Here is a 144,179-nt window from a genome sequence, read left to right as displayed (position 1 = left end):
GATCGTGATGTCAGGGGAGCATTCCTTTAATGGCATACGGTTTGATGGTGGGTATATGAGATGTGAACATTTTAACTAAAATGAAACTTTGAAATAAAACTTAAGTAAATTTTGTTAAATTTATTGCAATTTTAAAACAAATAAATACCAATTTGTGTTTTTGGTAAACAAAATAAAAAAAAAATTTTTACCTAACCGCTTTTTATTTAACATACAAAGACATACAAAAAGCAACAAACACATTCACATGAAAATAATAAATTCTTATCGTGCATTGTCCTCTGTCGTTTAAGGTTTAACGCTACGTTGAATTTGTAAAATGTAACGCTATTAAATTCATTCTTTTAAAAACCATGTTAAAATGTTCCTTGTTGTTTCATCTCTATAACAACATGTTAACAGTGATGTAAGAAATACTAGGTATTTAAGTGTAGAAATTTTGAAAAAGTAAACTACTACAAGTAAAAGCAAATTCCATTTTAATGAACGGACTAACAGCGATTCTGTGTCTTTTTTTATACCCTCCACCACCATCAGTGGTGATAGAAGGTATATATAATTTTGTCATTCCGTGTGTAACAAGAAATATTCATCTGAGACCCAACAAAGTATATATATTCTGGGTCCTTATCAAATTCTAAGTCGATTAAGCTATGTCCGTCTGTCTGTGTAAAACACGCTCACGATAAAACGAAGCAATAGAGTTTAACTAAATTCACCCAAAATGTTCTTCATTTCCCTAAGTTGTTTGGTATTGAAAATGGGCAAAATCGGTTTACACCGAGAAAAGTTATGAATCAAAATTTAAAACAACCTCGGAAAGAATAAGCATTTTTTACATATTCTGATATAATTTTCTCGAAAAATATGCCAGATAATTCCATGAAAATCACCATACATTCGTTTCTCCACAAGAGCTTGATCTCTGCTGAAAATTGCCAGAATCGGTCCACAATTCCATATACCTACAATACAAAAGTACATATTCCCGGAAAATGGGGTTTTTGTTAATAACTTCCGCCACAATGTCGATATCTTCACAAAATTTTACAAATTAAAAACCTATATCAATAGAATTCATTCAGAGAAAAAACTTTCTGGATCGGTCCATAATTGGACATACAAGGTTCCCTCCCGAAAATCACTTAAACGCGCATAACTCATTAATAAATTCAGATATCCATATAAAATTTGGAAAAAATATTACTCATATGCATAGAAATTTGGTGCAAGTATTACCCATATGCACAGAAATATTACTGTGAAATTTTTTTCCGATCGGTCCATAATTGGTCATAGCTCCCATACAAGGTCCCCTCCCGAAAATCACTTAAACGCGCATAACTCATTACCAAATTAAGATATCCATATAAAGTTTGGAAAAAATATTACTCATATGCATAGAAATATTACTGTGAAAGTTTTTTTTGGATCGGTCCATAATTGGTCATAGCTCCCATACAAGGTCCCCTCCCGAAAATCACTTAAACGCGCATAACTCATTACTAAATTAGGATGTCCATATAAAATTTGGTACAAGTATTGACAATATGTATAGAAATATTACTGTAAAAGGTTTTTCCGTTCGGTCCATAATTGGTCATAGCTCTCATACAAGGTCCCCTCCCGAAAATCACTTAAACGCACATAATTCATTACTAAATTAAGATATCCACATATAATTTGGTACAAGTATTGCCCTCACATACTGAAATATTACTAATAAATTTTTTTCCGATCGGTCTATAATTGGTCATAGCTCCCATACAAGGTCCCCTCCCGAAAATCACTTAAACGGTCATAACTCATTGCTAAATTAAGATATCCATATAAAGTTTGGCAGAAGTATTGCTCATATACAAAGAAATATTACTGAGAAATTGTTTTCTATCGGTCCATAATTGATCATAGCTGCTATACAAGGTCCCTTTCAGAAAGACCCTTAAAAACACATAACTCATTTTACGATCGGTCCATATTTGGTCATAGCTCTCATACTAGGTCCCCTTCAGAAAATCACTTAAATGCACAATATTCATTGCCAAATAATGATATAGATACAGAGTTTTGAAATTTTGTCTTTATATAAATACATAATTGGTCATAGCTCCCATACAATGTCCTTTTACGAAAATCTCTTAAACGCATATTACTCATTACCAAATAAATACTTATTATTATTACTTATTACTAAATTACGATATAGATACAAAATTTGACTGAAATATAGCTTTTATGTACAGAAATTTTGCTTAAAGAATCTTTTACGATCGGGCTATATTTGGTCATATCTCCCATACTAGGTTCTACCCCTAAAAGCGTAACCGTATTTAACTAGATGCACTATCATTTTGTGTAGAACAAAATTATATATATGTATTTTGAAAATCCTTAAATCTTTCACACGCATGTGTGAAAAAATGGCGTTTGTAATGTTCAATAAATCTTGGAATTGTAATAGATTTAAGTTGTTTAAATCTTGGGATTTTTCTATTTAAGACATGAGAAAACTTATTTCTACAAATATTTTATCAATTAGAAAAGTAAAGGGGTAATTAAGATTCGGCTCAGCCGAATATAGCACTCTAACTTGTTACAATTATTGAAATAAATATGTAATTTTAAATCTTTTCTGTAAAATTTTTAAAATATTTGTTTCTAAATATTCTATATATTTTTTGAAGTTTAAGTAATATTTCTGCTTTTTATTTCATCTTATATGTATATCCAATAAGAATACTTTTTAAACTTACATATACCAACGTAAAATTTATGTGTTAAAAAGAAATCACATTTTAAAAATATATAACACTATGTATATATACATCCTTTCATCAGTGATCTACACAACGATACACACATATGTATGTACATTAACATACGTATAAGTTACTGCTTGTTCTGAGTCCCTGATGGCTTTGGATGCCGACCAATAATTTGGATATATGTCTGTGGATATGTCTATTTATAGAAGGAATACAGACACATGTATGCTTAAGTTGCAAAATGTACTAAGAATTCTGAAATACATAAAAATTCTTACACATATTTTTTCAGGGATAAAAAAGGAACTAATTTTTTGTACATTTAGTTTTTTTTATAAAATGTTTTTATGGCAAAATATTTTTCCCTTATACATATGGTGGCTTGTGTATATAAATAAGCATATAGGTAAATACATACATATAAACGTGTAACATATACATACATATGTATATAACTATTTTTCCTACTTACACGTTTCACTCCAATAAACACCTTTTTTGAGAGCATGTAAATGTATTTGTGTTAATATTTGTAACCGTTTTGGTAAATCTGTATGTGCATGGATGAAAATACATATATACAAACATTTAAAATAGCAAACAAAAGGTTATAAAATAGTTTATAGATAAACCTTTAAAAAGTTGCATTTTTCGTTAAACGAAAATAGTTTTTTTGCATACATGTTTTCACCTACAGTGTTAGTCATAAATATTTTTATTTGCAAACAAAATTTTTGGAATAATAAACGTTTTATATATCTGTTAAATAGCTACGTTTAAACTACGGGGATATAGTTTCCTATATCTTTTGTCTAAAAAGTTTTATATGTTATTTTCAGATGATATGCTAGCATCTTGCATTTCCTTATCGTGACAAAATCTAGAAACAAATAAAGATTCGACTAAAAGTACTCGAACGTTATCTGGAAACACGTCCAGTTAGACAACTTTATAAACCTTTTAGGTACTACCTGCGGGTTTCGGAGAAGGAAGATCTTGCATCAGAATTTAATAGTGATAATGACTAAATAGTTCCCAAATATTATGTGTTGTCTGATCTTTTCAATAAAGTGACTCACATGCGATCAGCACAAGCTTCGAATGTTATTGGATCTCAAATTCGTTACCACCAAATACAAAGTTTTTTATAACCACCATCAAAAACGTATAAGTACTACTATATTGTTTTTGTCATTCCGTTTGTAATACATCAACATATTGATCACAGACCCACAAAAGTATATATATTCTGAATCTTTGTTAAGTTCTAAGACGATCTACCCATGTCCGTCCATCTGTCTGTTGAAAGCACGATGGAGTCCAAACGAGAACAGCTAACGAGCTGAAATTTTGCACAAATATTTTATATTGAAGCTTGTTTGGCATTGCAAATGAACCATATCGGTCCATGTTTTCGTATAGCCCCCATACAAGTGGTCCCCCGAAAAATATTGTAAACAGTCATAAATGTTTTAAAAACATAAGTATGTCAAAGAAATTCGACATAAACAAGTTTTATATGAGTGAAAATCTCCCTACCAAATTTTACGAGAATTTCTCCATAATTGCCCCTACCCCCCATATAAGGTCCCTCTCAGAAACCGACTATAACGGTCATAACTTGCTTCAAAATGATAGCAATACAATGAAATTCGACATATACAAGTTTTAGGGAAACATAAATATCTCTGCTAAATTCCCCTCGCAAAATTTCTTTAAAGCTCATAACTTTGTTTAAAATCCAAGTAAATCAACATAAATGAGTTTTAGAGAACTAAAATCTCTTTGCAAAATTATATGAAGATCGGTTCATAATTGATATACCCCCGATATAAGGTCCCCTCATAAAATAACAATAACGCTCATAAATTGCTGCAAAATTATAGTAAAGCAACGAAATTCGACGTCAACAAGTTTACGGAGAACTATAACCACTCTGCCAAATTTTATGGAGATCGGCCCATAATTAACCTTACCCCCCTATATAAGGTTCCTTTTAGAAAATTAATTTAAAGTTCATAATTTGCTTTAAAATTCCAGTATATCAACGAAATTGACATTAACATCTTTTATGGAAACCACAAAATTCAGTAACGAAATTCGACATAAACAAGTTTTATAGGAACATTGTTCTAACTGTTTTTTAAGGATCGGTCCATGATTGACCTTTCATCTATAAACGACCTTTCTCAGAGAATGACATTAACGGCCATTACTGGCTTAAAAATACCAGCATATCGATAAAATTCGCCATGAACTAATTTTATAGGACCTAAAAGCTTTATAAGCCTAAATTTACAGGAAATCAAATTATAAAAAAAAAAAATTAATTTATTAAATATGATAAAATAAGTACTACCATCACCCTGACTATAATACTATTTATATGTGATAAATCAGTTCAGAAAAAATCCAAAAAATGTTTAAATTGTGGTAGCAAAAACATCGATTTATACAGTATAGGTAGGTCCATTTTCCGAAATTCACTTGAAACTTAAGACACATGATTTGATGGTGGGTATATAAGATTCGGCACAGTCGAATATAGCTCCCTTACTTGTTCTTAGTTTATTTTTGTAACCGCCATAAAATTTTTACAATACATATACAGTTTTTTTTTCTTAAACACAAAGATAAACACTTTTATGTGCATAAGGTTGAATATTTAAGTCATCGAACACGTGATTTTGTGTTAAACCCCATACAAATAGTTTGCTACCATTTTTGTAACATTAAGTTTGTAAATATTGGTTTTTCGGATTTTGTAATAGTGCTGGTAAATATTTGCTATTATTGGGTGAAAAAAAAAGCGTTTAACGTTTTCGAGACTATGTATTATTTTAGGATGTTGTGAAATTTAAATGGAACCAGATGGTCAACATGGATTATGATATAATATTGCATTGTAAAAAGTCTTAATAAATATGGTAGCGAGAGAACGACAAGTCTCGTTTGTTGGTTAAAAGCTTTACGGACACGTAGAAATTCGAAATTGTTACAAATAACGGTAGCTAACCAATAACAAGCTATATCTAATAAAGAGTAAGAAGAATTCACATACTTTTACGTTTATATCCTCAATTCTATTACAAGAAATTTCAATTTGTGCTCCAACCTTTGACATTGTTACTTCCGACTGACTGAAATCCAATACAGCCGTTTCAAATATTTCTCTGTTTAAAATCTATGTAAATACGAAATACAATAAAACAATCTCTTCAATATAAAACTGTTTGTTCAGCGACAATTTATACAAGAAATTCAAAACAAAAATTTCGCATACATACTTCAAAATAAATGGAACAAAATTTGTACAAAAACAACAGACATAAGAAATCAATACAATAAAATAAACAAAACTTTTACTAATACCCAAGTTTTTCCAGAAAATAGACAAAAATTAAATGGCAATAACAAATCATTACGCTAACACAAAAGGTCATATAGTAAAAATACCGAAAATCTTACAGTAACAAAACAATAAATTAAATATATACATAGGTATGTATGTGTGTGTAATAAGCCTAGGGAAGAAAACACTTAGATCGCTGATATTATGAAATGACAAGAACTTTGAGAACATTTAGAGAAGTTAGAAAAAAACTCGTAAAAAATCAATATAGATATTGCTTTAATATAAAATAAGGATGGACATTTAGTTTTGTGGAAGTAAATTCCGACAAGTAAAATTTTACTTTGTTTTAGTGTTTGTAAATGCAAAAAAAGTTTAGGAAATTTGTATACACCTCGCTTCAATAAATTTTGATTTGTTGCACAGTGATTAAATTTATAATAATTCAAAGTATGTATGTTTTTAATGTTTATGTCACATTCCGTGTGCAACATCAATAAATATTAATTTGAGACCCAATGAAATTAAATTCTGAGTCGATTTAGCTATGTCCGTTTTCTATCTATCTGGTTAAAAAGAAGCAACACAAATTTCCGGATTGACCTTTTATTGGTTATATCTCTCATATAAAAATCCATTTCTCTGCAAATATGCATACATACTACTACTAATACATACATACATACTACATACATACCATACATACATCATCATACTACTACATACATACATACATACATACATACATCATACATACATACATACATACATACATACATACTACATACATACATACATACATACAACATACATACAGACATACATATACATACATACATACATACATACATACATACAATACATACATATAACATACATACATACAAATACATACATACATACATACATACATACATACATACATACATACATACATACATACATACATACATACATACATACATACATACATACATACATACATACATACATACATACATACATACATACATACATACATACATACATACATACATACCATACATACATACATACATACATACATACATACATACATACATACATACATACTACATACATACATACATACATACATACATACATACATACATACATACATACATACATACATACATACATACATACATACATACATACATACATACAGACATACATACATACATACATACATACATACATACATAATACATACATACATACATACATACATACATACATACATACATACATACATACATACATACATACTCATACATACATACATACATACATACATACATACATACATACATACATACATACATACATACATACATACATACATACATACATACATACATACATACATACATACTACATACATACATACATACACATACATACACACATACATACATACATACATACATGTCTGGTTGAGGTACCTATGTGCTTCCAAACTTGCAGACAAAAACCCCTCTCAACAAGACTTCTAAAACGTGGTGTCGGCAAGCTCTCGACCTAACATCTGCTTCAGGAGATTGCACGCTCCATTTAGTATCCCAGTATTTGATGCTGTTGTATCGTAGCACAAAGCCACGACCTATCTGGCGAGACCCCATTCCTCTAGACATTCGTACACAGCTAGGGCTTGTTGCTCCCCTTAGCTACGGTCAGTTTCAGGAACGCTCAGGAGTTGTTCTTTAGTCACATGTGATACGCAAACAGTCTCGTTTTGGGGTATCTTAAGTCTGTCAATACATTTTCAGGGGTACCTATGTTGCGGATTTATTTAGCAAAATATAAAATACTATAAACAGTATAGCCTTTAATTTGATGTACGAAGTCGCCAAACTGCCAAAAAATCTAGAGGGCCCAGTGGCACTAGTTAACATCTTCCAATTGTGCTCAAATTTTGGAAATTCTAAAATCTTACAGTAAGAAACATTTTAGGGGGTGCCCCCAAAAAGATTCAGAATTGTTTTTACCATATGAGATAAGACACATAGGTACATACATATAAGGACCACTTCCCTTAATTACTTTAACGCACATATAAATGACAATATCGGTATAATATTTGGTTGGTATACGTTTCCGCGAAAGTTTTTGTAGGTTTGCTGATAACTGGTCATAGATTCCATCAAAGGTCCACATCCGAATAACACCATTTTATCCTGTAAATTGAAGTATAGGTGTATTATAATATTACACGTACACTAATTTAAGATTTCGGTTGGGCTTTAATAAAACTGAGTTTCGGTATATAAAGACTTGAATCATACATACAGATGTTTGTTAAAAACCCCTTTGGGTAATTCTGAACCACAGTTCGTTATAATGGAAAGCTTAAAAACAGAATCATAATGTATTAAATATACAAACACAAAACAATAGCTAAATAATACAAAAATATAAATAAACTAATGAAGATAAACAAACAAATAAATAAATTGTCATTTATACTTATATTCAAACGCTTTTCGTACGGTTTGAAAACAATACAATAAATTTTGATTTGAATATAAGTAACGAAGCCTGAAAAACATTTTAAACACAATAATTCCATTTTACCAACGTTTAAAAGAAACATCTTTATAAGTAAAACATGGCGTTTTTTTTTCCTGTGAATACCGTTAATAATGGTTGTTCTTGTTGTGTTTAAATGTATTGGCGTGCAAATGTGCCTACTATGGGGCTGCTCCAACTCTATTTCCCAATGAGCCCATATAATCAAGCATGTGTATGTCTGTAATATGTGTTTGGGTACAAAAGAGTAAAGATGCTTAGCAATGTTATTTATTAGTTCCTGCTGAAAATATATACATACATACACGTTAAACCAAAAATAACCATCATCCTTTCACTTTTTGTTCCGATAAATTTTTACTTCCTCCATCATTTTAGTTACAAATCCATTGTTATACACACTTTAAAACCTTCTATAATAGACCATTTACAAAATGTTGAAAAGAATAGAGAAATTTTTGTTTTTCCTGCTCATTTGTTTCTCTTACGGTTACGCTTAATTTACGTAATTTTCTTGTTGCTATTCATTCGCTGTTTGCTTTGTTTGTTTATTTGTAACTCAGAGATTTAACTAGTGTGTCCTTTGTCCTTGTTGCTATTTTTATTTTATTGTTGCTCTTCTTTCCGAATGTCATGGCAGCCTAGGTAGGCAGTAGAACATCACAAACATACGTTATCATGCGAAATACCGTTACAACGTATATAAATCTTTTAAATTAACAACTTTTGCTTTATTAACACAATTTATTGGCAGATGCTACCACCTTGATTTTTCACCAACAATAACAATTCTGTCTAAACCAACCTCTACTCATGATGCTATGCATTCAAAAGTGGTGTGTCAAATATGAGGCACCAAAATGTAAGGACTTTTTTGGAACATACTTCATTCACATATCGTTGGAGGCACGTGTTCTGAAGTAATTCTAAACGATATATCGAAAGTCTTATATCACTATTGTCTGGACTTTCAAGACATTACTTAATAGATATATGTTATACGTGTGTATATATATGTACTTCCCGCACTATAGGTATGTATGCAGGGAAAAAATAAACAACGTTACTGTTTCCTTTTATTGCCGTCTTATAAACTTACAATTTTATTCATTGTTGGCCCTTTACATTCGCCAAAAACTCAATTTCCAATCTCTGACTCGTTAAAGGTGCCTTTGTTTGATTTTGACAGTATTGCTTGCTGTGCCTCTAAATAGTATCGTCTGGATGAATGATTTCCTTTGACTACCGCAGTGTTAAATAAATTAACTACAGTGAACACATTACTGTTTACATAATATATGACTTTAAAGCAACAGAAATAGTGGATGTTTAGCAATTATGTGTTAATCAAGAGATTAAATATAAAAGTTATTTGACTAAAGGTTTTATAATGAAATTTTAAAGGATGTACACTTTTATGTTATTAACACCCAGCAAAAAGTTATTAAGAACTTGCAACTGTAAACACTTACATATTAACATAATTTTCAAAGACTACTAACATATGTTTTGATTACATATAAGTAGTCTAATAACGTCCTACTAATAATGTGTTCTATAAATACGTTCTATTTCATTAATCAGCTTCTGCTTGAAGATATAGAAGCTTCATACGTTTTTATACCCACCATGAAAAAAGATTGCGTGTATATTGTTTTTGTCATTCCGTTTGTAACACATCGAAATATTTATCTAAGAGTCATAAAAGTATGTATATATATTCTGGATCCTTATTAAATTCTAAGATCTAGCCATGACCGTCCGTCTGTCTGTTGAAAAAACGATAGAGTCCAAATGGAAGCAGCTAGTGGGCTGAAATTTTGCATGGACTTTTTACATTAATGCAGTTGGTATTGAAAATGAGCAATATCGGTTCGCCTAGCCCCCATATAAGGTCCCCTTCATAAAATTACTTTAACGCTCGTAACTGCCTTAAAGAAGCATCTACAGCGATGAAAATCGACATGAGCATATTCTATAAAAACCTAAATCGCTTTGTATAGTGTTATACGGATCGGTCTATAATTGACCCTATCCCCCATATAAGGCCCCCTTCAGAAAAAGACTTTAACTCTCATAATTGTATAAAAGAAGCATCTATAGTGATGAAATTCGACATGAACATATTTCAGAGAAAGCTTAATATCATTGTAAAATTTTATTATTTTTACAAATTACTTGTAAGCGATTGTGGTAAGTAAGTACTTGCCTCCAATGGCGTCACCATATTAAAATAATTACTAGCATTTTAACCCCTTACCTGGTAATGAAATTTTGTAAATCAAAGTATGTATGTAAAAGATTTATTTTAGTTGGTGAAAAACGACCATATTATATCAACCGAGTTCTTTAAAACGCGAAATCCTAAATAAGGATTCACGAATGGAGTTATTTATAAATTTTTTGACCTTTTGGTATTTTGTTTTACATAAATTCTCACAACTAATGGTTAAATATACACATAGAAGATGTAGGGTATCGAAAAATAGATCTATACGGGCTGTATTTTCCTGCTTTTGTTTTCTCTACATTTGCGTTCTTTTTTTCTCAATAATCTCTTAGTCTCTTTTAAATTCATAACAAGCCGACAAAATTTTCATTTTCAATAAAAATGTCCCTTAAAAATAGTATTGTCAAATTATTAGACAGCAAATTTTGTGCGTGGGCCTTTATTTTGAAAACACAAAAAGCAGCCATAATTTAATAATCCATTTAACAAATAACACAATTAAACAAACAATTGAAAATTATAGAAAAAACAGGAAATGACGGCTAATTTGTATAAAAAAAAACAAAACCACAAATGAAACAATTGACCAAATAAAAACAAAGAAACGTCATAATTTTTTTAACCAAACAAAATGGCAAAAATAACTATAATAAACACTTGCAATATAAAGACCACAAACCCAAATTTAAATAAAATATATATATACATATATAATACAGATAGATTTTAAGTAAATTTATATTTATTTGTATATTTATCATTATTTATTTATAAATCCTGAATATTTTAGTAAAAGTGTGAATTATGTGAAAAAAAGTTATATTGAAAGACAACAAAACACAAAATAAATAAATAAATGACCTAATAGCATATTTTAAATAATAATTCATAATCATTCAAACAAAAGTCTATATGTATTAAAAAGAACCTTCAACTTAATTATTTGCACAAAAATAATTATAATATTGAAATTGAAAATTGCGACGTTTTTGTAAATACATATGTTGTTAATTTATATCAATGTATTTTGTATAAAATTTGGTATATGTATAAGAAAAAATATTTACAAACACATACATTAACAATGATTTAAAACAAATAGGGAAACATTGTGTATATTTAGTAACGTGCAAATGAATAGCACTTAATTTACGTAGAATTTCATGATTGAGATTGATTTAAAACCATTTTAACACAATAGCTAAAAGGGTATAGTCGGTCATGTCCAACAATGTGCTACCCTACAATAGTATGATTTGATACGATCTTATTGCTTATCATTTATGTCGAAATTTAAGATGAATTTTTAAGCCCTTAATGAGCGTTAAAGTAATTTTTCTAAAGGGACCTTATACGGGGTTAGGGTTAATTATGGACTGATTATCACGAAATTTTGTTAGAGACTTTTTATCTTATACAAAATTTGTTTATATCGAATTGCATTGCGGTACTCGTATTTTTGAGCCAGTAATGAGCGTTAAAGTCATTTTCTGAAGAGGACCTTATCCCAGTCCCCATGATCAATTATGTACCGATCCCCACAAAATTTGGTAAAGTGATGTTACCTTATACAAAACTAGTTTATGTCGAATTTCATAGATCTACTAGTATTTTTAAGCCAGTATTGAGCTTTAGAGACATTTTCTGAAGGGGACCTTATATGGGGGGTAGGGTCAATTATAGACCGATCCTCAAACATTTTGTAGAACGAGATGTTAGCTAACACAAATCATGTTTATGTCGAATTTCGTTGTTGTACTCGCATTTTAAGCGTTAAAGTAAATTTCTGATGGAACCTTAAACGGGGGGTAGGGTCAATTATGGACCGATCCCCATAAAAATTGGTAGAGAGATTTGGGGTCATACAAAACTTGTTTATGATGAATTTCGTCACCACAAAGTTATTTTTAAGCCGTTATAGTAATTTCTACAGAGGACTTATATGGTCAATCATGGGCTGATCCTCTTACAATTTGGTACAAAGATTTCAGTACCTATAAAATCTGTTGGTGTCGAATTATATTGCTGTAGATTTATTTTTTAACCACAAATGATCATTATAATGATTTTTTGAAGGGATCCTTATATGAGGGGGGCTAGGGCCAATTATTGCCCTATGTCCGCCATAATTCAGAATTTAATTTCAAGAGACAAAAAACAGACTTGCGCGAAATTTTGTCTCTTATTTGCTTATGAGCTTATAATCTTAAACATTCTTGACAAAAAGCGGAGCAACTGAATTTTATATAAGCTTTGATGGTCCTGCCGAAATTTATAGTAGTCGGGTCTCATTTGACCCTAGCCCTACACAAATTCTCCTTCAGAATATGTCTTAAATGTACTCAATTCACCTTAAAAGACTAATGTCACGATGAAATTCAGCATAAATACATTTTATATAAACATAAATCCATCCACTTAATTTTATGAGGATGGTCCGTATTTACCCCGAGAATATTTTTTTATCAAATATTATACCGGTGTAGGGTATCATATGGTGGGCCACGCCCCAATATAATTTCTTACTTCTTTTTCTGTGCTCCCAGTGATTTTAAACATTTCCTAATTATATGTGATTTTGGTACAGAAACGAAGCCTATTTAAAATCGTTGAAATCGGTCCATTATTTCACCTTACCCCCATACAACCGGACCTTCCGATTTGGACCTTTTAGCTCATAACTACGTCAAATAGTATCTTGTCAAAAATCGGCACAAGTAAGTTTGTTAAATAACAATGACGATTTTCGTAATGATCGGGCCTCATTTGGCCCTAGCCCACATAAAAAGCCCCCTTAAGAAAATGACTTGAGACTCCACAATTCACTTATAAACATTAGTATCACGATTAAATTTCGCACAAATAAGTTTTTTTATAAACATAAATCCCGACAATAAATTTTAAAAGAATCGGCCCAATATTTGCCCTAGCCCCCATACAACCGGACCACCAAATTTGGACCTTTTAGCTCTTAACTACGGCAAATATACTACTATCTTTCCACCTAAGACTTAATAAGCATAAATAACACTGTCGATTTTCGTAATGATCAGACCTCATTTGTACCTAGCCCCCATACAAACTCCACTTAAGAAAATGACTTGAATGCTAACTACTCACTAATAAACACTAGTATCTCGATGAAATTCGGTACAAATGTCTTTTATATAAACATAAGTCCCGCCAATTGTGACTCAATTTTAACTCTTAATTGCTTCTAATATACTACTATCTATACAATAATCGGCAAAATGTACTGATGTTTGTAACACTCAACAAAATATTTATTCTTAAGTATTCCAGTCGGTTCACAATCACTTTCTGATTTGATTAAGATATGTATGTTTGGAACCAATGTACATAAAATTCATCATAAATGCTTTACTATTGAAAACGAATCACATTTAATATTCGTAATTGCTGTAGGGTATCATATGGTCGGCCACGCCCGCCTATAGTTTCTTACTTGTTTTGTTGTAATTACATTTCCTTACTATTTCATCAGATTTTAATTTGGACCGAACTTTGGAGTTTTCCAATTGTACATATTTTGTTGTAAAATTTTTCATAACAAAAAAATTTCTCCACATTTAATTATACCCTACACCACTATAGTGGGAAGGGTATTATACGTTTGTGTTGATGTTTGTAACGCACAAAAATATTGGTCCTTAAAGTATACCGATAGACTCAGAATCACTTTCTGAGTCGAATAAGACATGTCCGTCCGTTCGTCTGTCCGGCTGGCTGTCCATGTAATCCTTCTGCGCAGGCTACAGGTCACAATTTTCAAGATATTTTGATAAAATTTTGACCATACGTGTTTCGGCACAAGGATGATTCCTATTGAAAATGGTTGCAATCGGTCAATTATTTCACCTAGCCCCCATACAACCTGACCTTCCGATTTGGGGTTTTTAACTCATAACTACGTCAAATATACTACTATCTCTCCAAAAATTGGCACAACTAAGTTTTATATAGGCATAAATGACCATGCCGATTATTATAATGATCGGCCGTCGTTTGACCCTAGCTCCCATACAAACCCCATATAACTTAAACGTCCAAAAATTTTGCAGCGATACGCGGTCTGCTATCCTAAAATTTATTGAATAGCATTTTACATACTTTTATTTGATGTTAAAATACAACATATTTCTACTATTTGAACTAGATCCGACTAATAAAGCTATTTTGCTGAAACTATAGGAATATGTGTGTTCTGAAAGTTCCAAGTATATTAGTTTCTCCTATCATATTAGTTTCTACTATTATATTGATTAGGTATTGCTAGAGTACCGCTATATATTCAAAGAAACATAATTGTACATTTTGTAAAAAAGTTTACATAAGTTCGTTTACCCAAACCAGTGATTTTTAAGACCAAATATTCTTAGCCACACGATTTCCAAAAAAAGAAAACAAAATAATTAAAATGTAAACAACAGCTGAACTACTTTTGTGATTTGTATATACTACATATAAATCAAATATTTGTCTATTTGTATATACATACATATGTATATACAAATGCATACATGTATACATACAAATTGTATGGTATACGTGTGGAAATTTGGAGGAGAAAGTCTTTGGCAACAGGCGTTAAAAAATAATAAAATCTGTACAAACAGTAGTGGGCGGAATTCCTCTAATATGTATATTTTTGAACATACTCACAAACAAACAATACAAGAAAACAGCACCACCAACAGCATCGTTTTTAGTGTGTTTTTATATAATTTTAAAATGACGATGATGCAAAACCATCCAGTAATTGTACCATAAATAAATATGTGAACATCTTTTTGGGGTAATTTTAAAAAAAGAATTTATTTGAAATTTAAAAGAAAAATAATGTAGTTTCATATAAAAAAATACGTTTTTTTATAAAATTGTTTATTACTTAAGTTATAATAAAACTTTTGTTAAAATCTTTTTTTAGTAATTATGTTTTTTTAATAGAAAAAATGTATTTATAAAATAAAAATTTAGACTTATAAAATAGGAAATTAAAAAGAGAATAATATGTATTTCTAAAATGTCTTAGTCACCGAAAAGTTTCTTGCCCAATTCCATCATACGATGATTACGACATACTCTCAAGGCATCGGCCTTCTTCAAAACAGCTGTAACTGTTGAGTTGACTTCCACAAGTTGGGACAAAAAGTCTTCATAAGCCGATTTAACGTTGGCGGGTAAAGTGCCAATCTTAACCTTTTTCAAGGTCTGAACAATACCCTCAGCCCAGCCGGACTCAATGGCGAATTCAGACAACCAAGGAACCAATGGCAAGACTCCGCAAATTGTCTGCATACCTAAGAACCAAAGTTCTGACAATTCCATCCAATTTTCCTTATAAGCAATGGACACCACTAAAGCTGTGGGATCATTAGACTCATCAATGTTATAGGCATCCCAGAGGAAACGTATGGTAGCTTGAATATAACGGCAAATTGAGAAATCGTTCTGTTTAACTTTCTTAGCTTGTTGTTTAAGTAACAGTAAACCTAAAACGGATAAGTTGCCATGCATTACCAGGTTATCATGAGTGTCTTTAAGTTCAGGCAAATGCTCGTAAACAAATTTAAAGAGATTGGCAAAGAATGGACCATCTTCGGCAAGTTTAGGTTCCAAGACAGTCAAGTTCATTAAAATATTACACAAGGAGCAAATGGCTGTACGAGCATCTTTCATTTCAGCCAGTTGTTCTGGTGTGGGAACGGGATCTGGTTCATTCATGCGTTTCAAGCGTTCAGCTCTAGGGATGGGTGGTCTCTTATAGTGGGCAATGGAGAAGTAAAATTCCAAGCTTTGCAAGAATACTTCGTCTTGTTTAGTAGCAAAAACTACCTTACGGGCATCATCTTCTACCACCAAGTGACACAGAGCTGGCAACATGACTCTTAGTACATCTTCGGGAGCCTCTGTATCTCTGGGACCAGCTCTCCATTCCTTAAGTTCGTTAAATGACTCATTAGCTACCTTAAACATGAAGGGCAATAATTTGTAAATAGCAGGCCTCATAGCGGTAGTTTCCTGAGCCAACCAGGCGGCTAAAATGCGCACTGTTCCTCTAATGAAAGCCTTTTCTTTGGGATTGGTAGTATCCTTCATTTTATCATTAGAGACGCGGGTTAAAACAGCCAAAACTTGATTGAAAGCTCCTTTAAGAGCAGTGTATGTAGTTTGTTTTTCCTTGGGTTCCAAGTCCAAAATATCCTTAGCCATATATTCAACACATCGCTCCAAAATGGTAAAGCAACATTGTATCAATTCACAGTTACGGAAAGTGGCTTCCAATTTCTTTTCGTCCATTTGCATTCTAACCTCAATGGCAGCCATTTGCAAGATCATCAAGTAGAATTGTTTACCATCATCCATAAAAGCCCATTGGATGCCCAATACTTTAAGGGTATTAGCTATCAAATGAAGAGTGGGATCTCTTTGTTTTGGTCCAATTTTACTTTTCAAAATATCACCACAGCCCTTGAATAAACTTTCAGGCCAGATTTCTCCTTCCAATGAGTTGTATATCAACTCTTTCTTGCAGGTCTTCAAAATAGCCGATAAAATTTTACACAGTTCGTATTTACGTTCATTGTTTTCTGTCTCCATATCCAGAGCAATACGTTGAACCAAAGCATGGAAAGGTTTTGGATCATCAGTCCAGGAAGCAACTCCAAACTTATTGACCAACAATACGATCAACTGCAAAGCCTCATCGGTTTGGAAACTTTGAGCTGAATAAATTTGAGACATTTTTGGTATGGCCTTCATTTCCATTAAGGCATTTTGACCAGGTTCATAGGAAGCAATGAATTTCAAGCAGCTATAAGCCTCACTAACAACAATCAAATTATCATCACAATCATCATCATCAGCTTGCTCTACAATCTCCAAGAGGGTGGGTATAACATCCAAAATATCTTTATGGGTGGCCAATTCTTCTTCCTGGCAGAAGCAAGTCAATATCGACAGAGCTACACTCTTATAGACCAAAGGTGGGCAGTCATTGGGCAAATTTTTACCGCTTAACAACTTCTTCAAGAAGGTTAAACCAATCGCCTCAAATAGCAACTTCTTGGCTGCAGTATTACAATCCTTGCCCTTAACCAACTTGGTAACCATAAAAAGGGCAGCAAATTTTTCTGTATCACTTTTGGTGGCCTTTAACATGGACGCACATTTTTTAACAGCTTCTGGTACATCAGCCATTTTTGCTCGATTTTAATTAGTTTATAATAATTTTTTATAATGATTTATTTGAAATCATATAAATTTTAATATTATAGAATATTGTATGTATCTATATATCTATATATAGATTTATATTACTTTCTGTTCACACTTTCACCACTATGTACCAGAAAATGTGTATAATTTTATATATTTTCACTATAGTATCGGCTTTTCTTTACACTTAATAGATCTTTACCAGCCGACATTTACTCCCGTACTGAACATTTTGAAAATTTCTTTCACAACAAAATCCTCAAAAAATTAAGACAAAGAACAAAATTTTCCTCAATACTTGTACAATCTATATATAAAAATATATATAGATATATAAAAAGCCGGTGCATTTTCCAATTGGATACAATAGAACTCATATGTTTATATACACACACTAAATAAACACACTTGCTCTATTTTGTTATACACAATTTTCTTTCTCTTGTGAAAATTGTTTTTCTTTTAATGTCGCAGCAGTGCAGAGAATGAACATTTTTCTGTATAAAACTATGCGTTGGTCTTGTCCACAGTAAACTTACTTTCGATCGTGAAACTATTAAATTAAGAAAATGATTTTCTCTATAAATAAAATATCGTCTTGTTCTCATCATACTCAATTTTCTCTAAAAGTTGTGTATTCTAAATTTTGTTAGGCTTACCAATATGATTTAATATTTAGTACGTTTTTAATTTATGTGAACAATTTTATTAATTTTAAATCAAATGGACATAAAAACTATAGTTCTTAACGTTAATTCAATTTGAATTAAAACTAATCATACTACAGTCTAATAATTAATATATGTACGTTTAAGACCCGTTATCTCAACCCCCTGTTATCGATTGACCACCAGATAATCTGCCGACTAAAATAATTTTTGTATTAAAATTGCAAATCTATCGTTTCGATAAAATATATCCAGACAATGAGAAAATCGGGGTAATTGAATACGGTTGCTATTAACAATTATAGACCGATCGTAAAAATATTTTACGGCATACACACAGACAACATTTCTACCAAGTTTTGTATCGATATCGTTATATCACTTTTATTTCCCACTAAAAACCGATTTTTAAGAAAAAACATAAAAGCACATTTTCTGGCTAAACTAGAGCTCCTAGGGTAAAAATAATTATAATATCTGACCACTTTCATTTGCCAATAAAAATCGATTTTTGGCTAAACTAGAGACGCTAGCACAAAACTGATGATAATTTGTGATCTCTTTTATTTCCCAAAAAATCTGTTTTTGAGTGTACTAGACGCCCTACGGCAAAAATAATGATAATCTGTGATCACTATTATTTCCTATTGAAACTCGATTTTTTAGTGAAAACATAAAAGTGCATTTTCTGGCTAAACTAGAGGCCCTAGGGCAAAAATAATGATTTTATTTCCCTATGAAAATCGATTTTGGAAATAACCATTTACTGTCGCTATGAACTCAAAATTACGCTCAAAATCGAGAAAAAAGTTTAAAAAAATTTTGGGACACAGGTGTCCCGTATACAAGGGTTAATAAGGGCTTAAGTATGGACCGTGCTCTTCTGATTTATCAGTTTGATCAGTTATCATATTAAAGTTAAGTTGAAAGATTTCAATTCCTATAAAACTACCGTAGTTTGGAAGAACTTTCGAGCCATAGATGAGCGTTAAAGTCATTTTCTGCAGTGAATCTTATATAAGGGTCAATTATAGCCCGATCTTTCTTTATAAGCTTTTGTACATAAATTATGTTTCGTAAAGAAGTTGTTTAAACGAATTTCATCGCCTAAGTCGTAATTTTAAGCAACTAATGAGAGTTAAAGTAATTTTACTGAAGTGGTCTTCATCAATGTCGGTATGAAGATTTCAGTTCCCATAAAACTTGTTTATCTTGAATTTCATTTCAGTAATAAGCGTTAAAGGTACCCTTGTACGGGGGTGGGGTCAATTATGGACCGATACTTCTAAAATTTTGAGAGATTTTTGTTCATACAAATTTTGTTTGAGCCAGTAATGAGCGTTAAAGTTATTTTCTAATGGGGACCTTAATAAGGGGCGTAGAGTAGGGATTCATACAAAACTTGTTTATGTGAAATTTCATCGCTATAGTCGTATTTGAGCGTTACAGCCAGTAACGAGGTCAATGGAGTGTGGGGTCAATTATAGATCGATCCCCATAAAATTTGATAAATCAGACATTGTACTGCTGTAATCGCATTTTTGATTCAGTAACTAACGTTAAAGTCATTTACTGAAGGGGACCTTATAGGGGGGTAGGGTCAATTACAGACAGATCCTCATAAAATTTAGTGGAGTGGTTTTGGCTCTTACGAAACTTGTTTATGATGAATTTCATTGCTGTGCTCGCAGTTTTAAGCTAGTAATAAGCGTTAAAGTCATTTTCCGAAGGGGACCCTATATGTGGGGGATAGGGTCAATTAATAATCGATTTTTATAGAATTTGATAGAGAGCTTTTGGCAATAAAACTTGTTTATGTAGAATTTTAACTATGTACTCCCGTTTTTGAGTCAGTAACGAGCATTAAAGTAATTTTCTAAAGAGGACCTTATATGGGGGGTAGGGTCAATTATGAACATATCCTCATAAAACTTAAGTAAGTGATTTTAATTCCTATTAAACTTTTGTATATCGAATTTTATTGCTATATATGCTTCTTAAGGTCAGATATAAGCATTAAAGTAATTTTCTGAAGGGGATCTTATATGGAGGGTTGGGTCAATAATGGACCGATCCTTATAAAATTTTACTAAGAAATTTATATTCCTATAAAATATGTTCCTGTCGAATTTCACCGCTATGTTTCTTTTAGGGCGTTAAAGTCATTTTCTGAAGGGGACTTTATGTGGGGAGTAGGGTCAATTATGAGCCTATCCTTATGAAATTTTTTAAAGAGATTTGTATTCCCATTAGACATGTTTGTGCCGAATTTCACCGCTATTGATGCTTCTCTTAGCCAGTTGTCAGCAATAAAGTAATTTTCTGAAGAGGGTCTTATATGGGGCGAAATCATGGACCGATATTATTTTCAATACCAAACAAACTGCAATAACTAAAAGTATCTGTAAAAAATTGCAGGTCGCTACCGATTTCCATTTGGACTCTATCGTGTTTTCAACAGACAGACGGACTGACATGGCTAGATCGTCTTAAAATCTAATAAGGACCCAGAATATATATAATTTTATGGGTCTTAGATGGGCTAGATGGTACTAGATTACTTGAAACGAAAGAAGTTATTGAAAAGTAAGTTGTTGTGTAAGTACAACTCAGAACCAAGTTTTTGCTGGGTATATATACAATATATGGTCAATCATTCTTTTATGTTTTTATTTCTAAAAGAAAAATATTTCTTCATGCTGGCAATGCCGTATGGTAAAATGTTTATAATTAGCTATATAAAACAAATTTTAATATCGTACGAAGAAAAAATATACATTTTACATTTGTATCTACATGTGCATTTCTTTTCCAAAATAGAACAACAAAACTAAACACAAATAAATGGTATTCACTAAAAATATTTATACATATAAATAAAATCATTGCTCGGGTTGATTCTGAACAAAAATATTTTGAAAATACACAAATCCAAAATATTTCTGTTTTTAAGCTTGCATGTATTTATATGGCGTTGTTTTCATTTATATTAAGTGCTTTCGGAATATTTTTCCTTAATATGCAATTAAGAAAATATTTTATTTTCATAACTTATACATATGTGCACTTAAAATTACATTTGCAACACTGCATGATATTTACGAAATTAAAAATATGATTTTGCTATGCATGTGTTTATTTTGTATATTTTCTTAGATATTTTTAGTGACAATTTAATGTCTAGGTGTGTAATTTTTAATTTTATTACATTTATAATCAAAACTTATACATAATTCAATTTAAAGTTCATTGACTTTATTTGCTTTATAATTTCTATTTTCATAGAGACAAATTGAATTGAGATACAAATAATAAACAAAATCTTTATGCATCACTTATCTAATTTTAGAACATACACACCCCATAGTGTTCGAACGTGAAAGTATTGTGCGTGTGTGTATTCAGTGCATTGTTTTTGTTTTTATTGCAGGTCAATGTTATAAATTTGTGTGCGTATGTGTTTGTGCTTAGAAAATCATATGGTTTTCTTATAGGTTTTACATATTCCATTCCTTAGTGATCAAATTGAATTTTCTCTTGCCAAGCAGCAAATGAAGCAGGGGTTCTTTTGTCGGTCTGTTGAAGGTGCTAAGCATTCAACTTTTTTTATACCCATCATCAAAAAAGATGGGGGGTATATTGTTTTTGAAATTCCGATTGTAACACATCAAAATATTCATCTAAGACCCATAAAAGTATATATATTCTGGATCCTTATTAAAATCTAAGACGATCTAGCCATGTCCGTCTGTCTGTTGAAAACACGATAGAGTCCAAATAGAAGTAGCTAGCGAGCTAAATTTTGCATAGACATTTTATATTGATGCAGTTTGTTTGGTATTGTATATGGGCAATATCGGTCCACGATTTCGCCTAGCCCCCATATAAGCTCCCCCTCAGAAAATTACTTTAACGCTCATAACTTACTAAAAGAAGCAGCTATAGCGATGAAATTCGACATAAGCATATTTTATAGGAACATTAATATCTTTGTAAAATTTTATAAGGATCGGTCCATAATTGACCCTACACCCCATACAAGGTCACCTTCAGAAAATGACCTTAACGCTCATAACTGTCTAAAAGAAACATCTACAGAGATGAAATTCGACATGAACATATTCTATAGAAACCTTAATCGCTTTTACAGGTTTTATAAGGATCGGTCCATAATTGACCCTACCCGCCATATAAGGTCCCCTTCAGAAAATGGCGTTAACGTTCATAACAGTCTAAAAGAAGCATCTATAGCGATGAAATTCGACATGAGCATATTCTATAAAAACCTAAATCGAACAGAAAAAGCTAGAAGGATGGAATTTTCCAGAATACCATACAAGTTGTATGATATTAAAAAAGGGTAATATTGATTTAATATTTCATACAAATGGCCTCAGTCATAACTGGTTCAAAAGGACCAGTACAGTGATAAAATTCGCCATAAACAAGTTTTATAAGTACAGAAATCTATATACAAAATTTTATTAAGATCGTTTCATAATATACCCGCCATATAAATATGGCTCATAATATGGCTTTAACGCACATTAATGGTCCAAAAATGCTACTTTAGCAATGAAATTCACCATACAAATGTTTTGTGGAAACATAAATCTCTCAACCAAGTTTTATAAGGATAGGTCCATAATTGACCCAGCCGCACAGAGAAGGCCCCCTTCAGGTTCAAACTGGACTAGAGTTCTCATTTAAGGTTTTATTTCTAAAAGGATTTCAAATGATGGGAAGTGTAAGTGTTTTTTTTTTTTTTTTTTTCATATTAATTTACGTTTTGTCAATATTTATTTCATTATAAAAGAAATATCCTGAATATTGTTTACAACTGCGGAAATATAATTTCAAAATTCTAATCAAACTTCAATTAGTAAATAAACGGTTGAGTGATTATAGCTTCGGTTTTAATTTTGCTACAAAATATTGTATCAATACGATAATATACGCAAAAAAAATGTCTATCTAGTGGGGAAAAAATTAACAAACTATTATAAATGCTTTCACGCTTTCATACAAAAATCCAATTTATTTGTCAGTCAATAGTGCGTCAATCAGATGAAAGGGAATGTAATTCTCAATTTTTTTTTTTTTGCTTTCTACTCTTAAATTCTATTTTTTATCACCAAAAAGCCATCCAAACGAAATGGCTGTTAACCAACTCCATACATTGACTGTATATGTATAGTACATAATAAACTCGTGCTAAAATACACTGCTTTAAAACGGCAATCCTTGTTTCTATGGTTGGCTGAACTAAGCGAAAATATGGTGAAAGTATTATATGGAAAAGTATTGAATTGAGTTACAAAATAGTCTATTTAATTTTTATGCAAAATCATTTTATTCATTTGAAAATAATAGAGAAACTGTACAATGTGTTCTGTGTTCTTATTTATTCTAAGACGAAATATCTATGTCCGTCTGTCTGTCTATTGAAAGTACAACAAGGATCACACGGGATGAGCAAATTTTGCACAAATATTTCCTATTAAAAAAAGTTTGTTTGGTATTGAAAATGGGTAATATCCGTCAACTATATTTTGCCATTAAAACTATATTCTAATGTACATCGGACATCGAACCCCAATTGTAACCCCATATATAAACCCCTTCAGAAAATTCTATACACGCCTACAACTGTTTTACCGTTATAGCTACGAAATTTGTCATAAATATCTGCCTGTCTGTCTAACTGTTTTCCTGTAGCTCTATTGAAATCAATTTTGTGAAGATCCTAGATATCTTTGGGATCTAAATCTTCAATAATTCTATCAGACATGCTTTCGAGAAGTTTCTTATATAAAATCAGCAAAATCAGTCCCTAAACAACGGAGATATGAGCAAACACCTGAAAAAACTTTTAGAAGATAAGAACACTTCTAAATGATACTAAGAAGTTACTCCAAGAAGTGACCTCCTAATCACATCTAGAAGAGTCTTTGGCATTACCTTACTTTCAAGACACATCTAGAAGTTTCTTTTGTGGGTCTTCCAGAAGTATATTCCACGTTAAGCTTAGACGTTAACCAGTTCGGCATCAGTTCATCCCGACTGGTGATAAAAATTCGTAAACTTCCGCAATATCGCTGGCGAGCTTTTAGCACGTTTGGAAGTTTCATACGGGTAACTTCCGCAATAGAAAATGTTTGTAGGGTTATAACAAACAGTAAAACACTGGAAATAACAACAACAACTTTTATTATATGTGGTTGATGTTTTTTTTTTGTCACTTAGGGGGGAAACAATTTATGTATTGTACAAAAATTATTTTAACCGACAGAATATCGTCCGATTCAATGATGAAATAATAGGCCATAAACTGTTAATTTTGAATTCTGGGTCTTTGATAAATTCAAAGGCAATCTAGCAATTTCCGTCCATCTGTCTCTTAAAAACATTTTCCTAACATTTTTCATATATTTCTATAGGAAAGGTTTGGTAATGGAAATGGACTTGCATACTTACATGTGGTTTCCGAAATTTAGGAAAAACCGTCATAAGAATTATAATTATGTAGCAAATGTGTTGAAATTTGATACAAGTTAGCTTCAGAAATTATTCTGTTAAGTATGACGGACATTTGTCAATTATATAGCCCCATAGAATGTACCATTCAGAAAATCACTTTAACGCTCATAACTTTTCAACTTAATTTTAAAAGGATCGGTTCATAATTTTCATATCAACTATATTCAAAATGTTTTTAAATTATAAAAAAATTTAGTTTCTTTTAAACATATTTAATATTATGTACTACAATTTGATCATGTCTGGTTGTGAAAATTTTAACACATTCATCGCTATCCAATCGAGTTAATCCTCTTAGCTATTTTATTTTCCAACGTATGTTCAAGGAATTTCTTAAAAATCAATGCAACCATGTATAAGTGAATGCAAAAAACCAAAAGGGATTTTCACTGATTTTGATTGGTATATCAAATTGCCACTTGTTATAGCTGTTGTTCAACTTATATAAAAATAAAATTTCAAGTAAACGAAATAAAAATATACTATGTACTTGTACAACCAAATTGTTTTATTCATCTACTTACACGAGAAGTTACTTGTATTACTTTTTTTGTTCTGTTCAAATTTTAGGTGCAATATGTATAATAGTCCAGCCCTTCAAAAAGAGATTTGATTTGAATATATTAGCTAATGCTGCCATAAAGTATGTATGTAAGTAAGGCTAAAAACCATTCATAAATCATTAAAACGCATCCTTAGCTACTATTGTGTTAAATTAAATTTATCAAAAACATATTTTAAGGGCATAGCTATTGTTCATATACACAGGATTATAGTAGAAGATATTTTTAGCGCAATTGAAATTGTAAAACAAGACACCGCTAAATAAAAGAAAAAACTAAGAGTAACAAAAAACATAAGTGATTGTGCATTTATTAAATTTCTTAGATTTCACACTACAATGAAGTTTTCCAAAACAATTCTTTTTGAAAATATGATAAAATTTATGTATGTGAGTAAAAAAACTGTGGTCGGCACTTACGTATGTATACCCACCAGACATTATGTATTTATGTATGTTCATATATCAATGGAAATATTTTCAAAATTTTTTAACAATTTAGCAGATTTTGAATTCTCTGTTGGTTCTTAGGAACTTGATTTTAACATACATAGCGTTCTTTATAAAAATTAAGAACATAAAAGTTTAAGAAATTACAAATGAAATGAGAAACTTCCTCATAAGTTGAAGGTTAGAAAAATTATTTCCGCAAAAGCCATCAAATAAAAATAGTTATTGAAAATTGTAACTTTCAGCCCTATAATTCTTATTATTCCGACGATCTGCAAACACATTTAACTAAATATTAATTTATTTCCTCTCATCATATACGCCAAGGTTGTATGAAAATAAATTGTTCACACTTCCTAACGTTTTTATACCCTACAAAACAATAATGGGAATAGTGCAACGCTCTAATCAAATAAACCAAGCTTGACTTTTATTATGCGTTTGTGCTAGTGTTTGTAGCATCCAAAAATACTGGTCCTACATCCACCTTAAAGCGTACGAGAATCACAGACGACTACGCTCTGTCCGTCCGTCTGTCTGTCTGTCCGTCCTTCTATCCGTCCATTGGTCAGTCTGTGTGTCCATGTAAACCTTGTTCTTACGCTAGAGATCGCAATTTTAAGATAATTTGATAAAATTTGGCATAATTTTCCCAATAACGAAGCCTATTGAAATTGCTTGAAATCTGGCTAATATTTCACCTTTCACATTTTAATGTAAACGTAAATGCCTCTTCCAACCTTTATATATAACCTCTCTTTTAGAAAATCAAGTTAAATGCTTTGTGAGTTATTAACAAGTGAGAGTGTTATATTCGGCCGAATCTCATATACTCACCATTAAAACCGTATGCCGTTAAAGTAATGCTCTCCTATAAACATCAGGGAATATGGCTTAAGTCAATTATGAACCGTCTCTTTGGAATTAACAAAATATTTACTTTTAAAAACGAAATATTTCCTGAAGGGCACCTTATATAGGGACTAGGGTCAGTTATAGATCAATCTTCATTAAATTCGGAATGAGGAATTATGTTTCTAAGCACATGTAAACTTTTTATATCGATTTTCATTGCTGTACTCGTAATTTTTTGAATCCTACTCATCAAATTAACTGAAGAGGACTTTATATAAGGTGTAGGGTCAATTATTGACCGATCCTCATGACATTTTGCAGACCGATTTTGGTTCATATAAAACTCATTTACATCGCTAATCATCGCTATACGCGCATTTTTATTCCAGTAATTAGCATTAAAGAAATTTTCTGAAAGGACCTTATATTGGGGGGTAGGGTCAATTATGGACCGATCCACATAACACTTGGTAGAGAGATTTTGGTTCCCAAGAAACGTACTTGTATCGAATTTCATCGCTATACTCGTATTTTTAAGACAGTAATGAGTGTTAAAGTCATTTTCTGAAGGGGACCTTATATGGCAGGTAGGGTAATTTATGGGCCGATCCTCAAAAAAAATTGGTAAGGAGGTTTCGACTCGCATAAAATTGGTGTGTGTCAAATTTCATCGCAATATTTGTAATTTTATGCCAGTTATGAGCGTTATAGTCATTTTCTGAAGTGGACCTTATATGGGGGTAGACTCAATTATGGACCGATCCTCATAAAATTTGGTAGAGATATTTTGACTCATATGAAACTTATTTATGTGGAATTTCATTGGTAAAATCTTATTTTTAAAACAGTTATGTCCATTAAAGCCGTTTATCGGGGGTCCAATTGTATGGGGGCTATCCGAAAACATGGACCATTTTCAATACCAAACAAACCTTATCAATAGAGAATATTAATGGAAAATTTCAACTGTCTAGCTCGTCAGTGATTTTAACAGACAGGCAAACGCTAGATCGACTTAGAATTTAATAAGGACCCAGAATATATATACTTTTGTGGGTCTATGACCAATATTTCGATGTGTTACAAACTGAATGACACATTTTTTGATGGGGAGTTTAAAAATAATTGACATTTTTTCATACTACTCACTGGTGTAAGATATAACATGGTTGGCAATGCCCGACTATACATTCTTACATATTTGTTCTTGCATTTAAGCTCTTGGGAGTTGATATATATTATATAAGCGGAGTTTAATATTTTCCTTGGAAATTTTTCTTAGTCTATGACTACGAAAATCCATTTATATTTGTTGATGATTGATTATATTAATCTTTTTCAACTGTATGGAAATTGTTTTTTTCGTTTGTTTCTGTTTTTAGTATGCTTTGCTTATTTCTATTTTATATCATTTTTTTGTTTCACCAAATAAATAAGCAAAACTACCCATACGAAATATATGAACTAAAGTGTATCAATCATGATAATAAGTAAAAACATAAATTTTTTGGAAACATATGTGAATGTAATATGTTGTATATATGTTATTTTGATTTAAATAAATTTAGTGTGTACTCACATATGAGTTTATGTATATATTAAAGCATTTATTTTGGCTCAGCTGTATGCATATTTTATGTTAATAGAAATATGCTACTTCTCTTCTATAAATCTTATTTTGAACATTGTTTTAAATATTTAATAAATTGTTTTATCCTTTACTACTTAGAAATATTAACGGGATCGTATTGTAAAAATGGCTTTGTACACAAACAAATTAAATATTTTGCAAAATCAAGTGATAAGTTTTTCTATACTTGTTCATATTTTGAACTAGGTTTCAATAGTGCATATTTGTGGAAAATTTAATACCCATGATTGAAACATGATTCAAAACAGTCTGACTGGTTGGTATTGTTACTGTCACTTTTTATTCATCATTGTTATTGTATATACATATATTACCAGCCACAACTTATGGATACACCTGTGGTCACCAGTAGGTTAGTGGTTAGTTTTCTAGTCTGGTAGACCGGAGGTGGTGGGTCCGATTCCCACCTTAAGCACCGGTTAAGGAGAGCGCAACAGGCCCGATAGATGTATATATATCCTCCTTTCAAACTAACTTTCTATGGATCCACCTTCGAAAGTTCCACTAATACATTAGAGACTATTCCAAATATATCAGTGATCAGTAAGAGCTTTTTTAATCCCACCATCAAAAACGATGGGGAGTATATTGTTTTTGTCATTCCGTTTGTAACACATTGAAATATTAGTCTAAGACCCATAAAAGTATATATATTCTGGGTCCTTATTAAATTCTAAGACGATCTAGCCATGTCCGTCCGTCTGTCCGTCTGTCTGTTGATAACACGATAGAGTCCAAAAGGAAGTAGATAGCGAGCTGAATTTTGCACAGATACTTATAGTTGATGCAGTTTGTTTGGTATTGCAAATGGGCAATATCGGTCCACGATTTCGCATAGCCCCCATATAAGGCCCCCTTCAGAAAATGACTTTATCGCCCATAACTGGCTAAGAGAAGTATCAATAGCGGTGAAATTCGGCACAAACATGTTTTATGGGAACATAAATCTCTTAGTAGAATTTTATAAGGATCGGTCCATAAAGTCCCCTTCAGAAAATTACTTTATGGACCATAACTGGCTAAGAGAAGCATCAATAGCGGTGAAATTCAGCACAAACATATTTTATGGGAACATACATTTCTTCGTCAAATTTTATAAGGATAGGCCCATAATTGACCCTACCCCCATATAAAGTCCCCTTCAGAAAATGACTTTATCGCCTATAACTGGCTAAGAGAAGCATCAACAGCGGTGAAATTCAGCACAGACATGTTTTATGGGAACATAAATTTCTTCGTAAAATTTTATAAGGATGGGCCCATAATTGACCCTACCCCCCATATAAAGTCCCCTTCAGAAAATGACTTTATCGGCCATAATTGGCTAAGAGAAACATCAATAGCGGTGAAATTCAGCACAAACATGTTTTATGGGAACATAAATCTCTTAGTAGAATTGTATAAGGATCGGTCCATAATTGACCCTATCCCCCATATAAAGTCCCCTTCAGAAAATAACTTTATCGGCCATAACTGGCTAAGAGAAACATCAATGGCGGTGAAATTCGGCACAAGCATGTTTTATGGGAACGTTAATCTCTTCGTAGAATTTTATAAGGATATTGACCCATAAGGTCCCCTTCGGAAAAGGACTTAAATGCTCATATCTACCTTAAGAAGCATATACATAACAATAAAATTCGACATAAAAAAGTTTTATAGGAACTAAAATCATTTTCTTAAATTTTATGAGAATGGGTCCATAATTGACCCTAATCCTCTAATAAGGTCTCCTTTATACAATGACTTTAACGCTCATTACTGACTCTAAAATGTGGTTATGGTTATAAATATTTATGGTTATAAATATTGGATCAAACAAAATTAATATTTTTAATTCGGAATAGCACGGTCCATGCCTTTATTAAAGGCCCTCTTCCAAATATTTCCCTGATGTTCATATTAACATTGACATATGATTCAACATAGATCGATAATATCAAAGTTTATTAATAAGGATGATTTGATGGTGGGTATTAAGATTCGGCATGGCCGAATATAATACTCTTACGTTAAAGTTTACATTTAAATATAATAAAGATTCAAATTTGTAAAATTTTTTAATTCTCCGAGTCCTATGATTAACTTTTTCCTCCATTTGAAGTTCACAAATGCTAGCAATAAACATCTTAAAAAAAGAAAAGGAAAATTTATGTTTTGAAGAAAAATAAAACGGAATTCAGAAAATACCAATAAAACCCATAAATTTAAAACCACTCAATACTGTCAGGAAATTACCAGCAAAAAAAAAAAAAAAAAACACGCTAATAACACATGATTGCGGCACTTGTTGCAAAGTTTATCCACAATTTAGTTTTTTTCATTCTATTGCATGCATAACTTTTAAATTATTCAAAAGCATGAAACAGACCCACAGAAAAGTGAAGGTACCTTATTTAAGGATATAAAGTATTACTAAACAAGTAAGAATGTCGGCTAAGACGCATCTTATACACCCATCATTAAAGTATGTGCAGACATGATTTACTCATTTAATTTTATCGACAGGAATATGCAAATTAGGATTAAAAGGGAGTTTTGACTATAGGCCGATCTCTTAAAAGTTTCAAAGGGAGACGATTTGATTTAAACTAAAAGAAAGAAAAGGGATAGGGTTAGTTATGAACCTATCCACAATCTTTTGAAGTTAATTTTTATACCCTACACCACTATAGTGGGGAGGGTATTATGCGTTCGTGCTGAAGTTTGTAACACCCAAAATTATTGGTCCTACACCCACCTTAAAGTATACCAATCGGCTCAGTTTCACTTCCTTTGTCGATTAAGCTATGTCCATCCGTCCGTCCGTCCGTCTATCTGCCTGTTTGTCTGTCTGCCTGAAGTTTGTAACACCCTCAGAATCACTTCCTGTGTCAATTAAGCTATGTCCATTCATCTGTCTGTCTGCCTGTCTGTGTGCCCATGTAAACCTGTAGAGTGCGCACAAGGTTTACATGAAAATGAATCACAATTAATATTCGCATTTGGTGTAGGGTATAATATGGTCGGTTACACCCTAGACGAGCTATGTCCGTCCATCTTTCCGTCTATCTGTCTGTTGAAAATATGATAGAGTCCAAATGGAAGCAGCTAGCGAGCTGAAATTTTGCATAGATCGGTCCATAATTGACCCTATCCCCCATATAAGGTCCCCTTCAGAAAATTGCTTTAACGCACATGACTGTCTAAAAGAAGAATCTATATTCGACATGAACATATTGTATAGAAACCTAACCTCACCTATAAGAAATATTTTTGGAAAATTTCAGTTCTATAACTCTTTACGTTCGTACCCTATCGTCTTTTCAACGGACAGACTGATGGACAGAAAGACTGACGGACAGAAATACAGACGGACATAAATACAGACGGAGAGAAAGACAGGCGGATGGATATGGCTAGTTCGTCTTAGAATTTAATAAGAACTCAGAATATGTTCATATACTTTTGTAAGTCTACTACCAATATTTCAATGTGTTACAAACGGAATAACAAAATCAATATACCCCCAACTTTTTCGATGGTGGATATTACAAAAATGTAAAAAGTGATCCTTTTAAAAATAAAAATTGAAAAATAGTCTTGGAAAAAAGAGAAAATATATAATAAAAGAAAATTTAAAAACGAATAAATCAGTATTACTACTATTTGTTATTGAAATTGTAAACAACACTTGTATAGATTAAATAATTTGTAACTATGTAAAGTGTAGAATAACTAAACACAAAATAACAACAGGTTTACAACTATAAACATGCTATTTTTTTGCAACAACACGGGAAAACTTTACAAAACATGGAAGCAAAAAGAGAAGCACTTGTTGCCAAAATATATTAAATATTGCCCCATAAATAAAAACAAGCGCTAAAAGTGTAATTAAATAGAAAAAACAAGTTTAAAACTAAAATTATTATATTTTTTATAAGAATTGCAATTTAAAACATATAAAAATAATGTTTTAAATTAATTACTACAAATTTAAAAGTGAAATTATATATCGTATACCATTGTGCAACAACATACTTTGTGTGCGCCTAAAAGTATGTTGAATATTATAAAGATAAATAAACAATAAGTTTGAAAATCATTGAGTTTTCTTTCATAGTATGTATTATTAAAAAATTTAATTTCAAATTTAGTGTAAGAAAAATTGAAAAATTTAGCAAACTAATTAAAGTTTATTTAAATAAAATGTTATTACTATATACTTACATACATAGATATTAATGTAATTCATATGAATATCAAATTACATAACATAGTGCATTTTTTAAATACTTAAACAAAATTATTCTATAAAACTTATTTTAATATTGTACTTTTAAATTATACATTTTATTTTGCATAAATCTGTAAATATGTAGAAAAAAAATTTCCTTATTATTATAATCTTTTGTCATCAATATAATCTTCACTTTCAGACATGTCTCATGCACATTTCCTTGATTTACATCAGTTTACATAACAATCTTTTATATACAATGTAAATCAATTGAAATTTTCCAATATTTTATGCTATTTTCATCCACACTTCCCTGCACTGCAATTTTCCAATCATCACAGATAATCTTTTCAATACATCTCTTTTAACTTATAGAAAACTAAGAAAATGTTATGTTTCTTTTTATTATTTTTACATCATATATTCATATTGTTGGCGTATGTTATCATGTGTTTGTATACATACCACACATGCAAATGTAGTGTCGATGTGTTAATTACTGATACTTTCCACATCCATATGTATGTATGTACAGAGTGTGAATTGTACAGTGAGTAATAAAAAATAAAGTGTATTTATATATAGATACGCATATATATGTTTAGTTCCTATTCGGAAAACTATGAAAAATTTTAATAATTCGACGAAGAAAACGACCCATTCATTTTTGCCCTATCGTCCTTTCAAACTGACAAACTGACGGACAGAAAGAAAGACGGACAGAAAGACAGACGGACATAAATATAGACGGACAGAAATACAGACGGACAAAATATAGACATACAGAAAGACAGACAGATGGATATGGCTAGTTCGTCTTAGAATTTAATAAGAACTCAGAATATGTTCATAAGTCTACTACGGAATGACAAAATCTAAAACCAATTCCAACTTTTAAACCATGGAGACTCAGCGCTGTTATTCGGAACACAATTCTTATCATAAATTCGTTGCAGAAAAAGTAGAATGAACACTACATATTTGTTAGTATATTAATTAATTCGTACCCTAGCTCTTAAAAGGGACTCTGAACCTTAAAATCTATGAAATTTCTAATAGGAGCTATTAAAATTTAATGGTTGGATCACGCATGAGGTAAGTAGGCTTAAGATAGTTGTGTGTTCATATGTTCTCCAATATTTAGATACGTTAATAGGAAGTACTTTAAGGATATGCTTTTACTTACATTTTATTTATACTTTTTATCATGCGAAAACTTTTATCCGTCAATGTATTCAGATTTTTGCTTTAATCTGCTAGTAGTTTATTGTTATTGTTATTGCGCTGTGTGTCTAGAAATTTTCGTTATGTTCTCCTATTTTTGTAGTATTCAGTTATTGGTAATCACTTTTTCATTGACGCTTCAATGTCTACAGTTCTATTCTACTGTAAAGCCTGAAAAAAGTACTAAATGAAAAATAATTTCTTAAGCGTACCTTCATAACTTCGCAGTTGAATGGAATTCTAGTGACGTATGTTAGTGAAAAACGATTTTTAATATACATACATATGTACGTACATACTTATATGCCTGTGAATAAGATATGAAGCAAAAGTAATATTGCAAAAATAATATATTTATATGCGATAATATTGTTATATTGTAAGATACGCGCCGAAATCTGTTCTTATTCTGTAGTATATATTTATTTTTGTACACTTAGAAAAATAAATCTGAGATATTGTAGAATATGTTTGTCATGGTTATATCTTACTATCATATATGTGGCCTTCGGTAGGTCGTGGGTACGATTTCTACGTAAGCGCTAACTAACTAACTACTAACTAACTAACTAACCTAACTAACTAACTACTAACTAACTAACTAACTAACTAACTAACTAACTAACTACTAACTACTACTAACTAACTAACTAACTAACTAACTAACTAACTAACTAACTAACTAACTAACTAACTAACTAACTAACTAACTAACTAACTACTAACTAACTAACTAACTAACTAACTAACTAACTACTAACTACTAACTAACTAACTAACTAACTAACTAACTAACTAACTAACTAACTAACTACCTAACTACTAACTAACTAACTAATACTAACTAACTAACTAACACTAACTAACTAACTAACTAACTAACTAACTAACTACTAACTAACTAACTAACTAACTAACTAACTAACACTAACTAACTAACTACTAACTAACTACTAACTAACTAACTAACTAACTACTAACTAACTAACTACTAACTAACTAACTACTAACTAACTACTAACTAACTAACTAACTAACTAACTAACTAACTAACTAACTAACTAACTAACTACTAACTAACTACTACTAACTAACTAACTAACTAACTAACTAACTAACTAACTAACTAACTAACTAACTAACTAACTAACTAACTAACTAACTAACTAACTAACTACTAACTAACTAACTAACTAACTACTAACTAACTAACTAACTAACTAACTAACTAACTAACTAACTAACTAACTAACTAACTACTAACTAACTAACTAACTAACTAACTAACTACTAACTAACTAACTAACTAACTAACTAACTAACTAACTAACTAACTAACTAACTAACTAACTAACTAACTAACTAACTAACTAACTAACTAACTAACTAACTAACTAACTAACTAACTAACTAACTAACTAACTAACTAACTAACTAACTGACTAACTAACTAACTAACTAACTAACTAACTGACTAACAAACTAGTTGGGTATAATGATTATGAAGAAATTGCTGTTGAAGCTTTACCAATTACTTGTAATTGTAATTGAAGTTTTTCCAATTACTATTATGTTGTAATATCTATATTGTAATGTGTAATTGAAGCCTGGATATTACATGTATTTTTAATTGGTTTTTGGTCAAGTACACATTTGAAAAAATACAATTTCAGGTAATTTCGATTGCTTATTATCCAATTATACATTAGAAGTAATTGTAATCGACCATGTAATGAATTATTTTGTGTAATCATAACCCCCCCAAGCCTGTTTTACATATATAGCGAAAAATATTAGAACTACTTGTAAAAATTTAATATAACTTTCGAATTTTTTAAAACTTTAAAATCGCGTTTCTCAATATTTTAATTTTGTGGCATACCGAGTTAAACAAGATGGATTTTTTAAAGATCTAAAGTCTATACCGTGTTTAACATAAAAGTCATTCACGTACAAATCGTTTCATTGAAGAGAAAATAAATTTGTTATCATTGATCTTTAGCGCACCCCAGTGATGGTCTCACCAACGTTCTCTTCAACAAAAAAAAAAAATATTTTGGAAATTAAAATTAGGAAAATTTTTTCTATCTGTGTGCTTTTCAAAAAAAAAAAAATCTCATCAATATAATCGATGATGCATTTATTGCACTGGAGAATGTAGATGATGCAATTTTCTTCACCCACATCTTAACGCCAAACAATAAGACGAACAAGCAACCACTCACAAAATGAAACACACATATCCACACATAAATAAAAATTAATTATCAATTTTCGAGGTTATTTATAAATCTATCACTTATGTCAAGGCATGCATATGAAAAGTTTATTATTAAAGAAAAAAAATAAGAACAAAAAAAAAATATATAAAAATTACTATGGAATATAAAATATTCCAAAACTAAAGAAAAATATTCACACATGCATATAATATCCAATATAACACTTAAATAGCCCTTAAAGAAAAACTTTTAAATTTCCAAGAAAATAGAAAAAAAAAATAATAGAAAATTGTGAGAATTGAATAGAAGTGAAAATAAGGCATGAAGCCAAATGATATTAGAAGAAAAATAAAACAAAAACAACAACAACAACAATGAACATTATTAAGTATTGTATATTGTAAACTGACTCTATGGTTATCGATGGAAGTGAGCGATTATCATGTTTGGCATACAGACAACTAAATACTAAAACTAGCTATAGAATCGACTGGAGGACAGATAAATCGGCAGACAGATAGACACAAACGGATATACACACGTACGGATATAAAACATATGGTTCGTTTAATAGAAATGTAGGCTCTCATAAATACACAAACGTACAAATATTTGTTTAGTTTATTATACATTTAAATACTTGAATGTGTGTTAGTCTGTAAGTGTTTATAAACAATTGTGTGTTTAGTTCAAAGTGATGACAATATTGCACAGTGCACTGAAAATAAAACAAGTGTCATAAAAAGATTGATTTTCCGAAAGTTTACTTCTAATTTGTTTGATTTATGCTGAATTTTATTTTCGATACTATAAACTGTATTCCAGGGGAATACTTATATAAAATTTCAGCCCTCTAGCTCCTTCCGCTCGTACATAATCGTTACTTCAACAGACAGACGAACGGACTTGGCTAGACCAATATTTTGATGTGTTACAATGGGACCAATGTGTGGTTGATATAAAAATTATAAATTTTTAATAATGTTTTAAGAACTTCCCAGTAAAAACTTGGAATCAACATTCAATCGAACCCAATTACATACGATTTCACTGGGAATTAAAGAACTAAATATGTACATACAATTTATATTGGCTAATTTTTCTAATTACTTGTAAGCGATTGTGATAAGTACTTGCAATGAAAAATTTTGTAGAGAATTGTTATCGGGACCAGGATGTGATAGATCTAAAAGTCCATATTGCTTTATTATACCCTACACCACTATAGTGGGGAGGGTATTATGCGTTTGTGCTGATGTTTGTAACACCCAAAAATATTGGTCCTACACCGACCTTAAAGCATATCAATCGTCTCAGAATCACTTCCTGAATCGATTAAGGAAGTCTGTCTGTCTGTCTGTGTCCATGTAAACCTTATGCGCACTCTACAGGTCGCAATTTTTGAGATAATTTTGGTTCAAGGACGAACGTTATTGAAAATGGTCCATACAACCGGATACCCCGAATAGGGCTTTTGACCTAATAATTATATTAAATGATCTACTATCTCTACCAAAATTTTTAAAATTTAGTTTTATATAAGTCTTAATAATTCTAACGATTTTCGCAAAGATTGACCATTATTTGACCCCCATACAAAGTCCCCTTCAGAAAATGAGTTGAATGTCCAAAATTCACTTATAAATACTAGTATCACGATGAAATTTGGCACAAATAATTTTTATATAAACAAAATTCACAACATTAAATTGTATAAGGATCGGCACAACCCCCATACAACCGGACCTTCCGATTTGGGCTTTTTATATCTTAACTACGTCTAATATACTACTATCTATCCGAAAATCGGCATAATGTGCTGATGTTTGTACCAATTATCGGTCAATTATGAACCGATCCTCGTCATATTTTCTAGAACGATTTTAGTTTTAGTAATGAGCGTTAAAGCCATTTTCTGAAGGGGAACTTATATGGGGGGAAGGGTCAATTATGAACCGATCCTTATAAAATTTTTTTTAAGCGATTAAGGATCCTGTAAAATATGTTCATGTCGAATTTCATCGCTATGGATGCTTCTTCTGTACAGTTATGAGCGTTAAATTCATTTTCTGAAGGGGACCTTAAATGGGGGGTAGGGTCAATTATGGACCGATCCTTGTAAGATTTTACAACGATATTAAGGTTCCTATAAAATATGATGCTGCTTTTAAGACAGTTATGAGAGCTAAAGTCATTTTCTGAAGGGTAGGGTCAATTATGGACCGATCCTTATAAAATTTTATAAAGATATAAAGGTTTCTATAAAATATGTTTATGTTGAATTTCATGGCTATAGCTGCTTCTTTTAGTCAGTTATGAGCGTTAAAGCCACTTTCTGAGCGGACCTTATATGAGGGCTAGGCGGAATCGTGGACCGATATTGCCCATTTTCAATACCGAGCAAATTGCATAAATATAAAATGTCTATGCAAAATTTCTGCCAGCTAGCTACTTCCGTTTGGACTCTATCGTCTTTTCAACAGACAGACGGACGGACAGACATGGATAGATCGTCTAAGAATTTAATAAGAATCCAGAATATTTATACTTTGAAGGGTCTAAGATGAATATTTCTGCTAGCAACAAAAACTTGGAACAAAATCGTTTATCTTCGTGAAGAATTGAAAAAAATCACATAGAAATTTTTATAAAAGTGAAGAATTTTTTCCCCTCAAACCACTGTGTCTTAATTCTTTATTGAATGCATTTGCATATTATATTCCCCGCCGTATGCCTACATATGTTGGTGGGATTGTTCGGCTGAAAAATTGTGTGGTGCTTTAAAGCACAGACTGAGTCCATTGTGTGCATATTACTGCATTGGACTCAGCTGTTTAAAGTTATTTCGTTGCATTCATTCAGTGGGACAAGTTGTTTATATTTGCGTGGAAAATTATAACGGATTTTTGTTTAGTTTATTTGTCGTGTTTGTTTTCATTTTTTTGTTGCTGGTTCTTTGGTTCGCTTTAGTTTCTTCCATTCATTTCATTTTCGTACAATTTTCCAGCCAGATTAACATGATTATTTTGAAAGAAGAAACAATGAAAGGGTGTGACACACGCAGAGTGTTTAGTACGGGTATTTCAAGCGCGCCGTTACGGAAGTATTTTAACGCAATTTAGTTTGTCGACACATTTTCGAATTTGTTCGATGCGAAATGCAATATAGTGTTGTTTGTTTTCCAAACGTATAGAGTAATTATTAAGCTGTGTCTGGTATGCAAATGCGCCAAAATAAATTCGATTTAAGAAATATATAGATTTTGTTTATACAATCACTGTACAATGACTATAAAACAAATTAGAAAAAAAAATGCAGCAAAAAATCTCTGTCTATTTTGAAAAATCAGCGAAAATAAAAGTCAATTAAGCCATAAAATTCGTTTGCAGTTAAAAAAAAACATCAAATAATTACAAAAAAATATATTTATTGATTGGAATATATTTGCCATATTTACCATTTGTTAAACAAAATTGTTTAAACTTACAAAAGTAAACAAAAGTGCATAAAAGTCAAAATTGCCATATAAAATAAATTATTTTAATTAATACAAGCTAAATATGCATAAAAAAATATTTATTTCTGAACACAGAAGATAAGACCATGTTTTAGTGTAAACAATAAATTTCCTTTTCTTTTAATAAAGCCAATACAAACTGAAAAAACAATTTCCGGTTAAATTAAACAATATACATAAATATTTTTTTCTCGATCATGATTATCGCGATCATTAATCGTTAAAACAATTTTAATTACGTTCTCATAAATCTTGTGTTATTGCTTGAATTACAAACGATTGATTGGGATAAAGTGTTTTAAAAATGTTTATATTGGACTCAAATGAAAAAACAGCTATTTACCAAAAAGCAGAGAGAAAATCAATTAAATAAATTAAAATATTACTGGATAAAAAATATCTTATTTGCAAATAATAAAAAAAACAAATTTAATAAATTTTCTTTATACAAAAGAATAAAACACAAAACTGTGGAAAATAATGCGTAATCCGGACATTTAAAATACATGTATCTATGGATGTGTTTTTTGTGGTCACTGAACGTTTGTCATCAGAAGTATGTACAGATATGAAAATAAACACAATTAATAAATAATTAAAATTTACGAAACCCAGTTAAATGACAAAAAAGTGTGGGATGCAATTTTCATGTAAAATAATTATAAGATCATTTCGCCAAATCTGTCCATCTGGTCATCTTATTAAGTCTGAAAGGAACTAGAAAACTGAAATTTTACACAAGTATTCTGACTTAATAAGGTTTGTCTGATATTGAAAATGAGTAATATATATCTACGATTTTAACAAGTCCCATATAAGTAACCCTCCGAAAAAACAATAAGAAACTATAGTCGGGAGTGGCCGGCCCTATAATACCCTATACCAATTACGAATATTAACTGTGATTCATTTTCATTCATGAAGAATTTATGTTGAATTTTTCCTTGGTTCCAAACATCAGCACAAACGCATACTACCCTCCCCACTGTAGTGGTGTAGGGTATAATGACTTTACCGCTCATAACTATCTTGGAAATGTTAGTATAGTGACGAAATTTGACATACGCAACTTTAATGGCCTGGTCCGCTTCAAAAAAATATTGACACGGGTCGGTTGATAATTGCCCCAGAAAATGAAGCGTACGTTATAACAAAATGTACCACGATGCAATTCGACACGGACAAGTTTTATAGGAACTTAACTTTCTCTACTAAATTTTGTAAAAATCAGTTCATAACTGATCATATCCTCCAAATAAACAACCTTTCGAAAATGAATTGAACCCTTCTAACTGGTTTAAAGTATTAGTACAACGATGAAACAAATTATGATAAAATACGACAAAATTGTTTTATTTTAATAAATTAGTAAATATATTTTTTGAAGCAGACCTTATTTGGGGGTTAAGTCAATTTCTAAGAGATCTTCTCAGAACTCTAGGGAAATATTTGTTTACCCAAAATACCTCCTTATGTCCAATTGGGAGACTCAACTTGTATTTTTAAGCCAATTATATAAATATTGTACATTAAAGTAATCTTCTAAAGGGAACTTTATATTAGCATATTTTCAATACCAATCAAACTGCATCAATAAAAAATATTTTTGCAAAATTTCAGTCAGAAAGACGACTTACGGACATTAAGGTGGCCCAAAATGGATGTTGCTGGTGTTCCCACTGAAAATGAGAATTTTGTTCATTCTAAGGTACCATTACTCTTTGGGAGACGATTTCAATGGCATAAGACAATTTGTATACGACTCCGTCCGTCCGTATGTCTGTCTGTGTGTCCATGTTAAATCTACAGGTCGCAATTTTTGAGATAATTTGATGAAATTTGGAACGTACTCTTATTTTGGTCCAAGGACAAATGCTGTTGAAAATGGCTAAAGTCGGTCCATTATTTCACCTAGCCCCCCATACAACAGGACCCGCCAAATAGGGCTTTTGCTCTAAATTTGTAAAACTTAATTTTATATAAGTTTTAATAATTTCAGCGATTTTCGTAAAAATCGGGCATTATTTCACCCTAGCCCCTATACAAAGTCCCCTTTAGAAAATGACTTGAATGTCCACAATTCACTTATAAAAATTTGGCACAAATAAGTTTTATATAAACATAAATTCTGACAATAAATTTTATAAGAATCGGCCTAAGTTTTGCCCAAGCCCCCATATAACCGGACCTCCCGATTTGGACCTTTTAGCTCATAAATACGACAAGTATACTACAAGTATATCTTCCCAAAAATTGTCACAACTTAGGTTGATACAATCCTAAATAATACTGTCAATTTTAGTAATGATCGGGCTTCATTTGACCCTAGTCCCCATACAAAGTCCCCTTTAGAAAATGCCTTGAATGTCCACAATTCACTTATAAACACTGGTATAACGATGAAATTTGGCACAAATAAGTTGTATATAAACATAAATTCTGACAATAAATTTTATAAGTATCGGCCCATGTTTTGCCCTGGCCCCCATATACCCGGACCTCCCGATTTGGATCTTTTATCTCTTAACTACGTCAAATATACCACTATCTTCCCAAAAATTGACACAACTTAATTTGATACAATCTTAAATAATACTGTCAATTTTAGTAATGATCGGGTCTCATTTGACCTTAGCCCTATGCAAAGTCCCCTTCTGAAAATGACTTGAATGTCCACAACTCATTTATAACACGATGAAATTTGGCACAAATAAGTTTTAAATAAACATAATTCACGACAATAAATTTTATAAGGATTGGCTCAATTTCTGCCCTAGCCCCCATACAACCGGACCTTCCGATTTGGTCCTTTTGTCTTTTAACTACGTCTAATACACTATTATCTATCAAAAAATCGGCACAATGTGCTGATTTTTGTAACACTCAAAAGTATTTGTCCTTAAGTATATCAGTCGGTTCAGAATCACTTTCTGAGTCGATTAAGCTATGTCCATCTTTGTGACCGTGTAAACCTTGTGTGCACGCTACAGCTCGCAATTTTCAATATAATTTGTTAAAATTTGTCACACACTCTTCTATCGATCCAATGACGAAGGCTATTGAAAAATGTTGAAATAGGATCTTTTATTTCTCCTAGTCTGCATACAATTGTTTTCTTCACGAATTGTAAAATTTTGTATTTTCAATATAAACAGACTTATGAGAAATGAGATGTTATTGTACAAAACAAACCTGTATTGGAACTTTTTGTCCATGCCATTCATTTGGTGAGTATTTAGTTTCGAGTTTGTTTCTATATGTACATACATTAGGGTGGCCACGTTTGTATGGAGAAGAAATAAGGTACTGATGTTCCCAACGGAAATTAAAGCTTGTTTCATTCTAAGATACCGTTTCTTAAAATTTTTGTTTTGGGGGTCAATATTTCGTAAGCATTGTCAAAGGATATAAATGCTATTTTTTAAGGTTTTCCGATTTTTTCATATTTCACAAAATATAAAGTTTTGATATCAAGTAAAAGGTGTCTCTGAGGCGTTTTCAATATTGAAAGTTTTATAATTTTTCGGAGAAATTTTATATTTGTAAAAGTTTTACCTAGATTTATTTAATTTAATTAACTGAAATTAGTTAAATTTCGCCTAAACGTTTATTGATTGCATTTTGGGGCCACCCTAATGTATAAACATACATACGTATACTTTGTATAATATAGGTCAGTCGTGATTAATATATAATTTCTTAGACTGCATATTTACTGTAGTACTGTTGTATTTAAATTTAAAACACTATTTTTGAAAAATACTTTACAGCACATGTATGAATGAGCCTATGCACTACTAACATACATACTTACTTCTATTTGCTTTACAATTTTACAACAAATAAGTAGAAAATTAACATGTGTGCATTTTCACACTCTTAAACAGTTCTCAAATAAAATAAATAAATATATACATAATTTTTTATATACATATATGTCTGTAAGTATAAAACTTCTAATAAATATGTATATTTCTTAACTGATTATACCTAATTAAAACAAATACCAAAATCAGATTTAACCCCTTAATGCCCACGGCGATCTACGTAAGGTAGAAATGTGAAATTTGGATATGACAGTTTACTTGTGTATATAAACCGATTTCAATTAAATTTTTTCTATCTTGCCTTGTTTGGATTTTAGAAGACGTTACGTATACGTAACAGTGGGCATTACCCACGAATTTTTGCCCCTTTAAGTAAAAGTTACATATTTTTAACAAAAAATCGTAAAAGAACTGGTTAATTATTAAGTTTTAAGCTTGGATTAGCTAATTTGGTGTATAATACAAAATTTTTTCATATAAAATAAAAAATTATTTAAAAGTATAAAAATTTAATTTGTGGAATTTTGTAATTTCTGTAATGTCAATTAATGAATTTAAAGAAATTTGTATATTTTCTTGCAGCAACAGATATATTGACTAACGTTACACATTTTGCATACATTTACCAAAGGTCCTTGACGCTTGTATCCTTGCAATTTCCCTAATAATCCAAGAAAATGGTCATAATTTTCAACCCATGTTTAATTTTTGAAGGATAATTGCAATTATATTCCGTTTTTCTTGTAAAAATATATATTTAATATTCGCCAACTGTGCCTTAAACAAGTTCTAATGCTGTCAAATGGCATATCCTTTTCAGTAATTCTTAAAAAATTTAAAATATCCACGAAAGGACGATTTAATAGAAACATTTACATTAAAAATATATTGCTTGTATCTTTATTATCCTCTTTATAAGTCTCCGCAAGGACATGGTATATGTTTGCAAACAACTAGGTAATAAACATTAATTACTTCTTTATAAGTTTACGTCAGAAACTTTTTTTAAAAACTAACTACATAGAAGTTATTAACATTCTAAGAATTCATTCCTCGATTTTGCATTTTTCCTATGACTTTTTGCAGGTTTACGAAATAGGCACAAAATAACCCAAAAATACAATTCTATAGGCAAAAATTACTCAAATTCGATTTATAATCGTTAAGAATATGTTAAGTTAACCTATCCATCACAAAAAAGTAACTTTGCATTTTCCATTTCTGTGCATTTCGAGTCCAAATTCGAATTAATTTGCGTTACGTATATGTAACTGTGGGCATTAATGGGTTAAAACAAATTTGTTTAAATAAAAAACAACAGATAGAATTATAAATAAACAAACAAACACCTCGAAGATTTTGTGATTTCCCATGAAAGAAATAAATTTAACAATGACGTATTAGATTTAAATAAATATGTATATTTTTACCCCATAAGGGTTAAACACCCCCAATAATAGATTAATTATTCACAAACAGAACAAGAAAAGCAAAATTGTTATTTTTTACGCCGGTTCTTGCTGACTTTCTTTAAAAAGAGCTGCTGCTACAGCTACATACATTTCAATTAAATAAAACAAAAGAAATCATTTTTTAAACATGTATATAAATGTTTACTTTTTCCTTAAATGCACCATTGAATGTCTTCATTAAGAAATCAAATTGATGAAAAATTAAAGAAATAAAATATTGGCATATTTGAAGGTTTATAAACGGCTGTAGGAAATATCGATCTAAATAATGACAGGGGTCAATTCCGTTCAAATATAAAATATGTATTTATATTTTGTTACTTTTTAAATCTATACATGTATGTGTGTGTGTGTATAACAGTAGGAGTGCGCGTGTATTTTTTTTTAAATTAATTAAACATTTTCAAGAGAAAAATTATTGTATATTTCAACAAATAGAAGGATATCGTTAAATAGACCCATAAAGTGATTCTGAACTAATCCTAGAATATTGGTCCTACTCTAGGTAGAACCGATTAAAATAAAAAGCTGGATAATGTAATACTTATGTCATACAGTGTCATACTTCAATTCTCTTTAATACTTGTGACCAGATTTGTAAACCAAATTCTGCACAAAAATATTATGACAAAAAGATACATATATAGGGTGGATTTACGGAATGCATTTAAATATAGACTAATATAAACAAATATTGTACTTATTCACTATATCTTGGAAAATAGTTCTTGATTTATTTCTTTCTAAAGATTTTTGCTTTACCCAATTATTTCTGTTTAATTTAAAATTGTGAAGCATTTGTTTCTGTAAAATTTTGTAGAGAAAAGAAAATAAATGAGCATATCTCAATAAATAAGAGTGTTATATTGGGCTATACCGAATTGTATATACCTTATATTTAGAAGAGGGCTTAAGACAATTATGGAATGTTCGGACCCTAGCGAGCTATCAACATATATACAGATGGACGGACAGACGAGCGATATTCGATTTTAATAAGGACGCAGAATCTATATAATTTTGTGGGTCTATGGTCAATATTTCGATGTGTTACAAATGGAATGACAAAATCAATATAAAGATAAATATAAAGAGTCTTGTTAAATCGAGGGATAGGTGTGTACTAGATGATTGGCGTGTCTATTGTCTGTTCAATTTTTGAGTCCAAACATCAAATATGAATCCGAAGAATCCATGTATTGTCTTTTCAATGGACAATAAGTTTGATAAATACTGATTATATGTAAGTAATTTTGTAAATTTGGCTCTATCTACCAAATTTTATGAGGTTCGGTCCATAATTGATCCTACCGCCCATATAAGGTCCCCTTCAGAATATGACTTTAAAGCTCATTTCTGGCTTAAAAACACGAATACAGCAATAAAATTCGGTATAAACAATTTATGTAAGAATCAAAATCTCTCTATCAAATTTTGTGAGGATCGCCTCATAATTGACCCTACCCTAATATAAGGTCTCCTTCAGAATATGACTTTAAGCTTATTAATTATTTACAAATTAGAGTACAGTATTAAAATTCGACAAAAACTAGTTCTATAGAAACTGAAATCTTCGTAACAAATTTGATGAGGATCGGTCAATAACTGGTCCTTTCTCCCCATTTAAGTTCCCCTTTAGAAAGTGACTTTAATGCTCATTACTTTAAAAACGAGTACAGCGATCAAATTCGACATAAACATGTTTTGCAAGAACCAAAATCTGTCTCTGTACTATGAGGATCGGTGTGTAACTGGCCGTACCGCATTAAGGGTTCCCTTCAGAAAATTACTTTAAAACTTTTGATTGAATTAAAAGTAAAAGTACAGCGATGAAATTTTAAGAAAACAAGTAAAAAACTGTAGTCATGCGTGGCTGACCATATGATACCCTACACCAATTGCGAATATTAAATTTAAATTTTCAATAATAAAGCATTTATGTTGAATCTGATATAGGTTCCAAATAATGCTAACTAGGTGAAATAAAAGGCCGATTTCAATAATTTTAACAGCCTTCGTCATTGGATCCAGAGAAAATTATGTGACAAATTTTAACAGATTATATTGAAAATTGCGAGCTGTAGCGTTACACGGTCACAAAGATGGACATAGCTTAATCAAATCAGAAAGTGATTCTGAACCGACTTGTTGAGTGTTACAAAGATCAGCACATTGTGTCGATTTTTGGATAGATAGTAGTATATTAGACGTAGTTAGGAGATAAAAGGCCCAAATCGAAAGGTCCGGATATATGGGGGCTAGGGCAGTAATTGAGCCGATTCTTATAGTATTTATTGTCGTGAATTATGTTTATATAAAACCTATTTGTGCCAAATTTCATCGTGATATTATGGACATGTGGACCTTCAAGTCATTTTCTGAAGGGGACTTTGTATAGGGGCTACGGTCAAATGTGGCCCGATGTGGGAAGATAATATATTTGACGTAGTTATGGCCCAAATCGGAAGGTCCGGCTATATGGGGGCTACGGCAAAACTTTGGCCGATCCTTATAAAATTCATTGTCGGGATTTATGTTTTAATAAAACTTATTTGTAGTAAATTTCATCGTGTTACTAGTGTTTATAAGTGAATTGTAGACATTCAAGTCATTTTCTGAAGGGGTCTTTGTATGGGTCTAGGGGGACTAGAACTATTAAGACTTATACCAAGTTTTGCCAACTTTTGTTGAGATAATAGATCAATTAACATAATTATGAGGTCAAAAAAAAGGTCTAAATGAAATGAAGTTAAGATATCGGTTATGAAGCATTTGGAAAATCATTTGTTAAGGGTATTTTATGTTAGTGCGTTTAAGACTATAATTACTTATTATTATGTAGGCAGTGGTCACTGCAAACATTTTGGAGATAAAAAAAAAAAAACAACATGAAATGTTCACATTTATGCTAATTTCCATACTACCCACTTTAAACATACATAAATACCTAGGTACTTGTACTAAAATCAAGTATGAAAACAGAAAGAATCTTCTATAATCTTTAAATGTACTATTAACATTAGGGTGGTTCTTAGAAAAAAATTATTTGCTGAAAAGAACTATTTTATATAAAATTTATATATTAAGAATAATACAATCTTACGAAGGAAAAGTTACTGGCATTAGTCACTTATACTAAATTGTATCAGATACTAACGAATAAAACTCGATCCACATAAAACTAAAATAAATTCCTAAGAGCACGTCTAATGCACATACTAACTAGACAATATAAACAATACTAATCAGCAGACAACAATATCATCGTCATGAACAATTGTTGCTTGTTTCTTTTTTTTTATTTCTGTTGAACATTTTATTTTCTAGTATTTTACTGTAATACTTGTACGATACACACAAATAACAAACAACAAATCAATCGATAGGAATTATCGAAATCGTTCGCAATTTTTTCTGTTTGTATTTTTTTACTATTTGGTTTATTTGTGAAAATTGTATTTCCATTTTTAATTTTTTTTCTTTTTAATTTCTAAAAGAGTCTATCGTGTTGAAAATAAAAAAATCATCATAATTCAGTACATTATTGTGCACGAAACACACACGTAAATTAACTGAAAATATAAACGGCGCGGCATTAAATTATACAAATTTGTATTGATGTGTTTCAGTGAAAACAGAGAAACAAAAACACTAAAAAATTAACAGTGATTGTATGAAAAAATAGTTAAAATATTTTACAAAGTTATCAACACATTTTACAACAAAATAAGCAAAAAAGTATTTATTAAAAGTGTATAAATAAAAAAAATTAAATCAAAACACATTGTTTTCATTTCTGTGAAATATTTTGTTAAATTAAGGCAAAAAATATATATATACACAATTTTTATAATTGCATTATATAGAAAATAAAAAATAAAAATAAAAAATTCTATATAAAAATACCATGTCATGTATTGGTTGGATGGTTTTACATTTGATGACAATTTAATCAATAATTCATTTTTGAGCACAGACAGCAATGGAGAATTAAGTGACAATAATCATCGTTTATCAAAGGCCTCCTCATCATTCGGCAACGCCAATACCCATTTTAGATCATCAAATCGTAAAGCACAACATCTTAGAGGATTAGCGGTCACAACAAAAGCAAGTAAGTTTGCATTATAAAATATTTAATATTATTTAATATTAATACTAAAAAAAAAATATTTATTTTACTGTTATTTTTTTTTTTTGCGAGCACATAAATTATAAATTACTTTTTGTTTTCTAAAATTTATTATCAACAAGTATTCGAATTTGTATAAATATTTGAGTTAATAATAAACAAAATACATTTGTTTCGAGAAATCTATAGAAATCTATTTATTTATCGCATAAAATAAATCAAAAATTTAGCAATAAAATCAAGTACATGAATTATTATTGCTACAAATAATGTGCCTACTTTTCCATTTTAAATGAATTAAAATTATTGTACATTGTTATAAATAGATAAGGTACTCTACACCAGTAAAATTTATAAAAAATGTAAAAGTACCACAGATTTTAATGCTGTTTTATTACACTCAAATTATTAAGATCTAAATTTTCATACGTTCTTTGCATGAGACTGGACCCTGCCTAGTCCTGATAAACACCTGATTACTAAGCCAACAAAAACATCACTTATAATTACCCAACAACTTACTTTTCAATCACTACTACATACAGTCTGCAATACTTAGATTGAGTTAAGTAATAACTTACAAATAATATATTATGAAAGCACTTACTTTTCTGCCTTGACATATTGTTTTCGAACTTTGTTTTTAACACAAACGAAAAAAAAATATTTTTTACAACTTTTTTCTCAGAAACAAAACTACTTACTTAACTCACTATTTGCAGTCGATCGTTATAAGCACTTACCTAACTCGCTATTTATAAGCGAGCGTATTAATGTTAGTATAATGACTTAAAATACTATTGTGTAAGTAAATTTTAGCATTTTAAACCCTTACTTTTCCAATGTAAATTTTTGCTGGGAAAATATGAAATTTAAAATGAGTCAAAAATGGACAAAAAAATATATAAAACCCTCCATCAAAGCAGTGAACCTATAGGCAATATGCACACCATTTCTTACTAGGAATACCTCTCAAAAATTCCGTATTTTTGAGCTTATCACGAGAAAAATAACTAAAATTTTTGTTAGAGAATTCCTGGTGCGCAAAATGACGTTTAGTGCATTAAGAAGACATATAAATTTAAAAATAAACTATAATATTCTGAAATAAACTAAACCTAATGCCAAGGAATTTTTCAAATATTTTTCTGTATTAGCTAAAAATTTACACAATTTTTACACCAATATCGCTAAAGTCCAAAATCATTTTGTACACTTAACAAAAGTTTTTCTCATAATCAACTCAAAATTATGAAATTTTTGAGACCTATTACGAAAAATTGCGGAGAGATATGGTTTCTATGTATATAAGTTGGTTTTTGTCAGTAAGCCATTAATGAGCGTTAAAGCAATCTCTTGAAGGGATCGTACTCCTTGATTAACCCGTGCAATAACAAGTGAGAGTGTTATATTCGGCTGTACCCAATCTCATATACCCACCATCAAACCGTATGCCGTAAAAGGAATCGGGGTGATATTACTCATCAAGTTTACTGAAGAGAAATTTGACCGTTTTTCATAATATTTTTCATAAAATTTTTTAGACCGATTTTGGTTTATATAAAACATTTTTACATCGAAATCACTTCCCGATATTTTCCGCATGAAATTCAGTAGGAAGATTTACCTTCCTATATAAGTTTCTTAGGTTTGGATCTTAAGAAACTTACTTATGTCTTACTTACTTTAACTTGTAACTTACTTATGTTAAAATAATTATCTGAACGGAACCTTATATGAGGGGTGAAGTCAATTACGGACCGATCCACATACAATTTTGTATAGAGATCTTGCTCGTAAGAGACTTACTTATGTCAAATTTCATAATATTTCATAAGCCAGTAATGAGCGTTAAAGTCGTTTTTTTGATGGCGGCCTTATATGGGGGTTAGGGTCAATTATAGACCGATCGACATAAAATTTGATAGAGAGATTTTGGCTCGCATTGATCTTATGTGTTTTGAATTTCATCGCTATACACGTATTTTTAAGACAGTAATTAGAGTTAACGTCATTTTCTGAAGAGGACCTTATATGGGGGGTAGGGTCACTTATGGACCGATCAGCATAAAATTTGGTAGAGATGTTTTGGCTCGTAAGAGACTTACTTATGTCAGATTTCATTGTTATACTTGTATTTTTAAGCCAGTAATGAGGATTAAAGTAATTTTCTGGAGGGGACCTTATAAGGAGGGTAGGGCCAATTATTGACCGATCTATGTATATAAAATTTGGTAGAGAGATTTTGACTCGCATGAAAGTTATGTGTTATTTCATCTCTAAGTTCTTATTTTTAAGCCAGTAATGACCGTTATAATCATTTTCTGAAGGGGACCTTATATGGGAGGTAGGGTCAATTATAGGTCGATCCTCAAAAAATTTGGTAGGAAGATTTTGTCTTATATGGAACTTATTTATGTCGAATTTAATCGTTATACTCGTACTTTTAAAACAGCTGTTTTTCGGGGGTCCACTTGTATGGGGGTATCCGAAAACGTGGACCGATATTGCCCAATTTCAATACCAAACAAACCTTATCTATAGAGAATATAGAGAATTTATGCTCATTCCGTTTGGACTTTATCGTGCTTTCAACAGACAGACAGCCAGACGGACGGACCCAGAATATGTATACTTTTGTGGGTCAATGACTAATATTTCGATGTGCTACTAACGAAATGACAAAATCAATATACCGCCTTCTTTTTTGATGGTGGGTAGAAAAAAATTATCTTAAAGCGAAATCGTGTTAAATGCTTCAAGAGGGATATGTTTAATTATGTTAAATACTTATGTATCTTTACGAAAATGGGCTGCCCGACATATTATGTGTGTACTATCCATAACAGTCGGTCCATAAATGATCATAGCATCCATACAAAGGCCCCTTCTGAAAGTGGCTTTCACCTACATAATTAACATGTGAATATTAGCATCGCTATGAAATATCACAAAAATGAGTTTGATATCAACCAATTTTAAGCTTTAAACTAAGCTTTTTTCAAAATCCATTCTATTCAATTTTGTGAGATATGAAATTTCTAAATTATAAATAAGTTCATAATAAACATTGTACCAAAAACCGTTTTAAATACATATACTCATGACTGGTGTAAACGTCTATAATATATAAATTGTTAACAAAAATTTTATAAGTGTGAACATTAGTTTAGTGTTGATAAAAATGTTCTTTTACTTCTATCTCTATCTCTGTTCTTTTACTTCTATCTCTTAATTACAGTAATTAATTTTTTTTACCAAAAATTACATTTAAAATGCAAAATACACAAAAATTATTTAAATCTAGCCTAAATTCAATTTGGTCAACCTATCTCTATCAATCGTTTAACCATAAATCATTATAAAATCGAATTTGATTATCTTGCGGTTACGAAAATGTTTTCCTTTTCATGTTGTGCCAAATGTTATTCAAATGCATTCGATTTTTTGACAACATATTTAATTTAATTGTAATTGTTGTTTAAACAAATCAAATACTTGTTGAAAATAAATTGTTAGTTAGCTAATATTTGTCAGTTAAAAATAACAACTACAGAAACGATTAATTCTATTTATTGTCTATTTGTATTGCAAATAGTGTATACATATATGTATGTATGTATGTATGTATGTATGTATAACAACTATTTGTAGATATATATACATATTGTATATGTACATATAATTTAAGTTTACGTAAAATAACAGTAAAATAAATATTTATTTAACACATCTGATTAATTAAACAAATATCATGTTTTGCCAATAAACAATGCAATCGATTTTAAACATTAATTGTTGTATTGAGACAGAAAGGATACAAATAGTATTTAATGTATAATGATATTTAATTTGAATTTAAGAAAAAAATAATGAGAAATGAATTGTGTTAGTACTATTGGATAGCAGGACAGACACACATTTTCAGCTGTATGGGTCAAGAACTGACGGAGTTAGAGGGGGACAAAGTTGGATATTTTGGTCATACAGGATTTTTTTGGTCCTAGTAAAAATTGTTCAATGTTTCCAAAAAATGGTCTAAGCTTTCATTTGATCTAACTCCGGCAGTTCTTGACCGATATAGCTGAAAATTTGTGTCTGGCCTACTATCCAATCGTACCAATCTTGGTGCAAATTTCATTCAAATCGATTTTTTTCGATTGTTGCATTTATTGGACTGGACAATTAAACTAATTTCGCTTGCAAATCATCAAAAAGACTTTCAAAATGTCAATGAAGATTCTATTCCAGCAAAAATTGCTTTTGGAATGATTCGATAATGTCGGAATAAGCCAGCTATGAGCTTTAAAGTAATTTTATGAAGGTATATAATATGGGGGTAGTTTAAACTATATGACTGATTAAAATATAATCTGGGGGTTACATGTATGGGGGACAGGCGAAATAGTGGACTGATCTTGCCCATTTTCAAAATAACTTGCATTAATGGAATTCATATATGGAAAATTTCAGCCCTCTACCATTTCTATTTAACATAATTATCTACTACGAAGTCCTATCCAAAGGGTACCATTTTATAGGGGTTAGGTCAAATAATGGACCAATTTCTGTCATTTCCAGTAGGCTTCATTCTTGAAGTATGTGCCAAATTTCTCAAGTTTTACATGTACACACAGATGGACAGACAGAAACACACAGACAGACAGACGGACGGACGGAAGGACATAGCTTAATCTATTTAGAAAGTGATACTGAACCGATTGGTAAACCTTAAGCTTGATTTAGGATCAATATTTTTGGGTGTTACAAATGTCAGCAAAATAACTTGCATTAATGGAAAACATTTATGGAAATTTTCATTTCCATTTAACATAATTATATGCTACAAAGTCCTATCCGAAGCTACCATTGTGTAGGAGCTAGGTCAAATAATAGATCAATTTCTGCCATTTCCAGTAGACTTCATTCTTGACTCAAGAGAAGAGTATGTGCCAAATTTCTCAAGTTTTACATGTACACACAGACAAAAACACACAGACAGACAGACGGACGGAAGGACATATCTTAATCTATTTAGAAAGTGATACTGAGCCAATTGGTAAACCTTAAGGTGGAAAAAGAAATATACAAGCCTGTTACTAAATTGACACCAAACTGCTTATACATTTTTCAATACCACCCGTTGTCAAAGCATATACATACGTATGACAACACTATGTAATGTTGACAACATTGCAACAATTCGTTGTCGAAATCTAAATTTTATACACATCCGTTGTCTAAATGTTTACAAACGTGGTAAGCTTACTATTGACAAACAATCCGTACATAGTGTTGTCGTACGTACATATATACTTTGACAACGGATGTTATTGAAATATTATAAACTCTTTGATGTCAATTTCGTTCCAGGCGTGTATATTTCCTTTTCCCTCTGTGTAGGATCAATTAATGCATTAATGGAAAATTTCAGACCTCTACTATTTCCATTTAACAGAATTATCAACTATCTTATCAGGACTTTGTCTTGTATAGGGGCTAGGTCAAATTATGGAACAATTTCTGGCATTTACAGTATTCTTCATTCTTGAGTCAAGGGAAGAGTATGTGCCAAATTTCTCAAGCTTTACATGCACACACAGACGGATAGGCAGACACACACTCACAGACAGACTGACAGATGAAAGGACATAGCTTAATCCATTTAGAAAGTGATACTAAGCCAAATCGTATACCTTAAGGTGGATAAAAGATTAATATTTTTGGGTGTTACAAACATTAGCACAAACGCATAATACCCTACCCACTAAAGTGGTGTGCGATATGAAAAGTTATAGACCTAAGCTTTGTTCATAAATTTTTAAATAAAATTCAATATAAATCTATTCAATGAAAACATTAATCACTCGAGCAAATCAATTCATTATAGCACTTATTAAACATATTATTTAGTACTTTCTTCAAAACTACAATACAAATCAATACTGATTACCATATAAATTACTACTATTTTATTGAATTGATGTTGTCATTTCATTAGTTTTACAATTAAATCTCAACAAACATGTATTATTAATTAACCATTTTGGTCTCAATTAAGCTTTGTTTTCATATTTATACAGTTTATTATTAACAATTTCCCTCAATAATAATTTATCTTGACCAGTCATTCTATAAATGTTTAAATTAAAATGTATAAATATTCATTTGCACAAAACCACATTCATAAAATTATAAATTAACATAATTGCAGATATGATTAAAGATAAATAAAAAAAACCTCTACATACTGGCTAATAGACAAAACATTATAAGAGCAATTGAAAATGTTATGAAAAAAATTGTAATTAAATTTTAAACAATTTCAATTGTGGCAGCAATATGTTCAATTTAAAAGTTTATTTGCTAATAAAAAATAAACATTTTCAGCCAAAACAACAAAGGTTTTTAAATTATTTTGTGGGTTTATGTCTTGACTATTTTGTAGCTTTTGTTATTTGGGACCAAAAAAAACAATTTTTTCAACACGTTTTTGCTTTATGACATTTTAATTAATTAAAAACATGTTTGTTATAAATATATATATTTTTTTCTAACCACAAAACATGGCTAAAAAATAATAAGCACTAATAAACAATTTTTTTGCTGCTTATTTTTTTGTTTGTTGGAGCAACAACACCCAGAAATATAAAACATTATTATTAGAAGCATAAAAAAACAATTTTGTTTTGGACAACAAAGCAATAAACTAGAGATATGTACATGAAGAAATTATTTTCTTATTTCTAGAATACAAAAATTTAACAACACATTGTTACGTGCGTATTTATTGTACTACATTAAAATCTTTTTAAAATTGAATTTAATTTGTATTTATTAAGAAAAAACAAATAAAAAATTAAATAAATACCAATTAATTTTGCAACTTAGGAAATGTATTAGGTTGTACTGTTAAATTTAAGATGTTATGGGTCGTAATAATTTAGACAGTTGTTATTATGTCGGAAAATTTTAGTAACATCGGTTAATATATATAACATAAAAAGAAAAAATGTATAGTCGGGCGTGGCCGACCATATGACCTGCTTAATCGACTCAGAAAGTGATTTTGACTTACATCACTATAGTGGGAAAGTTATTATGCGTTTAAGCTAATGTCTATAACACCCAAAAACATTGGTCATACACCCACCTTAAAGTATACCAATCGACTCAGAATTACTTTCAGAATAGACTTAGCTATGTTCGTTTGTATGTCTGTGTGCACATGTCAACTTTGTGCCCACGCTACCGGTAGCAATTTTCTAGATAATTTTATGAAATTTTGAACATACTCTTCTTTTTATCCAGGGACGAAGACTATTGAAAATTGGTCCATTATTTCGCAATAACTCCATAAATATCTTAGTGTATTTCTCCAATTTTCGTAATGATCTGGTTGTATTGGGGCATGGTGAAATAATGGAAAAAACTTGGGCCGAACTTTATGATCAAATTAAGCGTTTGTTCCAAATTTCATTCGACTCAGGAAGTGATTCTGAGCCGTTTGGTATACTTTAATGTGGATGTAGGACCAATATTTTTTGGTGTTACAAACATCAGCACAAACGCATAATACCCTCCCCACTATAGTGGTGTAGGGTATAAAAGTGAATGTGTGTTTATTTCTTTGCGGGTTTGTTTGTTTGAAGTCTATGGACGCCTTATCTGCTGGACCGTTTTTCTTGAAATTTTCACAGTGTCTTCCTGTATGTCTAGAAGGAACTATATACTACTTTTTATTTCAAAATTTTAAGTGGGTGAGGTGCCAAGCCCATATCCAAATTAAATGTTGCATATTTCAGAAACTGCAATAGCTAGAGCCCGTGTCTCGCAGTTTTGCCCAAAGTCATGCACTTTTTTATTGGCACCCAAAAGATTAGGGACCTCGGAGTCATATTTGCAAAAAAAAAAAAAAATCATTTTCTCAGGCTCAAATCTTGCAAACCATTCTGAATTTCGATTTAATCTCTTGTCATAAAGATCATATAGAATCACAAAACGTCGTCATCATTTTTTCATTTTAAGTGAAAAGTTTTGCTTTGTAAAATTGCTTTGTTTTTATTGACGAAACCTGTATATAACGTATAACGTATACGTGTTAATCATTTATAGATATTACAAGTATTAAGTATACGCATAATTTGGAGAAGCATTTGAAATATTTTGTTTTAACACATAATAAATTAAATTTTTTAAACTTTTTTACGATTTTGATCTTGAAGATGAATCGTAATTTTGAAGACAACAAGAATAAATTTGGTAGATAAGCAGTTTTTTTACAGAATTAAATACAAATTTAAAAATTTTAACAAATTCTGTTGAAATCGGTAATTTTGGATCTAGTGCCATTCTAGACCTTTCGAACTCATTGATTTAGGGTATCATATGGTCGGAATGACGGATTATAATTCTTCATTTTAGTATATCTTTTAAAGTATTTAAATGTTAGCCTTTTACTAGACTTATTTTTCAAACGTTTTAGCCTTTTCTGGCCTTTTTTAAAGCACGATTTGACCTTTTTTCATGAAGCTCCTGGCAACACTGATAAACAATATATTTGTTTGTCAATTGTTTCAGAATCTCAAAATTCTGTGACATATTTTAATAACTCCAAATTTTTTGTTAACCAATTTTAAGCTTTTCTAACCTTTTAGATAGACAATTTAGTATACATTAGGTTCTTGCTATAAAGTAGTGCAAAAATTAATAGTTAATACCTTCACAGAGGGGAAAAAAAATATACACGCCTGGTAGCTACTTGACACCAAACTGTTCCTAATTTTTCAATAACATCCGTTGTTAAAGTATATACATACGTACGACAACACCATGTAATGTTGACAACATTGCAACAATTCACTGTCGAAATCTAAATTTTATACACATCCGTTGTCTAAATGTTAACAAACGTGGTAAATTCACTATTGACAAACAATCCGATGCCAATAGTGAGCTTACCATATTTGTTAACATTAGAAAAAGGGATGTGTATAAAATTTATATTTCGACAACGAATTGTTGCAATGTTGACAACGTTGCGTCGTCAACATTACATAGTAAGTACGTATGTATATACTTTGACAACGGATGTTATTGAAAAATTAAAATACAACATAATTTCACTATTAGTAGTTAGTTGATCCGAGAGAAAAATGCATTTTGTTGTAAGCACGACAACAGTTTTTATTGGTAAGCATTAGTGTTTATAAAAAACCGACTTTTGGAAAAACCGGTTTTTCGGTTAACCAAAAATTGACCATTTCTAGAAAACCGGTTTGTCGGTTAACCGAAATGTTTGGAAATCTTTAAAATATTATAATATTTAGTTGAAAAAGTCATTATTATGAATTACTTAATAAGATATTTGCACTTTTTAGTATAGATATGTACATTAATATATCATAAAAAAACAAACTTATATAGATCTGAAGATATTATTGATTCGTTAGGTATATGGAAGTTGCCATAGGAGGGATAAATTGACCTTTGAATATATAATCCATCTATATCAATAGCAAAAATTATGTCCAGAACTATCAAGGCTCGCGACGATTTATCGGGAACGGAAGTAGACGATAATAAATAACAAATTTCTTCATATAATGGTTGGAATTTGTTTAAATAGTTAATTTTTTATTGGTTTAAATGCCAACTTTTTATTAATTTCCTGATTATCTGAAATTGTAAATCTCCATTTTATATACATAACATTTGTTTAACAATCTTAGGTCTGTTTTCATATGCACAAACGGAAAATAATGTTTAGAATTATCTATCCAAAATTTTTAAAAACCACAATAAAAAATCAGAGAAAACATACAATTTTGTACCAAAAATTTGATTTTTTTTGGAACCGGTTAACCGAGACTTAAAACCCGGATAACCCGGTTAACCGAAAACCAATGTTTTAAATAAACCGGTTTGCGAAAAACCGAAATATGCAATAAAAACCGGTTTTTCGGTTATCCGGTTAACCGGTTTATAAACACTAGTAAGCATACAATATATAGCAGAATGTTTTTTGTTTTTTTACTAAAATCAAAAAAAAAATCTTGCAAAACTAAATTTGTTTAGCTTTTCATAAATACATATATTTTGTATTTTCGTCACACAAAAAAAGATCAATATTATTTTGAAAGCATGTAATTTCGAGCTGTTTATGAGTATTTAACATTTTTGTAGATTTGCGGCACCAGTTCTCTATTACATAGCATCATAAAAAATGCATTTCTTATTTATATTTATTTGTTTTTTCTATCATTATCACATTTTTGAAAAACATTAATTTGTCTAATTTGTTTTACTCATCCACCCACTAAATATAATTAAAGTTTTTTTTTTTTCATGATAGAAATTCTGGAAAAAAATGCGTAAATAATATGAAGAAAAACACAAAAAAGAAATCATATCAAAAAAAAATTTTGCGGTCACAGACTTTAAAAACTGAAATGCTACACGTCAACATTATGAGAGTGATTTGTTAAAAATGAAACAAGATTTTTTATTTGTTATGGACTGACTGTCTGACACCTCCATGGCAGAGTCATTCATAAAGCTTTTCACATAAAAATATACATATGTATGTATAATTATACAAATATATGTATTTACGTTTATATTTAGTTTGTTTGAAGTGCCTTTAATACAAAATTGATGAGCCATTTAAAACAGATGATAAGGGTATGAGGAAAGTACACTGACAGAAATTATTTATGGGTTTTGTTTAAAAAAAGATTTTATTGCAACTTGAAAATTTTATGTTTTTGGCAATTTTAAAACTTAAAACTTATCTAAACTTGAAATTTAGATAAGTTATATGTGAGTATGCTAATGCTTACAGTTTCTAAGAATTTAATATTAATTTTTAACAATACTTCATTAATAAGAATATTTAAGGATAACCACATTTGTATATACTTTTCAGACCTACTAAAGAATATTTAAGATATGTATCTTAAATCTTATTAATGTTCCACTAATGTTTATCATACCACTTATTGGCCGCAGAAATTACGTATACAAAACGCTACATGCTACAGTTTAATGAAGCAAAATATATTTAAATATTTATGTGTCTAAACTGAGTTGGGCATTCACTCTTTGTTTTTTGCTCTTTTGTGTCTAAACAAATTCTTATTGTTGACTTTAATTTTTAGAGCAAATTATAAACGGTGTTTGTTAGTTTTTTGTGATCTACCATATTTATAGGTATATTAATTTTTTCGAACATTTTGTAAACCTGTGAAAAAGAATATATACTACAAAACTTTAGTATACTTGAGTTAATTAAGCCCATAGCCCCAGTAAAAATATTTTCCTGAAACTTATCAATAGCGTTGATTTCGCTGATTAACCGAGTCTTTAGTTGCTATTACTTGTACTTCGGCTATCGTAATGAATAATTTCTACTTCGTTAGTTATGGTTAGATGAAAATATGAATTCTGTTTAGGGCGTTTTAGTCCCATTGATTCCTTTTAAGCACACCCAATATTATTTAACGATTTGATTTTATTAAAAGGGCTCACAATACTCATAATAGGGTAAACAGTGGGGCAGAAATCTGGCATTTCTAAACGGCTAGTCTGATCGGGGTAAAATTTGACAAGAGAGTAGCCAAGGCGCGGCGCTATGGGGGCTCAAAGTAGGATCAAATTTTATCCTGATCAGACTAGGCGCTTCCAAAAAAATTTCTATCTGCACCACTGTGCGGTATTACTTTTACTACTTATAAAAGGGAAAGTTTTTCTGGTTTCAATATATAATTGGTGTTATCATCCGAAATTTCATATTTGACTTTTATATCCATAGTTGAAGCATGGAGGCGAATAAGGACGTGAAAACTTCTTTTTGAAAATGATTTATTTATATCCATAGTAGAAGGCGAATAAAGGTGAGAAGACTTTTTGCTGAAAATTAGTTTTTTGCTATTTTACTATTTAACTGATCTGTTTACATATGTTACATCAAATCCGCCATTGGGGTTTATAGACGATTAAACAGCTAAACCGATTTCCATGAAATTTTCACAGTGTCTGCCTGTATATCTGGAAGGTGCTTTTAATTTTGAAGTTTAAAGTGGGCGTAGTGTCACGACCACATGTAACTAATAACAAAATGGGTATATTGGAAAACTATAACCGCAAGAATCCTTTAATTTTGTACAAGTAACACTAGTTTTAATATAAATATTTTAAGACAAAAATTGGCGAACTAGCTACAATGGGTGTGGCACTTCCCATATAAAGTAAATACTAAAATCTGCATCTCTAGAACACCAGAACAGTTAGACTTTATCTTTAGGTTCAATATGAATATTTTTTTCCATACAAATAAAATATTAAAATCTGCATATCTGGATCAATTTTTGTACAAGTATCTTAAGTTTCAATATAAATATTTTTGATAAAAATAGGTGATTTAGCAAAAGTGGGCATGGCACCTCCCATATCAAGTAAATAACTGGAACTCCAGAACAGTTAAACTGCTCACATTTTTTACGAATATCCTTAGGATCAATATAAATATTTTTGACATAAATGGGCGTGGAAGCTTCCGCATGAAGTGGCACCTCCCATATGAATTAAATATTAAATATCATAAATATGGGAATCATTAGATCTAGAACGCGGACAACATTGAAATCCATATGAACAATTTGAGATAAAAATGGCCGGGTTAACAACAGCGGCCGTGTCATCTCCAATATGAATTTACTACAAACATTCGTATAACTGGAAAAATATTGGAGATAGATTCCTCAAATTTTACACCAACAACATTGGCATTCATGAAATGCATTTAAACAATTTTGAACAACATAGACGGACCAGAAATAGTGGGAGTGGCATCTTACATACTAACTACAAAAAAAAAAAAAAACATATATCAGAGAAACTATTAGAGCAAGAATCATACATTTTTCATGAACAACTTTAACATTAGGACAATAAATTGATAGATAACCAATATAGGGCATGACACCGCCCATATGAATTAAATACAAAAACTCGTATGGGATCATCTAATTTAGCGCAGTCAACAATGAAATCCATATGAATATTTGGAAATAATTGGCGGGCTTCCCATATGAAAATCACTAACGTTTGTATATTTGGGAAACTACAGCAGGTAGGAGTCCACAAAATTTATACATGTTACAATATGAACATTTGGTTGAAGAATAAGTGGACTAGCAATATCGGGCCGAATACCGTTTAAAAAGTGTTAAATTGGGTAAATAATTGGACGATATTTTTGAGCATCTCTAATGTACATACAAATATTGCCGACTTGAAAAATGGAAGTGGTTTTTCTAATTATGAAATTATGAACAATCGTGAAGAGTTCTTATACCCATCATCGAAATATTTATCATAGACCCACACATTCTGGGTCCTTATTAAATTCTAAGACGATCTAGCCATGTCTGTACGTCCGTCCGTCCGTCCATCTGTCTGCCTGTTGAAAGCACGATAGAGTCCGAACGGAACGAGCTAGAGGATTGAACATTTTCAAAAATATTCTTTATGGGCAAGACTGTTTGGTATTGAAAATGAGCAATATCAGTTCACGTTTTCGGATAGCCCGAAAACAGCTTTAACGGGCATATCTGTTTTAAAAGTACAAGTATAGCAATGAAATTTGACATAAATAAGTTTCATATGATCAAACATATTCCTGTGAAATGACAATCGGTCCATAATTAACCCTACCCATCATATAAAATCCCCTTCAGAAAATGACTTTAACGCTCATTACTGGCATAAAAATACGAGTATAGCGACGAAATTCTACACAAGTTAGTTTCTTGCTAAAAAAAATATCTCTACCAAATTTTATGTGGATCAGTTCATATTGACCCTACTCCCCATATAAGTCCCCTTTCAGAAAATTGCTTTAACGCTCATTACTGACTTATAAATACGAGCTGAAATCACTTTACCAAATTTCATAGGGATCGGTCCATAATTGACCCTACCTCCCATATAAGGTCCCCTTCTGAAAATGACTTTAACGCTCATTACAGGCTTTAAAGTACGAGTATAATGATTAAATTCGACATAAGTAAATTTCTTGTGAGCCAAAATCTCTTTACTGAATTTTATGGGAATCGGCATATGATTGAGCCTACCCCCCATATAAGGTCCCCTTTAAGGCTCATTACTGACTTAGAAATACGAGTATAGTGATGAAATATGATTGAGCCTACCCCCCATATAAGGTCCCCTTCAGAAAATTATTTTAAGGCTCATTACTGGTTAAGAAATACTAGTACTAAGTTTTATGTGGATCGGTCCATAGTTAACTTGTATTGTTTTATATATATGTACTTATTTTTAGAAACTGCAATTAAATCTAAGAAAAACTTCTATTGTTTTCACAAGTTATTGTTTTTGTTTACTTTCAAATTACAAATTAAACATTCTTTTATAATCTCAATAAAATTAAGTAACTCAACAGTCGCCATATACCGTCTAGAATTTTCCGGCTCACATCTTGTTTGCTTGTATAGTTTGGTCAACAGCAACAAGAATATTTTTTTACTACATCCAAGAAATACTGCCAGCACGAATTTTATTTTTTTTAGATGCGTAACGTCTGCGTCTCTAGTAGTGTTGGCTAAGATTTGTTAAAAAATAAAAAATATATTTACATATAAAATTAAGAAAAAAGAAACAAAATTTGTTTAGAAAAAAAGAAAAATTTTTTTAGAATTTGTATCTCCCCAAAAAAACGCATCCAAACTAAAGAGTTTTTTTGGTCAGCGTGCAGTAGTGTCTTAGTCGCGTGCGTGTTGTGTTAGAAAATTTTTTGATTTAAACGAAACGAAAAAATTTGAATAGAAATAGAAAAAAAATAAAAATTATCATAGAATTGTTTGTGTGTGCTGTGTTAATTATTCTTAGAGAAAATATAAATAAAAATAATAAATTGTTTTTATTTCATTTTTATTTTCAACAATATATTTATGAATTTAGTTAGTATATACAAACTCGTGTGGTGTACTTTTTACGACTTTCTTCCCTTGTGGGGAAATTTAACGAAAAAAATTATATATATATAAGAAAACGATTTTAAGCAAACTTAAATGAATCTAACTTCCCTATGAGTTCATTTTACGATTCTGAGTAAGTTTTTATGTTTTAAATATACAAATATAAAAATTATTTATGGGATAACCAAATAAAAATCCAAATATGTACGTACCATCACTGAATAGAAACAATTATTTTTTTAATTGTAATATCAGATCATTTAGTATAAATACAAATTTCGAAATTATTTTCTTAAAATTGGTTAATGTTTAAATCTTCCCAGTAAAAACTTTCACTACCATGTAAGCGGTTAAAATGCTAAAATTTACTTACACAATAGCATCTTAAGTCATTATTTTAACACGGTGATGTCATTGTAGGCAAGTACTTACCACGATTACAAGTTATTAGAAAAACTAGTCATTGAAATGAAAAAACGCATACAGCTTCTATATCTTCACTTGCAAGGTGACTAATGAATTAGAAAGTAATTATATAACACATTATTAGTAAGACCTTATTAGACTACTTCTATGTAATCCAGGCGATATATATGATATGATATGTAGTAGTCATTGAAAAGTATGTTGTTAGGTAAATAATTACAAATGTAAGCCATTACCTAGTTTTTGCTTGGTTGTATTTAGTTTTGTGAAAACATCTCATCTTAGTTTCATTCTGCATATTTCATTTCTTATTTTATTTAAGTTTAGAGTACATCTTTAGCGTTAGTGCAAGTTTTTGATTTTGTGTGAGAGAGAGAGAGAAAAATATAAAAATATCTTTCCTCATTCTTCTCTCTCTCTCCCTCTCTTTCTCTCATACAAAGTTCTAAAACTTGCGCAAAATTGCCGAGTGTAAATCAGAGCTTACTTCCAGATTCTGCATTTGTAATATTAAGGATGTCTTTATATTAAATATTAATTCAAAATTTTTTACTAAATTATGTATACTTATACCAGTTATGAGTATAAAATATGATTTATCTATATCTATAAAAATTAATATGTGTTTATTTGTTTGTGGATTTGTGGCTTTGTTTGTTTGAAGTCTATAGACTCTTAAACGGCTGAACCTCACAGAGTCTTTGTATATGTCGGGAAGGAACTATAAGCTACTTCTTATTTTGATAATTCAAGTAGGCAAAGTGCCACGCCCACATACATGGTAAGTGTGGATTTGTGGCTTTGTTTGTTTGAAGTCTATAGACTCTTAAATGGCTGGACCTCACAGTGTCTTTGTATATGTCGGGAAGGAACTATAGGCTACTTCTTATTTTGATAATTCAAGTAGGCAAAGTGTCACGCCCACATACACATTAAGTGTTAAGAGTAGTTTATTTTAGAAACTGCTACAGCTAGAGTCCTCAAATTTTGTATGGACAACTTTGACGTCCATATGAACAACTGTGAGCGGAGCATTTCATATATAGAAAATATGGAATTAGTATTTCTGAGAAAATAAATAAGTTTGAGTCCTCAAATTTTGTGAATGCCACTTTAGTAATAATATGAATATTTTAGGAAAAATTGGCGGACTTTCAATAGGGGGCGTGACACCCCCATATGAATTAAGTACAAAAATTCGTATATTTGCGAAACTATTACAGTTAGAACCCTCAAATTTTGCAAGAACAATTTTGACAGCTGTGTAAACATTAGTGCAATAAATTGACGGATTAGCAAAAGGGGGCGTGACACGCCCCATATGAATTAAGTACAAAAATTCGTATATCTGAGGACCTATTACAGTTATTTGCAAGAACAACTTTGACATCCATGTGAGCATTAATGTAATAAATTGGCGGATTTGAAATAGGTAGCGTGACACACTCCCCTATATGAATAGAGTACAACAATTCGTATATCTGGGAAACTATTAGAGCTAGAACAATTTGGTCATACATGTAAACATTAGAGTAATAAATTGGCGGATTAGCAATAGGGGGAGCGTGATACCCCCATATGAATTAAGTACAAAAGTTCGTATATGTGAGAATCTATTGGAGATGGAATACCCAAATTTTGCAAGAACAACTTTGACTTCCATGTGAACCACAATAGGTGGGAGACATCAACTGTAGTACAAGTTGCTTTAGAATCAATATGAACATTTGTTTTAAGAATAAGTCGATTAGAAATAGTGGGCGTGGCTCCTTCCATATGAAATTCGTAAATCTGGGAATATAAGTATAATAGCTAGAAACAATTTTATATGGTAATATCTTTTCCAGAATAGATAATTTTCTGGAAAAGGTTTTATATGAACTGATCCTCATAAAATCATATGGATGGATTTATGTGATAAGTGATTTGTATGGCGGATAGTATCAAATTAAGCACTTACAAAACTTGACATGATCATTAAGGCTTATAATAAACTTAGTTGTGCCAATTATTTTGAGGTACTAGTAAATTTAACATAGTTTTGAATCAAATGCCCTATTCAGAGAGTTCGGTTATATGGGGTCTGGGTGAAATAATGGACCCATATTAATCATTTTCAATAGAGTTAGTCCTTAAAATAAACATTTGTTCTTATAATCAAAATTGCGATCTTCGATAACAACTTTTAAATGAACACACAGACAGAATGACGGACATGGCTTATTCAACTTAGGAAAGGGAAGTTTGAAAATTACTATAAAATTGAAAAAAGGCGAAAGAAAGTTTTGTTCTTCAAAATTTCAAAGGCTTAATCTTCTTCAAAGGCCTATAATTCTGAGGCAAAATTCGGACTCAATCCTTGAGACAAATAGGTATATTCTGGTTTTTGGGTTAACAATTTATAGGTCTAGGTTATATTTTTTCTAAACATTTACCAATGCACGACGAAACATTATATACATATACAGATGGACATTATTCAATTGACTGGTAGTATGACGACCTATGAAAGTATTTCAAGAATTTCATGAAACATCTTTTGTAGTTTTCTAGATATGTTTTTATGGGAGGTTTCATTACCATGTATCTTATTTTATCTCAAGTAAAAAATCTTTAAATTTGAGTTTTGCCAGTCTTGTAGTAATGATAAAATTAACACTAACACTATGGTTTAAAAACTCTCTATATATAGGTATTATATTTATGATATTTATTGTGTATGCTGTGTGACCTAAAGAGGCAGTAACACAGTCAAATTTTTTATTTACGACATTTGTACGAAAATCCAATTCCTATTATTCTGGCCGATAATGTATAAATGTCACATTTAATCGGTAATATTAAGGGACTTGACCTTTTTTTCGAATGTGTATACATATGTTGTTGAAATAGTTTAATACTCCTACATAAGAAAATGTCAAAGGGATTAAAATATATATTTTGTGCATAAAAATATAACAAGACACAAATGAACTCAACAAATTACTTCTCATTCATCTTTCAAATAAATACCTTAAATACTTTTCAGAAGAACAAAGTAATTATTAATGACTACTTAAAAGAACATTTTGAAAACTGTCAACATTTTAAAGATTTTTTTTATTTTTCTAAAAAAAATATAGAAAAAGAAAATCTAAGCAAAACATGATATTTGAATTTAAACTATAAGAAACGTAAATAAATAAATAGTATACAAGTGTTGTATTAAGAAAATAAACAAATAAATGAAAAATCTAAAGAAAATATAAACAAAACAAACAAAATAAAGATACAAAAATTTAAGAAATATATCCATGCTAAATATAAATTAAACTAACAATGTGTAAACTTATTTTTTCTCTTCTTGTTTTCCAATTTTCTTTTTTCTAATACAATTTCTCTTAAATATTTCATTTCATAAATGTTTAATTTTTGTATTATTTTCTCTTAAAATATTATTATTGCTTTTATGTTTGATCTTATTTTTCTTCCAATATTTTCTTTATTTTTCCACTTGTTTTATTATTATTCTCTTTATTTTGTTTCTTTTGTTGTTATTGGTTTTTCTTTATTTTTCATACTATGGGAACTACTTTTAACGCACGGCAATGCTACGAGAACGAAGACGGCATGCGCACTATAAACTAAACACCAGGTAATTTTACATTGTTTGTTTACATTTTCATTTTTCATCATCGTTCAGCGGTGAATGAGTGCATCTGAGGTGTTTATCAGTTCTACTTATATGTTTGTATGTAGGTACATATCTAACTAGTAGATCTGTGTAACAAAAAATAATAAATATGGTAAATTTAGAAAACTCGTGATATATTGATAACATGTGCTAAATGCCGAAAAATACAAAAATATTATTTTATAATTTGGAAATATGCAATAAGGTACTTCACAACAATATGAACAAATTTCGAATTTCCCACTATAGTGAGAGGATATTGGTTACAAAATAACCAATCGGTTTAGAAACATTTTTAGAGTTGATCTATTATTTATCCTAGCCCCCATACAACAGAAACACTCCGACGCTCCGTTGCGTAACTTCCGAGATGCAAGAAAATCACTTCCGTTTACAACCACGCAAATGGGTTGGTCTCTATTGAGTCGGCTTCAGCACTTAGAGACGTTATTCGGTAAACCGAAACACGAATCCATCAAATGAGGCGAAGACTTTGTTCTTAGTCACAGAGAACACACTGTGGTAAATCTGGTACGAACAGAGTTTTTCCTGAATTTAACTAGACAAGAATGAAAAATTCAGTGGTATAACTTGTATAAGATACCTTTCATCCATCATTATTCAACCCAGCACACTTCTCATTCATCCGATACACTCATAGAGAACAACATCAGACACACTCACTCCGTATACCCCTACTTTCATGCTGTATCAACTCATTTCCAACGCTTAGCCCCACAGTCACTCCGTGGGGTATCTGTTTACTTCGGCAACAGCACCGAACTTATCCCGAATTATAGATTTTACCATGCATCAGTCCTTTAACCGACAATTTCTCTTTCCGCGTATTTGATTTTAGACCACAACTACTACGTGGACCCCAAAGGAACCTTAACCAACTGACTAGCCAGGACAAAGTCCTGCAAGCAACTGGCCAAACGTGGTACCAGATTATGTGGAGCTCTGGTTCAACTCCATGTCAAATCATTTGAAGGAAAGGTCGAGGATACAATTGATTATCACCAGTTTGTAGTCCCGGTAGACTAGAGGTACTGGTAGCACCTCTATACCCCGGGATTGCAATACACCAAGATTGGGTCCATAATATAATTTTTGGACCCCTTGAATTATATATATTCTGGATCCTTAAAGAGAGCAAAGTCGACTAAGCTATGTCCATCTGTCTATCTGTTGCAATCAATTTTCTGAAGCTTTGGGATCCAAGTCTTCAATAGTTCTGTTAGACATGCTTTTCAGAACTTTCCTATTTAAAATCACAAACATCAGTTCATAAATAACATAGATATGAGCAAAAATTCGAGGCAACCTCCTTTTGTGGGAAGGGTTTTTGGTTTTATTTGTGAAATAATGCACCGGTTTCAATAATTTTCCACAGCCTTCGTCATTGGATCCTGGGAAGAGTGTGTGCTAATTTTTAACAAATTATCTTGAAAATTGCGATTTGTAGCGTGCACACAAGGTTTACAAGGACACAAAAAAGGACATAGCTTTATCGAATCAGGATTTATGTTATTACATAAAAGTCTTTTGTACTGAATTTCATCATCAGACTAGTGTTTATTTGTGAATAGTGGACATTCAAGTCATTTTCTGAAAGGGACTTTGCATGGGGGTTAGAGTTAAATGACGGCCGATAATTACGAAAATCGACAGTGTCATTTATATTTATATCAAACTTAGTCGTGCCGATTTTTAGAAAGATAGTAGTATATTTGACGTAGTTATGATCTAATAGGCCCAAATTGGAAGGTCTGATTGTATTGGGGCTAGGGAAAAAATTGGGCCGATCCTTATAAAATTAATTATCGAGATTTATGTTTATATGAAACTTATTTGTTACAAATCTTATCGTGATAATAGTGTTTATAAGTGAATTGTGAACATTTAACTCATTTTCTGAATAGGACTTTGTATGGGGGCTTCGGTCAAATGAAGACCGATAATTACGAAAATCCTTAGTATCATTTGGACTTATGTACAACTAAGTTGTACCATTTTTTATTGAAATACTAGAACATTTAACATAATTATGAGCTCAAAAGCCCTGTTCGGGGGTCCGGTTGTATGGAGACTAGGTGAAAATATGGACCGATTTTAACCATTTTCAATAGCATTTGTCCTTGGACCAAATGAGGCGTACGTGTCAAATTTCATCAAATTATCAAAAAAAAAAAACTGTAGCGTGCGCACAAGGTTTACATGGACAGACGGAAACAGCTTAATAGACTCAGGAAGTGATTCTGATCTGATTGGTACAGTTGGATGTAGAATTAATATTCTTGGGTGTTACAAACATCACCACAAACGCATTCCCTCCTAAAATACTAGTATCTTTAGCTTTAATTATGTTGCCAATTTTCGAAATAATTGTGCCACACTTGACACTAGCACCCATACAATTAGTTTATGGGCATTAAATTGATGAAATATATCGGAGGAATTGACAACCCTAGTATAAAAGATTCCCCAAAGTTGAAAGAAATTAAGAAATTTTAACTTTAATCCAAAGACGTACAAAAATTATGTTTTATATTAGCAATTTGTAAAATTTATTTTTAAATATTTAAAAACAAAATTAAATTATTTGATTTTTTGCTTTAATAGAATGTTTGACATTTGATTGTGAATACCCTGAATAATTTTAGTACATATGTATATAAATAAGTACGCGCTGTATATCTGTTTAGAATATAAAACTCAAATACTGTAGTATACTTGTAGGCTTTTCAAAAATTAGCATTATTAGATATGACATTCATATAAAAAGCTTTTATGTATGTACATATGTCTTTAGAGTAAATATATATATATTTTTTTTTGTTAGCAAAATTTTAGTACTAAAATACCTCACTAATTAAAATATAGGTAAATATGTCACAAATACATAACAAAATGATATTAAAGTTATCCAATAAATTGCTTTAAAGGTAAAATTTATGTATAAGTTTGAACACTATTTATTATAACTAAGCATTTAAGAAAATATTTTTTCTTATTTATTTTCAATATTTTAATAATTTTAACATTTTAATGCCTTCCACTATAGTAAAAGCTTAATACCGACATGGTGGCGTATGAACAATATATAATATTAACGATTATTGTGAATAAATCATACGCATCTGTAATCTATGTAAAAACCCTTTTGTTCAATGTTACTGCAATCTACTTTAATATTTGTAAATAATAAGCAGACATAGATGTTAATGCTTTTTCAGACTGTTTCCTCCATGCGAAAGCTTTTTAATGATCATAACAAATTTAGTCAAATTCAAAATTAGAGTAAAAGCTCTGTGCAAAAGATGCCACATGAAAAAAATGGAAATTTAAAGCAAACAGATAACATAGAAATGTACTATTTAGAAAAAAAAAACAAATTACAAATAAATTATTTATTTTCTAATTACACAGGCCACGATGAACAAACTATTCAAAATAATTTTCACTAATCCCAGTGTTATTTGGTGTGTGTGATTCCGAATATGGAAATAACAAGTAAGAGTGCTATATTCGGCTATGCCGAATCTTATATACCCACCATCAAATCACTGTCATATAAAAAACTTTGATATTTTGATTATTTTATTATTACATACCGATATTAATGAGAATAGGGTTATCTATATATAAAAGAGATCCACAAAGGAGGGATTTTTAAAAATTTGTACATTTACGGGTAAAAAAGGGAAAAACGGGTAAAACAGATTTTCTTAATTATCTTACACAAGATAAATTTTAAATGCACCTGTATCTACTCTTAAAATGAGCAGATGGGTGTCTGGTACTTTTTTGAAATTCGTACTTTTATGGGGTAAAAATGTGTAACAATTGTAATTTTGGTACCTTTTTTGGCCCTTTATAACTTTTGAACTAATTAACATAATAAAATTTTTATAAATATTTTGGATACATCTCCCAAAATTATGAGTTTCGTACTTTTTTAATATTCAGTCCTTTTTGGGTGTTAAAGGGAGAAAAATGTATTTATGGTACTTTGTTTTAGCCAATTAAAAAAACTTTTTCGGTTTATTGAATTATTCCTTTTAAATTACGGACTAACTCTGTAATATTTATTGTAATAAAATGTTTGCTATTTCACTGGGGAAAAAAGTACCAAAAAGGGAAAAGCTGGAAATTTAATTTTATTCAAACTAATTGAGCCAATTTTTATAAAATTTTAAAAAGTAGTTTATTTACTCATACAAAATAAGCTGTTGGTATTTTTTAATTCGAGTACTAAGAAATATATAGGACCAAATTCGAGTAAATTGTTTGGTACTTTTTGAAAGCACTATTTTCTGGAACAAATGAAAGCAGATTTGAATCATTTGAGTTTTATCTGTGATATATAGTTTTACATAAGTACGGAACATTTTGTAAACTTAATTCTCAAAAAAGTATATTTCTAAGCGAAAAGGGAAAAAATTGTACTATTTTCATTAGTACTTTCCACTAAGGTAGAATTCAGTTCCTTATTTATTTAAAATTTCATAGATTTACTTGTATTTTTTAAGCTAGTAATGAGCATTAACGTCATTTTCTTAAAGGGACCTTATACGGGGTTAAAATATGGTAGAGAGATTTTAGCTCAAAATTAGTCTATGTCGAATTGCATTGCGGTATTTGTATTTTTCGCGTTGTAGTCATTTCTGTGGGGGAATTTATATGAGGTTATTATAGACTGATCCTCATAAAAATTGAAAGAGAGATTTCGGTTCCTATGGAACTTATTAGTGTCGAATTTCATCACTGTACTCGTATTTTGAAGCCAGCAATGAGAGTTAAAATAATTATCTGATGGCGACCTTAAATAGGTTTAGGGTCAATTATGAACTGATCCCCAGAAAATTTTGTAGAGTGATGTTAGCTCATACAAAACTAGTTTATGTCAAATGTTATAGATCTACTAGCATTTTTAAGCCAGTACTGAGTTTTAAAGTCATTTTCTGAAGGGGCCTCATATGGGGGTAGGGTCAATTATAGACCGATCGTAGTAAAATTTTGTCGAATGATCTTGGTTCATACAAGTCATGTTTATATATATAATCGCTTTACTCGTTTTTTACGCCAGAAATGATCGTTAAAGTAATTTTCTGATGGGGTCTTTATATGCGGGGTAGGGTCAATTAAGGTCCGATCCACATAAAATTTGGTTAAGAAATTTTGGCGCTCTAAGAACTTACTTGAGTCGAATTTCATTTGCAATAGTAGTATATTTAAGCCAGTAATGGGCCTTAAACTAATTTTCCGATGGGGACCTTATTTGGGGGTAGGGCCAATTAAGGCCTGATCCACTTATAATTTGCATCAAATAAAACTTGCTTCTATTAAATTTCATCGCTGTACTCGTATTTCTAAGCCAGTAACGAGCGTTAAAGTAATTTTACGGAGGGGACCTTTTATGGGGGAAAAGTCAATTATGGACCGATCCACATAAAATTTGGTGGAAAGGTTTTGACTCATAAGATACTTGCTTATGTCAAATTGCATCGCTATACTCGTTTTTTTACGCCAGAAATGAGCGTTAAAGTCATTTCTGAAGGGGGTCTTATATGTGGGGTAGGGTCAATTATGAACTGATCCACATAAAATTTGGTGTTAAGATGTTGGCTCGTATTTTTACGCCAATAATGAGCGTTAAAGTCATTTTCTGAAGGAGACCTTATATGTGGGGTAGGATCAACTTTTTACACAATACTCCGGGAGTACATTTGTATTGGGGCTATGTGAAAACGTTGACCAATTTTGCCCATTTTCAATACCAAACATTTCTGATTAATTATAAATATTTTGGGAAAATTTAATTTCAATATATTTTTTTTGTGATTATATAGTGGGTTTATACGATTCGATATAGCTGAATAAAATAATTTTATTTGTTTCATATTGCAAAGAATTATTGAAAAAAATTTAAAATCTTTAAATATGTATGTCTTAAATATTTTCTCTTAATCTTAAGCAAACAAATAAATTGCGTACTATTAACGGAAAAACCGCATGACACAATTTTCAATTTTTCAATATATTCAAGATAAAGTAATCCAAAGTGACACTTCAAATGGTTCGTCACTAATACAGATAATTTTGCAAAATTAAAGAAAACAATAAATTAAAAATACAATTAAATATTTCATATCAACAAATTTAAAAATGTTTATAGTAAGTGGTCAGTCGAAATCTCATAAAGATACATTGTGTCTTTAACCTTAAACAAACAATAAAAATATACATGTATAATAAATACATATGTAGATACAAAGAAGAGAAAAACCAAAAAATCAAACAAATAAAAATATACATTTTTATAAATAAGCAAATAATAAACAGATGTCTACGTCATGTACACCGAACATATTCAAATAAATCTTAATTAATTGATCACACACTCGTAAAACAAACATATTTTTTTTCTCAAAAGTTTCCAAATTACAATATTTTGAGTATTAATGTAAATTTAAATAAATATTTGATTTTTACTTTGGTATTTTTATGAGACATGTTATTGACACGTAGTAAAATAAAAATGATTGCTTTGAAAATTGTTACTTGTTGATGATGATGTTGTTCTGTTTCTATTTGTTTAAAAACCCAGTGATTTTATTTTACTTACATACATATGTATATCATTGAAAGATTATAACGTATAATCCATTAGTATGCAGTTGTAAAATGAACAAGTTAGAGTGTTATATTCGTCTACGTAGAAACTTCAATACCCTACATGCTACATTTTATCAAAAATTATTTAAATATTCAATTTTTAGATATTTTATAAATTGCACTATGATTTAGAAATCATTTAGTAATTTCTTTAGAAATAAATACATACTAATTTTGGCAGATCCAGAATAATTTATGAATCTTATAATTATAAACTACACCACTAGTGGGGAGGGTATTATGCTTTTGTGCTGATGTTTGTAAAACACAAAAATATTGGTATACCTTAAGTATACCAATCGGCTCAGAATCACTCCTGAGTCGATTAAGTTTTATATAAGTTTAAATAATTCTATCGACTTTTGTAAAAAGTCCCCCTTAGAAAATGACTTGAATGTCCACAATTCACTTATAAACACTGGTATCTTCCCAAAAATTGTCACTACAATATTTGATATATTCCTAAATAACACTGTAAATTTTAGTAACGATCGGGCCTCATTTGACCCTAGCTCCCATAGAAAGTCTTCTTCAGAAAATTATTTTATAGTCCACAGTTCACTTATAAACTCTAGTATCACTATGAAATTTGGCACAAATAAGTTTTATATAAACATAAATCCCGACATTAAGCACTCAGACATGTCCGTAGTATCACAATGAAATCTGGCAGAAATTAGTTTTATATAAACATAGTTCACAACAATAACCGGACCTTCCGACTTGGCCTTTTATCTCTTAACTACGTCTCATATACTACTATCTATCAAAACACTCAAAAGTATTTGTCCTTAAGTATATCAGTCGATTCAGAATCACTTTCTGATTCGATTAAGCTATGTCTGTCTTTATGACCGTGCACGCTACAGCTCGCAATTTTCAATATAATTTGTTAAAATTTGTCACACATTCTTCTTTGGATCCAACGACGAAATTATTGAAATTGGGTCTTTTATTTCTCCTAGTCAGCATACAACCGTACATGAACAGACATTATTTGGAATCTATGTTAGATTCAACATAAATGCTTTATTATTTATAATGAATCACATTCAATACTCGCAATTGGTGTAGGGTATCATAAGGTCAGGCACACCCGACCACAGTTTCTTACTTGTTTTTATTTGACGGAGCTCGGTTCATAATTAATCCAAACGAATATTTCGAAGATCACCTCTTGATCAAAACACATAATTTTCGTTAACTAGACGTTAAAGGTTAATATGTTTGAAATTATATTTATTAGTTAGATCGATTCATAATAACGCTTCAATTTTAAGGAATGATATAAGAAACAATTTACTGCAATTTTTTTATTCAAAACTTTAGTTTTGAAATATGACAGTCTATTCATAAATGAACAATATGTATACATTTTTAATTCATTGCTAATTGTTTAAATTGCCGGATATTATTTGGTTGGTCGGCAATTAAAAATGAAATATATGTATACATAGTATGTTTAAGAATCACTGACCTTTCCTGTATGAAAATACATTTTTCATAAATTTTATGGAAATGATTTTTGAATTTTCATTTTGAAAAATCAACAAACAATGTACTCTAATAAATGAAAATCATTTTGAATTTCGACAACTGAGTAATTTTACTTTTTTTTTTTTGAAAAATTTGTATTGTGAGAAAATATATATAAATTTTTTGCCATGCTCCCCAACGACGAGTCCATTTGCAAATGATGATTTGTTGTTTTCAACGTGAATTTTTCTTTCTTCAATCGCAAAAAAAACAACAGTTTTCAAAAAACATTCTCCGTCAGGCCTTTTAATTTTGTATACTGTGTGTTTTTATTGGGTTGATGCCTTATGGCACATTGTTTTATTCTATTTCGTTTAATAATATTAGAACAAAAAACATTTCATAGATTTCCACTATAATAGAGATTTTCTTTCATGATAAATTTTCGTTTAGTAGTTGGTCTCACATTGATGCCTCGAGTATTAAATGTTGTAGTACAAAACTGACTGGCAATGAAATTCGCAGCCACCAACGCTTTAAACAAATAGAATAGACAAAAAAATAAGCAGAAAAAACCGAAAAATATTAACGATTTTACAGACAAGATGATTACGTCGGTCGGTTTGTTGGTCAGTTGAATTTTAGTCCGTCATTCGTTTAGTCTAAGAAGAGTATGAGTGTATTAAAAAGTACTTCAAGTTCGGCAAAACTTTCAAAGAACAAAGAAAAAAATAAATTTTACTTTCTTATATCCGTAAAATACTAAATGTCAATTATTGTTTGTATTTAAACAACAGCAATAAAAACGCGTAAATAAAATAAAAGCAAATTTGTAAATACAAAAATCGTTATAAATGAAAAAGTGGCAAAAGTGTGAGATGTTTAAAGAAAACGGAAATAAATAAAAAAAATACAAATTTTAAATTTTCTTATACAAAGCTAATTCAAATTAAGTTTAAAAGTCCCTAAGATATACAAAAAAAAAAAAAATTAACCAATTAAAAAACATGCCATTGATAAAAATTTTATTTGATGTCACTTTTAAATGCTTTATATTTTCAAAAGCATTAAACTAAAGGCATTTATAAATAAAAAATATATATATATATATTTAAACTTAAATGAAAAGCTCGAAAATTGTACGTCAGCATTATGGAAATACCGAACGTGGTAAAAATGGCAAACGATCCGAAAAATCAGCAAAGTATGTTGTTTTTATATTAAAAAATATTTTTAAATTATATCGAATTTTTTATCGAACAGAATTACAAGAGTTTTTATACCCTCCACCACCATCAGAAGAATATTCATCTGAGACCCAACAAAGTATATATACTCTGAGTCCTTATCAAATTCTGAGTCAATTTAGCTATGTCCGTCTATCCGTCTGTATGTGTAAAATACGCTCACGATAAAACGAAGCAATAGAATTTTACCAAATTCACCCAAAATTTTCTTTATTTTCCTAAGTTGTTTGGTATTGAAAATGAGCAAAATCAGTTTACGCCGGGAAAAGTTATGAATCAAAATTTAAAACAACCTCCAAAAAATAGGCATTTTTTACACATTCTGATGTAATTTTCTCGAAAACTATGCAAGATAATTCCATGAAAATTACCACACGTTCGTTTCTACACAAGTGCCTGCTGAAAATTGGCGGAATCGGTACATATTCCCGGAAAATGGGTTTTTTGTTAATAACTTCCGTCACAATGTCGATATCTTCACAAAATTTTACAAATTAAAATCTTATGTCAATAGAATTCATTCAGAGAAAAAATCTTCTGGATCGGTCCATAATTGGACATAGCTCCCATACAAGGTCCCCTCCCGAAAATCATTTAAACGCACATAACTCATTACTGAATTAAGATATCCATATAAAATTTGGTACAAGTATTGCTCGTATGCACAAAAATATTACTGTGAAATTTTTTTCCGATCGGCTCATAATTGGTCATAGCTCCCATACAAGGTCCCCTCCCGAAAATCACTTAAAACCAGATAACTCATTAGTAAATGAAGATATTCATTTAAAATTTTAGTACAAGTACTGCCCTTATATATGCAGAAATATTACAATTAAAGCTTTTTGGATCGGATTGGTCATAGCTCCCATACAAGGTGCCCTCCCGAAAATCACTTAAACGCACATAACTCATTACTGAATTAAGATATATATTTCAAGTTTTTTTTCACGATCGGTTCATAACATGGATACGGTCGGTCCCATGCAAGCCTCCCTTAAGAAAAACACATAAACACACATTACTTATTACTAAATTACGATATAGATACAAAATTTGACAGAAATATAGCTTTCATGTACAGAAATTTTGCTATAATTGGTCATATCTCCCATACTAGGTCCTGCCCCTAAAAGCGCTTTAACCGTGTATTTAACTAGTTGCATTTTCAATTTGTGTAGAACAAAATTATATGTATAAATTTTGAAAATCCTTAAATCTTTCACACACATGCGTACATGCAAATTACTAAATATCGCTTAACGCTATAAAAATATAAAGAAACTGGCGTTTGTAATGTCCAATAAATCTTGGAATTGTAATAGATTTAAGCTGTTCAAATCTTGGGATTTTTTTCTATTTAAGACATGAGAAAACTTATTTCTACAAATATTTCATCAATTAGAAAAGTATTAATATAAAAGTAGCTGGTTGAGGGTATTTAAGATTCGGCTCAGCCGAATATAGCACTCTAACTTGTTTATACTCTAATAATCGTTTAAAGTTTTTATACTAGACATGTTTTAAAGAATTTTTTGATATTTTAAAAAAGTAGAAAAATACCCAAAAATAGAGCTATTTTTAATAATTCTAGGAAATTCTAGGAAAGTAAGAATCGATATACTTAAAATATATTTTTTTTTTCTACTAGCACAGAAAATGACAAAGTGATTCAGTCCACTACATAAAATATTTAGATGGTGGAAGGTTGATACAACATAACTAAAAATAATGAAAATATGTTATTTTATACTGACGATGACTACCACATTTATCTTATGTTGAAAGAATATAAGTTATGAGTTTGTAGGCGTTTTTAGACCATACAGATTAGACCTACTTTCAGATTATAGGTGACTAAGAGGAAGCCAATTGAACTACATTTTATCGATTACAAACGGACAAATTACTCTGCGCTCGATTTATTATTAAAAGTTATAAATAATATACTTTCTGAAGTTCAATAGAAACAAGTTAGATTGCTATATTCGGCTATGTCGAATCTTAAATACCCTCCACGATCAAGCTGCTTTTTATTAAAGCCCATTTAACTATCTAATTTTTAGATAATTTACTAAAATTTTTGTTGAACTAATTTTGATTAGGTCCAGAAAAATTTATATTAATAGGCCAGTTCGAAAACATTTCAATAGAATGATTTATCTATACACAGAACATACTCATGTCGAATTTTATTCGGATATAATTATTTAATAACGAATTAAGTGGTATTAACTGATTTCCAGTAGTTAAACTTATATGGAAGCTAAGACAACTTATGTACCGGTCCGAAAAAATTCCGTATAATGATTTATATACAAAATACACATTTATGTCAAATACCTATAACTTTGATTGTCAATGTGCGTTTAAGTAATTTTCGGAAATGATCCTTATATGGGAGTTATGACCAATTATGGACCGATCAGGAAACAATTTCTTATAATAATTTATATGTAAAAAAATATCAAGTCTACTTTTACTCCAATAGCTTTATTAATTAACGAAATGTGTGCGTTTAGGTGATTTTGGGAAGTGAACTATGAGCTATGAGCAATTAAGGGCTTAGAGTGATTCGTATAAAGACAAAACATATTTGTGTCGAATTTTCTCAATATAACTTTATTTGACAAAGAAATATATATGTGATTTTCAGAATTTTTAGGACCTTATATGGGAGCTATGACCAATAATGGACCGATCCGGGAAAAAAGTAGTAGAATGATTTATATGTACACAAAATATATTCAATTCGAATTTTATCCCTATAGCTTTAGAATTTAATGAAATATATGCGTTTAAGTGATTTTCGGAAGTGGACCTTATATGCGAGCTATGACCCATTATGGGCATATTCGGGAAAAATTTCGTATAGGGATTACTGTTTGGACAAAACATGTTTGTGTCGAATTTTATCAAGATAGCTTTATTTGATAATGAAATATGTGCTTTTAAGTGATTTTTGTAAATGGACCTTATATGGGAGCTATGAACTTTAACGCACCGATCCGTAAAAAAATTTAGTCGAATGTTATCCCTATTGCTTTAGAATTCAATGAAATATATGCGTTTAGGTGATTTTCGGAAATGGATCTTATATGGGAGCTATGACCAATTATGGGCCTACCCGGAAAACATTTCGTGGAGCGATTCATGTTTAGAATCATTTCCTGACTGGACTAAGCTCTGTCCTTCTATCCGTCAGCGTGGCTGTCCGTGTAAACCTTGTGCGCAATGTACAGGTCGCAAATTTGAAATTATGGTTTTATTGATCCATTTTTTCACATAGGCAATGCTTTCCTACCTGTTTGATGGTGGGTTTGAAACTATTGACAGTGCTCTTTCGAATTAAAAATATTAATTTATATAGGGAGTAGGGTTATACATATATGGATCAATTCTTATAAAAGTCGATTTCATATTCGTTTTTTTAAGCCAGTAATCAGCATTAAAGTCATTTTCTAAAGGGGTTCTTAAATGGGGGGTAGGGCCAATTGTGGTCTATGTCCGCCATAATTCAGAATTTTATTTCAGAGGTCAAAAAACTGACTTATGTGAATTTTTGTGTCATTTGCTTTATAAACAACGAATTTGTGAATGTTTGAAGCTTTTTACACAATATTTCGGGGGGTACATTTGTATGGGGGCTATGTGAAATCGTTGACCGATTTTGCCCATTTTCAATAGCAAACATTTCTGATCAATAAGAAATATTTTGGGAAAATTTCATCTCAATAGCTCTTTTTTTGTGCACGCTATCGTGCCATGAACAGACTGATGGACGGACATAGCTAGGTCGTCTTAGAATCTTACGAGGTCCAAGAATTTATATACTTTATGGGATCTGTGAACAATATTTCGATGTGTTACACATGGAATGACAAAATCAAACTCCCCTTTTTTTTGATGGTGGGTATAAAAATTTTGGAAAAAATATTTTAAATGTTTTTGTGTCCCGATTCCTATAAAACCAGTTTATGTCAAATTTTACCTTTATACTGCTATTTATTTATTAAACGGTTTTCTTATTATCAAGTCAGTATAGAATGTTTAAGACATTTTCTGAATGAAATCAATTATGGAACGATCCTCATAAAATTTGTTTTACATAATTCTGGATCTATTATGTGGAAATTTGACATAATTAGAATCAATAATCGTTTTATGATTGACCCGCATTTTTTTCAATAAAATACATGTATACCTCAGGCAGTTTATATACATACGTTCAACCCTCGTATTTTTAACTTTAACATAAATATTAATTTTACTTAAATACACCAACCAAATTTTAAATTTCATGTAAATATTTAGTTGTAAAAAACAAAACATAATAAAATTTATTTAAACATCTGTGTCTTTTTTGAAATGAAAACATTTACAAGACCATGAACTTTACGTGTATTAAGTCTATTGAAAATACAATAAAAAACTTTGTATTAATTTCTTAATATCTTTTTCATTGCAACCTTGTAAAAATGTCTACAATTTCTAATGACCTATTATCTTTTAATAAAAATAAAAGTTTCCAAAAAGTAAAACAAAAATGCCAAACAAGAAACGTAAAAATCCTTGTAGAATTAGAAAATCGCAGCGCATTTAATCTCACATTCTAAAGAAAATGTCACGCACAGTTTCAATAAACAATGCTAAACTACACGTAAAATGCTTGTACGTGTAGCTGTTTAAACATTTTAAAATCATAAACAAAAAAAATTTCTAAAATAAAGAATGAAAAAAGCACTAAAATTAGCAAAATATTTAACAAAAAACATCGACACTGCTACAGTTTTACCTATATCCATTAACAAATATATAGACACACACACATAAATATATTTTTTCGTAGCAGTACGAGTAAAATAATAATTTTTCCTATTTCAGGGTTATTAAAATATAAATGCCATTTTGTGTACAAAAATAAATAATAAAAATTTAAGAAATATAATTATAAAGAAACTATAGCACGAGAGAAATATTATTTTTACACATTTTGAAGTGAATAATGGTGATTTTTTCATTCATATTATTCTGTTTTTTGTGGTTTATTTTTATATATTTTTTTTATTCCATTTCACACCTTTTATTGAATTTTGTTTAATTTGTATCATTCTAATGAATTGTTTATTTATTTAAAGAAAATAAAAATACATTTTATAGATTCTTTTAGTCTGTCTATTGTATATGAAATGCACAAAGATATCTTTGAATTTTATTATATTTTATTTGCAATTATGTATTTATTAACATTTGGTTTTGTTTAAATTTTTGCTTTCAAATGATGTTTCAATTAGTCTCGTACGTATGAGTTATATTTTATGTCATTTGCAATTTGTTATGTATACGTAAGTTTGATATTGTAATTCAATTTATTTTAAGCACTCGATGAAGTTATTAGAAATGAACAAGTGTTATTTATATTCGACTATGCCGAATCTTATATACCCACCATCAAATCACTGCCATATAAACAAACTTTGATATTTTGAATATTTTATTATCGATACTAATGACAACATCAGGGTAATATTTGAAAGAGGTCCATTAATGGCGGTTTAACTATTGACAGTGCTCTTTCGAATTAAAAATATTAATTTATATAGGGAGTAGGGTTATTTATATATATATATATGGACCAATTCTCATAGAAGTCGGTAGGAAGATTTCTGTTTCTTATTTATTTAAAATTTCATAGATCTACTTGTATTTTTAAGCTAGTCATGAGCATAAAAGTCATTTTCTTAAAGGGAACTTATACGGGGTTAGGGTTAATTATGGACCGATCCTCATAAAATAGGGTAGAGAGATTTTAGCTCAAAATTAGTTTATGTCGAATTGCATTGCGGTATTCTTATTTTTCGCGTTGGAATTTATACGGGGTGGGAGATTTCGGTTCCTATAAAACTTATTAGTGTCGAGCGTTAAAGTAATTTTCTGATGGGGACCTTAAATGGGGGTAGGGTCATTATGGACCGATCCCCACAAAATTTTGTAGATAGATGTTAGCTCATACAAAACTAGTTTATGTCGAATTTCATAGATCTGCTAGTATTTTTAAGCCAGTACTGAGTTTTAAAGTAATTTTCTGAAGGGGCCTTATATGGGGGTAGAGTCAATTATATACCGATCCTTGTAAAATTTTGAAGAACGATCTTAGTTCATACAAGTCATGTTTATATCGAATTTCATTGTTTTTTAGGGCAGTAATGATCGATAAAGTAAATTTCTGATGGGGACCTTATATAGGGGTAGGGTCAATTAAGGCCCGATCCATATAAAATTTGGTAGAGAGATTTTGGCTCCTACACAACTCTCTTCTGTGAAATTTCATTGCTATAGTCGTATTTTTAAGCCAGTAAGTAAAAGTAATTTTATGGAGGGGACCTTATATGGGAGGTAGGGCCAATTATGGACCGATCCACATAAAATTTGGTGGAAAGATTTTGGCTCCTAAGGTAATTGCTTTTGTCAAATATCTCTGCTGTACTCGTATTTTTACGCCAATAATGAGCGTTAAAGTCATTTTCTGAAGGGGACCTTATGGGGGTAGGGTCAATTATAGACCGATCCACATAAAATTTGGTACAGAGATTTATTCTCGTATTTTTAAGCCAGTAATGAGCGTTAAAGTAATTTTATTGAGGGTAGGGTAAAAGGGGGATCATTCACCATAGGGGCACATCTGCTAAAGCGAATAACTTGAAAACCGAGTAATCGATTTGATCGCATTATCAAATTTTATTTTTGTTTATCGATTATCTATCATCCCTGATAGTTTGAAAGATTAACTTTACATATGATGGGAGGCAGACGTGATTAATTGTTTCTCAAAGGGCTGTGAAAATATTTCACTGTGTGAATTTTTTGTGCTAACTTTTTTAGTTTTTGTGATAGAAAAAATATATTGGTCAGTGATAGAACGTCAATAAAAGTGAATAATAAGACATAAAAATATTTTCGATAGTGTAATTTGAAACCCGAAAAAAATTTAAACTAAACGTCAGAACTGCCCGTGGGGCACATTCGCCAAATATATGTAATGCTTGTGATGTAGAACAAAATTTTGTTAAAATATAGAAAAAATCATTAATAATTTGTTTTATTTTTTTTTGTTTAGTTATGTGAAATAAACAATAAATATCTAGTTTATTATACTTTTAGTGAATTAAAATATAAAACAGCAAAATAAGTTTTTACTTTTTAATTTTTTTGGCTTATTTTACTAATGACAAATCTGCCCCATCCCCTTGGCGTATTTACCCCATGGATGGGCGGTATCGCCGTTTTTGGTCAGTGTGGAAAAGTTAAAAAAATATGTGTATGAGGATGACTTAGGAAAGATTGAAAGGGATAAAACTAAAGACAACATATCTAAGTATCCGAACCAAGAAAAAAATTAAGAATATGTATTGTGGTTTTAATTTGAGGCCGCCTCAAAAAAAAAAGTGGCTATGGTCCCCCTTCTACCCTACCTTATGTGGGGTGTAGGGTCAATTATGGCTTCTAAGATACTAACTTATGTCAAATTCCTACGATATCTCGTATTTTTACACCAATAATGAGCGTTAAAGTAATTTTCGCGAATTATGGACGGATCCATATAAAATTTTGTGGAGAGATAGTGGCTCTCATGAGACTTATGTGTGTAGAATTTAATCGCTATATATTTGTAGTTTTAAGCCATTAATGTAGTTTTTTAAAGGAGACCTTATATGGGGGTAGGGCCAGAATTCTATTTAGGAAGTCAAAAAACTGACTTGTGCGAAATTTTGTGGTGTTTGCTTCATAAACAACGAATTTGTGAATGTTTGAATCTTTTTACACAATATTCCGGGGGGTACATTTGTATGGGGCTATGTGAAATCGTTGACCGATTTTGCCCATTTTCACTACCAAACATTTTTAATCAATAAAAAATATTTTGGGAATATTTCGTCTTAATATCTCTTTTTTTTGTGGACGCAATCGCGCCAACAACAGACAGACGGCCAGACGGACGGACGGACAAAGCTAGATCGTCTTAGAATCTTACGAGGTCCCAGAATATTTATACGTTATGGGGTCTGTGAACAATATTTCGATGTGTGGCACACGGTATGACAAAATCGATATACCCCCCATCTTTTTTGATGGTCTAATTTTAATTTTTGAGACCAATGCGTTTGAGAAGTATTCCTACAAAAATGTGGTCCACGTGACACCCTACTATGCATATGGAAATAATTTTGAACAAGTTCAGAAAAAGAATATTTTAGTGATTTTCTGTTTTGGAACTTATGTTATAGCTATTTTTGACTTATCCGGAAAAATATTGTTATTATTTACAACCTTATATGGGAGCTATGATCATTGGGTCTTCTACCACTATGAGTTCGTGATTTGACTGTTTCCCAGAAATTATCGTATACTGATATTGAGTGTTAAAGACATTTTCTATGGCGGACCTTATAAGGGGAGTGAGATCAATTAAGGGAAGTTGGATCAGTTTAGCAGAAGGATTTTAGTTTCTATAAATCATGCTTATGTCAATGTCGTTGATATAATAAAATCTTGAAGCAACTAAAATTTTTTAGGGAGATTGTGGTTCCTCTAAAACTTGTTTATGTCGAATTTCGTTGGTTTACTGAGATTTTGAAGTATGTTATAAGCTTTAAAGTCACATAGAGAGAGGTTATGAAAGGGACCTTATGTGGGGCTAGGAACCGATCTTCATAAAATTTGGTATGGCGATTGCGCTTCATATAAAACACACATCGGTAGAGCGTAAAATTTTTTTTCCGCACAAAGACTACTACACTTTGTGTTTTTGCATTCCATGCACTGAGAGAAAAGTTTGTAAAATTTTTTGTGTTTTTGGTGTAGTGACTTCACTATTTTACAATAATAAACAAGTAAGAAATTATAGTCGGGCGTGGCCGACCATATGATACCCTACACCAATTGCGAATATTAAATGTGATTAATTTCAATAATTAAGCATTTCTGTTAATCTTATATAGGTTCCAAATAATGTCTGTTCATGTTCTGTTTTATGCTGACTAGGAAAAATAGAAGACCGATTTTAATCATTTTCAACAGCCATCGTCAGTGGATCAAGAGAATAGTATGTGACACATTTTAACAAATTATATTCAAAATTGCGATCTGTTGCGTGCACATAAGTTTTACACGGTCACAAAGACGGACATAGCTTAATAAGGACAAATATTTTTGAGTGCTACAAACATCACCACATTGTGCCGACTTTTGGATAGATAGTAGTATATTAGACGTAGTTAAAAGATAAACGACCGAAATCGGAAGGTCCGGATGTATGGAGGCTAAGGCAGAAATTGAGCCGATCCTTATAAAATGTATTATTGGGAATTATCTATATACATATATAAAAATGAATGTGTGTTTGTTTGTATGTTTATATGTTTGTATGTTTGAACGTTATATACTACTAAACGGCTAAACCGATTTTCTTAAAATTTTCACAGCACATTCGTATGTCTGGCAATAGGCTACTTTTTATTTCCGATCACGCCGAAAAATGACAGTGTTATTTATAATTACATATCAAACTTAGTTGTGCCAATTTTTGGGAAGATAGTAGTATATTTATCGTAGTCATGAGCTAAGAGGCCCTAATCGGTAGGTCCGGTTGTATGGGGGCTAGGGCAAAAATTGGTCCGATCCTTATAAAATTTAATGTCGACATTTTATATAAAATGTTTATATAAAATCTATTTGTGGAAAATTTCATATTGATACTAGTGTTTATAAGTGAATTGTGGACATTCAAGTCATTTCCTGAAGGGGATTTTGTATGGGGGATAGGGTCAAATAATGCCCGATCATTATAAAAGTCGACAGTGTTATTTATAATTATATCCAACTTAGTTGTGCCGATTTTTGGAGAGATAGTAGTATATTTGACAAAGTTATGAGCTAAAAGGCCCAAATCGGAAGGTACGCTTATATGGGGGCTAGAGTAAAACTTGGTCCGATCCCTATAAAATTTATTGTTGGGAATTATGTTTATATAAAACGCATTTGTGCCAAATTTCATCGTGATACTACTGTTTATAAGTGAATTGTGGACATTAAAGTGATTTTCTGAGGGGGACTTTATATGGGGGCTAGGGTCAAATAATGCCCGATCTTTACGAAAATCACTAGAATTATTAATACATATATAAAACTAAACTTTTCCAATTTTTGTAGAGATAGCAGATCATTTAACATAATTATGAGGTCAAAAGCCCTATTCGGGGGGTCCGGTTGTATGGGGGCTAGGTGAAATAATGGACCGATTTCAACCATTTTCAATAGCGTTCGTCCTTGGACCAAGAGAAGTGCATGTTCCAAATTTCATCAAATTATCTCAAAAATTGCGACCCGTAGAGTGCGCACAAGGTTTACATGGACACACAGACAGACAGACAGACGGACGGACGGACGGACGGACAGACGGACATAGCTTAATCGACTCAGGAAGTGATTCTAAGTCGATTGGTATACTTTAAGGTGGGTGTAGGACCAATATTTTTGGGTGTTACAAACATCAGCACAAACGCATAATACCCTCCCCACTATAGTGGTGTAGGGTATAAAAAACATTAAAATTTGTGGATTTTTTATGAATAGGATTGGAAAAATTTTAAACACGACCTATTATTTTTGAACATTGCTCTCGGAAATGCATTTATTTGCAAAATTAGATACAAAATGAATCTTAATATATGTATACTCCTTGAAAAAATGAAACAAATAATGGATCGTTAGGTATATAAGAACTTTTGCGCTCATATACAGTGCTATAAATGTCAATTAATTGAAAATATTTACAGGATTATGTTGTAAATAGGCTTGTATATCAAGAATTAACATAGTAGCGGGTATTTTTTTAGGAGGAGTTTATGTCGTTGATTCACCTTTATTAAAATTCCCATTATTTTTTACAATTACTCAGAAAAAAATTCTTCAAATAAATTTTTTTACATATTTAATGATAATTTTTCTTGAGATATTTTAAAATTAAAATAAATATTAAATATCAAACATTCTCATATGCAAAAATAACTTTCGGCAAGCAAGAACTTATCTATATGTTTAACAACAGAGATTTCTCTATGTGTAACTCCATCAAAAAACTTCCAAGCTCTCATTCTCTTAGTTTGGAAGTTACGTACGTGTGTTGGAAAATAAACCAGGGAGCTCAATTGAGATATAGAACATGTTTGTGTGGAATATCATTGCTATGCTGGTGTTTTTAAACCAGCTATGGCTGCTGAAACTGTTTTTCAGGGGGCCATTTGATTGGGGACAATGCGAAAACATGGACCGATATGGCCATTTTCAATAACAAAAAAACTGCATTGATGCAGAATGTTTTTGAAAAATTTCAGCTCCCTAGCTCTTATTGCTTGGACAGGATCGTATTTTCAAAAGACAGATGGACTGACGACGGACATGGCTAGATCGTCTTAGAATTATTAATGATCCATTTAATTTTTAATTAATATTACTTACAAAATAACTGTCTAAAAAGTTTGCTGGGATAATCTTAAATACATTAAAGAATATTGTCTACCTTTGTCGTATTTGTTTATGTTTATTAAAATATGTATATTTTAAAACTATTCTCCCACTGATTTTATTTACTTTCTATAGTTATAGTTAGATATTTATTTGTTTATTTGTAAACATTGAATTTTCTTATTAGTATAAATCAAACGTGTTTCTAGCTATGGATTCGCCTCTTTTTTTGGGAAAAACTATATATAAAGAATAAATAAATTTATTAGTTGATAAAAAAAGATACAAAAACAAATATATGAATATTTTTATTGTTGAAATGAAAACACGAAGTTAAAGTAAAAAAAAAATAAATATATATTTTTATATTGAACATTAGATAAGCAAATTAGTTTATTTACAACATTCAGACTAAAAAGAAAGATTAATTTTTTTGTGTGGTTGTTTAAATATATTTATTAGATTAAAAAAAAATTACGATTAAAGGAAAATTTATAAAAGCTCTAGAAAAAAAAATTTAAGTAAAACATGTTGTTAGATATCAATAGACAGTGGGGTCCATATAAATTGAGAAGGCAAATTTGAAATATAACAAAACTTTATCTTAAACTCTTAATAACAAAATATAATTTCTTTTGTCTTATAGATTGGATCGAAAGTCATCGCGTGGCATGATCTATGAAAATGAAGAATTAAGATTACGTACCATCAACATTAATGCTGAGGTAGAGAGAGGTGAGTTAAATTTCTTATTTATTATATTTAACTCTATAAAGTTTTTATAAAAAGTGACACAGTTAGAAAGTAAATAAACAATTTATTGCCTTTGACAATATTTGGCTTTTAGCCAAAATTTAGCAATTAGTTAATATACAAATTTATATATTTATTACACATGTATTTTCTAAATCTTAAATTTGATGTACATGGAAAATAAATACTTTACAGATCTGCCAAATAAACAAAAATTTTATGAATTTGTTGAAAACAACGTGTTTTAGTTGTATTTACACATAGACTCTCACGCCATTTAAGTTTAAAGGATTTATAAAACAATTGTTTTACCTCAAGTGTTTCTGTAAACATGCATTTTAATATGAAAATGTTCATAAACAATTTAACATCATCGATTTTAGTCAACGGTCTAAATAATATAAACAAAATAAACGTTGATAGATATTAAAATTTCAATGGAATAACAAAAATCATTTAACACCCATTGATTTTGGAATTGTATGATTTTGCATTAATCGAATTTCATTCATTTGTTTGAATATAAATTTCATATGTTCGTTAGGGTGTCCCGTTACCAATTGTTTGTAGGATTACTTCTCAAATGATTATGGCAATTTTTAGCTTATACAGAAAAATATTTAAAAAATGATTTGGTCCATTTCCCCTTACTAAAACTCGTTTTTGAACCAAAAATACTCTATGAAAAATGTTAATTATTTTTCCCGCCATAAGCACAAAATTTTTGAGATCCATTTGGAAGAGATTGCCGAACATTTTTTTTAACATATTTCACTGAGATCAAAACTTTCAATCAATGGTAGGGAACTAACGCCTATTTTCAACAAAATTGTTTTTTTAATTTTTCTCACGAACGGTACATTAATACGCATCGATTGAGAGATATTCTTACATGAAATTCTTAAAACAGCTGTTCCTCGGGGCATTATAATGTTTAAATAGTTGTGTATAAATTTATAGCAGTGTGTGTTTTGTTAAGACCACACCACTCATGTATTTTAGACTTCAATAGGTCATTGAGTCTGGACAGAGGACAAGAAATGTCGAAGTGCTTTACGTGAACAACTGCAATGTTGGCGTATTTCATTGTGGTCTTTTTCAACCATTGGGTGAGTTTTTGCGAAGACTCACCTCAGCCCCATTGTGCTTCTTACACGCAGGTGGCAATCTAGTATACGTGCACTTTGCTCAAGTACTTGAGCTATCAAATCTCTGACCATTGCTGCCCCGTTGCTTAACTTCCGAGATGCAAAAACATCACTTTCGTTTACAACCACGCAGATGGGATGAGTCAGCAACAGCACCTAAAGACGTAACCGGTAAACCGAAGTACGAATCCATCAAAAAAGCCGAGACTTTGTTCTAACTCACAGTGAACTGAGTTTACTCTGAACATACCTCTACAAGGAAGGAAAATTCAACGGTATCACTTGTATAAGATACCTTTCATCCATCATCATTCAACACAGCACACTTCTCATTTATCCGACACAATCATAAGAGAAGAACATACGACACACTTATTCTAAGTATAAGGGTTGTACATTCATCCAGTATCATATACAATAACCACCAACTCATTTACAACGTTTTGGTTAAATACCATTAGGTCCAGGTGACTTGAATGGGGAATGAACTGGGAAAGTGGACTATGTGAAAGCTAGTGTTTGCTGACATATAATTATAATCATTTAACATTTAAAGTGGTATAAAATATCACTTATATATAAATTTGTAAATACATAAGAATATTTACAAATTTAACAATTTACATTTATTTTAATTTATTGTCTTATTAATTTTAATTTATCAATATTTTCTCTATTCCAGGACAAACAGATATAAAACGTTTACGTAAAGAAAATGAACAACTACGACGAGAAATTTGGACGTTACGCGATGAATGCGATCGACTTAACAAACGTGTTAAGGCGAAATTTATAGAACATGAACATGGTGTATATAGTGTTAGATGTAGCGGAGGTAATACTTGTTCCTGTCAATATAATGATGGTGGCTGCACTTGCGATGGTGTACATAGTAGATGTAATAGTGAGGTAAACGAAACGAGTTTAAAGTAATTTAACTGTTCTCTAAATAAGTATATTTTTAGGATTCTGATTCCTGTGACTCTTGCTGTTGCCACGAAGAAGGTGATGTTGCCTGCAATGAAGAATGCTGTAGTGAAAATAAAAAACTGGCAGATATAGCTGAAGGCCAACAGACACCAGAAGTGTCATCACAAAATGATACAGTTAATTCTTCTACAACAGAAGCTTCTCCTACTGGTCCAAGCAAATTAACAAATTTTGATCATTTATCGGTGGTGTCTGAGGAAACACTTAGTAATAGTGAAGTGGCTTTAACGCATCCTGCTGAAAACCTTTTAGGTTATACTCCCGATATAAGTGGCTCGCAAACCACCCTTCCTAGTTTAGTGGGACCGTTAACACCTCTTACTCCTATAGAGCTAGTAGCAAATGAATTGAATGATTTGCAGGCTGTAGTACCACCTTTATCATATTTCGAAAATGTTTTGCAGCAACACATGGACTCAAATTTTGGTAAGTGTTATACATAGTTTGTTGAATGAAAATGGTTTAAAAAAATTCAAATAATTTTACAGGTAGCACTCCTGAAAGCTCGTCTACAACCAATTCGGGCAAAACTATTGTTAGGCATACTAATGGTTGGGACTATAATCTGGAATCACCTTTTGCTCAAAGGCGATATCAAGTCAACTCTATATCGCCCATTATGACAAAACGTTCACCAGCACAAACTTTAACTACATTTGTACCTACTACCACAGTGACACCACCTCCTCCAATAGACATTGCAACCACGAATGGGAAACCTGCATTGCCGAAAAAACCTACCGATCTTAGTGTTACTAGTCCCGTTATCGAAACAGTGCCCATAACAATATTGCCGCCTAATGGTTGTGCAAGTGCAGCAGCAATAAATAATGGCGAAAACAATGGCAATACAACACCTAAGCACTTTTTTGCGCCCATTAAACCCAAACTGAAGTTAAATACAGCCTTGGCAAATCAAAAACGTTTACCACCACCCCCACCACCAGTAACCGAAACAGTATCTCAAGCGCAATCATTGTTGCCACAACATAAATGTGAACCTCCCGATATTTATGTGACCAATGCCCTGGCATCACCTTATAGGCCACCCAACAAGCCAACCGTGCAACCACCACCAATACCACAGCGCATAACCAGTACATCAACAATCCAAGCACAAGTAAGTTCCACTCAACATCAAAGAAATAGGCAACAACTGCATCATCGTAGACAACATCAAATGCGTCATTATCAGCAACATAATAATGTTGTTGTAACTAATAACGATGATGTATATGTAACGCCAACTATATATGCCACTACTATCACCTCTACAACTTCTAATGCTAAAGTTACAATTGCCACTACTACAACAATAACAACAGCAACATTAAACTGTACTAACACTTTATGCACCAGCATGAAAACTAATTTAAAAACTTTATGTCCACTACTAACAACAATGACAACAACAACTGTTTTAACTTCTAATTCTTTATGTAATTCTTTAAATCCATTACTAACAATACCAACAACAATATCATCACCATTACTAACAGCAGCAGCAGAAACATTACGAACAACATCGAGTTTAGTATATTTAACATCAACAACATGTCCACCAGCAGCTTGTTTTAAATTTATAAATTCCAATATTAACTTTCGTAAACCTAATGATCCTGTTTATGCAATCGCACAAAATGTTTGCCATAATTTAATCACCGCTTCTGCTGTTACACAACCCCTGATGTCATCGATTGTTAAGTGTTGTATAGCGAAACAACAACAGTTGCAATTGCAACAACATCAACCGATACCAACAGCTGCATCATCAGCAGCACAAAGTTTTCGTATTTCTACTACTATAACATCTGCAATTGCTGCTGGTGGTGGCGGTTGTATTGATATTATGCCACGACTACCACCAGCACAAACAACTGTGTCACCAACGTCAACAACATCAACGTCATCACCATCATCATTGTCATCGATGGCAAAATTATCAAGTGTTTCATGTAATTTAACCATAAATTCTTCCTTTAAAAAACCAATAACAACATCATTGAGAACGTCAACCACATCAACAAATTGTATTGTTGTCGATTCGATGTGTCAGGTGAGATTTGGTTTTTATCAGAGGAAATAAATAGATTTTGAACATTTTATATATTGATTTTTGAATTTATCCCAAAACTGAGGAGAAGGGGAATGAAAAATTTAATGTAGATTCTTTTCTTTATGTGGAAATGAAAATTTTTTTGTAATTAAATAAAACCAAGACTGGAAAAAAATAACCACCCTTATAATTTAACAAAATTTGGTATATGAAAATGGTTTTTGAAAATGTTTTAAATCGGAGAAAAATTAAATTTTCACCAAAAACTTCCAATTAGAATTAATTGATTCATATCTCAAATGAAAGGTATTGAAGTCTTCATCCGTTAATTAGACTTTATACTTCTTTTTTCTCATTCGTATATGTATTTAAGTAATATAGGTATTGAAAAAAGTGAAACGATTCATGGTATTACTAGGCTCTAGTGACTAGGTGACCACGATATATGAGCCCAAAACAGTACTGACGATTTTTTGAATAATAGGTCCTCATTTGACCGTAGCTCACATACGAAGTCCCTATCCAGAAAATTACTTAAACGTACATAATTCACTTATAAACACTAGTAATGTGTCAAAATTTGTTATTCATATATATCTAGTTCCGATATAACATAACATTTTTCATTTTATCTATAAATTGAATCCTATATACCCACCATCAAATAATTGTCGAAAAAGAATACTGCCTTATATATAAATAAACTTTGATATTATCGAAGCAATTTTCTCATTTATTAGATTTATGTTCAATTAGCTCTTTAATTTAATGAGGTTTAAAGTAATTTTCTAAAGGAAACCGATCAGTTATAGGTCGATCCTCATTAAATTCAGTTGAGAAATGTCAGTTCCTATAAAACTACCGTAATTTATAAGACTTTTGAGCCATAGATGAACGTTAAAGTAATTTTCTGGAGTGAATCTTATATAAGGATTATATAGGGTCAATTATAGACTGATCGCCATAAAATTTAGTAGAGAGGTTTTGGCTCATACGAAACTTGTTTTTGTCGAATTATGTTTCTGTCGAATTTCACCACTATAGATGCTTCTTTTAGACAGTTAGAAGCGTTTAAGTCATTTTCTAAAGGGGACTTTATATCGGGGATAGGGTCAATTATGGCCCTTTCTTTATAGAAATTTACAGAGAGTTTTAGGTTCCTATAAAACATGTTTGTGCCGAATTTCACCGCTATAGATGCTTCTTTTAGCCATTTATGAGCGATAAAGTCATTTTCTTAAGCGGGCCTTATATGGGGGCTAAGCGAAATCGTGGACGGATATTGCCCGTTTTCAATACCAATCAAACTGCATCAACTAAAAGTATTTTTGTAAAATTTTAGCTCGCTAGCTCTAAAACACTCTATCGTGTTTTCAACAGACACACAGACAGACGGACGGACATGGCCAGATCGTCTTAGTATCTTAAAAGGACCCAGAATATACATATGTATATAGTTTTATGGGCGAATATTTCGATGTGTTACAAACGGAATGACAAAAACATCTTTCTTGATGGTGGGCATAAAAAGTTTTGTAGGAACAAATTTGATGATGATCGATTCATTTTTGACCCAACCACCAAGGTTTAATTTTACTTGGAAACGTCGAAAACATTTGTTTCAGGGCGCCCTTAACGTTATAACGTAACGCGTTACTTCAATATTTAAATTTAAATAAAACAATTTATGTGTGAGATATCATGTTGAAACCACAAGGCATTGCTGGATCAAAATATATAAATTTTACCCCTTTTCAATAACAACCCAGCATTTGCCCTCTAGTTCCATTTAGACCCTATCAAATTTTTATAAGACAGACAGATTATAATTTTTATATTGTCCTAGAATTCAACAAGGATGCAGTATATACATATATACAAATGTACTTTAGTGTTTCTACGACTACATTTCGGTACATTACAAACATTAGAATTTTTATCAATGTAGGGGCGATTAGGTTTATCGTACCTGCTGCTAATATTTGATTATGTTTTATTAATTTTATGTCTATACTTATACTACATGTTTCTAACTTATAACTAAACAAACTAAATTTAATAGGATTTATGCTTCTGCTTAAATTAAACAATTTCCAAAAGTCATTTTATGTTCCTTATACTTTTAGACTGACTCAGCCAATTTAGAGTCAATTTTGAACGACATTGAGGCAATTTCAGAAGATATCTTAGCTATACAACTAATAAAAAACAAATCCCGTGATAATCTAAACAATAAATCTACAGATTCAATTAACACAACTGAGCAACAGCCACTGCAGCAGAACAATAAAAATAATAAACCATACAGATCTGAAATGAATTTATTGCTAACCTATGAAGGTGATAATCCTACAATAAAGCCAGCGGAAACTAAAGATAATAGTGAAACAAGTCCGGAATCGAATACAAATACAGCTAGAAGAACAAGATCTCTGGAAAGAGATCATACAGACAGTCCATCGCCACATATACCGGATCCAATGCAACCTTTTCCGGAAAATCGTAAATACATAGGATTTGATCGCATTAATAAGGCTGCAATTATAGCAACCACTACAGGACCCATGGTGGCTGCTACAGCAACACAAACTTCCCCCATAACGAATTCACCATTAAGTCAAAGAGCTCAGTTGCCTTTGTCACCACTGGTTACGAATGTAAATACACCAAAACCCATAAATGGTAAACAATTACCACCCACACCACCAAACCGATCATATCCAACACCATTGAATATTAAGTGTGCTGGTATAGCGAGAAGTAGCTCTGTAACTGGTTGCCTGCCAACAACTGAATCTAGTACAAATTCTCCAGTGCTAGCTGGTGTATCGCCTAATAAAAGTCAATTATATGCTGCTTTGGCTAATGCAGCTGCCAAAAGAGCACAATTTCGATCTCAGCCAACACATATAACAAGATCACTAGATATGGATGGTAATATGACGGAAAATATTAATGAGGATGATGTAAATGATGTAAAAGATGAGAAAGAGGTGAGTAGAGAAGAACAATGATATGGACATTTTTGGTGAAATTTTTTCAGTAAAATATGTTAAAAATTTTGTTTCTTTTTTATATAAATTGATTACTTGCAGAGTATGGAAAATGCCAAAAGAAAAGCTCGACGAGTATCCATAGTTTGTGCCGACACTGATAGCCCAGGAACACCAGAAAAACCTTCGCCAGCTTTGCGTACTCAAATGCCTACGTTTCAAGTTCAACCCACAACTAGTGGTAGTTGTATGGACTTACATGCTGTCATGACAAATCCGGCATTACGCAACATCAAACAGACTAGCCAGAGTACACCAAACACTCCACATTCCACCCGCAAACTTGAAGGTTCACCACTGGCCATAACACAAACACCGCCCACTATCGCAATCACGCCCAATTCAACACCAGAACATCAACGCAACAGCTCCAATACGAGTGGTATATCACAGCTACTAGCTCACAATCATGGCCATAGTAATAGTTATCCAAACGTTGTGTCACCATTGACAAAACAACATCAACAACCGCGTAAAAATAGTCAAGATGCAATAAAAGCCAGCGCAGCGGAAATTGCTTGTGCTGCTGCCAATGCCATGCGTTCGAAATGTTCACGTCGTCACTCCGATGGCACTGTATCACATGGTAATCAACGTATTAGTGGTGTAAGTGGAGGTACCAATGGGACTCATCATCACCATCAGCACAATCACCATCATCATCAACACAGCTCTTCTCTGGTGAGCAACACAAATCCTCATCACAGTCATCATTCCCGTCGGGATAGCAATCACGAGACTGTAGCTTCATTTTCCGATCGTAATTCAAATAGTTTAGCATCATCACGAGAGTCATCGGCCAGTTTTAGTTTGCGCTCGCAAAGGCGTAAATTATCTGTAAGTTCTCACACTGGTGGCAAGATACCTTGGTGTGGCTGTTGGGGCAATGGTTGTTTGTGAATATTTGCAATTATTTGTTTAGTACTTTAAAATTATTTGTTTTTTTTTTTTTATTTATTTAAATATTTGTTTGTTAGTAACATGCATTCAATAAAATTTAAGTGCAGATATTTCTTTAACTACATACATACATATGTGTGTATGTATGAGTATGTATAGTTTATTTATCTAAAATAAAATTCGTTAGAAGTAAAATAAAGCAACAAAAATAACTATATAGTAAATGTAAATAAATTGATAAGATTTTTAAAATAGTTAGTAAATATTTACTTTTATTTAGGTTAACATATCGAATAAATTTAAATAATTGGTTTAATTTAAATAACAAAATTGCAAAGTATACGAGTTTATTAGAAAAATAACATTATTTAATTTAAACTAAACTGAATATATAAACATTTTTGTTGTTACATATAGCAAAAGATATAAAAATTATATAGAATAAATAATACAGATTCCATTTTTTATGATTTGTTTGTTTTTGGAAAATATTTATATTGTAATTGTTTTATCAGATTATTTATTTCAATTAACTACAACTTGAATTGTTTTATTAATAAAAGCATAATATGTAAATTGCAATTTTTTGTTAAAAAAAAAAATAACATAAAATAAAACTAAAAAATTTGCTCTTTATAAAATATTTGACTGTTTTAATTATTTACTACAGTTGGAGCATAAAAATTAAACATTTGTATTATCGGCATTTCCTTAGTACAATGATCGAATCAAAGTCGAGCTAAGTATTGTAAATATAATTATATTTTATTGAACTTGGTTTTGCAGCTTTTTGTCGAGATACGTGTATATTAAACATAATTATGAACTTAAAAGCCCTATTCGTCCGGTTTAGTTGTATGGGTGCTAGGTGAAATAATGGACCGATGTTAACCATTTTCAAAAGGCTTCGTTCCCGGTACCATAGAATATCGTGTGCCAAATTTAATTGAATTATCTTCAAAATTGCGACCTGTAGTTTGATTACAAGGTTTACAAGCCCTATTCAGGGGTTCAGTTGTATGGGGGCTAGGTGAGATAATGGACCGATGTTAACCATTTTCAATAGACTTCGTCTCAGGTACCATAGAAGATCGTGAGAGTCATCAAGGCTAGTATAGAACTTGGTTTTGCAGCTTTTTGTCGAGATACGAGTATATTAAACATAATTGTGAACTTAAAAGCCATATTCGTCCGGTTCAGTTGTATGGGTGCTAGGTGAAATAATGGACCGATGTTAACCATTTTCAAAAGGCTTCGTTTCCGGTACCATAGAAGATCGTGTGCCAAATTTTATTGAATTATCTTCAAAATTGCGACCTGTAGTTTGATTATAAGGTTTACAAGCCCTATTCAGGGGTTCAGTTGTATGGGGCTAGGTAAAATAATGGACCGATCTTAACCATTTTCAATAGGCTTCGTTCCTGGGGCAATAGAAGATCATGTACCAAATTTCATTGAATTATCTTCAAAATTGCCATCTGTAGTTTGATTACAAGGTTTACATGGACGGACGGACAGACGGACGGACATAGCTAAATCGACTCAGAAAATGATTCTGAGCCGATTGGTATACTTTAAAGTGGGTATAGGACCAATATTATTGTGCGTTACAAACATCAGCACAAACCCAATATACCCTCCCCACTAAAGTGGTGTAGGGTATAATAAAGGCTAATTAAATCTAAACTAAGAAAAAAAAAACAAAATCAAGCATTTAATATCCTAAAAAATCAAGCCTTTAATACCCTCTTAAAGCCAAAGAAAACATAAATAAATTTCATAAAATTTTATATTAGCCAAAAACACTGAAAATCATAAAATCCCAATAGGCACTCGACGTACCAACTAATACAACAATCAATAAATTACTTATTCACTACAAATAAAAAACATTAGTACAATAAAAATAATAAACAAACATAAAAATACACTCCATAACCGCCCAATTCATAAAGCCGAATTCACATACATAAAATCAAATGTAAAAAGTAGCATTAAAATGTAACAAACTCAAATATTTCAAAGGAATTTCTTAGTTTTCTATAGGCAGCACACGATAAAAGTCAAAGTAGAAAAGTCATAAACTTTAAGATGAAAGCATATATAGTTTTATTAAAGAATTTACTACAAATGAATACATTTCAATGTTTAACCCCCCCAGTATCAACTAAATACACAAAAAAAAAAAAAAATAGAAGATAAAACAAAAGGACCTTTTTATTAGTTTATTAAAGACGATTTTACTGGCACACGCTCACTTAAATGTAAATAATGTTAATAGGTCATGTTTTTAAGTTGAAATTAAAGGGAACAAGTTATACTCGGCTATGCCGAATCTTATATATCCACTATTAAATCATATGCCCTAATAGGAAGGTTTCCCAAAAAACAAACTTCGATATTTATCAATTGATGTTTTTGTTATTGTCAAAAGAAATTACTCATTTATTAGACTTATGTTGAATTTTATATTATCATAAATTGATATTAATTTGAACATCAGGGTAATAGGGCTTTTAATGAAGGCTTAAGTCATTTATGGACAGAGTTCTTCCGATTTAAAACAAGTATATTCGGCTATGCCGAATCTTATATACCCACCACCAAACCATATGTCGTAAAAGGAATGATCCCATGAGGGTGATATTTGGAATACGGCTTTAGACAATTATCGACCGAGCTCTTTAGAAAAATAATATTAATTTTAACCATAACGATTGTCGTAAAATATGATTTCGGTTCGTATAACACTTATTTTTATTCGAATTTCATCGCTGTACTCGTAATTTTAAGCCAGCAACGATCTCTTAAGTAATTTCTGAGGGGGACCTTATATGTGGGTAGTGTCAATTACGAATCGATACTCATCAAATTTTGTACATAGATTTTTTATATCCTACACCACTTTAGTGGGGAGGGTATATTGGGTTTGTGCTGATGTTTGTAACGCACAATAATATTGGTCCTATACCCACCTTAAAGTATACCAATCGACTTAGAATCATTTTCTGAGTCGATTTAGCTATGTCCGTCCGTCCGTGCATGTAAACTTTGTAATCAAACTACAGGTCGCAATTTTAAAGATAATTCAATGAAATTTGGTACATGATCTTCTATTGTCCCAGGGACGAAGCCTACTGAAAATGGTTAAGATCGGTCCATTATTTCACCTAGCCCCCATACAACTGAATCGCGGAATAGGGCTTGTAAACCTTGTAATCAAACTACAGGTCGCAATTTTGATGATAATTCAATGAAATTTGGCACATGATCTTCTATGGTACCGGAGATAAAGCCTATTGAAAATGGTTAACAGCGGTCCATTATTTCACCTAGCCCCCAACCTGACGAATAGGACTTTTAAATTCATAATTATTTTTAATATACTCGTATCTCAACAAAAAGCTGCAAAACCAAGTGCTATACTAGCCTTGATGACTCTCATGAATTTTATAATTATAGGGTCTCATTTGACCATAGCACCTATACAAAGCCCCCTTCAAAATTTGACTAAAATGTCCACAATTTTATTCAACAATAAATGGCTTAAGTATATCTGAGGCAATGTACAATTCAACTACAATGCTTTATTATGAAAACAAAATCACATTTTATTTTTGTAACAGGTGTAGGGTATTATATGGTCGGCCTAGCCCGACTATAATTTCTTACTTGTTTTTACAGAGAACTTGTTAATGTCGTAATTCATCACTATAGTGGAGAGGACATTATGCGTCCTACACCCACCATATAGTATACAAATCGGCTCAGAATCACTTCCTGAGTCGATTTAGCTATGTCCCTCTGTCCGTCCGTCCGCCTGTCTATCTGTCCGTCTGTGTGTCCATGTAAACATTATGCGCACGCTACAGATCGTAATTTTCAATATAATTTCATGAAATTTGGTACATACTCTTCTTTTGACCCAAGGACGATGCCTATTGAAAATGGTTAAAATCGGTCTATTATTTTGCATATCCCCATACAACCGTTCGGAATGATGAATTGTTCATTCCTATAAAAATATTTTATTTCGATTTCCATCGCTGTATTCGTACTTTTATGAAAGTTGGTTTCTATGTAAGGGTAGGATTAATTATGGACCAATCTTTATAAAATTTTGAGTGATTTTTATTCTTAAATGACTTGTTTATGTAAAATTTCATAACTGTACTCGCATTTTCGTTAAAGTCATTTTCTGAAGGGGGTCTTATACGGAGGGTAGGAACAATTATGCACCGATTCTCATACAATTCAGTGGAAAGATTTTGCCTCGTAAGAAATTTATGTATGTCAAATTTCATCGCTATATTCATATATTTAAGCTATATTCATATATGAGCCTTAAAGTCATTTTCTAAAGGGAACCTTACATAGGTGTTCAGGTTCAGATCCTGTTATTAAGCCAGTTGTGAGAGTTAAATTCATTTTCTGAAGGGGACCTTATATGGGGGTTAGGGTCAATTATCAACCGTTCCTTATCAAAATTGATAGAGAGATTTTTGTTTTTGTACAACTTGTTTGTGTTTGAGCATATCCGCCATACATCACAGTACAATTTCTAGATGCATAAGAATATAAATACTTTTGTGGGTCTATGACCAATTTTTCAACGTGTTACAAACGGAATGACAAAACCTTTTTTTGATGGTGTGTATAAAAACATTACCTATAGGAAATAAAATTTCAACCGTTCGTTCTGATACTATCGTGTTTTAACAGGCTGACGGTCTATGACCAATAATATTTCGATGTGTTACAAGCGGAATGACAAAGTCTTTTGTGATAGTGGGTATACAAATACAGAAAAATTAGAAATGATATTCCAATGTTTACAGCGACTAACTGTGAAGTATTTAAATGGAGGATGAAAGATTTCTAATAGTGACCGTTATTTAATTTAGCAATATAAAAGTTTAAAATTTTATTTAGAATTTCTCCTAAAGGTTTCTCAATCAGTACAGTTGTACTTAAACATTCAACAGTTAAATACATACCACAAAATCTTTAAAATTCAAAAATGGTCCAAAATATGTAAGTACCCAGCAAAAACTTACATTGAAAATTAAGTCATAAACAACGGGATACTTTGTATTAAATACAAGTTCGAACCTTGACCACAAGATCTTCATGGACTCAGAGACGGACATAGTTTTAACGGAATATAACCAATATATTTGTGTATTGCAATCATCGGCACCCTCCCTTCGAAGTTAACATCGGACTACCTTAATCTGGGGAGGCACCTCGTCCCCGTCTCATTGGGGTTATCGAATAGAGTTTTTTAATATTGAAACCAAAAGAAATCTTGATAAATGCGGATTGTTGAACCATTCACGAAGTGATTTCTAAGTCGAATGGTATAATGTAAATTAGGTATAGAAAGAACTATTAAAAAATATAACTACTCACACATAATGGTATAACAAACGCATAAGTAAACCAATTATACATCTTTATGCAAATAGGTTAAAACATCAATATTTGAAACATTTTGTTTGTTATTTCGAAATTCGATGCAATAAAATTTTATTCAAATAAAGCTTCAATTTAATTTAAAATTTGTTATTCAATACTTAAGGTTTATTTTAATTTTCCCTTTTTTTCACTTCATGAATGTTCATTATTGTTGTAAAACAAATTGTGGGCGGTTAGGTTGCTTGTAAACAAACACCAAAAAGTACTAACGCGTTTTTATATCCTTTCAAGGATTATATCAACAACAAAAAAAAAAGTAATTCTAGAAAATACATTGTTTCAATAGAATGTAAATTTTTTTCATTTGCGTTTTTAAAAAGGTCTTTCAAGCAAACGAAAAATTGTTGTAGTTATTAAAAAAAATCATAAGAACAAATAGGGAATGGAAAAAAAATTAAAACAAATTTTTAATGAGTTTGCAATTTACTGCTTAGTAGAACAAAATATAAAAAGCGTGTATATTTTAACCCTATTTTTAATCTATTTTTATTACAGCATTTAACTTTTTAGCTGTAATGAATACTTTTTTCTCTTCTTTAAAAAAAAGAAGAATGTAAAAATGTATCAAATCAAAAACTAAAATGTTATGATGTGAGTAATTAAAATGAACACGAAAATTATAAATTGGGTTGGCAAAAGAAACATTTCGTTTGTATAAAATTGAAAACCCTTACGACTAAAATATTTTTAGAAGTAGGTATAATATATATATATAGAAACATTTTAAATTCACTTGTATCTACTCTTAAAATAAGCAGATGGGTGTCTGGTACTTTTTTGAAATTCGTACTTTTAAGGGGTAAAAATGTGTAACAAAGGTGATTTTGGTACCTTTTTTGGCCCTTTATAACTTTTAAACTAATAAACAAAATACAATTTTTCTAAATATTTTGAATATATCTTCCAAAATTAGGTGACACCTGTTTCGTGCTTTTTTAAAATTCAGTCCTTTTTGGGTGTAAAAGGGAGAAAACTGTATTTTTGGTACTTTTTTAGCACATTAAGAAAACTTTTTCGATTTATTAAAGAATTCCTATTAAATTACGGACTAACTCTGTAATATTTATTGAAACAAAATTTTTGCTATTTCACTGGGTTTTTTCCCAGTACCAAAAAGGGGAAAACGGGAAATTTAATTTTATTCAAACTCATTGAGCCATTTTTTATAAAATTTGAAAAAGTAGTTTATTTACTCACAAAAAATAAGCTATTGGTATATTATTTTGAAATTCAAGTACTAAGGCCTATATAGGACCAAATTCGAGTAAATTGTTTGGTACTTTTTGAAAGCACATTTTTTTTGGAACAAATTAATGCAGAATTGAATCGTTTGAGTTTTATCTGTGATATATAGTACTTTCCACTAAGGAAGAATTTGTTCCATTTTTGGTACTTTTTCTTTCTTAAAATGATATTCTTTGTATGTTCTATAATATGAATTCAAAACACATGATTATTAAACATACACGGTCCTCATTGAATAAGGTTCTTTAAGAGAGAACTTTTTTAGTACTTTTTATGTCATAAGTGGAACTTTTTGAATTTTGTAAAATATTCAAGTTAAGAACATGAATTTTAACATACATGGTCTTGACTGAACAATATTCTGTAAGTGGGAACTCTTTGGTACTTTTTCATTCTTCAAATGGTACCTTTTGGATTCTCTATAATGGTTAACCGGAAAACATGACACGCGGTCCTTATTAAATGAGAATTTATAGATTTTTTGTATGTATTTATTTTGGCTAGGGTAGCGAAGCACCCAGGAGACGCTAGTTGACTATAATTGACTATTTAATAAACTTCAATTTATTTACTTCCATTGCAACAAATGATTAAATAGAAAACTCTTCTTAATATTTAGCAGTTTGTAGTTCTTTTTTTATAAACCTTAGAAACGAAATGACTATTCTGTTAATCCAATAATACAAGCGTAGATTTTATTTTTAGAATACGAAACGCTTTTCTTTGTACAACAATATTTTAGCAATGAAAGAGAATATTTTATATTTTAAAATGATGAATACAAACGAAGCTGCTCATAATTATGACGAATCAAATTGTAAACGATGTAAAATTATCATATTTCTTGGTATTATGGTTTTCCATGGAACTAATGTGTGGCTTTATTTTAACTTTTTTGTATCTGCTTAAATTTTGACCGGAATATTCAAATGTTTTATTAGTACGATTAATTAAAGGTAAAGAGTACGTTTATAATATGTGTTAGTAACCTACACGTGTAAATATGTAGATTAAAGTGTTCCGTGTACATCATTTTTATAGGCACACCTGTCAAGCGCATTACTGTTCTAAATACAGGAAAATCAAAGACTAAATGTCCGAAAGTGCTCTAACTTCTCTACCAGTGATTGAAAATCCTGATCTTAGCATAAATTTTTCAAAAAAAAGTTTCTTAAAATTTTTCGAAATTGTCTCGAACATCCCCAAATTTTAAGGTTTTACGCATTAAATATAGATAAAACTATAAACTAGAATATAGACTAGACTATAAACTAGACTATAGACTAGACTATAGACTAGACTATAGACTAGACTATAGACTAGACTATAGACTAGACTATAGACTAGACTATAGACTAGACTATAGACTAGACTATAGACTAGACTATAGACTAGACTATAGACTAGACTATAGACTAGACTATAGACTAGACTATAGACTAGACTATAGACTAGACTATAGACTAGACTATAGACTAGACTATAGACTAGACTATAGACTAGACTATAGACTAGACTATAGACTAGACTATAGACTAGACTATAGACTAGACTAGACTAGACTAGACTATAGACTAGACTATAGACTAGACTATAGACTAGACTATGTACTAGACTATAGGACTAGACTATAGACTAGACTAGACTATAGACTAGACTATAGACTAGACTATAGACAAGACTATAGACTAGACTATAGACAAGACTATAGACTAGACTATAGACTAGACTATAGACTAGACTATAGACTAGACTATAAACTGGACTATCGACTGGACTATAGACTAGACTATAGACTAGACTATAGACTAGACTATAGACTAGACTATAGACTACACTATAGACTAGACTAGAGGATACATGTGGACCGGAACATAATTGACACTACCCCATATAAGTACTTTAATGCTTATAAATTGGTTTTATAGCAACTAAAATCTCTTGACCTTTCCCCTATATAAGATCCTCCTCAGAAAATTTCTATGTCGCTAAGATCTAGCTAAAAAATAATGTTTATATATAAAATTTTACACAAACATGTTTTTTGGATTCCAAAAAATTTTCGTCAAATATTATAAGGATCGATCAATAATTGACCTTATCCCCATAAAAAGTCCCTCTCAGTGTTAAATATATAATATTTTCGACAAAAAAAAAAAAAAAATAAATTCAGTTAAGACTCAAATAATAATACCTACAGCCATATATTCATAAAAAGTAAATTAAAGAAATCAAGTGTAATTTAATGCTTTAAAAATACATTTATACATATATAGTAAAACTTTTACTACAGTAACATTGTAAAATTATATACTTTTGCCACAACAAATGCATGTACCTGTATAAATAATGGAAAATATTTACTAAAGCATTTCCACATTATATCGGATATTATGTCAAGTTGCAACGGAATAAACATGACATTAAAATGGTAAAAACATTTAAAAGTAGTAACTTGAATTTTTCTGTGAGGCATGCAGTAAAAGTTAAAAAAATAATTTATTATATTTACATGACAAGTTAACCAACTGGGGAATTGAGAAAGGAAGCATACTAGTAATAAATATTCTACTAAAGAATTTTTTAATGTTGACAAATATTTTTTTTAAATATACATACATATTAGTTCCACAACTAGTTCTAGAACGCATGATTATAGCCTGTACTCGTTATACTTTGGCGTTGAGACCAACGATTTTTGTTCGAAATTGTCACCTTCGGAACTGGTTCTGTGGAAGTGTTATGTAGTCGACACTCGTTCTACGGAACGCTTCTGGAAACAGTTCTTTCATCAATGATTATACCCTACACCACTATAGTGGGGAGGGTATTATGCGTTTGTGCTGATATTTGTAACACCCAAAAATATTGGTCTTACACCCACCTTAAAGTATACCAATCGGCTCAGAATCACTTCCTGAGTCGATTAAGCTATGTCCGTCTGTCCGTCCGTCCGTCCGTCTGTCTGTGTGTCCATGTAAACCTTGTGCGCACTCTACAGGTCGCAATTTTTGAGATCATTTGATGAAATTTGGAACATACACTTCTCTTGGTCCAAGGACGAACGCTATTGAAAATGGTTGAAATCGGTCCATTATTTCACCTAGCCCCCATACAACCGGACCCCCGAATAGGGCTTTTGACCTGATAATTATGTTAAATGATCCACTATCTCTACAAAAATTGGAAAAAATTAGTTTTATATATGTCTTAATAATTACAGTAATTTTCGTAAAGATCGGGCACTATTTGACCCTAGCCCCCATACAAAGTCCCCCTCAGAAAATGACTTGAATGTCCACAATTCACTTATAAACACCAGTATCACGATGAAATTTGGCACAAATGAGTTTTATATAAACATAATTCCCAACAATAAATTTTATACGGATCGGACCAAGTTTTACCCTATCCCCCATATAACCGGACCTTCCGATTTGGGCCTTTTAGCTCATAACTTTGTCAAATATACTACTATCTGTCCAAAAATCGGCACAACTAAGTTTAATATAATTATAAATAACACTGTCGATTTTTATAATGATCGGGCATTATTTGACCCTATCCCCCATACAAAATTCCCTTCAGAAAATGACTTGAATGTCCACAATTCACTTATAAACACTAGTACGACGATGAAATTTGCCACAAATAGATTTTATATAAACATAAATGTCGACATTAAATTTTATAAAGATCGGACCAATTTTTGCCCTAGCCCCCATACAACCGGACCTACCGATTTGGGCCTTTTAGCTCATAACTACTATAAATATACTACTATCTTCCCAAAAATTGGAACAACTAAGTTTAATATAATTATAAATAACACTGTCATTTTTTGCCATGATCGGAAATAAAAAGTAGCCTATTGCCAGGCATACAGGAATGTGCTGTGAAAATTTGAAGAAAATCGGTTTAGCCGTTTAGTAGTCTATAACGTTCAAACATACAAACAAATAAACCCACAAACAAACAAACATATAAACATACAAACAAACACACATTCATTTTTATATATGTATATAGATAATTCCCAATAACACATTTTATAAGGATCGGCTCAATTTCTGCCTTAGCCCCCATACATCCGGACCTTCCGATTTAGGCCGTTTATCTTTTAACTACGTCTAATATACTACTATCTATCCAAAAGTCGGCACAATGTGCTGATGTTTGTAACACTCAAAAATATTTGTCCTTATTAAGCTATGTCCGTCTTTGTGACCGTATAAACCTTGTGTGCACGCAACAGATCGCAATTTTGAATATAATTTGTTAAAATGGGTCACATACTATTTTCTTAATCCACTGACGATGGCTGTTGAAAATGATTGAAATCGGTCTTTTATTTCTCCTAGTCAGCATACAATCGAACATGAACAGACATTATTTGGAACCTATATAAGATTAACAGAAATGCTTTATTATTGAAATTAATCACATTTAATATTCGCAATTGGTGTAGGGTATCATATGGTCGGCCACGCCCGACTATAATTTCTTGTTTTTATTTGAATTTGTCACCCTCGGAACTAGTTCTAAGGAAGCTTTAGAGAACGTATACGCTTTAACTTAAAATAGTTCTTTTTTCCTGCGTTTTTTGTTCGAAACTATTAAGATTAAGACCAGAATTGAGAAACTGTTGAGGAATTATTATTCTTCTACCAATTTTATTAAGAAAACGTACTAACATGTACTACAGACATACATAATGTTTAAAACAATTTATGATCATTCTGCCGCACCTACAATCTTCAGCTCACTTTCCATTCTTCCAGTACAATGCAATTAGCAATTAGGAATCTCTTTAATTCCTTATAGTCCAGTTCTATGCAGAAAAATACATATAAAAGCGTTTTCTATTTCAATAAAATAAATTTTATGGATTTTTAATTTTTTGACATTTTTTCAACTGATTTCAAGAAGTTGTTTCGGAACTAGTATGCGTTCCATTGAACTAGTGTATTAGTAATGTACAACTAGTTTCAAAGAACTAGTTCCTTGAAAACTATTTAGAAGTATTTAAGAACCACAACAACGTTCCGAGGAATGGGTTCCAGTGTATACAAATAAAATTTATTTGATTAAACTAAAATAAGTTTTGTATCGATATAAATCATATAGTTGTTTCATAAAATAATCGGGATAAGTTCATATATGGGCAATTTCGTGTCAAAAATAGTAGGCCAGACACAGCTCTATCGGTCAAGAAATGCCGGAGTTAGAGGGGGCCAAAGTTAGACATTTTGGCCATACATGGTTTTTATCAAATGAGTGTAACTTTTCACCTATTGTTCCTACCAAAAATTGTCCAAAGGACTTTAGCTAACTTTCTTGAAAAACGTTAAATATGTCCTTTATAACCTGAGTCGATTGAGCTATGTCCGTCTGTCCGTCCATCCGTCTGTCTGTGTGTCCATGTAAACATTGTGTGCACTCTACAAGTATCAATTTTTGAGATAATTTGATGAAATTTGGAACGTGCGCTTCTTTTGGTCCAAGGGCCAACGCTACTGAAATCGGTCCATTATTTCACATTTACATACGTACAACCGGACCCCCCGAATAGAACTTTTGACCTCATAATTATGTAAAATGATCTAATATTTCAACAAGAATTGGCAAAATTTAGTTTTACATAAGTCTAAATGACACCACCGATCGTAATGAGCGGGCATTTTTTGACCCTAGCCCCCATACAAAGTCCCCTTCAGAAAATGACTTGAATGTCCACAATTTACTTATAAACACTAATATCACGATGAAATTTGTCACAAATAAGTTTTATATAAACATAATTTACAACAATAAGTTTTATGAGGATCGGCTCAATTTCTCCCATACAAGCGGACATTCCGATTTGGGCCTTTTATCTATTAACTACGTCTAATATACTACTATGTATCTAAAAATCGGCACAATGAGCTGATGTTTTTGATGTTCAACAATATTTGACCTTAAGTATACCAGTCGGTTCAGAATCACTTTCTGATTCGATTTAGCTATGTCCGACTTTGTGACCGTGTTAATCATGTGTGCACGCTACAACTCGCAATTTTCAATATAATTTGTTAAAATTTGTCACATACTCTTCGTTGGATCCATTGACGGTTGAAAATTATTGAAATAGGGTCTTTTATTTCCCCTAGTCAGCATACAGCCGTACATAAACAGACATTATTTGGAACCTATGTAAGTTTCAACATAAATGTTTTATTATTGAAAATGAATCACATATAATATTCGCAATTGGTGTAGGATACTATATGGTCGGCCACGCCCAACTATAGTTTCTTACTTGTTTCTACAAGCCTAATGTGTATACGTTTGCTAATCTACTGCTAATATATCGTTGTGTTACAAATGAAATAATAAAATCAATTTAAAAGTCAATTAGTTCTAATGCATGAAATTGAAAGATTCTTATGACCCTTAAAATGTCTCATATGGGCAATTCCATGAAAAGATAAATCATTCGGCAGATCTCATACCTATAAAAGCCTAAAATATACTAGCGATTTTCGTTAAGATCGGTAGTATGTCTCTTACAAAGTTTAATTGCAGAAAAACACATAGACGTCCATAACTCACTTATAAGCACTAGTATTATGATAAAAATTGGTATATATAAGTTTTATGTGTATGAACATAGTGATTTATCCCTCCTTTACTTATTTTATGAGGATCCGTTCATAACAGACCCTAGTCGCCTGGTTTATAGAAACTGTTTAAAATCAAAACATTACATTATTACAAATACTTTACATAATTCACAGATTTTCGTATATTTTTACATGTATTTAAAAAAAGTCCTTTTTTGTTACATAAGATATGCTCTTATTTCCCTCCATAATTTATAAAACAAGGTTCAAAAGTGCAATTAATTTTTTCCACATATAGTATTCTCTGAATGGAACAGAATGGTAAAATTATTTTCAATTACTCCTAATTTTACAATATCTGCACCACTTTGTATGTATACAAATGACACATAAGATGGTATGGAATTGCCCATATGTGTTTACTTACTATCTTTAACATAATTTTATTTTAAATCACTATGTAAATATAAAATAAAATGTTTCAAACAATTAATTATATTCTATTAATCGTCGTACAAAAAACCACAAACTACACCTTAATTAGTTTGTCATATTCCTTGAAAACAAGAGATAAGAAGAAAAATAAAGAATTAAAAATAAGGAGACAAAAAAAAAAAAAGATTAAAAACCATACAATCCCTATCACAAAAACAAAGCAAAATATCAAACTAATTAATTAAATGCTTACAGTTTTAACCATAAAGTAATAATGATAAAATACATACCTACATACATACATATGTATGTATGTGTGTTTAATATACACTTTGTATACAAAATCACACCCCTATATATTTGTACGTAATAAGACATGATGCATCATGTGGTTTAGAGGTAAAACGTTGACACTCAACATACAATGTGTTGCTTTTGATACATATACTTATATGCATATGTATGTATGAATTCTCAGTAAGGTAGTCTCAATAGGATGGAGATCAAAATATGTGCTCAGACATCAGACAAATATCGCAAAAAAAAATTTTAAGGCACATTGAACCAAGATATAAAAGCAGTAATCAACCCTTCCCAGTTTAATATACTAGATCAGGATAAAAAAATCTCAAATTCATTTCAGGAATCAGTTCTTCCCGGATTACTATCATGTAGCAGGAAAATGTACTTTTATCGAGCTTTTTTCGTGGTCGTATCTATCGCGTAGAACGGAAATGTAAAAGGACTACAAGGTTTTCGAATAAGATATCCTGAAACAATCTCATTTCGTATTCGACGTAATCCTAATGCATATGCATACATTATATATAAGTGTTTATGTATTTCGATACATAAACATACATACATATTTAGATTCTTCTACAATTATAATCTAAAGTATAATAACCTTGGTCACTCTGGAAAAGAAAATGTGCATACAAGCTCATATGTATGTATAGTATATTCAAGAGTTCAACAAGAGTAAAAACAACAACTTTAATATGGTATGATGAAAAATATTATTATTAAAAAAAAAAAAAAAAACAAAACAATAACAACAAAATTTTAATGATGATGACAATGTTGATGTTGATAGTAGTTGTAGTAGTGATGGTGGTGACAGAAACAACACTACTACGATACCAACACTATGACCACAACAAATACTACAAGAACAACAACAGCAAGATATAGTCTACATATGACAACTACAATGTCACATGCATAATAGAAGGATATATGATAATGTTATACAAAGGATACTCCATAGAGACCATGATGTCAACAACAGGAACAGTAGTGATATTTAGTGACCATAATTTAAGTGAAAACTCATACATTACATACATACGTACAAATGCATTATTCTACGGATATACATACATACTTAAATAGGTAAACATTCAGACAAAAGTTACGCTAAGTAAATGATGTTTTTTTCATGTTTTATAGTTTGAATTTCTTCTCACAATTTTTCTTACGGCATTGAATATTTGTTGCCTTCATCTACTGAATTCATTTACCTATCATCAGAAAGGGTATATTGATTTTGTAATTTAATTTGCAACACCTCGATGGCACACAAAAGTACAAGCTATTGATTCTTATTAGGTTTAAAGATGATCTAGACATTTATCTATGCTATCACTCACCTGTTTCACCATTTGATATACTTCATCCTTTTTGGGATTTGTTATAACCATCTGAGAATTCAGAGTCGGAGCTCTCACCTATATTTAAAGGCTGAGGTAGCTCAGAGGTCTCTCCGAGTACATCCTTCCCTTTCACCCCTATATATTTTTTTGCCAATGGCATGCTGTATACTTGACGCATTTTCCGCCATGGAGGCCAAGCTACCTACCTCCACACGACTGAAGCATGACGACGTCACATGACTCGCGAGAATATCAACACTTATCGCCGGTGCTGGGTAACTTTTGTTTTTATGGTTTTATTTTCCATGTTTGTTTTGGTCCCCGGGGTATATAATATTCCCAAGTGGTGGACAATCAAACCTAGTTAGTTAGTTAGTTAGTTAGTTAGTTAGTTAGTTAGTTAGTTAGTTAGTTAGTTAGTTAGTTAGTTAGTTAGTTAGTTAGTTAGTTAGTTAGTTAGTTAGTTAGTTAGTTAGTTAGTTAGTTAGTTAGTTAGTTAGTTAGTTAGTTAGTTAGTTAGTTAGTTAGTTAGTTAGTTAGTTAGTTAGTTAGTTAGTTAGTTAGTTAGTTAGTTAGTTAGTTAGTTAGTTAGTTAGTTAGTTAGTTAGTTAGTTAGTTAGTTAGCTGGCGAAACAACGATTTTTCACGCGGATTATAAGTTTAAATTAAACATTTTAAATCTTGCTCCCTAAATCCAAAATAATGTTTCTAATATACATGCATAATTACTTTGTAGCTGCCATTGGCACCCATTAAAGATCACACCTCGAATAATGCATTTTGTGCGATAATCACTCCATCTTCTTCTATTGCTGTTATTTTCCTTGTGTGGCATCACACCCAGGTACACTCTGTTTGTTGATATGTGTTTTTGTGGGTGTGTAAAGAGTTTTCGCATTATTCTGTTGTAGCTGTTTCCGTTTCGTTAGGTTTACTCATTTGGTTTCGTTTGCAATTCCTGTCTGTCTGTCAAACGTATCCCCTGTTACGTTACCTTAATGTCTTATAATAAGGTATAGTGTTCTTTTATTTAACGATCTTTGAGGCTGGTTACCTTGTGTTAGTTAGGTTTGGTGTGTTTTGGTCACTTACATTTAGTTGTGAACACAAGTCGAGAAATGTTTGCATGTCATTTTGTTTATGTTTTGTTTATTTATGAATTAATTTCGAGTAGCATTACAGTTTATGAATATTAACTTTTTAAATGAATAATTTAAATTTGATTCAGATTAGTGTATGTATGCAGACACATATGTGTGTGTGTTTATAATTTAAGGTTTGGATACAAATTAAAATGTGCATTAAATATGACACAGGAGAATTGGAAAAGAAATTAAAATTTAAATGATTTTTATCACATTTGCAGATTTTAATAAGAATGCAAATTTTTCCGTATTATTTAAGAAATTGTAAATGAGAATGAAAATGAGAAAGGAAAATGCGTAAGAAATTGCAGGTAAGTTTAGTCTTGTCAAAAAATTGATTATAAATTATTTATTGATAATACATTGATTTACTTTTTTAAGGAGGGTGTTCTGACAATTATGGTTGATGTGGGTTATATTCTGAAGAGGTCATTATATGAGGTAAAATTTGGCTTGATTTTCACTCTTCTTTTCTTTATAGATTAAGTAAAATGGTAACATAGCGGACTGGTTGTCAATATTAAACCGTCACCACTATAGTAGTGAATCAATTTCATTGTAAGGAAATTAGTTGTAAGACTAGTTATGCAGAGTAGCTTTAGCCTAAACTAAAATAAATTCGTTTGTCCATATTAAAATTTTATTAAATTTTCTCCAAATTAAATTCCTCTTGAATCTCAATACAAAATATTTTTTAAATCAAATTTCAAATGATTTCCAAAAACAAAAGGATTATTTACATTAATGTAAAGCCATTAATTTGAGTAAATTACGAAATCAATTCTATGGGGATATAATTTGCAGATATGTATGTATAGTCTCTCAAATCGCTGATAGTGATTCATACACTCAAACACGCATACACGCACACACAAAAACAACTCGAAACAAATAAATGTTTTTTAAAGAATAATATTGTTGATGATGAAGTTGTCGTTGTTGATGACCACTCAATAGAGTAGACGCATTGTCAACATATTTTAAATGTTGACATGAACCTTGCGATATGTACAGTAATATCACTAAGGATACATTGAAAATATTACGCCCACATCGCCATTATAATGGATGAGATAAAAGCAATAATTTAAGTTGAAAATATTTTGATGAAAAAATAATTTCGGTTTGATATGTAGTTGAGGGGGCCTTGTAGAGTTCATAGGTTATTAATATAATTTATGAATTATAAAAAAATTTCATCGTGTTTTCCTATAAAAAACATCAAATGTTTACTATTTTTTAAATATTCATCATACGCCACATAAAACTACTAGCAAAATAAATCTCTTGTCCTATGTGGCGTATGATTTATAAATTATTTAGATATTGATCATTCGCCACATAAAACGAATCGAACAAAATTAAATAATTTGTTTAAGCTCTGAAACCCTTTCATCTCATCGATACATCCCTGAGTTTAATGTTTTAATAATGAAAAAAATTACATATAAAACGAAGTGAGAGTATGATGATTTTTTGACTGCTAACTGAATTATTTGTTCTGTTGTCATTAAAAATTGCTGTTGATTAAATAAATGAAAATGTTCCCTAGATACCAAAATACATTCGTAAAATCCATACCAGATACAAATGAAAAAAAAAACATTTTTGTATGTATAAAAATGACAGTGTCGTTATATGTGTACAAACCATTTACAAATATGGATTTAATGGCACGAGTGGCAATGTTTTTGCTTAATTTTTCTGTTTTTTTTTTTTTCGTCCATATGCAAAAGGGAGTGATGAAAATAAAAGCATTCATAAAAATTGCTCTTCTTTTGACAATTAAAATTTTACTATCAGCATTAATTTAACTTTTAATGTGTATGATTTTTATTACATAATTGATTAACAATAAAATCTAGAGACTAAATTAATGGATAACATACAGAAAAAGAGAAATTAACATTAGGGCCAATTAAAAGCATCTAAGTACAGATACAAACCATTATATATTTTTTTAATTTATTTTATTTATAGTCTGAAATCTTACACGTCGGGAAAAGAAATAAAGGAAATGGTTGTTTTTCTTTTTTTTTTTTTTTTTTTTGCTTATGTAAGTAATCGGTATTATGTTAAACTCGTGTCACAAACGTGACTTTAATACAATGTGTGGGAAGAAAACTATGAAATATTTAACTAACAGTGAAACACTTAAATCTAGATTCAATAACAAATAAACTGCTTGTAAGTAGATGAGAATGAGCGGAAAAACATTTCCCCTATTTTATGAGGATAATATTATATGGGGTGTAGGGTATATGGATCTAAGACTAATATTTTGATATGTTATAAACATAATGCAAAATAAAAAAAAACTTTTCCAAAAGAACGTCATTAGTTTGTTTTGAAGAATAAACCCTTCACCATAGTGTTAAATTTAAGATTTTGTTATATATACCCTAAACCACTATAGTGGGGAGGGTATTATGGGTTTGTGCTGATGTTTGTAACACCCAAAAATAATGATCCTACACCCACTTTAAAGTATGCCAATCGGCTCAGAGTCACTTTGTGAGTCGATTAAGCTATGTCCGTCCGTCCGTCCATCCATCGGTCTGTCTGTGCGTCCATGCAAACATTGCGCGCACGCTACAGGTAGCATTTTTTCAGATAACTTGATGAAATTTGGCACGTACTCTTCTTTTGTATGAACGCCATTGAAAATGGTTAAAATCGGTCCATTATTTCACCCATACAACCGATCCGTCCGAATAGGGCTTTGAGCATATAATTGTATTAAATGATCTAGTATTTCAACAAAAAACTTACTTTTACATAAGACTAAATGATTGCTGATCGTAATGATCGGGCTTCATTTGCAAGCAAACACAACGTACTTACAAACAATTCTGAACGTAGTTGCTCTTTTAATGCGTCTGTATGCAGAAAATACTAATTTTTTGAAGAAATTTTCAGAGGATGTCTAGGATTTTTGATCATATCTCAATTTTTTGTAGACGGATTTTGCTGATTTTAAATAGGTAACTTTTCGAGAATATGTGAGATAAAATTATTGAAGATTTATATTCCAGATATATCTAGGTCTTCAGAAAAATTATTTCAACAGACGGACGGACATGGGTTAGTCGATTCCGCTATCTATAAGGATATGGATATTTTATAGGGTCGGGAAATTATACTGTAGAATTTACAAATGGAATGACAAACTTATATATAACCTTCTCACTAAGGTGCAGGGTATAAAAATAATATTTGTCATTTTCTTTGCAAAGATTTATTTATTTGCTTGTTTTATTACTTAGTAGTCAATTTATATAAAAGGCGCTGTGTTGTAAAAGTTACAATATTTTGCCATGAAATAAACAATTATTTGGGGGAGATGGTAATATGTCAACTGGTACTTTTGTTTCTATTGTTTCATTTAGTTACATTTTGTTATTGGTCAAACAAAGATACAAAATAATATAAAGATATTACTATATAAAAAAATTATACATACATAAACACGTAGTAAATAAGGTACATAATGATAAACATTATACAATCATGGCCAAATGCCAATAACAAAAGTTAAACAAAAGTTTGTGAAAATTAAAATTTATCGCTATTTAATTTAATTCATTTCTACTACGTTGAAAATCTTTAGCTGCCAAAATGTCAAAAGATTGATTTTCCTTTAGCATTTGATTTGGCTCAGTTTCAGCTAAAAGCAAAACTACAGGCTCAGCCATTCAGTTGGTATTATCAAGATATAAGTAGCAGTTATTCATAGATACCTAGATTTAAAACTATTGCCAATGTCTTAAGTTCAATTTTTTTTTTTTTTTTTTTTTTTTTGAGGTGCTTTACGGCCTTGGACATAGACAATTGTTCTCTTTCAGTTTTAAATGTTTTTGGTACGTGATTCATTGCCAACTAATTGTTTGAACATGAGAAATCAATTTAAAACTCGTATCTCTTCCATGTAATTTCCTTATTTTTATTTAAACGATGATGGTTTCATGTTCTAGGTGGTGGGCAGATAAGTACTTCTGAATGTGTAATTGTTCAACGATAATTTTATTATTATTAAAACGATTTCGAAGCAATATTATTGGCAGCTTAAATGGCTATTATGTAGTTGGAAAAGTGATAAGAAATAAATTAAAAGAAATAAAAAATAGAAAGAACATTTTTGAAAGTTTGTATTGTACATGTAAATACATGTAAATTCGTGTCTTCCTTAGGATAATTTTTTATTGAAACGATCCCGCTCTCGAACGGATAACATTAGCCCCAAAATACATGTACATTACAACTGTCTAAAAATATCGATTTTGATCAGATTATCATCGCCTTTTTTATTGGTATCTAGTCATACAAATTTACATTAAACAGTGTTAAATACATATGTATATGTATGTACATTTACATATGTAAACGTAATAATAACAATTATTCAAACACAAATTGCTGACACATTTTACCACATTTCTGACATAATATTGAGCAACATTTTCCATATGATATTCATTATTATAACCTCCACCACACGCAGTGATAACGGAGTATACATATATGTATATACTAGAATACCCCGGGTGCTTTGCTACCCTAACCAAAACTAAATACATACATACAAAATTTGTATTAATTTTATAGAAAATTTGAATTGATTAAACGTTTTATTAATGTTTTTATATTCAATATTATCGAAATTTATCACGTAAATAAATTCGCATTCAGCGTGAATTTTTATTTTCATTCGTTTAGCTTCCACATGTTCGACATATCCCATTAGAGATAATCCAAAAGGTACCATTTGAAGAATGGAAAAGTACCAAAGAGTTCCCACTTACATATTATTATTCAATAAGGACCATGTATGTTCAATTTTATATTTCTAGGAAGAATATTTTAGAAAATTCAAAAAGTACCATTTGAGAGATAAAAAGTACTAAAAAGTTCTATCTTAAAGAATCATATTCAATAATTACCGAGCATGTGCTCGAACTTATACCATAGAACATATAAAGAGTATCATTTGAAGAAAGGAAAAGTATTAAAAGTGGAATAAATTCTAGCCTTGTGGAAAGTTCTAATGAAAACAGTACCATTTTCCCCCTTTTAGTCTAGGAATAGACTGTTTCGAGGATTAAGTTTACAAAATATTCCCTGTTTAAATCTATGTATCACAGATAAAATTCAAACGATTCAAACCTGCATTCATTTGTTCCAAAAAAATTGTGCTTTCAAAAAGTACCAAATAAAATAACCGAATTTGGTCCCAATACCCGAATTAAAAAATAATGCCCCAATAGCTTATTTTGTGTGAGTAAATTAACTATTTTTTCAAATTTTATAAAAATTGGCTCAATTAGTTTGAATAAAATTAAATTTCCAGTTTTTCTCCTTTTTGGTACTTTTTCCCTAGTGAAATAGCAAATATTTTGTTTCAATACAAATTACAGAGTTAGTACGTAATTTAATAGGTATACATCAATAAGTGGAAAAAGTTTTCTTAATGTGCTAAAAAAAAAGTTTCAAAAATATAGTTTTTACACCCAAAAAGGACTGAATTTTAAAAAAGTACCTACGAAACAGGTGTCTCATAATTTTGGAAGATATAAAACATTTGATTAAGTTTATTAGTTAAAAAGTTATAAAAGGCCAAAAAAAGGTAACAAAATAAGCTTTGTTACACATTTTCACCCCTTAAAAGTACGAATTTCATAAAAGTAACGGACACTAATCTGCTCATTTTAAGAGTAGATACAAATGTATTTAAAAATTTTCTTGTATCACTAATATTGTGTAAGATAATTAAGAAAACCTGTTTTTTTATACCCTCCAACACCATCAGTGGTGATAGAGGGTATATATAACTATGTCATTCTGTATGTAACACCAAGAAATATTCATCTGAGACCCAACAAAGTATATATATTCTGGGTCCTTATCAAATTCTGAGTCGATTTAGCTATGTCCGTCTGTCCGTCTGTCTGTGTAAAACACGCTCACGATAAAACGGAGTAATAGAGTTTAACCAAATTCACCCAAAATGTTCTTCATTTTCCTAAGTTGTTGGGTATTGAAAATAAGCAAAATCGGTTCACACCGGGAAAAGTTATCAATCAAAATTTAAAACAACCTCGAAAAAATAAGAAGTTTTACACATTCTGATGTAATTTTCTCTAAAACTATTCAAGATCAACATACATTCGTTTCTACACAAAATCTTGACCCTGTTGAAAATTGCTAGAATCGCTCCACAATTTCATATACCTCCCATACAAAACTACATATTCCCGGAAAATGGGTTTTTTGTTAATAACTTCCGTCACAATAAAGATATCTTCACAAATTTTTTACACATTCTGATGTAATTTTCTGAAAACCATGAAAATCACCATACATTCGTTTCTACACATGATCTTGATCCCTGTTGAAAATTGCTAGAATCGCTCCACACTTTCATATACCTCCCATACAAAATAAATATTCCCGGAAAATGGGTTTTTTGTTAATAACTTCCGTCACAATAAAGACATATTCACAAAATTTTACAAATTAAAATGCTATGTCGATAGAATTCATTCAATGAAAAAAATTTTTGTATCGGTCTATAATTGGACATAGCTCCCATACAAGGTCCCCTCCCGAAAATCACTTAAACGCGCATAACTCATTACTAAATTAAGATATCCATATAAAATTTGGTATAAGTATTGCCCGTATGCATAAAAATATAACTGTGAAAGTTTTTTCCGATCGGTCCAAAATTGGTCATAGCTCCCATACAAGGTCCCCTCCCGAAAATCACTTCAACGCGTATAACTCATTACTAAATTAAGATATCTATATAAAATTTAGTTCAAGTATTACTGATATGCACAGAAATATTACTGTGAAAGTTTTTTCCGATCGGTCCATAATTGGGCATAGCTCCCATACAAGGTCTCCTCCCGAAAATCACTTAAACGCGCATAACTCATCATAAAATTAAAATATCCATATAAAATTTGGTACAAAAATAGCTCACATATACAGAAATATTACTAAGTTTTTTCCGATCGGTCTATATTTGGTCATATCTCCCATATTAAGTCCTGCCCCTAAAAGCGCTTTAACCGTATTTAACTAGTTGCATTATCATTTTGTGTATAACAAAATTATATATACATATGTATTTTGAAAATCCTTGAATCTTTCACACACATGCATATATACAAATAACTAAATATTGCTAAGCGCTATAAAAATATAAAAGAAAATGGCGTTTGCAATGTTCTATAAATCTTGGAATTGTAATAGATGTAAGTTGTTTAAATCTTGGGATTTTTCTATTTAAGATATGAGAAAACTTATTTCTACAAATATTTGATCAATTAGAAAAGTATTAATTTAAAAGTAGCTGGTGGAGGGTATTTAAGATTCGGGTGAGCCGAATATAGCACTTTGACTTGTTAAATTTTCAGTTTATTTAAAACACTAACATTTTTCTTATTTATGTATATAAATATTATTGATTTGATCTTACTTAAGTATTCGCTATGAATCACACCTATTTAGGAAAATATATTTTCTCAAATTGTAAATTAATTTAGGTCCATCATTATAACTTACCTCTAAGGTTTACTTTAGAAAAATGTAACTTCAGCTAAAGTAAACAATAACGTGAACTTTGTGTATTTTCTTTTTCACAACACTAATTTTTATGATACAAAAAACGTAGCATACTTTTAGCCTTTAATTATCTTTTTCATAAAAGTTAATGGTTGATGATCTGTATGATAACTTCCTAACTTTAGTTATTGGTAATCTATAATAATGTGTGTACTTCACAGCTAGTAGATGAAGGGTATAAAAGATTCGAATCTGCTTTAATTTCCTTTTATATTATATCGGCAAATACATATACATATGAATATCTACAGTTATACATTTGTATATTTCTATACATATGTATGTATGTAAATTTAATATATTGATATACTGACTTTTGGCATAATAAATAGCATAAATCGCGGTCAATTGAAAATTATTACAATATATTATTAAACATATATATTAGGGATATAACTAATTTGGCGAAATTTTTGGCACAAAAAAAAAATTTGGCACATGATTGCCAATGTTGTACAAGTAATGAAAATAATTTTTTTATGTCAATTGGAATCAAAAACATCACGCACCAACCCCAATTTCTAACATAAACCAAATTTTATTAAAATGTTTATTTTTATTATTTTCAAATTTTAATATTTATTATATACGGTCATTTTTACCGAAAAGTATACTTTTGTCGTATCACGACTCATCACTGCCTATATCTCTGGACTTTTTGATTTTTACGCAAATATACTATTTTACATCCCTAAATCAAAAAGTCCATAATATATATTTGTTGGTCATATTTGTTTTGACCATATAAATTCTTAAAAGCATATCTAATGGAATTATTTAAGATTTGGATTCCCGAGATTTATGGGGCCTTCAAAAAATTAATTTAAAAAACAGACGGACAGACATTTGATGCGTGAACTTTTTTAATAACCGCGAAAAAATAATATCGGGATTCTCACATTTTGCAAAGGCCTAAACTTGCATATATACAACGTATGTCAATAGTTATATCCCTAATGTACATACATTGATCGATTGTAAATTTTTAAAGATCAAATATTATGATACAACTAAAAAGATTTTAAATTAGAATTTGCATAAGAAACAATTTTTATCTTAATATTCTTAAATTGTTTACTCAGAGACACCTCTTATGTTTACTTTAAAGTTTTCTTCTTCCAATTAATATTTGACAATTTAATTTTTTGACAAAAATGTATTCAAATGAAAACATGATGTTAAATACAAATCAAAATACTTATGCATATATAAATACTCAATCAATATTTCATCATCTATTATTGCATATAAAATCAAAATAACTTTAATTCATGCCACATTTTGAAATCTTTATCGTTTTTCATTTTCAAATATACATTTGGTTTATTTTTCTAAATGGTAAATTCACCTTGATATTTATATCCCTTAAATGTAATGCTTTCTACAATTTTTATTTTGCGCTTCATAACGAAACATTTATTATCATAAATATTTATTTTGTATACGAATTGTTCAGGGCCATTAAATGATTTATTTTTAACATACAATATTTTATTTATTTATTTATTTTTATATATTTTTATGGCTTTTTTATTAAGCAATGTTATGTAGAATATTACATAAATTTACCTGTTTCTTAACCTTTATCATCAAAATATATAAGTATATGTGTATGTATTTAGGGATGCATATAAAAATATGTCTATAACATGATTATGTACATATGTATCTGTAAAATATGAAACTATACCATACTTTATGTCTGTACGTTTTTCACATACCCACATATGTACATAATTTCGTATATTTACACAAAAATATTTATATATGTATGTGTGCAAAGGACTTACGTATGGGTGAGTTCAAATATTTGTATATGTTATGTCTGGCTGGGCTGACTGTTTTAATGGTTTTGGTGATACGTATTAAAATAATTGCTTATGTTTTTATCTTTTGTTTTATTGTAGTACGTATATGGCAAACGTTAATAATACCAAAAAAAACATTTTGTATATGAAAGCAAAAAAATAAACGATATATTGCATACAATAAGGAGATTAATATATCATAAAAATGTAGCATAATTTAAGGTGGTGGAAAATTTATGTATATGTTTTGCAAGACTAAAATTACCCAATTGACCGTAGTATTAATAACAACTAAGTACTAACGGCAACAAATGGCACAAGTTTAATCTTACGTTTAGTTTCTTCCAAGATTTCCACAATATAACATCATCTATATATATAAAAGAGTAGCTTTACTGACTGACTGATTCATCATCGAATGGTCCAAACGGCAGAACCTAGAATCATGAAATTTTGACAGTAGGTGTGTTTTTGGTTATGTAGATCAACTAAGGAGGGATTTTTGGAAATATGTACATTTAGGGGTAAAAAAGGAAAAAAACAGGTAAAACAGGTTTTCTTAATTTTCTAATATTAGTGATAGAAGACAAATTTTAAATGCACCTGCATCTACTCTTAAAATAAGCAGGTGGGTGTCTGGTACTTTTTTGAAATTCGTACTTTTGAGGGGTGAAAATGTGTAACAAAGGTGATTTTGGTACCTTTTATGGCCCTTTACAACTTTTTAACTAATAAACCAAATACCATTTTTGTAAATACTTTGAACATATCTCCCAAAATTAAAGGACAACTGTTTCATACTTCTTTAAAATTCAGTCCTTTTTGGGTGTAAAAGGGATAAAACTGTATTTTTGGTACTTTTTTTCAGCACATTAAGAAAACTTTTTCGATTTATTAAAGTATTCCTATTAAATTACGGACTAATATTTATTAAAACAAAATTTTTGCTGGGGAAAAAAGTACGAAAAAGGGGAAAAGCGGGAAATTTAATTTTATTCAAACTCATTAAGCCAATTTTTTTAAATTTGGAAAAATAGTTTATTTACTCACACAAAATAAGCTATTGGTATATTATTTTGGAATTCGAGTACTAAGGACTATATAGGACTAAATTCGAGTAAATTGTTTGGTACCTTTTTGAAAGCACAATTTTTCTGGAACAAATTAATGCAGATTTGAATCGTTTGAGTTTTATCTGTGACATATAGATTTAAATACGGAACATTTTGTAAACTTAATTATCAAAAAAGTATTTTCCAAAGCTAAAAAGAGTAAAAATTTTACTATTTTTATCAGTACTTTCCACTAAGGTAGAATTATTATTAAACATACACGGTCCTCATTGAATATGATCCTTTAAGAGAGAACTTTTTAGTACTTTTTATCTCATAAATGGTACTTTTTGAATTTTGTAAAATATTCACCCTACGAACATACATTTTAACATACATGGTCTTGAGTGAATGATATTCTGTAACTGGGTACTCTTTGCTGCTTTTTCATTCTTCAAATGGTACCTTTTGGATTCTCTGTAATAGTTAACCGGAACACATGACACACGGTCCTTATTAAATGAGAATTTATTGAGAGAGATTTTTGTACTTTTTCGTCTTTTCGATGGTACTTTTTGATATTTTTACGATATTGAACATAGAAATATAGAATTTAAAATGTAGGGACCTTAGTGAATGGGAATCTACTGAAAGAGACTTTTGGTACTTTTGGTACTGGAAATGGAGTAATATTTTAGTACTTTTTTTTCAAATAGTACTTTTGAAATTTTCTATATTCATATTTTAAAACTTTTTCAAATATTTTTATTGCACAGTTATTAATTTTTTGTTAAACTTCGATTATTTGGTCGATTAGGTTATAATTTTGGTTTATACAGATTAATGTATTTTTTTCAGTTTCCCAAAGTCTGAGTTAGTTTTTGTGCGAGCAATAAATCGATTTTTTTTTAAATAAATATCAATTTGAAATTAAATTACCAAATATAGTTATTTATTGCCATAATGATTAAGGTGTTATTAAAGATAAGTTGTTATTAATAAAATAAGTGAATCAATATTTTACTTATACTTTACTTTACAAAAGTGTTCTGCAGATTATTATAAAGTATAATTTTTACAATATTTTAATACACGTGAACTTGCCATTCTGTCGTATTTTCCAGGTTTAAGATATTGTTGAATCATTAGACCGTATTAACAATTATATTTAATTTTCACCGAATAAAGCTTATGTAAAAAATACAGTCGCCGTAGTGCATCTACATGAAACCCTATACAGATGCTATAAACAATAATGAAATCTGTGATAGAACCCGAATGACATAAGCTAGAAGCCTAATTTTTATATTATATTATGTCCGTCAGTCTATGTGTCCATGTAAATATTGTGTGCACGCTACAGGTATTTAAGATACATACTTTGATTAAATTCGGCACGTACATCTATTTTGGTTCAAGGACGAACGCTATTGAAAATGGTTGAAATCGGTCGATTATTGCACCTAGCTCCCATACAACTGGTACTAATTATATTAAATGTTCTACTATTTCAAAAAATATTGACAAAACTTATTTTTATTTTAGTCTAAATGATATTGCCGATTTTCGTAATGATCGGGCATCATTTGACCCTAGCCTCCATACAAAGCGCCTTAAAATTACTTGAATGTTGAATAAAATTTGGCACAAATAAGTTTTACATAAACATAAACCCCGACAATAAATTCCATAGTGATCATCTCAATTTTTGCCCTAGCCCCCATACAACTGGACCTTCCGATTTGTGACTTTTAGGTCATATCTCAAATATACTATCTTTCCAAAAATCGGCACAAATAAGGCTGATATAAGCTAAATAACAATATCGATTTTATTTGACCCTACCCACATACAAAGTCCCCTTAAGAAAATGACATGAATGTCAGCTATTAAGTAATAAACCTAGTATCACGATGAAATTTGGTAAAAATTACTTTTATATAAATACTAGCATAACCTGGGTGCTTCGCTACCCTAACCAAAATTAAATACACACAAAATTTTGATTACTTTTATAGAAAATTATAATTGATTAAAAATTTATTTAATGCTTCAGTTTTTTACGTTCAATATCACGTGAATAAATTCGCATTCAGAAAGAAGCATGTATTTTTAGTTTCATTCGTTTAGCTTCCACATTATACCAAATATCGAAAATACTATTTGAAAAAATGTACTATAAAATACCTCTTATAGATTCTCATTTAATCAAAAATTTTATGTTTCTGTGTTCAATATTATAGACAATTCAAAAAATATAATTTGATGAATGAAAAGTACAAAAAGTCCCTTTCAGTAGATTCTCATTCATTAAGGTCCCTACATTTTAAATTTTATATTTCAATGTTCAATATCGTAAAAATATCAAAAAGTACCATCGGAAAAACGAAAAAGTACAAAAATCTCTCTCAATAAATTCTCATTTAATAAGGATCGTGTGTCATGTGTTCCGGTTAAACATTATAGAGAATCCAAAAGATACCATTTGAAGAATGGAAAAGTACCAAAGAGTTCCCACTTACAGAATATTGCTCAGTCAAGACCATTGTTGTTAAAATTTATGTTCCTAGGTTGAATATTTAAGAAAATTCAAAAAGTATCATTTATGAGATAAAAAGTATTAAAAAGTTCTCTTTTAAAGAATCTTATTCAATGAGGACCGTGTATGTTTAATAATCATATGTTTTGAATTCATAGTATAGAACATATAAAGAGTATCATTTGAAGAAAGAAAAAGTACCAAACTGGACTAAATTCTACCTTAGTGGAAAGTACTAATAAAAATAGTAAAATTTTTCCCCTTTTCCCTTAGAAATATGCTTTTTTGAGAATTAAGTTCACAAAATGCTCCTTATTTAAATCTCTAATCACAGATAAAATTCAAACGATTCAAATCTGCATTCATTTGTTCTAGAAAAATTGTGCTTTCAAAAATTACCAAACAATTTACTCGAATTTGGTTCTATATAGGCCTTTGTACTCGAATTCCAAAATAATATACCAATTGCTTATTTTGTTTGAGTCAATAAACTACTTTTTCAAATTTTAGAAAAATTGGCTCAATGAGTTTGAATAAAATTAAATTTCCCGTTTTTCGCCTTTTTGGTACTTTATTCCCTAGTAAAATAACAAAAATTTAGTTTCAACAAATATTGCAGAGTTAGTCCGTTATATAATGCATCGAAATAGTTAAAAATAAAAAAGTACAAAAAATACAGTTTTCTCCCTTTTACACCCAAAAAGAACTGAATTTTAAAAAAGTACGAAACAGGTATCTTCTAATTTTGGGAGATATATATTTAAAATATTTACAAAAATGTTATTTTGTTTATTAGTTAAAAAGTTATAAAGGGCCAAAAAGGTACCAAAATCACATTTGTTAGACATTTTCACCCCTTAATAGTACGAATTTCAAAAAAGTACCAGATACCCATCTGCTTATTTTAAGAGTAGATACAGGTGCATTTAAAATTTTTCTTGTATCACTAATATTAAGTAAGATAATTAAGAAACCCTGTTTTACCCGTTTTTTTCTATTTTTTACCTCTATATGTCTAATTTCCAAAAATCCTCCTTGATGGATCTACATAACCAAAAGTACTGTCAAAATTTCATGATCCTAGGTTCAGCCGCTGTGCGATGATGAATCAGTCAGTCAGTTACGCTACTGTTTTATACATATAGATAAATCCCACCAATAAATTTTATAATCATCGGTCCATTTTTTTCCCAAGTCCCAATACAATCGACCTTCCGATTTGGGCCTTTGATTTCCTAGTTACGTCTAATTTACTACTATCTATCCAAAAATCGGTAAAATATGCTCATGTTTGTAATCCTCAAAAATATGTGTCCTTCGGTTCAGAATCATTTTCTGATTCGATTAAGCAATGTCCGTTTTTTGATTTTGATTGATCCATCGAATATATAAATACGTATAACAAAATAGTCACTTAACTATGTTTTATACAAGCCTTAATGTCCTTGCTGACTTTTATAATAAGCGGACCTCAGTTAATATTATCTCTCATATAAATCCATCCTCCAAATTTAATGGCATCTTTCTGTTAATCAGTTTTTAGTCAATAAATTTTGAACCAATGTAAAATTCAAGAAAAATGCTTTATTATTTAATATTCGTAATTGGTGCAGGGTATCACTACAGTTTCTTACTTGTTTCATTTCCTTATATCCTTCAGAATCACATTCTGATGTAAAGTTTGTCGTTAAGATTGTATGAATTTTTACAAGATACAAATAAAAATTCCCACATTGAAATCATGTAGCAAAATTCTTTGCATAACTGTCATTAATTGGACATATGTGTCTATTATATAGAATTCTATCCAGACAAATATTGTTATGCCTATTAATCACGTTAACAATGTGTCCTTATATTTGACAATTAACAAATAAATTTAAAGTAAATAAATTCACACATACACACAGAAAAAATATACTGGGTTTTATTCGTATATATACATTTTAATTAAGAAATTCAAATAAATGTAATTTTCTTTAGCAAAGACATATTAAATCATACTTATTATTAGTTCTGAGGTGGCACAGTTGTGTATGTATTAGTTGTACAATTCTTGTTAGTAATTGTTATTTTCTTTTCGAATTACAAACAATAAATCTTTGTTTTACGAATTGTCTTATGAACACAGCAATTTCAAAAAATAAACACACATGAATGAAATATACAGATACATCTGCAAAATTATATTGCGATGATAACATAATAAAGTAAAGAAAATACACAGACAAAGTTATGTGGCATTCTATTGAAACTAGGGGTTTTATATAGATCGATTATATATTAAATTTAATAAAATAATCAGAAAATTTCTATCATCCCTCATATAATTCCAAATATTAAGTTTCATATATTTTGCACATACTTACACTAAATATCTACATATCTATGTAAACATACTCGTATATGTGTCACTGTAAAATGAAAAATTAACCAAAATGAACATGTAAAAACTTGCAAAAACAAACAAAATCCTTATATACAAACATACATACATTTACACTTCTGTAAGTATGAAGTCCTTGTATAAATTTTTCTATTTGTAAGGAAAAACTGCAGCTGCATTAGACAAACGTAAATGTACTTTTGCTATAAATATAATGAAAAATGCTATTACACTTACAAAACTTTTTTCAATTTTACTGAAAAGAATACGAATGTATAGGTCAAAAGTGAATAATATTCCATGAAATTTAAGAACAATAACAAGAAAAACACAACGTACATATTGCATTGGAGGTAACATCAGTTTTTATACCCACCATCAAAAAAGATGGGGGGTATATTGTTTTTGTCATTCCGTTTGTAACACATTGAAATATTCGTCTAAGACCCATAAAAGTATATATATTCTGGGTCCTTATAAGATTCTAAGACGATCTAGCCATGTCCGTCCGTCTGTCTGTCTGTTGAAAACACGATAGAGTCCAAATGCAAGCAGCTAGCGAGCTGAAATTTTGCACAGATACTTCTAGTTGATGCAGTTTGTTTGGTATTGAAAATGGGCAACAATTTCGCCTAGCCCCCATATAAGGCCCCCTTCAGAAAATGACTTTATCGCTCATAACTTGCTAAGGGAAGAACCAATAGCGGTGAAATTCGGCACAAATATGTTTTATGGGAACCTAAATCTCTTCGTAGAATTTTATAAGGATCGGTCCATAATTGACCCTACCCCCCATATAAAGTCCCCTTCAGAAAATGACTTTATCGCCCATAACTGCCTAAGAAAAGTATCAATAGCGGTGAAATTCGGCACAAACATGTTTTTTGGGAACCTAAATCTCTCTGTACAATTTTATAAGGATCGGTCTATAATTGACCCTACCCCCCATATAAAGTCCCCTTCAGAAAATGACTTTATCCCTCGTAACTTGCTAAGGGAAGAACCAATAGCGGTGAAATTCGGCACAAACATGTTTTGTGGGAACCTAAATCTCAGAAAGTGACTTTATCGCCTATAACTGGCTAAGAGAAGCATCAATAGCGGTGAAATTCGGCGCAAACATGTTCTATAGGAGCATAAATCTTTCCGTGGAATTTTATAAGGATAGGCCCATAATTGACCCTACCCCCCATATAAAGTCCCCTTCAGAAATGACTTTATCGCGCATAACTGGCTAAGATAAGCATCAATAGCGGTGAAATTCGGCACAAACATGTTCTATGGGAACATAAATCTCTTTGTAAAATTCTATAAGGATCGGTCCATAATTGACCCTACCCCCCATATAAAGTCCCCTTCAGAAAATGACTTTATCGCCCATAACTGGCTAAGAGAAGCATCAATAGCGGTGAAATTCGGCACAAACATGTTTTATAGGAGCATAAATCTCTCTGTAAAATTTTATAAGGATCGGTCCATAATTGACCCTACCCCCCATATAAAGTCCCCTTCAGAAAATGACTTTATCGCCCATGACTGGCTAAGAAAAGCATCATAGCGATGAAATTCGGCACAAACATGGTTTATAAGAATTTAAATCTCTTCGTAAAATTTTATAAGGATCGGTTCATAATTGACCCTATCCCCAATACAAGGTCCCCTTCAGAAAATGACTTTAATGCTCATTTCTGACCTTAAGAAACATATGTGCATATATATAGCAATAAAATTCGACATAAAAAATTTGTAAATTTTATGAGGGTGGGTCCATAATTGACCCTACCCCCCATATAAGGTCTCCTTCAGAAAATGACTTTAAGGCACAAACTAGTTTTGTGCGAGCCAAAAGTTCTTTATTAAATTTTATAAGGATCGGTCCTTAATTAGCCCTATCCCCCTTGTAAGGTCCCCTTCAGAAAATGACTTTAAAGCTCCCCTATAAGGTCCCCTTCGGAAAATTACTTTAACGCTCATTACTGACTCAAAAATGCTATTACAGCAGTGAAATTCTACGTAAACAAGTTTTGTACTAGCCAAAAACTATTTATCACATTTTATGGGGATCGGTCTATAACTGACCCCACCCTCCATATAAGGTCCCCCTCAGATAGTGACTGTAAGGCTCGTTACTGGTTATAAATATTGGATCAAACTAAATTAATATTTTTAATTCGGAAAAGCATGATCCATGCTTAAGCCTTTATTAAATTCCCTCTTCCAAATATTTCCCTGATGTTCATAATAATATCGACATATGATTCAACATAGATCGATAATATCAAAGTTTATTTATAAGGATGATTTGATGGTGGGTATATAAGATTCGGCATGGCCGAATATAACACTCTTACTTGTTTTTATTCTTGCAGAAAAAATATAAAGAAAAAAAATGAATTTTCCGCTGCAACTACCAGCACATGTGTGACCAGCTCGTAGAAGAACGACAGATGACAACTGAAAAAAGAAAATAATAAGTGCAGATGCAGCAAATTGTAATTAAAAGTTGTGCATGAAATAGGTGATTGTAAAAGTAAATTAATGAGATTTACTTTTGGAACATCAAGATCGTGTTTCATGTCTTAGACAACTACACTGATCAATGTAATACACACTAATTAAATCAACATTAGGGTGGGCCTTTTTTAAGATACTTAAATTTATATTTGGGAAAAATTATATGATTTCAATTTGTTTAAGAAACGTTTTTTTTTTTCTCCTAGTTAGTAAAAACGGACACCCTATTATACACGGAATGATAAACTTATATCCTCTATCAACACTGATTATGGTGAATGTAAAAACTGTTTGTATTTTTGTTTGAATTCCATCGACCATTGCATGATAAACGATTTTCCTTAAATTTTCAAAGTGTTTCCTATAGGTCTGGAAAGAACTAAGCATCGATTTTTATACCCTCCATCAAAAAAGATGGGCGGTATATTGATTTTGTTATTCCGTGTGTAACACATTGAAATATGTTCACACACCCCATATACATATATTCTGAGTCCTCGTAAGATTCCAAGAGTGTAAAAAGCTTCAAACATTCACAAATTCGTTGATAATGAAGCAAATGCGACAATATTTTGCATAAGTCAGTTTTTGTTTCCTGAAATTTCATTTTAAATTAAGGCGGACATAGAACTATAATTGGCCCTACTTTCCTTATAAGGATCTCTTCAAAAAATTATTATAATTATCATTTGTGTTTAAAAAATAATTCGACAAAATCAAATTTATAGGCACCGAAATCCTTGTACCAAACTTTAAGAGGATCGGTCCATAATTGACCCATATAAGGTCCCCTATAGAAATGACTATAACTCTGATTACCGGCTTAAAACTAACTGCTTACTAGCTTAAAAATGCGAGTACAACATCGAAATTTTAGGATCGGTCTATAATTGACCCAAATTGTTTATTTGACATAAACAAGGAACTGAAACCATCTTACCGATGATGAGAATTGGTTAATATATAACCCTACTCTCCATATGAGGTCATCTTCAGAAAATCTCATTAGTTACATGAAAATATAAAATAAGATATGAATACAGTGATATTGTTATAAATTGGTAAAGAAACGATCATTAAAGTTTATTTATATGGTAATGATTTGATGGTGGGTGATATCTGGGTGACTATAAAAACAGGGATCACAAAATATAAGAAAAACATTAGTATCAATATGAATATAAGTAAGAGTGTTATATTCGACTATGTCGAATCTTATATACCCTCCATCAAATCATTGCCCCTTTTATGGGGGGTCAATTATAGACCGATCCCCGTAAAATTATGTAGAACGATTTTGGTTCATACAAGTCATATTTATGTCGAATTTCAATGCGGTACTCGTATTTTCAAGACAGTTATGAGCGTTAAAGTAATTTGCTGATGGGGACCTTATATGGGGGGTAGGGTCAAATATGGACTGATCGCCATAAAATTTCGTTGAGATATTTGGGGTCATACAAAACTTGTTTATGTCGAATTTCGTAGCGATATAGTTATTTTGAAGCCGGTAATTAGCATTGTATTCATTTCTACAGGGTCAATTATGGACCAATCCTCTTAAAATTTGGTAAAAAAAACTCGCTTTTGTCGAATTATATTGCTGTAGAGTTATTTTAAGCCATAAATGATCATTATAATAAATTTTTGAAGGGATCCATATATGGGGGTAGGGCCAATTATGATCCTATGTCCGCCATTATTCAGAACTTAATTTCAGGAGACAAAGAACTGAATTATGCGAAATTTTGTCGCATTTGCTTCGTAATTACGAATTTGTGAATTTTTGAAGGTTTTTATACAATATTCCATGGGGTACACTTGTATGGGGGCTATATGAAATCGTTGACCGATTTTCAATACCAAACATTTTTGATCAATAAAGAGTATTTTGGGAAAATTTCATCTCCCTATCTATTTTTTTCTGTACGCTATCGTGCCAACAACAGACAGACGGGCGGACATAGCTAGATCGTCTTAGAATCTTACGAGGTCCCAGAATATATATATATATACTTTATGGGATCTATGAACAATATTTCTATGTGTTACACACGGAATGGCCATCTTTTTTGATGGTGGATATAAAAATCGAAGTACGAGCAATTCTGGGCGTGGCACGTTCAATATAAACTAGATATTAAAATTCGTATATCTGGAAAACAATAACAGCTACAGGGTCATCTTTGACACCCCAATAAATATTTACGAAAATGATTTAGGGACTAGCAATAGTGGGCGAAGCACCTCCCCTATTGAGTTAGTATTAAAATTATAATATTTTGGAAAATTAGTCTTAAAGCGAAATCTTGGAAAAAGCAAATCGCAAAACGAGGGATAGGTGTATTTGATATTTCATATCGAACTAAATATCCACTATTTGATATTAATTACAACGCTATTTACATATAACTATATGTATGTACATATATTTTATTTACAGTCGTAATCTATCTATACTTTAACAAATACATTACATTTAACATTCATGTTTTTTAAATATTCATTGTAAATATTTTTATTTAAAAAATTTGGGTTTAAGTACTTACTTCCTTCTACGAGCATTTGTAAGTGTTTGTATATGGCTGAGTAAGTGTGAGCCTTCTGCGCCATAATTTGTCAACTAAACAAAAATCCGTATTGCAATTAATCATTTGCAAACAACCAACAGTAGTAATTTTTCGCCCTAATTTTGCGTTCATCTTACCCCACCACTATACTTACAGATTTCGTGCTTTGTTGCTAGATACTCTAAAAAAATATATTCATGTTTTGAAAACTGCATGATGATGTATCACTGCTAATTTTCTATGTATACAAAAATTGTTATTTATACACTTAAAGGAATTCCAGCATGAAGTTTTAAAATTAAAAAATTATGTTTTAATTTAAAAAGAAATCATTCAAACCTAAGTAGTTATTAGTTTTAAGATTAATTTTTAATTAATTAATGAAAATGATTTTAAGGACTGAAAATTTCGATTTAGTATATTAAATTGTTTTCTCAGTGTATCAACATACACATAATTGTACTTGTAATAATTTATGTAATTTCATGACTGTTTAAAATCACGGACATACACATTTATAATTTTATTTATTCTTCTTCTTTTTTTATTATTTAGAATAATTTATAATTTTGTTTAGTTTTTGTAATTTGTATTAAATAAATTATGTTTACTTTAACTAAAAACATGATAGAATATTTGTAAATACTGTAATTTGTGTTCGGTTGTGATATTTTATATGAATTTTGTAGCAAAGGCAAAATGGAAAAATGTCAATTATTATATAAAGTATTTATTGTTATGCAAATCATTTAATCACTTTTTCAGCATAAATTTGTAAAAAAACAAGTAAGAAATTATAGTCGGGCGAGGCCGACCATATAATACCCTACACCTGTTACAAAAATAAAATGTGATTTAGTTTTTATAAAAAGCATTTAAGTTGAATCGTACCTTGTCTCAGATATACTTAAACCATTTATTGTTGAATAAAATTGTGGACATTTAAGTCAAATGCTGAAGGGGGCTTTGTATAGGGGCTATGGCCAAATGAGACCCTATAATTATAAAATTCATGAGAGTCATAATGGCTAGAACTTGGTTTTGCAGCTTTTTGTTGAGATACGATTATATTAAACATAATTCTGAACTTGAAAGCCCTTTCGTCGGGTTCAGTTGTATGGGGGCTACAATAGGCTTCGTAGAGCTCTCGTACCATAGAAGATCATGTGCCAAATTTTATTGAATTATCTTCAAAATTGCGACCTGTAGTTTAATTACAAGGCTTACAAGCCCTATTCTGGGGTTCAGTTGTATGGGGGCTAGGTGAAATAATAGACCGATCTTAACCATTTTCAATAGACTTTGTCCCTAGTGCAATTGAAGATCATACACCAAATTTCATTGAATTATCTTCAAAAGTGCGACCTGTAGTTTGATTACAAGGCTTACATTGACGGACAGTCGTACGGACATAGCTAAATCAACTCAGAAAACAAGTAAGAAATTATAGTAGGGCGAGGCCGACCATATAATACCATACACCTTTGACAAAAATATAATGTGATTTAGTTGCCATAATAAAGCATTTAAATTGAATTGTACCTTACCTCAGATATACATACTTAGCCCGTTTATTGTTGAATAAAATTGTGGACATTTAAGTGAAATTTTGATGGGGGATTTTCATAGCGGCTAGGGTCATATGAGAACCTATTATTATGGAATTCGTGGTGGTCATCAAGTCTTGTATACAACTTGGTTATTGCAGCTTTTTGTCGAGATTGAGTATATTAAACATAATTATGAACTTAAAAGCCCTATTCGGCGGGTTCAGTTGTATGGGGCTAGGTGAAATAATGGACCGATGTAAACCATTTTCAACAGCCTTCGTCAAGGGTACCATAAAAGATCATGTGCCAAATTTCATTGAATTATCTCCAAAATTGCGACCTGTAGTTTGATTACAAGTTTTAAAAGCCCTATTCGGGGGTTCAGTTGTATGGGGGCTAGGTGAAATAATGGACCGATGGTAACCATTTTCAACAGCCTTCGTCAACGGTACCATAAAAGATCATGTGCCAAATTTCATTATCTCCAAAATTGCGACCTGTAGTTTGATTACAAGTTTTAAAAGCCCTATTCGGGGGTTCAGTTGTATGGGGGCTAGGTGAAATAATGGACCGATGTTAACCATTATCAATAGGCTTCGTCTACGATACCATTAAAGATCATGTGCCAACTTTCATTGAATTATCTCCAAAATTGCGACCTGTAGTTTGATTACAAGTTTTAAAAGCCCTATTCGAGGGGTTCAGTTGTATGGGGGCTAGGTGAAATAATGAACCGATGTTAACCATTTTCAATAGGCTTCGTTTACGATGCCATAAAAGATCATGTGCTAAATTTCATTGAATTTTCTCCAAAATTTCGACCTGTAGTTTGATTGCAAAGATTACAAGCCCTATTGGGGGTTGAGTTGTATGGGGGCTAGGTGAAATAATGGACCGATCTTAACCATTTTCAATAGACTTCGTCCCTGGTACATGATCTTCGTCCCAATAGAAGATCATGTACCAAATTTCATTGAATTATCTTCAAAATTGCGACCTGTAGTTTGATTACAAGGTTTGCATGGACGGACAGACGGACGGACATAGCTAAATCAGAAAATGATTCTGAGCCGATTGGTATACTTTAAATTGGGTATAGGACCAATATTATTGTGCGTTACAAACATCAGCACAAACCCAATATACCCTCCCCACTAAAGTGGTGCAGGGTATAATGATTCTAAGCCGATTGGTATACTTTAAGGTGGGTATAGGACCAATATTATTGTGCGTTACAGACATCAGCACAAACCCAATATACCCTCCCCACTAAAGTGGTGTAGGGTATAAAAACATGAATAATAGGAAGTTGTTATTGCTCAAAGCAAACAAATTTATAATTAGTCGATATAGCCTAATTCGTACATATGTATGTGTTAACAAAATAATCAAAAATGAAGCATGTGTTTTTATCACCGAGCTGGTAAAACCATGTTGCTTTGTACGGTTCACTTTTTAACTGCATTTTTTCATTGACGCCATGACATCTGCAACTTCCACATTGGCATGAATGTGTAATTCAGATTTAACAATTTTCTCTAAAACTTCCTTCTTAGAATTATTATTCACATATAGCTCAAATTATAAACTGAAATTTCCAGGAATATGAAAGTATTCATTATAATTTAGCAACCAAATATTCCAAAAATTCATAAATATTTTGTGACACAAACAACAACAATAATAAATACCATTAAATAGCTTTAATAAATACCAAACAAATTTAGGGAAGAAAAGGTTTAGTCCTTTTATGCCGTAAATACAAATAATAAATAAATATAACCCAACAATAAACCCTTCCGTGTAATCCTCCTATCATAATACTTTCGTTGCCTTTTGCTTGACCATTAAAAATTAATCACGATGTCCTTTGCTTAAGCACCATAACCTCTACAATTTTTTTGTTTATCCTTTACTATACATATTTATTTATGTATGAACATGAGTGTATTGTTTTATGCAAATACTTATAAAAAAATAACACCAACAGCAACTACAATGACTTTTATTTTTAAAAATACTAAAGTTCAAACAATATATTTCATTGGTTGTTGTTTTTTGTAATTTTGTAAATCCTTGTCCACTTTGACTCCATAAGTAAATGCAATATGTATGTACTTATATATGTATTCTGTACATATGTATGTAAGTATTGTATAGTTTTCGTTTTAATTTTTTTATTTTTTTTTTTTTTCGTTATTGGCAATGTTGTTGTAACAACAATAAAGCCTATTAATCATGTAAGTTCATAGCTTGAGAGCATGCAATATAAATGTAAATTTTATGACTGTAAACATGGCATATCCTGTAAGTATTTTAAATTTGCTCTAGTGTTATGTATCACAAAAAAAATTTGTATTATGTACATTAATCAGGTCCGTTTTACATATGATTGCTCTAAAGTCGATATATTTTCTTTGACACAAAAAAAATCTTTTTAAAATCACATTATAAATACTTCCTGTTTAAGATATAATCAGACATAAATGCTTTTATTTTTACCTTTATGATTTACATATTATACATAGCTGCTATAAAAGATCCACTTTAACACAAATTATAAATTGTATATAAATGACCCTAATATTACCAATATATGCAGGAAAATCTTCTTATCTTGTCCATTCTTGCACCAGTCTAATATAAATATATTTATTTACACATGAAAACAATGTCACTAGGTTTTAATAAATACTTCAGGATAAAATTTCTCTAGTGAAAACATTACCTCTTAAACTGCCAGAAAAATAAGTATTTAATAATTAATCCTTAAATGTTTTGTTTAAAGGTAATACAGAATGTTCATGTTAACATGCAATTGCTATTTTAAGTCCTTTTTAGTAATGCTGGAAAATTACCGACAAATCTGCACGGAATTTAATACAATGTATAGCCGATTCGTTTATAACACATCAGAAAATTGGCTATGGATTTCTAAAAGTCATTATCGTAAATCGATTTTATACCCTTCACCACTTTAGTGGGGTGTATATTATGCCTTTGTGGTAATGCTTGTAACACCCAAAGAGTATATCCGTAAATCCGTTCGTCCGTCTGCCTGTCTGTCTGTCTATCTGTCTGTCTTTCTCTCTTTCTGTCTGACTGTCTATCTGTTTGTATGTCTGGTACCTCTGGTTGAAATCGGTACCTCCGAATAGGACGCTTGAGCTCATAATTATGTTTTATATGTTCTAGTATCTAAACAAACGGCTCAATGTATGTAGTTTTGCCTAAAAGTCTAAATATAACTGCTGATTTTTTTAATGATTGGTCTTCATTTGACCCCAGCCTCCCTACAAAGTCTTCTTTAAAAAATTACTTAAAGGGCAAAATTTCAGTGATACAATAATAAATTTCATTCAATTATCTGCAAAATTGGGATTTGTAGTTTGATTACAAAGTTTACATTGATGGACGGATAGACGGACGGATGGACGTACAGACGGACATACATACATATGTAGCTGAATCGACTCGGAAAATGATTTTAAGCCGATTATTATACTTTAATGTTAGTATAGGAGCAATGTTTTCAAATGTTATAAACATCAGCCCAAAAAAACATAAGTCATTGACAAGCTTTCGGCAAAATTAGATCCACATATCTTGGGAGAGATGTTATTCCAGATATATCATCTCTCACAAGCACCGATTAAAACATTTTAAAGAAACTACATAGTCCAGAAAACTGAGTTTCTGAACATCAGCCGATAACAACTTAAAGATGCAATTTATTTTTAAGTTTATTCCCACAAAAAGTTTCCATGAAAAGAGGAGCACAAGAGATCCGATTGTGTCCTAAGTGTATTTCCATGGAGTTAATGTATTTACCATATAAACTGAATTATTCATGCGATTTTGTATACAAAACATGATTTAAATTTCGTTTTGGCTAACAATTCCAGAACTATTTGTTCGTCGTAAAATTTTCATTATAATTTTATCACTTTTATGTAAACCTTTTATAATTTTTAACACGATGCTATCTGATATATCTGACATTGAATTATATTCACTGATCTTTGATCTTTAAACTTTTGGATGTGAAATGTATTATTTACACCATTTTAAAGACAATATGTTTGGCCATAAAATTAATTCGAAATATTTTAGTAGTTTCTAAGTAATGGAAAAATATGTGTATATTACTTTTGTAGAATTTTATTCTAACCCCCTTGTTCATAAACAAAATTTTTATTTTATAAACGGTTTGTAAATTAGATTTTGTATGGAAATTTTGTTTTATAAACATTTGTTTGTGAATAAAGGGGTAATTATATAAATATTTACTAATCTTATATCTCAAAATATATTAAAACTAAAAGCCTTATTATATTTATGAACAAAAAACTAACCGTAGACTCTTGTATTAGCAATAATCTATTAGCATACAAATATGAAAGGTAAATTGTTTGTGAACTAAACTAATGGAACTTAACATACAACTAATGTCAAATATTTGTATAAGTTTATAGTATTTAACATAATATCACTTTACAAACCAAGTACCTGTTTAGTATTATCTACATATATTAATTTAAAAACATACATAAGTATTAACTATGTATTCCAGTTCATATACACTCTAGGTAATATGTACTTTACAAATCAGACAAAAAAGAATGTAAATGATACATATGTATGTATATGTATATTAGGGTTGTTTTTGTGTTAGAAATTGAGTTGAGCGATATTTTACATACTTCTACTTGGCGCTGAAATACAACATGATTTGGCTGTTAGAAGTTGTTCTAAGCGAAAAAGGTATTTTCGACTCACCCTATTGTTTATAATTAATCCCTATGTCCACTGACGTTTTTTACATTTTTTATACCCTACACCACTTTAGTGGGGAGGGTATATTGGGTTTGAGCTGATGTTTGTAACACACAATAATATTGGTCCGATACCCTCCTTAAAGTTCTGAGTTGATTTAGCTATGTCCGTCCATCTGTCCGTAATCAAACTACAGGTCGCAATTTTGAAGATTTTACGCATGATCTTCTATGGTACCGGAGACGAAGCCTATTGTTAATAGTCCTTTATTTCATCTAGCCCCATACAACTGAACCCTCGAATAGGGTTTGTAAACCTTGTAATCAAAATACAGGTCGCAATTTTATAGATAATTTAATATAGTTTAACACATGATCTTCTATGATACCGGAGACGACCCCTATTGAAAATGGTTAACATCGGTCCATTATTTCACCTATCCCCCATACAATTGAACCCCCGAATAGGGCTTTTAAGTTCATAATTATGTTTAATATACTCGTATCTCGACAAAAAGCGGCAAAACCAAGTTCTATACTAACCTTGATAACCCTCATAAATTTTATAATTATATGATCTCATTTGGCCCTAGGCCCTATACAAAGCTTCCTTTAAAACTTGTCTTAAATGTCTACAATTTTATTCAACAATAAATTAAATATATCTGAGCCAATGTACATTTCAACTTAAATGCTTTATTATGAAAACTAAATCAGATTTTATTTCTGTAACAGGTATAGGGTATTATAAGCTCGTCCGACTATAATTTCTTACTTGTTTTTCATTTATAAACTCTTCGACATTAAGCTTGTAATGAATTCGAAAGGACAAACAATTTACACTATGCTTTTATTATCCTACACAATAGATATTTCGAGTAATAGGCAGGCTTGACCGACCATAACTACAGCTATAAATTTTACAATATGTTTCTAAAGTTTAGTTTGGTGGTGTTTCTAAAGGATCGGTAAGATCCTCAATTGTAATTTCTCGAATTATTTGTGCTTCAAAAAATACCTGTTATTTGTGATTCAATGGTTGCGTATTTATATGTAATAAAACAAAATATATTTTAAAATTAATGTAATGCTCATTGTATGCCTAATAAAAATCTAACACTTATTTATAGTAATAGATGTTAATAATGTATTTATATATCAAAAGTCCATACAGTATGTTAAGTTTTTTCCATGGAATATACAAATATGTATGTACATATATCCCAATGTTGGTTGTGGTTGTTGAAATTTATATGATGGTTTCTCCTAAGTGTTTTACGATAAATATGTGTTTGTTTATCCTTATTTTTACTATGGGTATATCTAGATGTATGTCTGTACATAAAGTAAATATAATATTTAGTAAAGGACCATTAAACTGTATAATGCTATACATACATATATAAATATACGGTCACACATACACAAAAAGTATGCTTATCCTTTGGTCATTAACACATGTACGTATAAATAAGTGTATTATGACCAGCTAGCTAACCTTTAGCTATAAAATTGTTAAATAGCTAACAAAAGGTCCAAGCAGCAAATACATACATATGTATGTGTTCATATAACATACACAAAGGAAGTAATATAATCCAAGAAAATATGTTTTGAAAAAGAAAAAAATTATCACTATGCTATAAGTCACTAACACATATAAATTTTTCACTATATATTTTATGTGGCTTATATTTTATCAATAGTTCTTGAACGTATATAACTATGTTGTAATGGATACACGGTTATTCGAATATGAATATGTATACCAATAAATTTATCACTTATCAAACGACAGTACAACCTATGGTTTAAACTATTACTAGACTTACAAAGACTTATACATTAGGATGGTACCGCTTTAGGGAGGAAAAATGAGGTACTGATGTTCCCAAAGAAAATAAAAGCTTGGTTTATCCTACGATAACGTTTCTAAAATGTTTGTGTTTGGGCCAATATTTGTTGAACTGAATCAAAAGTTGAAAAGGTCCCATTTAAGGGTTTTAGCTTTTATTCGTTTTGGTGTCATCGTAATATACATTCATATGAATGTTGTATAAAATACTTATGATCATAATAAGTAAGCGTGTCATATTTGGCTATGTGGAATCTTAGAGGGGTAGGTTCTCACTGATATTCTTTAATCAGTTATGAGTTAACGAAGTGGAACTTATAGGGGTGCTGGGAAGTCATATGAGTACTCATCTTCATAACATTTAGTAGATAATAAAATGGCTATTTTCCTGAAAGGGGCAGATGTTCACTATTATTGGGAACATAGAACTATATAAAAATTATTATTAGAAAATTTTAGCTACTTATCACTTTTCGCTTGTACGTTTCATCCTTGTGGTTGGTAGTTTTTAAAATATCACCTTCTGATAGATAAC

The 144,179-nt window shown here is 30.7% G+C and overlaps 2 protein-coding genes across 7 annotated transcripts; one reads left to right on the top strand and one right to left on the bottom strand.

Moving 5' to 3' along the window:
* Positions 1 to 15,714: 15,714 nt before the first annotated feature.
* On the bottom strand, positions 15,715 to 18,357 carry LOC119601489 (neurochondrin homolog). Its single transcript, XM_037952442.1, has one exon. The coding sequence runs from the start codon at positions 18,116 to 18,118 to the stop codon at positions 15,947 to 15,949; it is 2,172 nt and encodes a 723-aa protein (XP_037808370.1). The 5' UTR covers positions 18,119 to 18,357; the 3' UTR covers positions 15,715 to 15,946.
* A 21,034-nt stretch (positions 18,358 to 39,391) lies between these two features.
* On the top strand, positions 39,392 to 99,038 carry LOC119601490 (mucin-5AC). 6 transcript variants are annotated; one of them, XM_037952443.1, is made up of 9 exons: positions 39,392 to 39,745; positions 49,168 to 49,460; positions 68,501 to 68,537; positions 90,150 to 90,238; positions 92,087 to 92,313; positions 92,370 to 92,820; positions 92,883 to 94,450; positions 96,577 to 97,443; positions 97,546 to 99,038. In XM_037952443.1, the coding sequence occupies exons 2-9, from the start codon at positions 49,259 to 49,261 to the stop codon at positions 98,401 to 98,403; spliced, it is 4,299 nt and encodes a 1,432-aa protein (XP_037808371.1). In that variant the 5' UTR covers positions 39,392 to 39,745; positions 49,168 to 49,258; the 3' UTR covers positions 98,404 to 99,038. The 6 variants fall into 6 exon arrangements, with proteins under 6 accessions (XP_037808371.1, XP_037808375.1, XP_037808373.1 ...); XM_037952447.1 differs by lacking the exon at positions 39,392 to 39,745 and having other exon boundaries at positions 49,163 to 49,460; positions 92,883 to 93,514; XM_037952445.1 differs by lacking the exon at positions 39,392 to 39,745 and having other exon boundaries at positions 49,329 to 49,460; positions 68,469 to 68,537.
* The last annotated feature ends 45,141 nt before the right edge of the window (positions 99,039 to 144,179 follow it).

The sequence above is a fragment of the Lucilia sericata genome, unplaced genomic scaffold (genome assembly GCF_015586225.1).
Source record: "Lucilia sericata isolate MDLA Ls3-8-SP2 unplaced genomic scaffold, ASM1558622v1 Contig000169F_arrow, whole genome shotgun sequence".
Taxonomy (NCBI): domain Eukaryota; kingdom Metazoa; phylum Arthropoda; class Insecta; order Diptera; family Calliphoridae; genus Lucilia; species Lucilia sericata.
Note: the sequence above shows the minus strand (reverse complement) of the source record. Positions and strands in the feature narration are given on the sequence as shown.

Coding starts and splice junctions, on each gene's coding strand:
- LOC119601489 (XM_037952442.1), bottom strand. CDS start 18,118: ATGGCTGATGTACCAGAAGCTGTTAAAAAATGTGCGTCCATGTTAAAG.
- LOC119601490 (XM_037952443.1), top strand. CDS start 49,259: ATGTATTGGTTGGATGGTTTTACATTTGATGACAATTTAATCAATAAT. Junction 92,821..92,882: donor ACACATGGACTCAAATTTTG/GTAAGTGTTATA, acceptor ATAATTTTACAG/GTAGCACTCCTGAAAGCTCG. Junction 94,451..96,576: donor TTGTCGATTCGATGTGTCAG/GTGAGATTTGGT, acceptor TTATACTTTTAG/ACTGACTCAGCCAATTTAGA.